The 144,179-nt window shown below is 43.6% G+C and overlaps 2 protein-coding genes and 1 long non-coding RNA gene across 6 annotated transcripts; all 3 read right to left on the minus strand.

Moving 5' to 3' along the window:
• Positions 1 to 424: 424 nt before the first annotated feature.
• LOC141935876 (uncharacterized) lies at positions 425 to 11,675 on the minus strand. Its single transcript, XR_012626653.1, has 4 exons — positions 11,627 to 11,675; positions 6,124 to 6,246; positions 2,890 to 3,042; positions 425 to 963 (listed from the first exon to the last, which is right to left on the minus strand). It is a non-coding gene; the product is annotated as an uncharacterized LOC141935876 (long non-coding RNA).
• Positions 11,676 to 30,220: 18,545 nt separating this feature from the next.
• Positions 30,221 to 89,703, minus strand: TTC17 (tetratricopeptide repeat domain 17). The gene is made up of 25 exons (XM_074852498.1): positions 89,480 to 89,703; positions 76,059 to 76,148; positions 74,349 to 74,518; positions 73,234 to 73,345; positions 72,001 to 72,132; positions 71,213 to 71,322; positions 70,770 to 70,914; positions 70,251 to 70,390; positions 69,847 to 70,007; positions 69,421 to 69,533; positions 67,746 to 67,886; positions 67,188 to 67,303; positions 65,892 to 66,066; positions 65,258 to 65,335; positions 62,847 to 63,071; positions 60,508 to 60,694; positions 43,580 to 43,750; positions 42,698 to 42,948; positions 41,507 to 41,672; positions 38,893 to 39,013; positions 38,405 to 38,564; positions 37,842 to 37,925; positions 35,891 to 36,010; positions 33,623 to 33,766; positions 30,221 to 31,309 (listed from the first exon to the last, which is right to left on the minus strand). The coding sequence occupies exons 1-25, from the start codon at positions 89,693 to 89,695 to the stop codon at positions 31,178 to 31,180; spliced, it is 3,660 nt and encodes a 1,219-aa protein (XP_074708599.1). The 5' UTR covers positions 89,696 to 89,703; the 3' UTR covers positions 30,221 to 31,177.
• Positions 89,704 to 90,960: 1,257 nt separating this feature from the next.
• API5 (apoptosis inhibitor 5) lies at positions 90,961 to 107,280 on the minus strand. 4 transcript variants are annotated; one of them, XM_074852502.1, is made up of 15 exons: positions 107,090 to 107,278; positions 106,354 to 106,501; positions 103,346 to 103,507; positions 102,348 to 102,441; positions 101,266 to 101,331; positions 100,746 to 100,897; positions 99,253 to 99,459; positions 98,618 to 98,722; positions 97,845 to 97,934; positions 97,086 to 97,267; positions 96,778 to 96,871; positions 96,211 to 96,267; positions 95,212 to 95,288; positions 94,734 to 94,870; positions 94,255 to 94,482 (listed from the first exon to the last, which is right to left on the minus strand). In XM_074852502.1, the coding sequence occupies exons 2-15, from the start codon at positions 106,357 to 106,359 to the stop codon at positions 94,355 to 94,357; spliced, it is 1,557 nt and encodes a 518-aa protein (XP_074708603.1). In that variant the 5' UTR covers positions 106,360 to 106,501; positions 107,090 to 107,278; the 3' UTR covers positions 94,255 to 94,354. The 4 variants fall into 4 exon arrangements, with proteins under 4 accessions (XP_074708602.1, XP_074708601.1, XP_074708603.1 ...); XM_074852501.1 differs by lacking the exons at positions 94,255 to 94,482; positions 106,354 to 106,501 and adding an exon at positions 90,961 to 93,133 and having other exon boundaries at positions 107,090 to 107,280; XM_074852500.1 differs by lacking the exons at positions 106,354 to 106,501; positions 107,090 to 107,278 and adding an exon at positions 106,901 to 107,069 and having other exon boundaries at positions 94,254 to 94,482.
• Between the last annotated feature and the right edge of the window lie 36,899 nt (positions 107,281 to 144,179).

Consider the following 144,179-nt stretch of genomic DNA (forward strand, 5'->3'; position numbering starts at 1 on the left):
TTTAAATTTGCAAGCTGCTTATTGGGTTCCTTATTGTCTTCACCCTAACTTAGCAAAACTGATTTAATCTCGCTTGCTTTCTTTAAAAAGAAATAAGAGAAAAATTCCATTTACACTGTAGATGGAAGACCTAAATCTTAGAACCAGTGGTAAAGGACAGTAAAAAACATCGACGGCGATCGGCTTCCGAGTGCTTTGCATCAGAGCCTCCAGCAGGCACACACCCATGGCAAGATACAGCTCTATCTACCCGTGACCTGCGCTATGCAGAGCTGTGCATACGTACCACACGGCACATCTAACCCTGCAACGATCACAATTCAAGGGAGTGTTGGAGGCTTTTTTTTTTTTTTTTTTTGCATCGGTGAAACTATTCAGGAACAGAGGCACTGTGCTAGACAGTAATAATTTGCAAGATCAGGCCATAAATAGGGCTCTCGCCCTGCAAACATTTATTCACGTGCCAAGTGTTAAGACTGTGACTAATCTAATTTGAAATCAAGAGGATTACTCATAGTAGTAACATTAAACTCATGCATGTTTGCAGGATCGGGGCCTAAATGATTAATCACCACTGCAGCTAGGCACTGTTGGGTACACCATTTACAACACTTCAGCACCGTATACGTTCAGATCTGTCCCGGAGAGGGTGCGTTGCTCGGCTGTGGTAAGAATGAGCATCATATTCTGCTTAACGAGGAAGTGTGCGACGCCCCTCGCTATCTCTAGGCTCCATCTGAGTTTTGCGATGCTGATGAGCCTCCCAGAGGCCCTGGCTAACACCACTGGGGGCAAATTCGGAGTCATTTGAGCACGAAGTTGTGGATGCGCAGCCTGCCTCAGATGGGCACCTCACGTGTCACTTCTTTCCATGTCACGGCTACACACGTACTATGGCTGCAACTGTATCTGCAGACTGCTGATTACTCCAAGTTCAGCATCGGCGTGCGCAGAGGCTCCACCCTTAGGTCCGAGGGGAAAATCAGAGGGAAGAATGAAAGCACGGCCATTATAAGAATCATTCATTCATGCTTTCATTCATCTTTGTGTTACTGATGATATTATTATTATTATTATTTTGCAAAAGATGGTTTGGTCCTGTTCAGACCGGTCCATTCTTTGGTTTTCGTTTCTGCTGGTGCTCAGCACCCAGTGATGACACCCTACTGCAAAACCGACTGACCTTTGAGCTTGAGCCCCCACATCAGCTTACAGCAAACTATTGAGTCAAAGGAAGTGAAGTGCACATGGGCACTAAGGCACGCGCTGAGGCAAGAAGGTTTCCAGACAGCTTGCTGGTAAAATAACTAGGTGACACCAGGTGACAGGGGGTGTTGGCTGAACCTGAGCTACACCCGTGCACCGCATGGGTGACTTCACAGAATCACAGAATCGTCTAGGTTGGAAAAGACCTTGAAGATCATCCAGTCCAACCATCAACCAACAGTAACAGTTCCCAACTTTACCAGATCCCTCAGCACTATGTTGACCCGACTCTTCAACCCCTCCAGGGACGGGGACTCCACCACCTCCCTGGGCAGCCCATTCCAACGCCCAACAGCCCCTTCTGGAAAGAAATCCTTCCTAAGAGCCAGTCTGACCCTGCCCTGGTGCAGCTTGAGGCCATTCCCTCTTGTCCTACTGCTTGTTAATTGGTTCAAGAGACTCATCCCCCCTCTCTGCACCCTCTTTTCAGGTAGTTGTAGAGGGCGATGAGGTCTCCCCTCAGCCTCCTCTTCTTCAGACTAAACAACCCTTCTCTTGACAGCTTTTGGGAGCGGAGTGATGTACACGCTTCTCGCATTTTACAAGGGCGCCTTTTGTCCAAACCCCACCCTCTCTCATTTCAATACAACATTTCTGAGTTCTCTAAAAATAAACAGTTCAATCTTGTTCTAGAAACATAAGTAGTCAGGAAAAATCAGTAATGACTAACTGAGGGAAGGTAGAAAACAGTTAAAAAACCAGCAACTTGGTCATCTGCCCCAATAAGTCACTGCTACAAAATCCCTTTAGCCCAAACTGTTCTGGACTAAGTTTTTTACATCTTGGGGGTGGGGGTGGTGGTGAACAGAGAGAAGGCTCTGGAGCATGTGCACTGACTGAACAGGGGCTGGGTGGGTGCAGAGAGGAGAAGGGTCTGGGGGAGAGGTCAGGGCTCCAGAGAGGTGAAAGGGATTAGAGTGAGGGGGTTAAAAGGTGGCAAGAAACAAAGGCAAGGGAGTAGAGCGGGGGCCCTGCCCCAGAAATGTGTTGGGAGCCTTGGTGGAGCGTGAAGAACAGGTAGGCAGTGAAGAGAGCGAGTTAGAAACTCCCTTCCTGCTGTGTAAGCAGAATATGTTAGTCAGGGGGGAATCTGTGTCCATCTCACTGCCCTTCTGCTGGGCATCGAGCCCGGCTCTAAGCCGGAGCCACTCGGAGCTGTGCAGACAGTGTTTTCCTTCATGTGACATTTTCGTTCAACCAAGAATGAAGCTCTGAATTTGCCAACCCCCTTCCCAACGCACCAGGAGCCGCCTGGGGCTGGACCTTGGCTCTCATTCTCTGTCCTACCACCCTGCGCCTGGTACAATCACGCTCACAGCGCTGCCACGCTCCTACTTGGTCTCTCAAATTACCTCCGAGAGTGGGGTGGGAAGGAGAAGGGTAAAGCTGTGGAGATGGACGGTGGGAGGAGAGCTGCAAACAGCGCACGCATGGAGAGGAAGAGGAGCATGTCAGAAGACATGGAGATACCAAGTCTGGGCGTAATGGAGGGGATTTCAGAGGAACTGGGACACTGTAGGGGAGTAAAAAGAGCCAGAAGGAATATGGTGGATGAAAGCAGTGAAGAGGAGTGGGAGAAGCTGAGCAGTTTGGCTTCACAAACTTCACAACCAACACGCATACCTCATGGGGCTTGGAAGTGCTTGGTTTCAGGTCTCCTGCTCATTGTACGTGCTCCCTTCACATTTGTCCTCTCCACCTTTCAGAGGGTGCTCAGTGGCTCCAGGCTACTTCCCAGTCCTTGCCCAGCTCCTCTCTGGCACTCCAAGCTGGTACCTGCAAACACAGGAGGATAAAGGAGAGGGAAGCAGCGCGCAACGCAGTGAACCAAACGCAGTGTGGGCAGCTGGGCTCTGGGCAGGGAAAAGGTCCTTTTATGGGGGGGAGGGTGTGAAGTGAAGAAGATTGGATGTTCCAAAACTTTGCTTAGAGGGAATTAAATTTCCTTAATTTCCTTTCAGGAAGTAGAGGAGCAGAGAGTGGCTGAAAGCAAGCATGGAAACCCCGGAGATGTAGAATTGTGTCGCACACATGCTGTTCGCAATGCAACTTCAGCGGTGCCCTCTGGGCGCTGGGCCACAACAGGGCCCTCACCCGCCCACTGGCACCCTCCCTCACCCACCACTGCAGGCGCACTGGAAGCGAGCATGGAGGACTCCTGGACAAAGTCTAACGTCTCCCTTGCTGCAGCAAAATGCAGGGGAAGGTCACGCACAGCAAACAGGCGCGAGCTAGGCTTGGCCTACATTCAAGTGCTGAGCCTACACACGTCAGACTAAAAGTCATCTTGGCTTTTCCCTTTCTATACAGATTCACTCTGCAAGATGGCCTTGCTCACCTCTCCTAACGACCAGGAGATCACACCGATGTACACCACCAGGCTGTGGACGATTCCTGCAGCAAGAGATTACTACGGCCAAACCTCTGCCGGCAAACCAAATAACCTGAACTCCAGCTCTCAACATAGACCTTGCACTGTATCATGATATCAGCTTTTCCAAGCCGCTCCAACGGATAATCAATACAGCTACAGTCAACACAGTTAATACACTCAGAATAGATGCAGATAAATGCTGGATTTCCAATTTGTTGTCTGTGATTCTAATAATAGCACACCCAAAGAGAGTGGCTCAAGGTCTATTTATTAGGCTCCTCGCTTTTTGTCGTGCCATTCCCAGGAGCTAATGCCAGCAGGGCACAGTTAAGATTGTGCTGGGGAGGGATATTTCTTTTAGCATTTTCTTGCTGACTTCTCAGACATTGCAGTCCTGTGAATATCGGAGTTTTCTAGAAGAGCAGGGAGACCCCACCCTACCTGTGCAGCAACAAATGTTCCGAGCACTAAATAATGGTGAAAAAAAGCAGTTCAGTGCACACAGTGCTTCACGGTCAAGTATAGGAGAGCATCCTGTACACGAGGAGATTGCAGTCTAAATGAGGAACCATACAAAGAAGAACAATTAGAAACAGCGAGGGAGGATGGACAAGGCAGTTACCAAATTTAACTGTATGTGGGTCAAACACATCTTGCTTTTTAATCAAATTGGCATCTTGTGTGTAAAGACTACTAGTACTTACTGCAGAAGGTTCAGTCCTGGAAGAAGCAGGAGATTTTCAGTCTGATTAGGCTGCATGGCACATGGGTTTAGGGGTATTAGAGGCCATAGGCTACACAGGCATCAGAGCACAGGAGCAAGTGGCTAGCCCCAGGTCAAAGGAAGATGTCTTTTTTCCCATGCGAGGGAGGGCTACCCTCACAACTTGAAGTCCTAAGGGAAATTTCTAGTCCTTGCACAGAGTGCAAGGAGTCCAAGGGATGGGGGATTTATCTGGAATTTAACAAAACCAGAATCACGATCAGCTCAGGCACTACCAAAGCCCTGATAGCACAGTGAAAGGCATCCATCCTGCATCCTGCCTAACCAAACGTGTCCCAGGGGTGAACTGGACTTCCCAAAGCTTTGCCTGTGCCACACGTAAAATGTTGGATGGTGTGGTGTTGCTGTCAGCATCATGAAAGAGTCACACAGGAGACCCCTATGCAGAAGCCTTGGATAGGATGTTCCAGGCTTTAGCATACTTCAGGCTGGGTTTGTTTCTGCTGATCTTCCCAACAATTTTATCATACGTGCACATCACTGTTGCGTCAGAGCGTTGTTTGGGATAGAAAGCCCTTTGCAGGTTTATTTCTACCTTCACTGCGTTGTAGCTCGAAGTCTCAGAGAAGCCATTTTGGGCAAACTCATTCAAGAGATAAATCTCTTTCACACCACAGGTAGATCCAGCCTGCTTCCCCTCTTCCCTTTTGTATAAAACCTTGCAGCACCTACGTCCTGCTCGTACCTGTGCAGGGGGAGAGAGGGAGAGAGGGCCAGGTTACCTTCTGACCCGCATGACTGGGGCTTTCTGCCTTTTACAAGGGAGATGAAGGGGCTCGAAGGCTGAATCACTGTATAACGGTGGCTGTAGGCCCTGTCCTCCCCTGCGTTGGTTACGGGAGGAGGTGCTCCCTGTGACAAACCAGCTCGCCACTATGGAGCAATCCAGCATCTCCCTGGCGTGTGCTGTGGGGACAGCGCTGGTGCTTTTTCTTTCTGCCTGGCTTTTTCCCTTGCCCTCGCCATCGAAGAGAGGAAAGGGAGGCAGGATATAATGCAGGGAGCGGGGTCAGACTCGCCCTCCACAACCCTGTCCGTAACGGCTGGTGGCAGAGCCCTCGAGGGCGAACGCCGGCTGGTGCCAGCCCACGGTGGGTGAAGGTCCGACTGCGTTGCCCTGACAGTTGGAGGGGACGAGTTGTGGCATATGGGCACGAACTTGCAGGGTGCTCACCCATAGCTGATAGCACTTAGGACCACCCTGGCCTCCCCTCTTTGCCAAATCGGGCCTTGGCTGAGCTCCACTGCCATCGCTGGAATTACAGGCGGTGAGCTGCACATTTTGATTCCTATCCTGTGAAGTTATAAGCTGACTCCCAGCACATCTGGCTGCATTTTGGGTCGAGAAGATAGGACTTTAAAAAAGCCAATAAAACAACTATTTACTGTGAGATGCCCAGCTGGAAAATCTTCTACTCATCTCGTATTTTCCTTTATGCAACACATTGGGAAATCTGTTTGAAAGCAAGACTTTGCAGTGGTCGTTAGCAGCTCCTAGCCCTTTAATTGAGCAGAGCACTCGCAGGCACCTGATGACACCATAGCAGAGCTGGGCTAAGCCATCCCCAGGGGTCCAGGTTCCCTGCCCAGTGCTCAGCCCCACTCTCTTCCCTCTGCTCTGGTTGCCCTTTGGCGCAACCCCCCAAACCCCGGCACAGTGCTGGAGGGCAGGAAGAACAGCAGAAGCTGGGGAACTTACCGCCGTGCGGCTGGGTTCAGTCACACCGGGCTGGGAGGTGGAGGTGGACGTTGAGTTTGCTTAGAAATAAATATTCTGTGTGTAAATATTCTTCTTAGCCATTAGTCTCCTCTCCCGTCTTGCCTAGCGGAAGAATTAAAAACGTTTGGCAGCTGAGTGCATTTGCTACAAAACCTTAAAAAAACCCAACAAAGCACCCCCAGAGCCAGCTAAGGCTCGAGCCTGGCTATCACTACATCCTCCTGGCTTTGGCGTTGCCACTGGCATTACTTTCCATGGAGTTTGGGAGCAGAATTAGGCTCTCTGACTGCCCCCCCCTCCCCAGCTTTAGCAGGAGAGAGCCGCAAAGAGGCCACAGGGGCATTTTAGGCCCCCACCGCTCCTTCACATCTCCCCGTTTCCCTGGGGACCAGCCCCACCGCCGAGCTCCCCCGTCACTACCCGTGTATTCTCCAGCAGCATTAACTTATGCACACACCATTCACCAATTGTTCAGCATTTTTGTCAATGAAGGCACATTTTATGAATTAGAAGAGCACATGCCCCCTTGTGGCTTCCCTTCGCTCCCTGCTCCACGCTGCCAGCCCCCCCCCCTGCACCCCGGTGGGGGCACCCCGGCAAGGAGAGGCTTCTGCTGAAACCTGCACATGGGTTAAAAATAGCCCACGGCACCCCCGAAGAGGTGGCCGGAGTATTTGAATGATGAGCTGAAAGGACAGCGTGCAAGAAAAAAAAAAAGGGGGAAAAAAAAAAAAAAGCAGTTGCTTGAGGAGTGAAGGGATATTTATTTCTACAGGGTTTTAAGAAGAGTTTAGCTAATTGAATCGAACTGAAAAGCAAGGCAGCCGAGACATACGCAGAACGCAGTCCCCTGTTCATCCGTGGAGCAGGTACCGCACAGCAAATGGCTTCTGCCTGACCTATATGGCTCAGACACCAGCTAGAGAGCACGAGTGGAGCTGATTGTTCACAGCCTTTTCTCCCCTCACCCCTTCCAGCCCCTAACACTGGATTTTCTGGGGTCGGCTACGGTAGCAAGCACCATTTTTACTGAGAACCGAAATGAAGCCCATGACCTAACCCACAGAGGGAATCCGGAGAGGACCTGGGTACAACACTTTGATTTGGGAAATACAAGACAAAAGTGCACCCACCAGAGCAGAGGCAAGGCTGACAGTGCTGAACCTGCCCATGGACCTCGTTTACAATGAGGGTCACATCCTGCAGTTGTTATTTGCAGCAAAACCCAAGGAGACAGAAGCCAGAACCAACCTCCCAAAGCCAGCGACAGCCCCGGCGTCACAGGTTGTGGGATTGCTGTCTGGGACTGTGGCTGGGGTTAGGAACTGGGAATGCCGGGGCTCCCATCCCCACTCTCACATCTCTCCTAGGCAAGCCTCTGTAAAAGGAGTAGTTAGTTCTCCACCTCCTGGGGGCTATGTGGCTGAATTATTGATGGTAGAAGGTGAAAAGCAATAAACAAGAAATCAACCAAATTGCTAGCATGAGGGAAGAACAGGTATTAATATAATTACGAAAAATAAAAATCTTTGTTCCTGCAAATGTGGAAAGGAGTGCAGTCTCATGGTTACCGGAGACAGGGAGAGGCAGGACTCCCGAGCTGCCACGTTGGGGGGTGCGTGGCAGCTTGTTTGGCTCGGACTAAACGCTGGGATCGGTTTGGTCTTTACTTGCCGTTGCACGTTCTTTGATCAGGGATTTCCAGGTCACTTTTGGGGGAGTGCCTAGCAGTGTGGGGCCCACGGGCAATCCTGTGAGGAGACAGGATGCCAGACATAAAATACACACACACACACACACTTGTACATGTGTATGTTTGCGACCCCTTCCTGCCTGTCTACATCATTAAAAGCATTTTGGGATCGGCACCTTACCTTTATGTCTGTACACACAAGGACCTCGATCATGATCAGGGCCTCTGAGAATGGACATAATAAGTTTAAAAATACATACGGTAGTGGGTGTTATGAATGACCTTTGTTTCTTCTGCCTTAGACAGAAAGCCTTGTTTTTCAGTAAGCCTAACACAGTCTTATACAGCTTGTGGGATTTTTTACTTCATGTGGCTGTCAGTTTAAAATACTCGGGTGGAATATTTAACTTGAATGCTTTCCACCTTCTCCTCTCGCTCTTTGCACGAACCGACACAGGTTTCTTTTCCTGAGCGAGCAGAGAGTCTCTAATATAAACTATGGCAGCTAAATCTGTGTATTCTCCTTCACAGGTCTCAGTTCAAAATATTCAGTCTTGCAGAGAAAGCCCCTACACACACGGGGAGATCTAGAGCAGCCAGTAAACTAGATCATCTCTCTTTCCTCCTCAGGAACGCAGAAGAAGAAAGCAGCTTGCTAAGATGTCTTTCCTGGGGCCAGGGGCCAGCTCCCCTGGCTCCCGAAAAGAGAAGAGGAGTCAGCATTTGGAGAAAAAATTGTAACCGCCACCTGTTCAGAGGAGAAAATCACCAGGACTGCAACTCAAATTTCTCCTCTGTGCTTTTCAAAGGTACAACACACGAGATGCTCTCCAGGAGAAGGCAAAGATGCTTTTGCCCTGCTGGATTTGGAGCTCCTGTTGGAGACGTCGGGAGGGTTACTCCGGTTAGCAAAAGCATGCTAAGGATCCGATACAGCCCAAAATGTCTTTGGTGCTCCGTGCTACAGAGAGAGATCAACTCCGCTAAGTCCCTTGTCTCATGCCCACTAAATTAATGAGTAAATGAATACAAGGATGCCTCTGCTGAGATACAATTCTTCCCTGATGTTGCTGGTACCTCTCCTTGCCTTGTCTGCCAGCGAAAATAGGGGTGTAGGAGAGAGGTCTAGGGATTTTCCCCTCTGCTGCCCAGAGCGCAACAACCCGCCCCTTTGAAGGAAAGAGCATCTTTTCACCTGCATTTCCTACTGTTCAGGCCTGAGCCCCCACCAGACTGACCTGCTGCAACAGGAGCTGGGGGGGTCAAGACTAACCCCGAAGGGTGCTGGAAGCGCCCATCAGTGCTGCTTGGTTGCTGGGGAGAGGTCTGGCCCTGCTGCTGCTGGCCGCCGCCACTCCCAAGCTCGTTCTTGCTCACCACATTTGCTCTGGTGCGGACCAGGGACCTGGTTCACCTGGGATGGCCGAGACGAGAGTCCCTGCCCACCCATACTGGGGGAAAGTCGCTCTGAAGAGGAAATTTGCTCTCCCCTGCCCATGTCCCCCGCACACCTGGTAGCACCTGAGGGGGTGAAGCTCTCCAGGTCTCTGCATGGATGCAGCCTTAAACAGGGGGTGGGAGGAAGCTGGCTGGCGATGGGCTGCAGAGCTCTTTGTAGTGACATTATTTCTGCACGAGAGAAACGTTGAATCCAGGTGATTGATTCATTTTGGACGCAGCGTTAGAAGAGCGGATGGTGAGAAAGCGCCGTATAAACTGGGCAAAGGTACAAGTGCGGAGGATAAACTGTGCTCTCCCTTACCTGGGTGTAACGCCCCGTGGGTTTGGAGCGGTCATGTTGCCACAGCTACACCAGCCCACCGACAGCTGGAGCTGTATTTTGGATTTTTCCTGCCCTCCTTTTCAGCCCCTTGCCACAGTGGGGATGTGACGGCTGGAGCCAGGCAGGGCAGTGGCCTCTCGTGCCTTGGGAACGAAGGCAGCGGGGGCACCAAGCAGCAGGGCCAGCGGTGGGGAAGTGGGGTGCAGCAAGGCGGGGCTGCGGCGAGCAGCATTTCCTACCCCACTGCCGGGTGACTACATTTACCTTGGGGATCTGTGGGGTGTGTAACGGGCTTCTTTGGAGCTTATTCGCCCCCCAGCACGTAGGGCTTACGTGCTTGTGTTTAAATATAGACTCAAGCTCGCCGAAGTCCCCGGGTTTTCGGGGAGGAGGGCAGAGCGAGCCCGTGGGGTGCTGCGGGGACGTGGCGGGGGGACGTGGCGGGGAGCGTGCCGCCGCTGTCACCCCGTGTCCCTGGGAAGGGTGGGCTGTGCGCTGGCACCGGTTCTGTGCGCGGGGCTCACGTGGAGCCGCTGGCGCGAGGTGGTGGTGCGGGGGTGTGCGGGGGCGCCAGGAGGCGGGGGGGCTGCTGGCGAGGCCTCCCCTCGGCCTCCGGCTGCCCGGAGGGAGCGCGGGCGGGGGTACGGCCAAGCTGCGCCGAATCCCCTTTAAAAATCTGCAGTTTGGTGTCTTACTGGGTTTTATTTCTCTCTCCTGTTCCTCTCTCGCCCTGGAGTTCTGTAGTAGCCCTGAATTAGCATGTCACGTGTATGGCATGTGGAAATGAATCAGGGGCATGTGAGGAGGAGGAGGACGCCTGTGTCTGTGTTTGCATCCAAGGATCTCCTCTCACTCTGTGTTTGCGTAGGTGTCTAGCTCCCTTCTCCCCCCTCCCATCCCTGCCTGCCTCCCTCTCCCTGCCTCCCTCTCATCCCTCCATCTGGCCAGCCCAGCTCTCCCTGCCAGCTCCAGCAATACCTCAAGCAGAAACTGCAGCTTTTTCCCTGCACCTCGTTAGGAAAATAGGGTGGCCCTAGACTCCGGACACCTGCTCAGGGGAGAGCACGCACACACATTCCCAAACGTGGGCTCCCCTTCCCGCTCCCCCCGTCCCTGGATTTTTGCTCCTTAGTCAGCACCTCAAGCCCTGCAGACTGCACCAAGGGCAAGCTTATTAACGCCAACAACAACAAAACACAGGCGCCCGCTGAGCCCCAGCGCCTGCTGCTGCTAGTGGGTGGGTTGCCCTCACCCCCTTTTAGGGAACTGCCACCAGCACGTGTCTGCACAGAGAGCCAGGCATGAATCAAACCCACCCACGGGCTGGGAGGGGAAATGTCCCCAGTGGGGCTCGGGAGGCAGGCAGGACCCCCCCGGGAAGGGGGGCCAGGCACGGCGGCGGGGAGCGAAGGCTCAGCTCAGCGGGAGCTCAGGGAGCTGGGAAGGAATCGCTGAGACCCTCTTGGGGGGGATTGCCATGCATGTGGCACGGCTCTGCCCCTCTGCTCCAGCCAAGGTCACAGCCCAGCACCCCAAAACAGGGGTGATGCCAGGGAAGGGGTGTGGAGCACAGCCTGCACCCAGTCCCCTGCCGCAACAGGCCACACAAGCCCAGAGCCCCCCAGTCCCAGTAATGACTCTCACTGGACCAGTCGCCCCCTCCCCATGGGACAAACTCCAGTACTGCTCTTTGGTAAACTCTCCCTCTGTACTGGGTGAGATGGGATGTTTCTGCACCTCCCACATCCACTTCCCAAGCGGCAGGTCTCGCTCTGACCAGCTCCCAAGTGCTCCCACATCCCAGGGCGAGGGTTGCCCCAAGATGGTTTCACTCAAAGCCCCCATCCTAACCAGGGAATAGCTGCCTCCCATCTCCCTCCTCAAATGTCTCCCAGAACAATTTTTGATGCTTCCAGCTTCCGTCCCTTGCCAAGCCTCTGGGATGGCTCCCCTTGTCCTCGTGCCCTCTGCTCCTCTCCCCCTTGCCCACCATGCCCTTCACATACCTCCTCTGCTCCGCTCCCTGCCCTTCCTTGCCTTCCAGGCTTTCCCCTGCCCTCCTCTCATCGACTGGAGGGCCTGTGCCCTGCCTTGCCCCATGGCCTGCCCCGTCCCGACCCCCCCGGGGGCTGCTGCTGCTGCTGCTGGCAAGGTGCAGCCTAGTGTGGCGAGAGGCTATAAATAGCTCCGTGAGCTCCGCTCTCATTGACACCGTTTGGACAGAGGATGGAAAAATAAACAAAGGAAACTCCGTTTGAGCCGGGCTCCAAGTGGCAGCCACATTCCTCGTGCTAAATAATAACAGATTTTCCACCAAGGTGTGTGGGTAATATACAGTTTGGCATGGAGGTGGGGGGTGGGGGGGTGGGTGCTGGCAGAGAGAGAAAGAGAGAGAGCAGGAATCAAAACAAATTATACACACCCAGTGCGTGTCAATATTTTGGTCCCTCTCATTCTGCCCTGTAGTAGTTAAGCACACGCAGATTGCCTATATATAGAAAAGGGTATATTTTTAAATACTCCGAGATGGAGATTGTTTCCATTAATAATGGTGGAGCACATTGGAGGAGGCAGACCTGGCGAGGAGCTGTCGAATGTTGCTTTAGTGACATATAGAGGCCTGAGAGATAAAGGACAGGGCAGGAGCAGAACAAATATTTTGAAATCAAGCAGTGATTACCCTGAAGTTTGCTGTTGTGTTGCTATTTTTACACGGGGGGCTGTTTGCACTGGGAGATTATTCACAGTTCCCTGGTGCGGAGACACAGGCAGTGGGAGAAGAATTATATTATCAGGGGTTTATTTTATTTTGTGTTTTTTCCTTTTTTTTTTTTTTAATTAAGGACAGAACATACACTGCAGCAGAAAGCTTCATCTCAGAATGGCTGAAAGCAGGGATGGACACACAAAAAAGTAGCATTACCCAATTCTCGGCTGCTAACTCAGCCTGGCTTAGGAAGGGCAGTGTCTGCATTTTAACAAAATCCTTTTTTTTTCCCCCCTCCATCCTGTCCTTCCCAAAATAACCTCTCCCAATCTCAGTATTCCTACAGGGATTTTAATAGTGAATTTTCATTTACGTTATGGGAGGAGGTAAACAACCAAATAAGATCTGCACCATAACATGCTAGGAGCTATACATGATCGGTATTAAGAGACTGCCCAAGAAGCTTAATACGTGAAACGAAGAGAAAGAGAAGAAAAAGACAATAATAAAGGCAAAAGGAAAAAACCCTTTACACTTACTTTATAGCTGGGTAGATGAAAGTTGGGTGACCCACCCAAGGCTATAGAGGGAGTCTGTGGCATTGCTGGGATGCAAAGCCAGCCTTTCCTTCTTAGCACAACACCCTTCATGTGATCAAGAAGACGCTTCAATTTTTTTTTTTTCTCCTAGACGTTTCTGCTTAGCTATTTCACAGGCAGGCTGGTTTACAGAAGCAGAAATCCCAGTAATTTTCCTATTACTCTCTGGTGGAGGGACACGTACCGGTCAGAGCCACCCTCCCCAGCCAAGGCCCAGCATGGTTGGGGGAGACACCCAAGCAGCCTTCAAGGCCCCTCCAAGTCACGGTCCCCGCTGTGCTCAGTCTGGCCACGTGCCTCCACCCAGGGCTCCGGGCAGCAGAGTCACACTGGTCTAAAGGTCTCTCACCCCTGGGGGATGGTGGCTGAGGAGGGAGCTAGCCTTCACCAGCTATGGCAGTTATTAATTATCAGATCTGCACATGCAAATACACCCCTACCTCCTGGCAAAACCCATTCAGGCACCAAGTTTTCCCCTCACTCACGTGCAGAGAGAGCAGACGTGGCCTAACAGGTATGGAAAGCGCCGGGAGCAGATGCTCCTCAGGCTTTCTCTTGCTTCTGCCATGGTCTGACCTGGGTAAGTTGTGCTACCTTACCCAGCAGGACAGAGCAGGAGTAGCTGGGGAAGTCACGGGATGAGATAAATCAGTGACTTGTAAATGCTTCTGAACTCTCAGTAAATGAAATTTAGGTGACAGAAGATGCTGAAAAGTTTGCGAACGTGGGGGAGCTCCCAACTAGAGGCTTTCTTAGCCTGCCCTGCACACACACACACACACACCAGGCCTCCAGGAAAGGACAAAGACCTTCCCCTTCCTCAACTGGTCTTCACCAACATTGGGGTGAACCTCAGGCTGTCAGCTCACTTGTGAGGATCTCGGTGGTTTTTTGGTTTTGTTATTTTTTATCTTGGAGTGCTCAGCCCACATATTTGAGCTTTTCCCTCACAACTTTCTTACAAACAGATACAGTGAGAGGCAACAGAACCAAGCTGCCTCCTTTCCCCGGAGGGAGAGGGGTGGATAGAGGTGGGCATTTCAGGCTAAGCCTACTACACTTGCTGAAAAATCTTCCCTTTAAATATACGTGTGGAGTTCAAATCTATCTTCAGCTAAACCTTTGAATGAAAAATAAGTTGACAGCCTCATTCCGCCCGTCTGATGCACAGGCGGCACACCCCACACGCACGAGCTAGGGATTTGGGGGAGAAGCAGCGGAGGGATTCCCATTAAGGAAACCCCACTCACTGTTTGCTCGGGTAAGACGCGGGGGAGGGCTCCTCTCCTTCCCAGCACTACGAACATGAGATCAGTCGCCTCATGGTTGCATAATTCCCTCGCTCGTTTGGGAATTCATGCATTACTCCCATTTAGAGCCACTAAGAAGAGACCCCATCTTTCGGGGATTAGGGGCTGAGGAGTGCGTCCCGGGCGATGTAATCGGGCTTGCCATCTGGCACCTCGAGCAAACTCTTCCCTCTTCCAGGCTTTCCTCCAAGGGAAACGGCTTCTTCACCTGGGGCTGGAGGTGGGGGTGTGTTAGCATGAGTGCCGTGTCAGCCACAACACGGGAACTCAGTGGGTTTGACCACAAATTTGAGCACAACACGGCTGTGATGTCAGCGCACTGGTAAAGAACGGCGTAGAGTAGAAGACCACCTACTTCTGGAAAACTAATCTTGCCCTCGCAATCTCCCTCTAGTCGGCTCCTTGGCTACAGAGGGTGGGATGAGATGGACCCTGGTCTCAATTATGGCAGGGTACCAGCCTTTGCATTTGTGATATGTCTGTATCTACACAATCAGAGGTTTGGAAGCACACTAATTTACTACAAGCTCTCTTCCCAAACTGAAAAAAGCTCTTGCCTCCTCTTTATGTTTTGGTTGTGATGGCTCATGGTGGTGGAAAATGCTTCTAAGGGGGCTGTCACAGAGCAGCAGAGTTGGAGGCCACCTGTATTGCTTATCTAATCTACCCCCCCTAGCTGGAGCAGAGTCAACCGTAACCAACGTCATTCCTGACAGATGTCAGTTCAACCTTTCTAAAGGTTTTGCCAATATCCATTGCACCGCAGTCTCTGTTTTACAGAGGACCTCTCCACCCTGCAGAGAGCAAGTGCAATGGTTCAGCACTGGCCGTACTCATGGCCCCAAATGAAGAAGCTGTATAGGCCTGGCCAAGGTCTGTGGTCACACCACACAAAGGGAACTTCATGCCATGTTAATCCCGGCAGGTGGCAACCACCTTCCCTGTTAGCCCAGAAATGTTAAGGCAAGCGTAGGTTGAACCTGCACTGCAGAGCTGTTAGAGTTGTGGGCAATATAACTACAAGAGGAAGAAACACAGGTACCTACTATTACTGCTTTTGAAAACTCTTGGGATCATGAAAATCAAATGGGGGTGTAAAGGCAATGAAGAGAAATCCAGCTATGGAAGACATCTCCCAGGAAGACTTGCAATAGGAGGCTGAGGCGTAAGATGACTCTTACCAGAGCACCAGGACTAAGATTTCTACTGGCCTTGGTGACAATAAGCCTCTAGCTGACAACGCAGGCTGCTCCTGTGCTCTGATGTATCTACAGGGACGGTGGTGCCATGCCAGCTGGGTGTTTTATTCATACTCTGCTCCTCTTATAAAGATAGGCTCAAGTGACTCATATGTCACTGGCCACACACCATACATTTAAACTCATTGTCATGGTGGGTGTTAGGTTGCCTGTCTTCCTTCCTTCCCTCCTTCCCTCCTTCCTTCCTCCCTTCCTTCCTTCCTTCCTTCCTTCCTTCCTTCCTTCCTTCCTTCCTTCCTTCCTTCCTTCCTTCCTTCCTTCCTTCCTTCCTTCCTTCCTTCCTTCCTTCCTTCCTTCCTTCCTTCCTTCCTTCCTTCCTTCCTTCCTTCCTTCCTTCCTTCCTTCCTTCCTTCCTTCCTTCCTTCCTCCCTCCCTCCCTCCCTCCCTCCCTCCCTTCCTTCCTTCCTTCCTTCCTTCCTTCCTTCCTTCCTTCCTTCCTTCCTTCCTTCCTTCCTTCCTTCCTTCCTTCCTCCCTCCCTCCCTCCCTCCCTCCCTCCCTCCCTTCCTTCCTTCCTTCCTTCCTTCCTTCCTTCCTCCCTCCCTCCCTCCCTCCCTCCCTCCCTCCCTCCCTCCCTCCCTCCCTTCCTTCCTCCCTCCCTCCCTCCCTCCCTCCCTTCCTTCCTTCCTTCCTTCCTTCCTTCCTTCCTTCCTTCCTTCCTTCCTTCCTTCCTTCCTTCCTTCCTTCCTTCCTTCCTTCCTTCCTTCCTTCCTTCCTTCCTTCCTTCCTTCCTTCCTTCCTTCCTTCCTTCCTTCCTTCCTTCTTTTTCTTTTCGATATTAATTAATTTCCCTCTTCTCTCCTCAATTTAATTACGGCTGTGTAATCTGGAGATCTGTAAGGCTCTAGCACGAGGTCTCCAGCTATCAGGCTCCCATGTTCACAATTAGCAAATGGAGACAAGAAGAGCAGCACTGGAAGAAAGGGGTTTTAACTTGAGATCCTTAAGAGGATCTGTGATGCTGTGGTCCCATCACTAACAGGAGGGCCATGGATGGGGAAGGTTTTAGGTTTCAAGCCCAAGTTTCAGGACACTTAAACCAATACGAAAACCAGTCTTTGCTGGACTTTCTATAGATAAATGTTAAGTGATTAGGATCACTAAAGGGGTTTTAAGACTTGTGCAGTGTTCAAGAAACATTGAACCACACTGACGTCTGCTTGATCTTAGCTGAACAGTGGCTTTTGAGCAACACAAGCCTGAAATTAGTGGGTTTTTTCACATTCTGATTGTTACTTGCTGTTTTATCCCTCTTCTCTCCCCCATCTCATACCACAATACCCTCAGAGACTTCTCTCTCAAACTTTGCACTCGCTCCTAGACAGATCCTCGTGGAGGGCAAGGGCCTTAGGCACAGTCAAGAGGAAGACAAGGGGTTGGAAAAGTCCAGGATGACACCTACGGCACTTCCCCCAACACTTCTACACTGCACTGATGTGTGAGGAGCACAAACTTGTTAAACACGAGGCAAACTGATGAGCAAGGTCAGCTGGAAACTTGCTGGCGTGCTTTTGGATTCACAGAATCACAGAATCATTCAGGTTGGAAAAGACCCTTGGGATCATCGAGTCCAACCATCAGCCCTACTCTACAAAGTTCTCCCCTGCACCACATCCCCCAACAGCTCATCCAAATGACCTTAAACACACCCAGGGATGGTGACTCCACCCCCTCCCTGGGCAGCCTATTCCACTGTCTGGCCACTCTTTCTGGGAAAATTTTTTTCCTCATGTCCAGTCCGAACCTCCCCTGTTGTAATTTAAAGCCATTCCCTCTTCAATATTGGTCCACCATACATTTCATACCATGTAACACCTGAATGTCTCGTACCTCACTCCTGCAAAGCTAACTAGGCATCTTTAACCTAGTGTTATCTCATTTTAGGATGAACTCAAAGTATAGATTCAGATTGGTTCCATCCCGGAATTAAGAAAAGTAGAGGTGGTGTTTTGGGAAAAGATTTCAACTAAGTGATTGGATACAGCTCATGAACATTTTGCATTTCCCAAACAGATGCGCAGACATGAGGAATTCCCGACCATAAATCCCTTCTTCCCAAGAAGCCATTTTCCACCTTTCTTTTGAGGAAGAAATTTATTTTTTGTAATTTTCTTTAAGTGCAGTAGAGTGAAAAGTAGTAACTATTCCACACTTGGCTTTCTCAAGGAGAGCATCAGACCTGTTATGACCTACCTGTCCCCAAGGGTCTCCCCTCTGTCATGGGAGTTTCACTGCTGTCTCAGATGCCAGTGAGCCTTTTGCTCAGGTCCTGGGCTGTACCACGGTAGCTGGTTATCATGGAAAGAGAGCGCCGATGTGTACACATCTCCGTGCAGATACCAGCCAGGCACCAAGACACTAGTCGTGTCCAGTCAGACCTGAAAGTAAAAAAAAAAAAGAGAACCCTAAATTTGCTGATTATGGTGAGGACAAGCTCATTTAGGCAATGCTGTGCCTTAATTGTCATGGCAATGGAAAAATTCTTTCTACACTGTTCCCAATTTTTCTTGCTGCAGTCACAGCTGAGACCTGCTACGGGTTGTATCCCTGTGCAGGTGGTCCTGTAGTGAGACTTCAAATTGCCCCCAGATACAGGGAAAAAAAATGGAATGGGAATATGTGGCACATTGGGAAAAACATCAGACCTTCTCACTGTGCTTAAACATGGGACAGATGCAGTGACACAGTACCTGAAGCAAGTAATTTCTGTGTAATTCCCTCCTCAGCGATGATGCTCCATTATAGAAATGAAAGATACTGCAGATAGCCAAAAGCGTGAATCTCCTAGTCCAGGTTTCTAAACGGCAGTCTCCTAAACAGGCAGGTGAGGGTCTGGAGGCTTGCGGGCTCCACGTCCCTCCACCCTGACATGGTACCAAAGATGGCAAGAAGATGGAGGATGCTGTTGCACGTTTGATACTGCAGTGGTCTGGCACTGCAGGTTTGGGGAAAGGAGGAAATTGAAGGTTAAGGTCTCAAAACTGAGAATCCCACCTCCGAATTTGTGCTCCAGGCACTGCCTGTACAGTGGCTTTACACAAGTCCCCCCTGTGGCTCACTGCCCCTCTTGGAATAAGGGGGTTAACAACACCAGCTATTGCCTAGAAGGGGGTACCTGAGACTGAGGGAAGCAGTGGCTGCAAAGGGCTTTAGGAACCTCAGTTAAGGGGTGAGGGTAGTAAATATTAACTGGTTGGTAGTAGACATGCAATAGCCTCCTTTCTTCCTATTTACTATGGGAAAGCAAAGGGGAAAATGACTCCAAGAGCTTCTCCTTTTCGTTTTGCTTTAGACTTCTGCTGCCTGTTTCTTGTGCCTGCTTCACCAGGGAAATTTCTTTGGATCTGTCATAGAGGCAGAAAAATCCTGGACCAGGGTTGTGGGGTTTATTTTGGGTGGAGGCAACTGCAGATAGGTACTAAGCCTGTACCTTTTAATCTCCCTATCTGGCTAGATTAAATACATTTATAGCACACGGAATGTGCTGCAAAGTAGAAACTAGAAGGCTGGCTTTGTTGGGCAGGAGAGAGTTAATCCCTATGGGGTGCTCATGTACGTCAGAGCAGGTTCCTGTCTGTGCAGTGCTCAGCTAGGATTGAGAGCTTTTGTTCCTTGTTGTTTTTCATGATTTCTTTGCATTTAATAGTGTTTGGATTTTTTTTTTTTTAAATACATTTTAAAGAGCATTTCAAGCTGGCAAATGGGGGGCAGACTGAGAACCCTGTAGCCTGCGGTCCCCCACGTATCCTAAGATATTAAAGAACATCATAGACACGGGCAGGACAAGTCCCCACCATGGCCATGGCTTGTGTTACTTCAGCTTTTAGTGCCTGTGCTACACCCTGCAGGGGCAAAATCCCAGTTCATCTCCCATCACCTTCCAGGGCTCTGAGCAGGGACTAACAAATGGTGGTGGGACTTGAGGTGAGGATGTTTGTTGATTTATTAATGAATCCCATCTGTCCCAAACCACCACCTCTCCAGCTCTGCCCCTCTGGGTCTCCAAACAGGCGGTTGTTACCTGTCTCGGCGGGACTGGTGACCAACAGATGAGAAGCTACCGCATGTTTCACTCCCAGGTCCTGAGCCCAGCCCAGCCCTGAGCGTGACTTTTCCGTTTGGTTTTTTGACTGAATTGGAATCACTTCGGAAGAAAGTGGCGTCATTGTTCTCCGAGGACGAATCCAGCCCGAAAGGTCTGAAGCTGCCAGAGCCTGAGGTGGCTTCTGGTCTGAATTACAGACGTTTCAGGACAGATGCGGTGCTGGATGATGCCTCTGCCTCCTCCAGAGGCAGGAGAGGCGGGCAGGGAGCTCCCCGCCGACGGGCTGGCCCCGGAGCTGGGGGGGGGCAGGCGGGTGGGAGAAGCCGGAGGGCTCGCAGAGGTGAGGGACTGATCTGGGAAAGGAGCTGAGGAGGGTCAACTACAAAGAAAAGATCGTGAAATATATACAGCCCAAGCCGTGACTAAGGTTTGGGCCAAAACAACAACCCACAGTGAAAGGCGAGGGAATTGCACGACGCAGCCCGGAGGGCGGATCGGCGTGAGGCTGCACGAAGGAAGGTTTCGGTGGGCTGCGGGGATGGGCAGGAGACCTCTCCTGAGGGCACCCCCTTCCCTTGCACAGCCCGGAGCCGGAGGGGTGAAACCCCGCGGAAATCCGCCGCTGAGCATCACCTGCCCGGGAGCGGATCGCCGCTAACACCGCGCCCCCTCCCTGCTCCCCCCCCCGCACCCCGGCTCCCGCATCCCCCGCCTGAAGGAGCCCCGGTTTTCAGTGTTGGTGGTGGTGGGGGGAAGGTTCCCCCTCACCCCCGCCCCGGGGCCCTGCGGTGCCCGCGGGGGACCCCCGGCCGCCCCCGCTGCCGCTGCCTGGGCGGGGCGGCGGGAGGTTCCCCCGCAGCCGGAGCTGGCACCGGAGCCGGGGGTTTCCAGCCCGGCTACCGGGGCACCGCTCGCCCCCCGCCAGGCGCTCCTGCTCCGGCCCGGGACCCCGCTGAGCTGCCGGAGGGGAGCGGGGTGTGTGTGTGTGTGTGTGTGGGGGGGGGGGGGGGGGGGATTTGCACCCCGAGAGGCTCCCCACGGGGACCCCGCGTCTGACGGAGCAGCCGGTGCTCGTGTTGCGGGGTGGGGCTCAGAAACACCCCGCCAAAGCCCGGCTTTCCCACAGCGGTGCCACGGGGGGCGGGGGTTCCATCGCTAAAAGAACCGGCGACGCACCAGACCCCCCCCCCGCCCCGTCCCGACCCCGCCGTGGGCAGAGGTGGGGCATCCCCCGGGCGGGGAGCGGCCCTGGGGGGCAGCCCCCTTCTGGGCCGAGGGGGCGGCCGGCGGGGCGCCCCGGTGACCAGCACCGGCCCGGGATGGGGGCGCTGAGCACGGCAGAGGGGGGCACCGACGGGAGTCACAGCCCCCCCCCCACCTTCTCCTCCTCCTACGGCCCGAGGCGATGGACCCCCGGGGGGAAGTGGGGAGGGGATGGCGGCCGGGCCCGGCAGCGGGGCTCGACGGGGAGCCCGTGCGGTGCCGTACCGGACCCGGCTGCGGGCGCTGCCCCGCCCGGCCCCGCTCCCCGCCGCCGCCAAGCTGGGCTCCGGCTGCCACCTGCAGGCCGCGGCGGGCGAAGGCGCCTCCCGCCGCCCCGACCCTGCCCCGGGCTCCCCCCGCCGGGCCCGGGGCCGCCGAGCTCTGCCGGGGAGAGGGGCTGGGTCCTGCCCCCCCGCGGGCTGGGGGCAAACCGGGGCATCCGTGATACGACACCCCCCCCCCCCCCCCCCAACCCCGTCATGAAAGGCTCCTGCCCCGGCGTGAGTTTACCCCGAATCTGGGGTTACTGGGGAGGCATCGTGGCTGTTGCCAGCGTTGCCCCGGTGGCCAAGCCCGGCCAAGAAAGACAGAGCGTGGCCAAGGGTCAGCAGGGCGGGGCCCAACGCGGGGACCCCCTGGATGGGCGGGGAGGGGGGGGCGTGTGTGGGTACCCCCAGGCTCCAGCGCTGCGGGTGTGTGGGCACAAAACTGCACAAGCCGGGGAGTGCGAGGGCCAAAGCCGGCACGCAAAGCCAGGCCGGGCAAAAACTGGGACCTGGGAAACAGAAGCCAGTGGAAACCAAGACTGTGGTGGCAGAGGAGGGGGACAGGGAGCGCGGCCGCAGCTCAGGAAAGCTGATGCTCGCAGAGTGGCACAGAGCTGTGAGGCCCTTCCCTTCCCCAGGGAAGATACTGGGACAGTCTGTGGGATAGGATGGGTGTACTGGGATGGGACAATTCTTACCTGCTTCTGCTAGGACGGACCCTCAATCCAAGTCCAAATATGTCCAGAAAGGAGGCAATAATAATTTTGTCCTCGACCACTTCTCTCATCTTTGCTTCAGCTGCTCATTCATTAACTTAGAGGCACAGGGAATAAGGCAATGACAGTGCTGGAGTGGTTCAGTATCAGTAATGGCTCTGTTCCCAGCATGGAGAAAGACAGAAACACGGTGAGGGAGGTGGGGGATCACCCCACAACCAGCTACTCACACCACTACCAGCTCCTCAGCCCCTTTGGCTACCAGGTGGGTGACAAGAGCACGGCTGGAGGGGGCTGCGAAAGGGAGCAGACAGCGAGGCTGGCGCTCAGCCCCCAGGTGCTCTTCCCTCTTCTTCCTCCCACTCCTCCCACCTTCTTCCAGCTGCTGGTGCTGCTCTTTCCTCCCACACAGCAGCTCTAAGAGGCTGGAGGAGACGGTAAGGAACAGGGGAAGCACTTAGAGGCTGACAGCTGCCACTGCCTGGTTTCTTTCCAGAGCCCCATCTTCCTTCAACCTTCACCGTCTCCTCCATTTGCTCAGAGCTGGCAGCAGCGCTCGCAGAGGTGGCCGGGCTGCGCGGCGTCGACGAAGCGGGGTGCACAGAAATGTGGGTGCCTGGGAGTTAAAGCTGGTCACCGCAGCCCTGAGAAGCAACGACTTGGCTGCGAGTAAGGGAGGATCCTTGGAGGATTAAAAAAAAAAAGAATAACAACACTCATTGCTAGTCCTCCCAAAACCAAATCGTGCTGGCCAGGATCCGTTTTGCTGGAGACCCCGGGAGTAGTGTGCGAGCGAGGGTCTGAGATGGTAATCGAGGGTTGCTGGTGGCACTTCGAAGTGACAGTCACAGGGATGACTTCATTTCTGTCTTACCCACTGTGCCCTTGTTGTTCATCCTACTAAATACCATCTTTTTAACTAATATTACGAATTCATCCACACTTCTCATTCTCCTCTCAAACTTCCTAGTGCCACGCTGACAATATGAGAAAGTCTTGCTCTTCTTTTTCACTACCTTGAAGGGTGGTATGCTGAACAGTCAAATCACGGTAACCTGGGACATGCTATCCAGACTGAAAGAACTACAACTGCCACTCAGTCACTCAAAACAAAAAAAAAAAAAAGGAAAAAAAAAGCTCAGGGCTAAGTCAATAAATAAAAAGATGGACAGAAAATAAAAGCCGTGTCCCTGGATTCATGTAGCTAATGGGCAGGCTCTCCTCCTCCTCCTAGCACAGAGGAAGGTTGAAGCTGCTGCCAGCACAGAAGGGGTTTGTCCTGGCTTCTCTTCTGAAGAGTTTCTAAGGAAACTCCCACCCAGTTGTTTTTTTTTTCTTTTGTTTTTTTTCTCTTGCAGGTCCTCCAGCTGAAGACAAAAAGCCTTGCCTACACTGAGATATGCCCAATTGTTCCTCTGGTCAAAATGTCTTCGAAAGATTTTAGGGGAAAGTGTTTCATAAGAAACACTCTGTGTTTCTAAAAGCACAAAACCCCCTGTTTATGAAAGGGGACGCAGGGCTCTGTCAGGATGGTGCCGCGCTGATCCGATCTGCTCTGGAGGAACTGCTACAATCCTTCCTGCCTCAGCTGGAGAGGACTGCAGCAGGTTCTAACCACCCCATCGTTCAAGAGCTTTTAGTGATGCTCTTGCCAAGGGTGGCTATTGTACCTGGGTGCAAGGGGGGGTGTCGCTATAGAAACTTAAAGGAAGGCCCATGTAAACCTACAGTGATGAGGATAAGAACTCTGGCAGAGCTCTTGCAACCTCATGTGCTGACCAAGCTGCTCCAAATAATTAAAATTGCCCTGTGATGACAGTCAGGAATTAATTAATTAGGGTTTGGAAGATCATTCAATTCACACCTTTCAGTTCACTGAACAAGACTGTAAGGCATGACTGTAATCAACAGATAACGCACAGATTACAAAGGTTTTAGTCCCAATTTTTGTTATGGCAGTCTAACAGTTAATAGAACTGGCTCAGTGAATGAGTCGGTGATTTATTTATACCTCATGGTCACAATGAACCACAGGGTTGTATCTCATCGCGGTACACCAACGCGTTCGTACGCTGGTACACAAAGATTCTGGTGTGGTAGGGCAGATGGAGCCATCTCGTACAAAGTCTTTCAAAAAGCATTTGTTTGTGACCCCGCTGAGTCAAACGCGTGGTCAGGTGTCCCAATTCTCCACCCTGAGAAGCTGGGGCACATGTCGTGTACTTGCTGTTATGTGACTGTGTGCTTCCATCCATGCTTAGGGACACACACACATGCCACGGTGCCATCCGCTTGCGTAGAAAACTGTTCCTCAGGTGACCCCCCAGGCAGGCACATCCCTGTGCCACACGGCAAGACACGGACCTCGCTGCATCACCTCCCCGAGAAAGAGGCGAGAGCGAGTGGGCCAGAAGATGCATCTGGTGTGGGGGCTGGAGACTGGCCACCCCGGTGTTAACACTTCAGCTACCTGAATCTCACCCTGACTTTTCCAGCAGAATTTGCAAACCAGGTGGAGAAGGAGGAAAAAAAGCAGATTGCAGATGCTGTACGATCTCATGATAAAAAAATTTCGCTTCTGAGTAAGTGTTCTGCCTTCCCAAAGAAGTCAGCAGGCTAAAAGGCAAACCAAGTATAGCTCAGTTTTGTCAAAAAGGCACAACTGAGGTAAGTATGTAATGGAAAAGGTGGGCGAGAACAACTGTTCGTTGCCTCTTCTAATACAAGAAGCATCACATGGAGCTAGCCAGTTCACAACAAACCGGTAACTTCTTCACTGGAAACTAAAGTGAACTCTGGAACTCCCAGCCATAGGTGATGATGGATGCTAAAATGCCTACAATTTAGAAAATGGACCGACAAAGTCATGGGAGGAAACTCCGCGGTGTTACATGGCCACGTTCAGAGGGAGGGACGCCAGCGCACCAGGGCTTGGTGCGGTCGGGCAGAGCAGATTTGTCCCAGGCTCAGGGACCTCCCTCGGCTCTGGGAGCTGGGAGGGTGCTCTGGGAGCTGGGAGGGTGCTCTGGGAGCTATCGTCCCATCCTCTGGGGGATGTTTCCATGCTTGTGCTCGTCCCTGGCACCTGTGCCTACGCTGGCTGGGGAGGCTGAGCAGCCCTCGGTCCTCCAAAGAGTATGAGGACATAGGGCACATCTGAACACGCGGGGCACTCTGTGCCAATGGCATGTGCCCCACCGCCTGCAATGGTTTTGCAGCATCGACTCACGGCTTCTCAGATGTCCTCCTCCTTCTCTGACTTCTTCAGACAACCAGAAGAAACCACCCACTCAGGCCACCTCTTTGTCCAGTTTACCTCGTCTGGTCCTGTGGTCAGGAACAGTCTCTGATGTTTCAGCCTACAAAAGCCCGTTTCAGGCTACAAAAGCCAGACCCTCTGCTTCCTTGCTCTTACCTGGAGCTCCCTCTCCCTCCTCTGAGAGTCTCACCACTAAAGACTGGCTGCTCTTCCCTGTTCCTGGAGAGCATGGTTTCCTACCTCAGCTCCTAGCACAGCAGTGGGATAAAACTGGCTTCATATGAGCTTCCTCCATCCATCTGTTTTGTTGGGATTGCATCTGCCCACCAGTTAGTGTCTCTTAATGACTTTTAAATATGACTTCTTTGCTCCTCAGCACATGGATCACAAGGCGGGGTACAGCAAAAGGCATACTGGTAACTCATGCTACCCTGCTGTAATCTGTAACATCTGCAGCTCTGGGAAATTATTTTTTTTAAAAAAACAACAGTAGAATTAGGCAATTATAGAGAGAAGACAAGGCTGGATTTAGATCAAAAAGCACAACAGTCAAAAATTCAGCCTGAAAGTTTTCCATTAAATTGTACTAGAATGATGACCACTTAATTTGGCAGAGTGCTGTCTTCTCAGAGAAACGTGGATTGCTTGGATTTTAAAACCAGCAGTGGTGTTACGGTGGAAGGACTGCAGCCAGGTCTGGCTGAACAGCTGTCTGATCCCTGGCCACGGAATGAGCTCCACAAAGGCTGCAACCACTGAAAAGTCTACTGTGGGCCGACGTCTGGGGCTGTACACCCTCCAGAGCAGAGACGGGCTCTTCTGTGAACCACCCGATGTGCCATGGGCACAAATAAATATAAATAGCGAAACTCTGTTAGACCAGTAATAACCCGATTCAGAAGGACTGAACATGGAAGGAGCAGCCTGAAAGTAGATGAAAGAAAAAACCTCAACAAATCAAAACACCTGCCTTAAGACAATCCCCCTAGATTATAAATACCACAAAGCTAACTCAGGCTCACCTGTTCCTTCTGTGGCACTGTCACTGCACCTCCTCTGGGATACTGAACTCGGTTACTATTATTTTGCTCTCGGTCCCAGAAGCAGATCATTAGGTTTAAAAGGTTAAAAAAAATCGACTACTTGCAGAAGTTTGAGAGGCTGCTTTTTTAAGCAGCTTTATCAAAACACTGTTCTTAATCGGTCCCGAGCTTTTCAATACTGAAAAAATTAGAAAAGCTGAAAGTACGAGAACTGTCTCAATTCAGACTTCCACTTTCTTAACACTTCCATATATATTGTATGGAATACAGGTTGTACCCCTCTTGTGCGGATTCCCTACAAATAATAATAAATTGCCTTTAAGCTCACTGCCTGTCCTTTGCTGGTAGTCATTTGCAGGACAACCTTCTGTTGGCTCTCACAGATGACCAGCCATCAGACTTCAGCAAGAAGACCACAAATTGGTAGGAAAACTTCATAAGCCTCAGTGTTCATAGATCTTTTTGCTTTGTTTGAATCAACACCAGCATGCTTGAGTACATTCAGCAAATTAAGAGGGAAAAAAAAAAAAAAATCAACAGAAGCAACGCCACAAGTGACAAACCTTACTCTTTGGGGACATTTCTTTCGAGAGAGTCTCATTGACCCAAACATGGCCAGCTGGTCCTCTCAGAAATCAAGGCAACCTTGCAGCACTCTGGAAGGACACCTCGAAGTGATGCTTGAGACGGGAGGACCGCCCTGAACCTGCCACACAACATCCAGTAGTGCCGAAGAGAAGGAGCTTGCATTTTTCCGAACGCCAAGGGAAGTGCTTCTAAAGCATTTTCACTCTTTCAGTGCCGATACAGGGACTATTAAACCCTTCTTATTCCCTGCTTCATAGGTCTCCACACCGTTGTTTTTAACTTGTGGTGCTACTACGTGTATTCTCTGGCACTACAACTGTTTCTCGTACAAAGATGTAAACAGCAATGATTCCAGCTCCAAAAAACCCCATATGTTCTAAAAAGACATCAGACAACATGCGGGAGGAAGGGAGGCAGAGCGAGGAGGGGAAATGCCTTGCCTAAAGTCCCACAGGAGAGCAGCAGCAGGGGTAGGAACGTTACTCTTCCTGAAGCAGGTCTAAACCCAGGAGGTCCCACGCTGCTGCCAGACAAGTTCATGGCAGCTACCGACAGTCACAGGAAGCAAAAGCATCACTGAGAGCTCATACAGCATCTTTGGCTGCATCATACAATTGCTAGGGAGATGTTACGTATTTTGTTTGTTTGTTTTTAATCTTTTTCCTTCAAGAGGGAAGAGAGCGGGTTAGGAAGTGGGGAAAGTTGTAAGCTCCGTCAGAAAACTTTTCTGATTAGTATTTTCAGTCTGTTTCAAAAAATGCCCATCGTAAGTGATGCAACGTGTCCACAGGTGATGGAAATTAAGATCCCAGGCTCTACTGCACTGTAAAATCTGTTGTTTGAATGGGATGCTGTGGTCACGTTGGGTGCCAACATGGTATTTTGGGGTTTTCTTTTTTGTATGGCATCAGTGCAGCCCTGACCAGTAAAACACTGCTGGTGAATGAAACCCCCCCACTCCATTGATAGGAGTATCTGATGCTCCTCCTGTAGCTTTTGACCTCAAAAGCCCCTGGATGTCAGGAGCATGATGCTATCTGCAAACAAACGGCAACCTTTTTTCTCCACCTATACTTCATTTCAGGGTATGCTCTGAAAACAACTGAGAAAAAAAAACTTCTCTGGAGAAGACAGGATTTTGCCATTTACTTATGGTTATGTCACCCTTAAATTAGACTACTTTGGCGATATGTTTAGCAGAGCCAGTCAATATGAAATGAGTTATTAAGCCTCATTATAAGAAATCATATCGAAGTTCAGCTGGTCAAAGGTACCTCAACAGTCAATGGAAAGGAACAGGCAGTTCGAACAGGCAATTTGTCACGTTCTACAACAGGAAGGGTGGATCATCCTCTCAAGATAATAATCTTTCCCATTTACTGAAGACAGAGCCTAGACAACTACCTTAGCTTACTTTAAAATAGCTGAAATGGAAGAAGATGAATGTCATCCTTAAATAGTGAGCTCCTCCTGCAGTGACTTGCACCTTTGCTCCATAAAATTCACTGGCTTCCCTTTTAACATGCTGCCCAACTTGTCTTCTGTTCATAAGTTCAGGATTATTAGTTTTTCTTTGACTAACATTTGAACATGGCCAAACCACTCAAAACCACCATTCTTTGCATTTATACAGGAGGGTTGAAGACCCAGAGATTAGTCTTCCATTCGCCTTCTCCAGGGTGGGAGCCAGCATTCCCCCGTTGATTCATCAGCGGGTGAAAATGTTAAAGACACACCCTCTACTGCTGCTGTTGGGTCAAGTTTATGTTCTTGAGTAGATCTTTTTGCCTCCCTGCTTCAGCTTTATGTACTGCTTATGCAGTACACTTAGAGAAATTACCTAAAATTTCTGAAAAGACAGTTGTAAGGGAAGCATGGGCTGTTTTAAAATGAGTTGTATGGCAGATACAGCGTACAGTAGCCGAGCAGCAAATGAACACTGTACATACAAATTTTATGAGTAGGGCAGTACACATTCCCTCACAGCACTTAACCAAGATTCAGAAAAAAATTGCATGAAATCAGACTACTGCAGTTCTCAAGAGCCATTTAGAAGGTGCCAATTCACGGGAAATGTGAACAGAGCAAGAAAAGCAAAAGCCTGCGAGCTCCTTGGTGGTCGTACCAATTGATAGTATGGTCACACACACAAAACTTAAGTGTTCCTGCCTTTTGTATGATGTCGGTACACAGTACACCTTGGTGCATTTCTTAATATAAAGTAAGTATTGCAGTAAGCAAGATGTAAACTGACGTGTATTAACGGCTAATTTTAAGTGTCCATCAGTGCTGTCCGTGAGCATAATCCCTGGTGATCCAGAAAAGGTCTATTTTAACCTCGTCTTTTGTCAAAACCAAGGATGACCACCTGTGCTCCACATATTGCTGCTTTGGATTCTTATGGACCAGCCTTACTCTTCACTTAAATCTCTCATCATCAGTGAGACAGATGCAGCAGAAGAGTTCAGCACGTAGCAGTCACTTGGTTTGACCATATGAGGCCTTAGGAAACCAAGTGGTAAGGTGGACGCCCTGTACCAAGAGAAGCTTTTTGCATGTTACATTTTAAAACTACAAAACACGAAACGGGAGATTTACCAAACACGTTTAAGTGACTCCAAAGTATTTATCAACCACTACGAAAATAAAGCAGATCATGAACGAAACCAAATAAAGCACATTGCTTTAGTTCAAGGAAAAGCCTTTGATCTCACTTTTTTCTAGCTCGACTGGAACTTCTTTCCGTTTACTCGTACCTGCCTGGCTGGTTTCCCTCCCACACCTCTATGTGAGAAATCTCTGTAGTTCATTATCCCGGTCCATGATCCTAGTGGCGGTGTATCACCTTCCTCTTGGAGCTTATACACACAGCTACACCCATCTCCAGCCAACAACATCCAGCCTTCAAGGAGCCTTGGGAAGGGAAGGCTTTGACATGCTGTTGGCTCTGTTGACAAAAATTTAACACATTCACCCATTTTTAATAAAAATCTACCCAACAGCGGCACTTGCTCATACCTCTGTCAGGCTTTCTAGAGGAACAAAAGTCACTTGCAGAAAAACAGAGGTAAAATTTGCATTAGAACCGCTCATCTTCAATTATATATAAAAATATTCAGGGATCCTTTTATGAAGTAAAAAGTTACATTGTTAAAAAAGCTATGTTGACGTCATAGTTTCCACCGCTGCCATACCCGCTCTTAATCTGCATCACTGAAAGAGGAAAAAGACTGAAAAAAAAAAAAAAAGAGTAACTTCATAAACATTGTTAGTTCTTTAAAAAGAATCACTAAGCAGTATGTTTAACAGTAAAAGCTGCAGGGTAGGTTACGTGACAGGCAGATGATTTAGTTAACCTTCCCTTATTCCCTTCTGCCACAGAAAAGGAGCCAGGCACAGAGGTGCAGGAAATTTTCCACGGATAAGGCAGAAAATCACTGTCTAATCAGGAGCGTTAAAGGCTTTCCTGCCCGAGGAAAGGCTGTAGCTCCCCACACCTCGACTCTTGCAAACGGCGCACGACACAAAGATGAGAGGAGAAGCTGCGTTTTGTTCATAACCAATTGATTTTATTTCAAATATGTGCCCTTGTTGATTCGACAATGGTGTCTGGAGAAGCATGTCCTCCACCAACCAAAGAGAGAACTGATTTGGAAATCTTCCACCTGACTTATTTTCTTAGGATACCTCGACACCGCCTCCCTCCTCCTCCTAGGCAGCTGAAAGTATGGCTCAGAGCGAGCATAAACTTGCACCTTATTCTGAAATGGCTAAAAATACAGTGAGCGAAGAATTAGTAAATCAACCATTCAGGGTGGCAGAGGGCTACGAATATACAGACAAATATAAAACATCTTACTGGGATTTTTAGCAAATTTTTTTTTCTGCAAGTAAGATTAAAAACCACTTTGACTTTAGTGTCCTGCTGTTCCCTCCTCCTCATTTCCTCCTCCTCCCTCAACAGAAATAAACAATTCCAAAAATGCTTGATGTTCCTAATGTTTTTTATAAACGTTTAAACTCCTGCCCCTCTCCTTCCAAAACAGCAGCTAATGCGGTACAGAGTGACCAAGACTGGCCAAAGCATGAGTGTCACATGGATGAATTGCTGATGCTCTCCTCTCACTAGCTGGTACAGGTGTGTGCTTTGCGCTTCCATTGGCTTGGATTGTAAGACATGAAGCAAGTTATTTTGGATGCTGATGCCAATCTGAGCATTAAGGAAAAACTAACAGTGCCTGGGTTCTGGTACAGGTGGTCATAGACTCATGGAAGTTTCTTGGTTTAATATTTACACGGATGTTTTAAAATTATGGTCTGTGAAATATATTTTCCAAAGATGCTCCTATATTTGAGGAAAAAAAAAAAAAAAAAACCCTTGAATCCAAATCCCATCTCTTTTTAAAAGTCTTGTTAAAAACTTTGATTCATCAATTCATCTTAGCACACTTAAAAGCAGAATAGAGAATAACGACATTTTAAAAAAAGAGAAAGATGCTGATCTCTAAGGAGACCGTCGCTCTTTTTTCATAAGTAAATGACACTGAATGGTGCGGATTCGATTCTTTGCTGGGGCAAACTCTGGCTGAAGTTTTAGTGTTGACTCATACCATTTCATTGCTTTTTCAAACTCTTCCTGTAAAGAAAGAAAGAAGATTGCAGAGATTGAGATTCTAAAAACCAGCGACTGCATTTTCTATGCCTTTCCTGTCCTAAGTAGTTGAGTAGTATGGAATGCACAAAAGTAACTGGAACAGATTTCCTTCCCCCTCCCCCAGATAACTCTGGTATTTTCTTGGGCTAATGACCCAATTTTGCATACTCCATGTAGTGGAGTCAAATCCCTGCTAAGCATTACTGACCAATGCTTAGCACAGTTCTCACCTCTTCCTTTTAATTGTAGCTCTTAGCATTCTTGCTTAAAAGTAACTTTTAAAAACAGATTTCGGTCAGAATTTAAGTAGGTCAAAGCTTTAAAATCTTGGACAATGCAGAAACTACTTTGCTGAAAAGCCAACATTTTTAGAAACAGCTTGAAATTATTTTTAAAAGATTAATCAAAGTAAAAACAAACAAACAAAACTTTAAGAGCAGACAGTAGCCAGACCATTTCAATGGATAAGCTGGACTCCAGAATGGTAGTAAGAAGCATTTGTGCTGAAAAAATACCTATTTTGATAGAGCTGAAATCTAATTTCCTATGCCACTCTGCTTTTTTGTTAACTAGGAAAGTGCACCAACATCCACGGTGTATTAGAAGAAAAACAAGAGGGGAAAAGACCAAAAACATTCTGGGTTTTTCAGTCACTTTCAACACTGTTTTTGTTCTCTTACGGTCCTTTTCTCAGTAACTTTATTTGTCCAGTAGAGATAATATTCATTTCTAGCCACATTATAAGCACTAACTAGATCAATGCAAGTTGTAAAGTCTTGATTTTAAAAAAAAGTGAATTTCAATACAGTTTCAACAGGAATTACACAGAAAATCCTGTATGGATTTGTGGGAGCACTGACAAACAGCAATGAGAACAAGAATCAGATTTTTCCATTTTTAGATGCAATAATTTACATTTTCTGCGATTTGACATTATTTTGATCTTCCTTTAGATTCCCACATCAGAAGTTTCTATAGCATCCATCCAAAGTTCTCAGTCCTTAACACGGCCAACTGCTCTCTCCTTTGTAAGGCAACTTACTAAAAAATTTTGCAACTAAAGGAACCGTGGCCTCTGTAACGCTACACTGTTAGTTAGCACGACATCTTCTACAACCTGTTGGTCAGAGTCAGCTCTCAAATACAGCAGGTTAAATATGATGTAAATAAACTAACTTGTCTTTATGTCAGTATAATTGGATCCAGAAGATAAATTCTGTCCTGTTGCTACAGTCATTTCATATAATTAATATGGGGCTTCACCGAGATCTCTCTCAGATCCCGGGAGAATGAAGTTATCCTTACGCACTGTGCTAACTTCAAAAAGACATTGGCAACTCAGGCATCAAACTTCTACTCCATTTCTTTCAAAGAGCTGTCAGAAGTAATACTTTAACAGAACAAAGCCATGCCTTTCTTCAGCTTGTTTCCATTGTGTGTTTGACAGTACTGTGCATTTTAACCCTTCTCAACCCTGATAGCCATAATACACCATTACCTGGTCAACTTGCCCTGTTATCTCCGTGATCCCCTCAACCACAGGAGCAAAACATTAAGGACAAATCTATGACAAGTGCTGAAAACTGGCAGGGATACATAAGAATGTGTGTAACTGAAAACATTCTTGACACAGACATACATATATATGTCAGCTATGCCTCAGCTTAACGGTGCCTCTTTTACCCTTCAGATATACTCGTCCTGTTAAAGATAAGGATGAAACACACAAGAACCAATCCAGCATTTAAAAGGAACAAACATTTTGTGTTCAGAGTAAGCACTGAAAGCCGAATTGCAGATCAGAATATATAGATAGTATGAAGAAATTTGAGTTCAATTTGTGAATTATTTTGGGTGTCGATAATCCAGATATTGAAATGAAACTTCCCTTGTGTTTGTTCATTGCAACTGTGAACTGGGTTTTACTCACTATGCTAAGCTCCACTCTTCAGGACAGAGACCCAATTTATCATTCATTTTCCAGTATTATAAAAATATCCTGTGTTTAGATGGGCAGCCAACCAAATTATCAATTGTTTGCTACTGTCTTTACAAACCTTTGCAGACAACATTCTTTGAAGCCAGTTTATAAAAATGTTGGCCTTCAAGTACTAAATAAGAGTAAAATGAGTAATAAGTTTTGGCATTCACAAAACATTCTTTCTTGTTGATCCTACCTCCGTTTCTTGAATGCTGCTCCTCCAAAATTATTTGTGAGAATAAGATAAGTGTATACATAAATACACACACAGAGAGTACCAAAGACAAGCCATAAGCGGGTGACAGCACACTCACCATTGCTACGTAGACGTTTGCCAGTGTGAAATGATTAACCACAAAGTGTGGTGCTATTTCCACTGCCATGGTAGCCACAATGATGGCATCATTCCAAAGTTTTGCATTGTGGAAGATGTTTGCCAGGCTTATTAGTGGTACATCCTGGAAGAGAAGAGCAAGAGATAAACAGTGAGGTTCTTTCCATTGAAACGGTCTCAGAATCAGCAAGACAAACAGAAGACTCCACCAGCTGGCCACTCTCACTTGGTTACTGCCCACTCTACTATCTAGTGACTTTGAAAGTGGTGAGTCGGACCTACTAGAAAAGGGCATTTGGACTTGAGTTATAAATTAAAAAAACCTCACATACACACATCTGCTCACAATAGTGACAAACACTACTGTGGCACAGGCAAACAACTAAAAAATTAACTCACGTGTCCTAGTATATGCCTTTATTTTTTAGATGCTCTTACACTAGCTTTCTCCCCAAAGATGAGAGGCATTCTCAGAGACAAGAAAAGCTGTTTGTTTGACCACCCTCCTTCAACTCTTGCATAAAAGGGGAAGGAATATGAATAAAAGGGACAGCAGGGAAGTGATAAGGGTCTAACCATTAGTGCAACTGATGCACTGATTCTTATCCTGCCTCTGCCACAGAATTCCTATATGATGCTGGATAACAGCTATAAATAAAATTTTCTCAGCTAGTCACTGATGGTATGTTTTTTATTTCCTGGACTTCTAGACTGTGACCTTGTCTGACTGACAAAGCTGTAACAGACTCTCGGGGAGCTGGGCTTCACACCTTCAGAGGACAAAATACTGCTTAGTAGCAAGTCTTAGGTGTCTTCAACAGGACAATAAAAAATTTTGGATGTATTTGATCCCTGCCTCCTTGACCTCTACAAGGCAAGGAGCACCCTTGGTGGACAAGTCATTCATATTTGCAAAGCAGAGAGTATGGAAGTCAGGACCACAAAATAAGCCCACAGGAAAATGAATTGCCTTTTATTTACATGAGGAAAGGCAAGATAAAGTAGCGAGAGTGCATAAAACCAAAGAGGAGGATAAAACAAAATATTAAATAGCTGTTCCTTCAGTGCTAACTCTCCCTGAGTTCCACTTGTATCTTTACAAACAAGACCCACAGTTTTCTCTGGAGGCAGCTTCAGTACGGAGGATAAAAACAAGGCACAGACTCAGACAGTCAGCCAGTCCCAAGCAACATCATATCACCTTTCTAGAAAACAGCACTGCTACACCATCGTCTTGCCAGACTGTAGTTTCCAATCCATACTCTGACCCTTACAAGTCACACAGTTAAGGGAGGAACCATTCCCAGTTACACAGAAAGAAAGGAAAATAAGCAAGAGCTTGTTGCGTTATATCTTGGTTCCAACCTTGTTTTAAAAGGACGAGTGCAGAGAGACAGAGTTATGGGGGACAGATACACAGGCCGTGCATTTCTACTGTTAATGGCTAAATCCTCCTACTAATATCCCGAGAGTGTAAATTACTTTGTCTCTCAGTTTTTGGAGAAGGATTTAAGACCAAGATTCCAAAAGGCGTACACATTTTGCAGTGCTGCACAATTTGTTGCTCAGGTCCCAAAGCGAAATCTGCGATGCTGAGTGAGGAGCCTACATGGCGTTTATCAGTTTGCAGGGGGGATCTTGATGTGTAAGAATAGACATTATAATGCTCAGCACGCCACGTGGCAAGATGAAGGGCAGAAAGCACTTTAGTCAACTGAGACACTAAACAGAAGGTTGTGTCCAAACTTACTGACTTTTTTTGGAGTAAAGCACAGAACTGCAGCACCAAGCCAGGCACTAGTGCCCAGCTGAGAGTCACAGCCCAAACACTTTAAGAGTTATGCATTTAAGTTCTTTGCTTAGATATCATCTCCTCCCTTCTTTAAAAGCACTCCCCACATCTTAGGTTGGAAGACTTGTCCAGACAAAGGCTGATGAAGATTCGAAGCCCTACAAAACAGGGGGAAGTTCAAGCCTGCATTGCCCAGAGAGGCGTCAAACCCCCTGCACTGTAGGCAAGGCCACTGAACCTCTTCCGCAGTTGTCTTTTTTTTTTATTATTATTTTTTAAAAAGAGACAGTCCACACTAAACAGGTGGTGAAAGTCTTGAGGTTTCACCACAGTTAGCTAATATCTAATACATTATAGACACTTGATACAGTGTTGGCCTTAACAATAGTCTGTGAAAGCTCCAGCATGACAAGCAAAACGTTATTTCACCCGAGTAAGAGGCACACGTGTACACACCTTCATGTGATGGGGCGCGTAGTGCAACGCTTGCCGCAAGCAATCAATTGCCTTCTTTCCTTGGCCTTTCACCCTCCAGTAAAGAGCTGCCATGCTAGAGAGGACCCAGGAAGTCTGATTCTGGCAAAAGAAGAACACAAAAACCAGTCATGTAAACACCTGGAGTGAACAATATTCTTGTCTTTTGCTCTTTCCAATTTATTTGATATATTGAGTTAGAGGGTGTTACACTTAAAAACAGCATTAAACTATTTCAAAGCAGCGGAAAGTCTCTTATCAAACAACACATATGCAATAGCCAGGTAAATGAGATTGCCAAACGAAACACAAATTCCAAATGCAACATAATTTTCTTAAGAAAGGAACAGCAGCTAAATAGCTTTAAACAGCAGCAACAGTTTCAGCAGCCACAACAGCTTCTAACCAGCTGTCTGATGCCGAACGTTACCCAACACAAAGCAAAAAAACTCAGCTAAGTTAGCTGATTGGACCTGCAGGCTCTCTGTAGTCACAGGAAAGAGAAAGGATGCTCTGGGATGCAGCTCAGGGCAGAAGCCTGACAAGCCTAGCTGACTGAGGTTGGTGCCTCTAGCTGGCTGACTCCCATGTCACGTGTTAGAAAGGAAAATACTATGTGCTTGAATTCTGTGGACTCAGATACAGTAAATGAATGTTTATGCTCACATATGCAATTAGATAAGTAGCCATCTTGATTTGTTTGATTAGCTCTTGTGAATACTGAATGAGACTGGTAGACAGAAGAACTGCATTTTATTTCCAACACAGCTAGCTTTACTGAGAATTCTGTTTCTGGTCTCAGCGCTACATTCTCAACTTATTTGGATAAAGCTTGCTGTCTGCAGAGGGAACTGTAGCATGTAAGAGAGAGTCAGTATCCATCTAAAGTGAAAAGAAACTAAGTCTGGTAAGATGAGCATAAGAGTAACATCTTTACTTTCTGGGAATGATAAAGCTATATTGGCTTCAGCTTCAAAGCACAGTAAGTTCCTCAGATGGCTTTCGGCAGAATAGGCTAGGGGCACCAAACTCTTTTGGCTGAGGCCTCTTTTCTATAGTAGTTTGGGATATCCTCCCCACTAGCTGTAAGCATATAACACCAATCCCTGCATCCTTATCTACCTTGTAGATCCTGGGAAAATTATGCCTCTAATCATCTCCTCCTAAAGACCTCAGCTGAGGTCCTTGGCAGCCTTGATCTAGCTAGGATGTTTGGCTTTCTGCGGGGAGAACAGGGAGTGCAGCCTTGGACGTGGTGCCACAGCCTGCCTGAAGGCATCTGACACTTCAGCCCAACACTGCATGAGGTAGAAGGAAGTAGGCAGAGAAGGGGGAAAAAAGTGGGGAGAGACAATCCCCATCCCTGGAGGGGTTGAAGAGTCGGGTTGACCCAGCGCTGAGGGATCTGGTGGAGTTGAGAACAGTCAGTGTGAGGTTAATGGTTGGACTGGAGGAGCTTCAAGGGCTTTTCCAACCGAGATGATTCTGTGACAAGAGCTCCTGCCTGTCAGCTGTCTGACCACTGCACACCAGAAACACAACTGGAGAGTTGAGCCATGGCTTAACTTAACTTCCCATAAGCTCCAGGTCAGTGTAGCACAAAAAGAAAGAGGAGGGCTGAGAGCTGTTGAAATAGTTTAACATATATCAACACCCCACAATGCTGCTCACTACAGGGCTGGAAACTTTGGGAAATCTGACAAGCTTAGGTTTTAGTAGAAAGATATGCAAGACGTCTGACAGTGTAAGCACAGGATACTGCTCAACAAAATACCTGTGAGGGCATTACAGATGCTGAATAGACACAAATCCTTAGTCCAACTACTAACACATTCCTTGACTGGGACTTTAGACAAGGTTTGAGACTGGATTGACCACTACGTCAGTCATGAGTGGTAAGCCCAGACTTCTCATTTTTCTCATTTACACATACCTTTTCCAAAGCTTTGGCTATTCGAGTACCAACTTGTTCTAATGACTGTGGTGAGTACTGGTCTTTGCCAAGATTCTGTAGCACCTGTGAAGAGGAAGAACAAGTGCTTAGATGCCAAAACCTGGTAAGAGATGTCCCTCACTTGTTGGTTGCTTTTTCCCCCCAGCCTTTTACAAATGGTGTAACCTGTTCCAACCTAAACATCGCTGTCTATCTTGAGTTAATCCTATCTGTATCATCACACAGAGTTATAACTCCATGGCACTGAATACTAAGAATGGTAGAAGTTTGTGTATGCTCAGTTGGACTTTTCTTTCACTAATTCATCCATCAAGAGCTATAAATACAAAGACACTAACGGTGTTTTAGGATTTCCCCCAGATTGTAGATGGCTGGGAAAACACTCTGGTAAAATACGGCTTTCAGCTTGCATTGTTCTTACAGTTTTATTCAGGCATTTACTCACTGAAGGTCACTTTTGGAGACAGGGCACTGAGCTCAATGTGCCTTGAATCAGCCATGGTGTGGCCATTTCTGAGTGACAGCCTTCAACTCTGGCATACCTCTTTCAGTTGACTTTCTCCAGTGTAATGCAAGCTGGCCCGACTAGAGACACCTTGTAGGTGGTCCAAAGTATGCATACTGGCTGGTAGGTTTGGGTTACAAAGGGGCTCCATGGCTGGTTCTTGCAGCTGCGTGGCAAAATCAATGTGTTCTGTAATGCTGCAAAGGTCATAGAACAAGTTAAATCAGTCAGGAGAAGAAAAAAGAAGAGTCATTACAAAGTTCTCTAGTGAGACTGCCCAGAACCTGGCAGAACCTCATTTGAGTAGCTCAAGAAGCAAGAGAAACTGGACCTTCTGTCTGCACTTGCACTTTTCTTTGTAAGTGTATTGATGAAATACCACATACTGTATTCAAACTTTGTTGAAATCCTGGCAGTTCTTGCTTACTTTAAAATACTGCTAAAATCTTCGGTTTATGCTACTGAAGGCCATGTAACTGTCTTGCTTTCTGTAACTTATTTAAGGTTCATATACAAGATACTTACTCAATGTTTTTAGCAGAAACAGCAAGCCATGTGCTGGCTACAGTTGTAAGCTCTACCCTGCGGAGTTTCAGGCATTCATCAGGACTTGGCCAGCCAAGGCTACGATAGTCACGTCTTTTTCCTTGTGAAAGGGGAAAAAAAAAATAAATAAATAAATTGAAGAAACTGTCTGGAAGCAGAAAGGCATTCTGCTTCAGTACAATGATTTACAAAATACTTTCTACCAGTAGATACATTCCTTACGTTATAAAAGTCACGGTTCTGCAGCCAGATTTAAGAACATTCCTGAACCTAAATGGACTGAATGGAACTTGTGCAATCCAAAGACAGAACTGGATCCTACGCAAGACAGATGAGGAGGTGGACTTTTAAAACCTGTTTCATTACACTTTTTCAACAGCTACGCATTAAGAACAATCGCCACTCTTGTTTACAGGTAATGTCTCTACTTAAATGCCCTTAAAGAAAGTTCGTAAATGAGTCATCGTTTATGTTCTACAGCTACAGTAAAAACTAATAAAAGTTGATTGTTCCATCTTCTGACAATCCCAGGTGAAAAATACTGTCACGTCTTTTCAATGAATATTGTTTAAGACACAGTGGCTTTTACTGCATTCTTACACTCAAGATAGCAACACTTCTGAAACTATTAAGCAATTACACTTCAGCCATCTCATTTTGCAGAGAAGTTAACCAAGGCAGGGAAAGGTAAATAACTTGCTTTGTGTTAACAAATAGATCATTGGGAGAAACAAGAACCTGATCTTCACATTTGAACCAAAGCCTACTGAAATCTTTCCCTTACTGTACCAAGTCCTAGGAATCCAGCTTGTGTTAACTGTTAGGAAACGTTTTCCTCTCATATCAGAAACATCCGGACTGTTTGGAACACAAGAAAAAGTCATTGTAGCTGTAAATTCGCACAGTGGGAAGCCAAGTTTAACAACGTGCCAGTCTATCGCACCAGCTACGTAGGCAGTATTTCAGTATTTATTTCTAGTTACCTGAAATTTTGCCCATTTGGATGCAAATCCTATTTCCCATGCAAGTAAAATGCTTCACCGTGATTTTGCAAAATAATGACGAAGTCTGTAATACCATGTCTTTTGTAAAGTATTCTGATTAAAGGAAAATTAACATTGCGAAACACTGGGAAACTTCAGAGGAAGATGATCAGTTCTCACCACCACCGCTGGGAACTGACTGTGAGTTCTTATTTGCATGAACAGCAAAAGATAACGAGAGGTATGGAAACACTACACGGAGACGGTTCAGTAGTCTGAGAGGCAGTCAAACACAGGACAGCTAGCATCATCTCCCTCTTCTACCAGGCACTCCTCAGGCGACCTCCAATATGTTACTTAAACTTTTGATGATTTAGTTCTTGTAAAGAGGATGTCAGTGGACCCTGCCTCACAGGAGGGTTAGGAAGATAACTACTTTACAGTCAAGAGAAGCTATGTAATAAAGCCACAAAAGTGACTCCGGGGAGAGGAGATACACCAAGGAAAGGACAGGTGTGTGCTCATAAATGATAGTCTTTTTTCATGTAATTCCTTCCCCCTATTTAAATATTTAATTCAGTAGCTTACATTTGTCAGTTGCTAAAAAAAGAGCTTGTTAAAGGTTTAATGGAAAAGCCTTGAAAATGTGAAATCACCTTCTAGGTCATCAAATTGTCAAGGACTAAAACGTATTGGAGAACCCATCTTTGCTTACACATCAGCCCTACGACATAAAGATTTTACCTCCATTGAAATCAAGGTAAGACAAAAAGTATGGGGGCCAATTCCTTCGGTTCTCTTCTTTGGCATCATTAGGTTCCAGCAGCTCTAAACTTCACCCCAAGCAATTACGTGCTGGTGATTTCTGTCCACCTGAACACACCAGTGGAACTAGCCTGCACCATAACAACAGACCACTCTCCAATTTCTGTTACTCAGCTAGCAAGAACTCCACCTCTCTCTCCAAACTGCCTCATCTATGTTGGTGCAAATCTCCACTTTTCTGTAACTCCAGTCTTCTGGAAGTTAGTCTAAGTTTTCTCTTATCACCAAACCAATTACAGCAGAACACTTGATTTTTTTTTTTTTAATTTTGTTTTTATTCGATCAAGTTTTCTACCTTTTGTTTTTGAGTTGTGTCTCTTATGTGTCGTCACTAATCAATTCAAGCTCTCATCCTGCGTGTTTCCCTGAAGGTGTGTCTCTCATCTGACTAAAACTGAATGGGCAGAGAAGTTAGTTAGAAAAAGATCATTAAACCCCCCTCTGTCTTGTACAACTTCTCACAGTATCTGCCTCTTTCATTTGCGACTCTTACCACCTCATCCCAAAAGTTCTGGGAATTAACTGGAAAGTTTTCACTCAGCAGATAAAAGTTACACTGCACTTCATGAAGAAGGTGCAGATGGAAGCGATTTCTAATTTTTCCATGTACTCATCTAGAAGGCATAGTTCACTATGTAGTCTTTGTGATGCATATTTATGCTAATAAACCATAAATATAAAATAAATATAAAATATAAAATATAAATATAAAAGCTGCAAAGGAAATAAACCAGAGTAACACAAAAGCCGCAAACGACTTGCATTCTCTAGAAGCAGCAGGTTACCTATTGGTCCAGGAGAAGGTATCTTTGGTCCACTGATCTCCAGGGCAGTTTGGTAAAAGTTTTCATTTTCTCCATTAGTCCCTTCTTCCCCGTTTCTCCCAACTGGCTCCTGGAGATCCAAGCTTTCAGCTTTTGGTTTCTTTAAACGTTTGACCTGAAAAGTGATCTACCAAAAGAACAGTATTGGCAAGGTTAACAGTGAGAAATACCTTGAACATTATCAGCTCCAATACACTACTCGTTTTAGCCCAAAGATTCAATTTCAAAGATGTTACAGATGACATCTGTCTCTCTCTCTCTTTCCCTTCCCTTTCCATCTCAACCCATTCTCTAAGCCTGCTCACTTTCACTGCATCACACCATGAAAACAAAGCACACAACTTCAATCTCCAACATAAAAGAAAACCAATTGAACTGCTAGAGAATTAAAAGGCATTTTTTATTATATATTTTGTTTGTATCTCGATGACAACAGATATTTCATTGTTTTCATGCTAACAGGAACTACTGGTTAGAAAATTTTCTCCTTTGTAACTGTGAGCAAGAAGTTTGACAGCACCCAGCATCATTCAATGCCTAAGCTCTTGCTGCTGAAAATCAACACTTAAGATCGTAGAATCATTTAGGTTGCAAAAGACCTTTAAGATTATCGAGTCCAACCACTAACCTAACACTGCCAACTCCATCACTAAACCATGTCCCTAAGTGCCACATCTACACATATTTTAAATACCTCCAGGGCTGGTGACTCAACCACTTCCCTGGGCAGCCTGTTCCCATGCTTGACAACCTTTTCAAGTGAAGAAATTTTTCCCAATATCCAATCTAAACCTCCCCTGGCACAACTTGAGGCTGTTTCCTCTTGTCCTATCACTTGCTACTTGGGAGATAAGACTGACACCGACCTTGCTACAACCTCCTTTCAGGTAGTTGCAGAGAGCGATAAGGTCTCCCCTGCGCCTCCTTTTCTCCAGACTAAACGATGTCAGTTTTAGTGATGTGGAGGCCTTTCCTTTAGAAGACAGATGGAAACTAGTGGTTCATTTCACACAAGCCATGAACCAGCTCTCTGAGGCCCACAGGGGAAGTTCCTATATATATTCCAGTGTTAAACCCCCTGAACTGCCTCATCTTTCCCTCCTCCACAACAGTAAGTTGGTACAAGACCCAAGTTAACTCATCCAAACTTACCCATTCAGCTTCATCATCATCACCACAGTCCCCGAAACAGGAGGTAGCTAGCCCATCCTGAGATCCCTTCTTTAGGACCCGGATTCCCTGCAAGTCCATCCGACGACCTTTTACCTCCAGTGCCCCTTCAAAAGCTTCCTGAGGCCAAGAGTTTTCAAACTCATCCACCAAAGCCAGCATCTCTTCAGACATCTGATCATCTTCTAACCCCTCCACTCCTTCTGAACCGTTGCTTTCTGCAGTGACTGCGTCTAAGAGGGAACACCACAAAAACTTCAAAAATTCTCTTACTGCTGCTTCTACAAATTGTATAAAAAAGATCTTTTTTTTCTGTGACCTGACTTTTCCACTTGCCCAAACCAAGTATCACTGATTACTCACTGCACACTGCAAATGGAGAGGGGGACTGCAAAGAAGCATCAATAGTTGCTTCAAAAATCAACACTTCTAGACTACTTGCATCAGTTTCCTTTCCAAACCAGAACTCTGTCTGAGTGAGTAACCATGTGGTATCTTTTCTCTACATATGTGTATTAAACACCGAATAAAATGCTCTGTACCTTAACCATAGACACTTTTTCTTCCCTTCTGTCTGGCACATCTGATACAGAATTCACTAAGGTACAACCAACATGCGTTTGTAGAGTCTTGCAAGAAACTACATCCTTTAGCTTGGAAAGCCTCTAAACCTTGATCTCATTTTTTGATTTAATGCATTTTGATGTTAGACTTAAAGAACAGGGAAACTGGTTTTAAGGGTTACTTTTCGCTTTACAGACAGAGGGTGGGAAAACGTAGCTTCTTGCAGCAAGGAAGTCAGCTTTTCTGAAAAATCTAGAAACGGATTCATTTGTGAGCACTGATTTTGTAAGGCTGACTTACTTTCCAGTCTCAAGAAGGAGGGATCCCTTGCTGAACTCTGAGTAAGGACTTCGGGATCCTCTGCACCTCCCTCAGAGAGTCCTTCTGCCACTGCTGTAACTGACTCATGCTGGTCATCAAAGTATTTCTCCTTGTCATGACCGTCATCTGGATTTTTCTCATGACAGTGGCCTGAAAGAGAGAACTCCACTGATACACCACGTAAGACCACTCCTGGATACAAGCACAGAAGCTGTACTGCAGAAGCTACAGTCTTCTAGTTTTCTACATAGGATTTAACAGAATATTTCTACAAGGTATCAAAGACTTCATTCAGTGACTAAAAAGCTGACCTGCCTCTTGACAAGGCAGATCACCTCAAACAGGAAACAACGTCATTAGGTACACACTGTGAACTACTGAGGAAAGAAAAATCAGGTATCTTTTGAGAGAAGGTTGCACAGTACATAGAAAATTAATGTGCTGGTAGCCACTCCAATGAGCATTTCCAAGACATATTTTTAGTGACACTGCACCATACGTGGGAGTTGCCTGCCATATGAACTTCACTTAGACACCATAATGTGCACCGTGCTTACGTGCAAAAGAAAAAGGGCCAAGGCAAACTGATATGGGATTGTCAGGCTCTGATCTTCTGTGCCAACGACAGACAGTATGTAGGTAAGGCTAGCTCGTTAAATAGCCAAACAAAAGCTATGGGTATTAATCTGTGCCAAAAATCAGAAGTTTCTTCAGCTGAAAATTTAACGTCTTTAATTGTGTGGTAAGGTTACAGGTTCAGATTCCACCAAATACAAATATCTAGGAGTAACACTGGAAAAATCCAAATGTAGAGCCAGTGATGAGCCCATAAAAAACCAAAGCTGCATACATGCAACACTAGCCTTTGAGCATCCTTCAGTGAGACACCCTTAAGCTTTCACAGAGTTTGAAGGGTAGCCACCTTCAACTTTGTAGCAATGTTTTTGATCTCGAATACATTTTAACTAAAGATCTCAGATTTTCTAATAATAATTACTGGCCAGTCTTCCAGGGCAAGAAGCGTTCAGAGAGCTGCTCCCCCTGGGCAACCTCCAGAGCCGCCCAGGCAGAAACAGGATTGCCCACGCGTGCGAGAGGCTGGGGAGCTGCCCCGAACCCCACCGCACTACGGGACTGAGATGGACCAGGGCACCTTGCCCACTGTCACGCGGAAAGCCTGTCCCCAGGGAGAAAAACATGCACTGTGTACAAAGCTGCTGCTCTCAAACCCCTCCTTCCTTTATCTCAGTCGCTTGCGAGTGAAACAGCATACGTATACAAATGAGTTAAGCAGCACACAGCAAATCAAAGAAAGCCTGAATTAATGCAAGATTCTCAACTATGTTTCCCATTCTATCCTCACGAATGCAAATTGCATTGCTCCATGCATATGGAAAGCATTATTTTTTTCAACTGGCAGCATAAAATACGAAGAATGTGAATAAAGTAGAACAGTGACTCCTTTCTTCTCCATGCAATGATCCCATGTTACAAAAGAATATTTTTAGGTCTCACTCTTTCATCAGGCCAGCAGGACGAAAGGATGGTTGTAACTCTCATGTAAGGGTAACGTGTTCCAACGCTTCTCAGCTAAGTAAAACTATAGCTTTTTGCTGTATGCTCTCTACTTTTGCATCTGTGAACACTCCGGTGGCATCTTTGGAGGAGAAACAGACCAGTAATTTCTGGGGGTGGGTGCGTGTGACCAAGTCAAACAAATAAAACTATATTCATAAACTGTCAAAACTTTCTTGCCCTACCTTTTCTGCCGTAAAGAAGTCAGTGTTATGAGTACATACACAAAACAGAAGCAGTTAACTTCATAAACTCTTTTAACATCTGCCACACAGTCATACTCTGCCTTTCCCACTCTATCAGTCATTGAGTCTTTCTTTACTTCCCTCCCCACCTCCCCATGCCATCAATAAAAAATTAATTGGTTCATTACAAAAATTATAAAATAATCACTTCAATATATGGAGATCCTCATGTTTAATTTATGAGAAATGCTGTGCACAGAACCCTAAAGCTGAAACTAGTCCCCCTGTCTGACATCAAACCAGCCTGATTGTGATGCAAGTCAGGTGCTTCTCAGTAATGCGATGACCACAGTTCCCTTTGCCGAAGGTCAACTCATCGTTAGTATAGAGAAAAAAGCAAAGGGACTGAAAAACAGACAACTATTTTAAATTGAAATGAAACCACCAAAAAGAGAAAAAAAGCTGGAAATAGCAAGCAGAAGGAAAAAAAACAGATGACACTTAAAATTCTACTTAAGACCAATTCTGTTAATGTTAATTTACAAACACTGACAGCTAAAACCAGACTGGATCAGAGTACTGGCTTTCTTGAGATCTGAGAGCTGCTATATATAGAAACCTGAGTGCCCTAGTTTTTTTTCAAACTGCTGTTTTCAGTTGTCTGACGTCACTGGAGAAAAAAACCTGCTGGTTGAAAAAACCAATGGAAGTTCAAGATCTCTGATGAGCGTCCCGTGAAGCTGGTGGTGCTGAAACGCTGCAGGCGAGGACTTTCCAGCTTGCATCAGCCAGATGCCTGAAGACCAGTGGGGTAGATCAGCAGGTAAGAGTGCGAGAGCAGCAAGGGAACAACGTGCCCCCGAACTCCAGGCACATTCAGTGGCTGTAAAACATTAGTTGTAGCATTGCAACACTTACAGCACCTCAGCCGTGTGAAGGACAAAAGTGACTGCCAGCCTACAACTGCTCACCTGTGTATTATGTATTAACATTTCATATATCGTGATTGTCTAACCACGCACGTGTGAATTCCAGGTGTAAAGACCCGGTACAGCGATATTGCAGCTACAAAACTTGGAACTCTGAAACTACTTCACAGTACTTGATCAACCCAGCTTACTCCATCCTGAAAACTTACTAGAGAAGGATCACCTTCCTGCTCATTTACCTTCTGAGAGCAGCTGTTGCCACTGTTCCTGCTGATTCTGCAGAGCTAAGAAAGGTCAGAGGAAAGTGGATCATGAGACCTGTTTACTATGTTCCAGGCAGTGAAACAAAGATGCTATAGAGATGATGCAAAGCAAGTGTCTGGGCCTTTATTTAAGTGATGGAAATAACACAAATGAAGAGTCTGACTGTGCCAGGTTAATGTAGAAATTGGGAGGAAAAAAAAAAGAGAATAGTTCTTAAATTATAAAGCAAATCCACTGGATAGAAAAAACAAACACAAACTCTAAACTGACACATCGAGAGCTTGGAGATCAAAAGCAGAATACAGAATTATATATTAAAGGTCTCTTTCTCATATTGTTCTAGTTTGTAATTTTTTGGGGCCAATGTTAATGCATGTGTACAGCATTAGCACAATAAACATTTTAAATATAGGAAAGATCTGCTAGATCATTCCATCTAATATTAACCACCTTCTTGATTTTCAGGACCCCACTCCAACGTCCATCGAAGCTGTGGTACCTACTGCACTTGCCAGGGCTAAAAAACCCCAAACAAAAAGTCAAACTTAAGTTCTTGTTTAGGAATTGGATATATCCAAACTCTTAAGCTGAAAGCCACTTAGTGTAAGGAAAGAAACACCCAGAGTGTTGACATCTGTAGCAAGGAAGGAGAAATAGTAGGAAAGAGAAGTGATGCAGTAAGTTATGTTGAAGACTTGTTCCATCTGTAGAGGGATAACAAGTATTTGTTCTGAATGATACTTCATATTGCCACATTTCTCACAAAAGTCACACTTGGAAACAATTATGAACTTCCCCTGTTACATATAAACTTTTTTGGTACTACCTGGGGTTTTCCTGTTTATCTCCTGAGGTACATCTGACAGAGAGAATGAGGCCTCACTAAATATTTCCACTGTTCGACTCCTATATATTAACTTAAGGTAGATGATTTGGTGTCAACAGCATTGGAAATAAAAAGTAGAATTATCTCCAAGTGTCTTTGGTCAGCACAGAGTTTTTACTGACGTAATTCTTTATTTGTCAGTGCAGAGCTTGCAAAATATGGCATTTCTAACTACCATCTATGTTCCAACATACAAGGTTTAAGAAAATTATTAGCTCCTAACTTCTTATGATGAGACAAATGAATTTCCTTAAATTGTTACATATTTAGAAACTATGATGGCAGAATAATGCTTCAAAACTAAAGTCATTTAAAATTTAGATACTGATTTTTTTTTCCCCTACCACTTGAAATAAGCAGAGCTGGATTATCTCTTGAATGAATGATTACAAGAGTCAAGTGACTATTGCTGTAGTCAGTGACTTGCATTAGATTATGCAAAATGCAAGTTATCTGGAGATAAGTGTCACTTAAATGATGTGCCCCTTTATGGTTAAACAATGCAAAGAGAGAACTCTACTTAATACAGATGTAAGTCAGCCTAATACTCGAATTGTCAGAGCACGGAACAAACTGAACCCAAGATGCTAACAGGAGTTATTTATTAACTCCAGACTTGTTTTTTGATACACACTCAAAACTGGTATTCCCCACAGTGAAATTCAGTAAGGGTAGTTATCTTTTTTTATAGCAGGAATGACATATCACTGAGCTTAACGGAAACAGGTTTTAATCCCTGCATGCAGATGAAAAGTCTCACCTACAGACATCTCAGGAGCAGTGTATCGATAAGCAGTCGTCTTTTTACTTTTGCTAGACGCTGCTTACAGAGATGCAGAGACATGAGTCAAAGGAGGTGGTATATTACCACTTTACACATGAAAATGAGTAACAATTAATGCTGCTCTTAGGTCATGTGAAAACTTTAGGAGTGCTCACTGCTTGGGTGACACTGCATATTTAGAATTAGGCTAAAATATATCAAGTCTAGAAATTAAACTGAAAACCAGCATATTGTCACCCACCACCTTTACAGAACAAGCCTTGCTCAGTCCCTCACGTCACAGGCAGTATCATTTACCAGGGTTTACAAAAATAAACTGGAATGAACGAACTCACCTACCAGAACCCTTTTTTTGCATCTAAAACTCCTTTGATCTCAGTCATCAAGATTTGGGCTAAACTAGCACCTGAAGAACTGTCTTACTTTCTGCACCACGGTGACTTCGCTGCAACATGACTAACAAGCCAGGGCAGTGCTATGGGGAAGTGCTGTTTGAGAGACCATCCTTCAGACAACACAGAACACACAAACTTTGACTTTCAGGACAATGTTAAAACTGGTGATTAACACACTTCGTACCCAAATGACCTTGACGTTTCAACGTGCAGGTGATAATTTCCTAAAGATGTTGTGAGCCATTAACAGTAACCATGTTATTCCAATCACGTATGAACTGGTATTTGACTGCAAAACATTTGTTAAGGGAAAAAAAAATCCATGCCAATTATTTTGAGATGAGTTTTAAAAGCAATAAAATGAGCAGGAAATAGAGAAGAGACTTATCTTTAGCAGCTATTGCTGCTCTGCTCACCTTAATTATAAATTAACATGGTTCTATTAAGATTTTGCTCTAAAATTCATGCATTCCTTTTCTTACAGTTTTCCTGCAAAAAATACATATTTACACTTCAAAATGAATTCCATGATTAAGCTCTGAAAGCAGAAACTGCAAACCACTTATGACTGAACAGGAATGTCATCAGAAACATTACAGAAAGGTCACAAGCCATTAACTGCTGAACTGCAAGACAGCACTGTGCTCCAGAAGCGATGCCAAAGAAAATCTGGTGCTTTCCACACACGCAAGGATAAAAAAACCCCACCAAAACAGAGTTCTCAGTTTATTTTTAGTGAAAAATGATCAACAAAGTGACAAACAGAGCAAGGAAGTAAAGGGAGAAGAAAAGTAGAAGTTCTTAATTACAGTTACGTGGCTATGCAACACTGAGCTGTGAGTGTCTGACAGGTCTGATTTAACTGAAGAGAAATACATGAGTCCTGCTACATATTCACTGTGCACTACAGGACCCAGAAAAGATACAAAGCAGACGGGCAACCTACATCTGCAGAAGCATAAAATTGTTGGAAGCCTTGTTGCAGGCTGGAAAAGGCAAACAGCCTACCCACTGCTCACTGCACCCAACAGCATCACCGACAGCTTCATCAAGGCACGACTACACTCCCTAACTTATTGTTACCTCCAGTACCTTTTACAGCTGTAACATACTGGATAAATCACTAAAAACAATTTATCTACTACCCACGCATCACCTTTGTTACTATTCTGGAATAATGAAGGACAGATTGTAGTAAATTCCCTCTCTGGTCAAGTGTTTCAAATTAAGTATCAGTATGGGTACTGGCAAAGAATGGTGAGTGTAATGCCCAAAATTTAGACTGAACTTTTGGTTTTCTCCCCACACAGAAACACTTGTTCATTTTTAGCTTTTTTCCTTTAATATAAACCCTTTGCAAAACTGGAAGTTATGGGACAAAAATAAACATTTTCAAAGGACAGGACATGCTGCTAACTGAAAAATATAAGCTAAGTATAAAGAATGAATAATGAAAAGCAATAGGAAGTATTTTAAAAGTTGATTTTCATAAATTCCTGAATTCTCTGAATTTCCCCCTTAGCTAAGCAGTCAGTGGCCCTTCTTCAAAGATGATGAGAGGCATGCTCAAAATCGGGTAGTCAGAAGAGTGTGCTACATCAGTTTTGGTTTGATGCATAGCAAACAACAGGATGAGGGTTTATGTGGTCAAAATTTAGACTCAAGCACACAAAATGAAGCATACAGAAGTTCTTTCTTTTTTATTATTTATTCCAACAACAGGTTTTCAATTAAGAGGATTATATAAGAAAACAATTGTTCTCACTTGTAGGGAAATAGTTTTAAAATCTGATTTGAAGCCAAAAGATGCCTCTGAATTGGCTTAGCTATAGATTTAAAGATTCTGTATTCGTCTCATTACAGCAGTTCTGATTAAACCTTTCAAAACATACAAATGCCAACAACACATAACCAGATTTCTTGTTCGTATTAAGTGAGAGAAATACCTCATCATTGCATAACAGAGCAGTTCCTGATAAACAGACACACAAATTCTCCTTATGAAATATAAAAAAGTGATAAATAAAACATGGAAAAATATTTAAAGAGGAAGCCAAACCTATTTAACTTAGAACACAATGCAGTTTAATAAGGGATATGCATGCAAAACGTCTTGAAGAATTCAGTAGACTACTTCGTAACAGAGTAGAAAATGTCAACTGTCCCCCCCCAACACCTCTTCCACAGTTAAAAACAGGGAGGGGAAAATCAAAGAGGTTGACTACTTAAAGACTTCACTCTCCTCCTTCCTCACCACCCACTAAAACAGGAGCTTGTTTTTTCAATGATGCACATTTAGAAGCAATAACTTGCTCTATGATGCCTGGGAATAGGGCCCAAAACGCAGAAACATCTAAATTTAAACTCTCCAATCCTGTCAGTGGATAAAAAAAGACCAGAAAATGTCTCTTTGGGGAGACCCTGGTCCTATATATGGAGCAGGGAGGTAAGTAGCACTCCAGTCTGAACTTCAGACTGTGCCTCAAGAATAGCTTGATTTTTTTTGTTTGTTTTGGGGAAGAAAGGAAAGAGAGCAAGAGAAACAAGCACATCTATGTTCTGAAGATAAAGGCTTGTCCTCAGTGACTTTTCCTATGTGCTAAATTTTTTTTTTTTACTGTCAGATGAGAAAACAGTTACTCATTAATTCCTTAATAAACACTCACCCACAGTAGACCACAGTATAATGTGTGTTATGAATATCAAACTACTAATACTTAGTTCCCTGCACACAACGCACTTCTGAAATCTGTTTCTGATTAAGCCATGGACATTCCTAGTTAAGGATCACTAGCATAAGCAAAGGTAACTGTGGCCTGCACTTGTTTTGCTCTCTTTCTAATCTTTCCTCCACCATACCTCTTCCTATGCTAAACATTAAATATTTTGTCAGATCCTGTGATACCTATGAACTCAAGTTTAAGAGGGACTTTAAGTACAACAGTAACCTACTCATGAGAAATGGCATCGTGTAGTTGAATTCCACAACAGTTAACTAGTCACTGTTAGCTTTCCACTGCTCCCAACATACAGGGGTGGCACTATAAAGCCAAGTAACGGCCTTAAGTGTGTGTCTTTTGACTACCACTCTGTCTGTAAGGTTTACACCGTATGTTGGGATTTAAACAGTATTCCACAGGGAACTGTTTTCATATTTTTTATTTTAAGAAAATATTTTGGATAGGCTGTATTTATGTTTATCTGTGTATCTCTTCACTAGGTTATACTGCTCCACAGAAGCAGATGAAGAGTCAGACTTGGTCCATGACTTTTTATAGATTTGTTTGGGATAGATATCCATGCAATCTCCTCCTAACTGGAGATCAGAGACACTGACACACTCAAATAGCAAAACTGTGTTAACTGGTCAGGCAGGTATGCCCCTTGCTCCTAATCTAAGACAGCTTTAAAGTGCTTAGCAGTTTGTCTGACAGGCCACATTTTATACAATTCCATGAAGAAGCAGGGTTGTTGCTGTAAGATAAAAAAATTAATCCTGGTTTTGAGGGAGTAATGAACAAGAATCAGGTTAGTCTTTTCTTAAGTCCAGGTAAGGAATACCTGTAGAAGATTTTGACAAGAATACTGCCAACCACCCTAGTTTAGGATTCAACAGGAAAATACTCTCCTCACACTGCTAGAATAGAATGAAGCTATGGAACAGTGCCTGCAGAAAGACTAGGAATTTTTGGAAGAATGTCCCTTCTCCCCAAAACCGCTGCATTCAAGAAGCATCAATCTCTTCCTCTAGGGAAACTTTGAATTGTCCTAGTTTCAGTCACTAGCAGCCAGAATAGATGATAGATTTAAAGCTTTGAGGACAGTCAGAGCACAACACAAACTCACATGAACCAGGCAACCAACCTTAAAAGGAAAAAACAAATCAATAAAGTAGACAGATCAGGGGTAGTTAAGTGCCTGGCACTCCATGGCTCAGCATGCAGTGCTCATTTTAATCTGAGCACATGGCATTGCATGCTGCTTTGAGACAATCTCAACATGACTCATTATAGGCTGAGGCTACACATCACCACTTTACAAGTTCTCAGATTTAAGCCAAGTGAATACAGCCTTCAAGGTCTTGGCACCTTGTTAATGACACTAAACTACACCTTGTCAGTTCTCCCATACGTGGGGATCACATATTTAAACCAACTCACTAACTCAGTCTGTGTGGCTTTACTATGAAGTTGTTTGTGCAACTACATCTTCCTGGAGATGTAGCTCTTAAAAAGGCTATTGAACATATGCAGTTGTTGGGCCTTTTTAAAAAGGTCCAGCTCTAGGCAGTGCACACTGTTCAGGTTCAGTAAGAATTTTTAGCAGCTACGTGCAAGAAACCACCACTGGCAAAAGCAGCCTCCTAAAAGAGATGAAGACACAGACAGTAGCAAATATGTCTCATTTTCTCTACATTCCTATCAAAAAAAAGCACCAAAAACATTGCAGGGAAATGTTAACACATCTGATAACTGAAGGTAGCAGGTTTTGAAAAATGTAATTGGGAAGAGAACCTTTTCCCTTCCACTCTACCCCAATGATCTTCCTCCTACTACATGAGCATGTAGTTATGCTGAAGTAACTGAAGGATCTACATAAGATATCATGAAGAATCAGCTGCACTATAAAGGCAGATAAAAATGGGAAATGTCATATTTAGTTTAATACTGTACTGCTTTTCCTTCGTATATGAATAGTTCTGCATCAGTAGACTCTCACTGAACTCTCCTACAATTCTAAATTCCCTTCCACTGTGCTATCCCCATTTCCTCAGTTACTCCTGCAGCTGAGGCCATGACTTCCTTCTCCCACCTCTGCTAGCCTGTAGCCTTCTGATCCTGGGAGAAGACCGAACGAATACAGAACACTAAATATCGCAGGCACACCATTCTTAAGAGAGCGTGATGCGAAGTGAGACTGATGACTGTTGGGAGAAGTTGTTAGGTACACTGTCATGCTGTAAATAAGCAGAGTAAGTGTGTAAGCTAGCCATGATTTAAAGAAATTGCCTAATGTCAGCATAAAAAGATGCTGCAGACCAAATTCACCCATTAGCATGTTTAGCAATGCAAAAGAAAGGAAAGGAAAGACAGGTTTCAAAGTGAGCCTGACACAACGCTATCCGTGTGAGGTCCTTCACTTTCGACCTCCTTCAGCCACTCAAGAGATGCTAGACAAAGACTTTTCAGGGGAAGATCTGATTTATACAGTAGGCACCAAAGCAAATAGTAAAAAGTATCAAAAAGCCTGCGTCTGGCCAACTGGCTTCCTCATCACAGCACTAAAATTTTAGAAATGCCATGATTATTGCAGCAAAGGTGGATGGTAGGAACGGCTTCTTCCCTTGCTGGGCTACTGATGCAGAAATGGTGGCACAAAATGGAAAGAATAATGGGGGTCACATTATTCCCACAGAGCACGTTCTCACAGAAGATTTCTCCAGGATCTCCCAGTCAGAGGCACATCTGACATTTCCTGATGCCCCCACCCCTTAGGGATGTCTGCGTCCAACAGGACAGAAAACAGTCCTCATTCTCCCATCTCCCACCTGCCTGCATTCAGTAAGACGTTTCCATTCTACACAAGTACAATTTAACCTCCTCTTACTCCTTCAGCACCGCAGAGCCCAAATACGGTGACCCAGACTCCGCTGTGCAGCACCAACACATCTTTCAGATGGACTGACACTGGATGATCTCCGTTGTCAGAAATGCTGGAGGGAGAAAGAATCCAGCTCGATTCTCAGATCCCAGGTGGAACCTGCAGGTTCAACAACAGGCACGCGGGTGCGCGCATGTGTGTGTTGGGGGGAGAAATAAGTAAGTGAGTATTTAACTTCAAATGATAACACTGATTTTAGAACTGCTGCTGTTTAAGACAGAACCCATTTTCTCGACGCTACTCTTAAATGACAATGCAAACATTTGCCATGACATGCTTCTGAGAGCTCTGACAAGCTTTGCGTGCTTCACAGAATTCTGCTTGTTTAAAAACCCTACTGGGCTTGACTATTGTGTTTATACAGATGAACTTTCCCATAAGGCAATGGAGAGAGAGTAAAAGCAATAGAGAAAGGAATGGTCAGAGATCCCATCCCTTCCATTAATATAACCACATCAGTAAGAGTACTAAACACTTGTGGTAGTCTAAATAAGGCTCGGGAGCACTCAAGAATTCTGCCTTTATATGATATGCAAGTCAAAGAAAGAAAAAGCTGAATTTTAAACAGACAGTAGTGTTCAGTTCAGAATCCCATACAATTGGCATAGAATCTGGGCTTTTGCTTCAACTAAAACAAGATCAAATTCTGAGCTAAGCTCAACACCCTTCACCCCAAGAGTAAACATCCCCTTTTCGACCTATTAACACTGTCAGTGATGAGCGTTCCTTGAAGGAACAAGACACAGCAGCTTGATACGGAAGAAACCAAAATGCTATTATGATAAAAATGTCTAAAAATGTCTAAATCTGTAGCAAGTGGAACCAAAATTCAGCAGCCCCTTGTCAGTCATAGCTTGCAGAGGGTCACTAAGTGAAGGGTGCATTTAAAAATGCAAAGTATTTCACATGTCTCTGGTTTAACACACTATTGTAAAGAAAATGTATGTGAAGCTTTTGCTTAGTGTTTTGTGTCCCTGAAATCGCTATAGGGAACTCAACGTGATTGCAGCTGTCAAGTTAAGAGTCAGAGGCTTAAACTGTGATGTTGATTTAAACATGTTATTTAATCTGTCCATAAGCTTGCTATTAGGGTTTCAAGCAGAGATTCATTCTTCTTCAGGTCAACCTCTCCTCTTCAGGTCAATTTGCTTAAAGGTCTAAGCTTATTAACTTTGTAAGAACTTAAGTGCTGGGGGACAAAGGAAAATCCATACACTTAGAAGATCAAATACCTTTTCCCCACATTTTATTTTAAGAGGACGTAGATGAAATCAAACCAGACTTTCGACTTCATGTGGTACAAGGTATTTGCACCACAAGAGGGCACTGAAGCCATACTTAAAGCGGATCATTGGGCTCTTGCTGTACACATTTACAGAACTAAGTCATAAAGGAAGGAAGCACGCATTGCTTTCAAACACACATCACTACATGAAAACGTTCCGATATCTTGACGGCACGCCCATACATTTATAATGCACTCACACTGCCTCTACTTCCAACAGAGCAGCACAAAGCTTTTTGTAAAAGTACTACCCTGCCAAGTAACGAAAGACAGAGAGACTAAAGAAACTTGAAAGACGTTGTGCATCGTGTTTTGAACATCATCTGTCTATTAATAAAGTGAATTGTGATTGTGAAAAGTGACTGTGAATTTTGATCTTGTCTAAAAGAATGTGAAGTGCACGAGCTCCTAACTGGAACCGTCAGTCAGGGGTAGGTGCTTACAGTCAGGTAAAAATATTTTGAGTACAAATGACTTCTGCTTGTCCAAGCAGCAATTCTGTTTACACACGTACGGAAAAGTCCTATGCAACAGCAATTAAATCAGCATGTTTCAACAGCCAGCTGACCATCACACTAGAATTATGCTGCTAGTATACTTTTTAGTAAGGCTTGACAACATCTGAATGTCCACATCAGCCAATGAAGTGCCACAGGAACAATCCCTTTGGCATTAACGGGATATTCCTCTACAGGCTTTCTCACATGATAAAAGCAACTTGCAATTTTTGCCATAAAGTTGTGCAAAACAAACCCTGGCAATGCACCATTTCAGTATCAAAGGTAACGCTGGCTTTCTCTACTAGCTTAATGAGCAGCACAAAGCCAAAGTATCTCATTTCTGCAGCCCTGAGAGTTGACCGTGTTTTTCACATGAAGTTCTTTACGCTTACACAAGTCTCTTGGTCCTGTTATTTGTGTGTCAGATATGGCTGCTCAGGTATCTGTCAAGCAACATGAGGTTTCTGCTACTTAACATGCTTCAGGAACTGACTTGCCAGTAACGTAACGGTTGATCATGCAGTAGCAACACTGAACACTGCCAAGTCACCTCTAGAATGACCACCACAGAATAACCCCGTAACAATGAAGTCTTCTGACCACTTTCTCAGTTATTTGGGAATAAGGCAGCATGTGGGCTCTTGGTCCAAGTGATGGAGGCGTATGTTGCACTGCAGCACTGGTGCTCTACAGTATCCGGATTTGTCGCAACTCACTGACCTCCTGCAGTTGCCTAAAACACATGTCATAGATGATTATAGTGGTACTAAATTTTGCACACTTCACACACTTCCTCCATAAGCAAAAAAAAATCACCATTTGCAGATTTAGAAATCCTTTTACAACAAACCCAAACATTTATGTAAATTTCAATACAGGAAGCAGATGTTAAATAGAAAATTGTTGGTCTGAGGTTTTTAATTCCTCCTCTTACAGGCGTGAAGTGACTTGGGTTCGAAATATAAATTTCTATCTAGAACAGAGGTAAGTTAGAAAAAAAAAAAAAAGTACCAGGCAGCAGTATAGACAGGAGCATATAAGCAAGCGTCCACCAAGTCAGCATTAGTGTTTCACACTTCCAAAGTCCTGTGCTAACAGCAAATGTCCCAACATGCTCAAGAAAATTCCCATTTCACCTATTTGAAATACACACCAGGCACATACTGTAATAAAAAAAATCAGACTACAAATACAGATTTTTGATCCCAAATTCCATCCCACGCTAACATGTAACTCCCACTGACCATTTGCTGGATTCTGCCGATGGCTCACGGCAGCAGAGCAAGGAACTCCGTGTTGGGTTCAGTTCTTGTGAATAGAGGCTTTTGACAGGCGAAGCAAAACCACAGCTATTACATGGGCCTACAACCCAAAGCACAGGCAGCCCTACTACTGTTACTTGCAGAAATACTGAATGAATGCTTATCAAAACAAAATATTAAACCAGAGACATTTGACATTCCCATTTCTTGGTAAATTTTTCAGCATAATATATCCATCTAAAAGGATATAAATAGTTATGACATGCCATCAAGTACATAGTAACAAGAGGACAAACTAAATTCAGCATCAGATGACCCCAAGCAGCCACACATGATCTGAAAGGATGTGAAAATCTCCCAAAGTAACAATCCAGTGATACTGGGACTGTCAAGCAGACACTTGATCCATGTATTTACAAATGTGCTACGTTAGCTCTAAACCTAAAGCCCCATTCAGAAAGGTGTGTGAAAGTAGTGTTCAGCTTGCATTTTGTCATCAAAATGTGCCTTCCAGTCTGTCATGGAGCCAAACAAGAGCACATTATGTTGCTTTATGAATCTCGTAAGTCTACATGACATTAACGTTTTAACAAATGCTCCAAGTGCAACAGGTAATGTTAAATATTAGCATCTAAATACAGTTTGCATTTTTCAGGTTCTTAGGTTGAATAATTGTATGTACTATTGCATTACGTATGTAAGGTCAAAATTCAAACTTACAATCTCTTTTCAACTCTTTTCTTTGGACTGAAGGATGAACAGAGGACTCCCAAAATTTCAGGATACTTCTAAGTGCGAAGTGTGATTTCTGGGTACGCGTTCTTGAAATAATTCTGGTTTTGGAGACTTAACCTCACTTTCATACAGCCTGTCAAGGTTCCTCTCGAGTCAGTTGAAGTTTACAGTGGGGGAAAAAAAGTATTTCCCCAAACCTTATGAAAATAAGATAGGCAAATCTACCTTTCCATTTTTGAATTCTGAGTTTTGACTTAAACCACAAATCATCATCAAGGTTGAATTAACCAGTGTGTTTATTTTATGCTCTGCACAAGAATTTTTCTGCACAAGAAATTTACACTATTTGTCAGGTTCATACTTTCAGGTTTCTTGCACTCAGACAAAAGACGACCTAAAGGATATTATAAATAGAAATGAAAAAGAAAGAAATATTAAGACAGGAAGAGTCCCAGAAAAAGGCAAAAATAGAGAGTAAAATATTTAAATACAGGAATACTGAAATTTAATGAGCAAATTAACATGCTAAGGCATATTCAGCTCTCTCTTGATTTAGCAGCTTCATAGATTCGTTAACAAATAAAACCAATCCCAATGAATATATTCACACTCACTGTGTTAACCTGTGGCCAAGCTAGCAAAAAAAGGAAAGGTAACACTTTTCTCACAAGCACTGTTGATAGGGGTTTCTCCTCACATTCAAGAAACTTACTAAAACTTACTAAACAGCATATGCAGTAATAGTTGGCCTCAAAATGGATCAGGAATCAATGCAAACAGCAGCCAAGAATCAGCCAAAGCAGAGGAGTATTTTAAGTATTATAACAAGGAGAAAAAGCGTACAACACAAAAGAAAGATGTAAAAGATCACTTTGGGGTTCCAATACAGCCATCCCTCATTACTGCCTCAGTTCTGTGAATATACTGTTAAATTACTTTCTCCTTAACTTCAAAACAGAGTGGCTATCGTTGAGGTTGGGCTGAAACAACTTTAACCTTGTTACAGCCATTTTTAAAGAAGATCTTAATAAAAAGTAAACAAACATTGACATTTTTTTTTCCAGAACATCGAAAGCGTCTTTTGTGATGAAATGTGCAAGTTCCATTGCTGCTTACTCTATCTATTGGGATTTTTAAAAGAAGGGCAATCTGATGTTAAGAGATTCAGTGATAGGTACCAGTGTAAGAAATGACGGTACAGAAGTCAGCCAGAGACCCAGCAGCTGGGCCATAATACCATTTCCTACACTACATTTAGCCAAACAGCATTAATTTTTCCGCACAGCTGATGTGCTGTCGATCAGGGCAAAATGCATAAGGCCATAGAAGATAGTATTATTCTAATGACATAGTCCTGGAATTTCACCTACAATGGCATGATCCATACTGTAGCAGGAGATACGATGGCCTCTAGCCTATGCTTAGACAGAGTAATTCTAGATGGTAAATCAGAGGTTTCTCCATGTCTTTGCACTGGTGAGGGAATTAAAAAAACAATTCAGAGTAAGTCCTAGCAATACTAAAAATCAAAAGCATTTCTCTCATGTGAGGTTTCTGCTTAAAAACAAAGGAATACCTTAGTAACAAAGGACACCTTAGTAACAATTTGAGAGAGAAGGGATTGCAAAATATATTCATAAGTGTTCTTCAAGATTGCTCATAAGCAGCATGTTAGCCATATGGAAGTACAGACAAAATACTTGAAATATTCCATGGGATTCACTGAAATGAAAGAATCGATCTCCAAAAGCTATTATTGGGGTTTTTTAAACTACAAGTAGCTACTATGGACAATAAAGTATTCTATCTCAAATATTTTAAAATATTTTTCGGGGAGAGACTGGGTTCAAAGTCATTCTTCTTACAGCTTTTTGGAGGGTTAAGAGCAGTGACCACAGACCCCATAGAAACAAAATTATGTTGACGCAATATAGTCTATTCTGTAAAGACTGAACAGCAGAAAATGACATCCAAAGCACTGAACACACCGAAAGGATATGAATTAAAACTAAACTGCTCTTCACCAAATTCTTCAGCTTTAAGAAAACATATCCATCTGACTGTAAAATTCGAGGGGATGTACAAAGAGGCTGTTGCGTAGCCTAGCAGTGTAGCTGTGCACTTCCATAAATACTGAATGCAGCATTCCTCATTTACCAGGAAGAGACATCCGTGAGGCTGTTAAGGTATTACTGACACTCTCAGGAAGCCATCTGCAACTCAGTGGCAGCCCTCTAGATATTTAAGAGATGACCCTCAAGCACTTCTTAATGGACTGTAACTTCTCCATTAAAAGCAGTGCCTCAGCCTGGGTTCTTACAGGGAGGAAGCCCTATAAAGCAAAAGGGAGGATCCTTGGAAAAGAAGTAATCACGAATTTCAGGTGCAACACCCAAGGCAAATAGACAGTATTTCACTTGTGGTCCATCTTTAAGCAGTTGCTTACCACTGCACACAGAAGAGGTGATGTTGTACAGAAAAGGGTAAAACTGCAAACAGCGGATCATCTTCAGGCTGCTTTCACACTCCAAGCACTTGGTCGTCAAATCCAGAGCGTGTCTGAAGGCCTGCAGGGCTCCACTAAGGTTGTTCAGAGCCAGATATGCATTTCCTAGGCTCAAAAAAGTCAGAGGCTGCAAAGAGAAAAGCAACGTACCCCAGCATAAGTATGTTCACTGTTTAAAACTGAAGCCAACTAGGAAAAATCCCTGTCAATCCACACCCTCCCAAATTTGGCTGGAAAGAATTTAGAAAACTTCTTAAATAGGAGCTGCCTATTCTTAGAATGGAGAACTAACAGCTTCATGCATTGGTGCTAAACAAAAGCTGTTTTGACATAAGGTTGTGTTCAGGATTCCATCTTCCTACGATGAAAACCAGCTGTTAAATACACACAAGTTGAAATGAAGCATTAAATACTTACTTATAACCCATCATAAACCTCACGCTTACTGCACAGTGTAGCAAAGAACTAAATTTCAATGCTTGGAGACGTTTTACAATGATTAAAAGTCAGCAAAACGTCAGTAAAAATATTACTAGTGTTCTAGCAGGACAGATGCATTTCACTTGTCAGGAGTGTTCAGGATTTACTGGAGCAGAAGTAGGTTACTGAAAACACAATGTCACACTAGCTTAGGGGTATACATTTATGTTTACTTTAAATTCTTTATAAAACTTAGTATTTTTGTCCACTGCTTTTGGCTAATCTCCCTAAAATATGTATTTTTTTAAAAACTACAAATTATAAACACCTTTTTCACTGGGTAGAATTTGATTAGCACTTTAATATAGGCACACAGTAAAGCATTACATTTTGTTGACAAAAAAGTCTTTCACTTACACAAAGTAATTTGCTGCAATTAACAGTATAATGCTAGAATAATGACTGTAATATTGTAATTCAGCAGTCATTTTTTCCATTGACATAATTTTACATTCATTATCTGAAAATCTGGAGACTTATCAGTGGCTTAAGATTTTTCAAACTCATCTTGTATTATTAAACACTATTCAGAAAAAGGTGCAAGCTGAGCAAGAGGATTTTTTTCTAAAAAAGCTTTTGCTAATATAGCACATCCTTCACTCCCTGTAGCTGTAATTCATTTTAATTTGTATTTACTCTCCATTATATTCCAGGAAATACTATTCAAGTACAAATTATCCTGCCAGATTTTTTGATACAATAGGTATTGAGAATGCCTGAAAAAAAATAGGAGCAGGCATTGTGGTAACGAGGTAGGACTCGCCAATATTTTTGAAGAAAAGCCCTACTCCCACAGCATGGGGCTAAGGACCTCCTTCCCTCCAAGGCTCTGCTTTCAAGTGCTCTGCTTAAGGCCCATCATTCAAGCATAGCTCTTTCTGTAGTTCCCTTTTGCACTCTTACCTGCCACCCAGATGGGCTAGGTTCCTCTCCAACAATTGCAAAATTGTTCCTGAATGCTACATTGAAAAGGCTTATTCTGTTTTTAGCTTTTTTATGTGCTCTGTGACTGGTGGCCTGGCAGGTTTAAGCTCTCTGTTTATCTATCTACAGAAGTAGAAGGACAGGAAAAAGTCACTTGAACCTCTTACTGAAGCATCTCAAATGTAAGACCAAAATTACTTGCTAGAGCAAAGGTGTCCCCTGCCACGCACCCTCCCCACCCCTGCCTTCCTTTTCACAATTATTCTGGTCAGTTCTGTAGTTTAAACAGTTTATACAGAAACTTTCTATGTGTCATAGGTGACAACCTACAAAATGTTTATAACGTTACCATTCAGAAATACAGAAAACCTGTTTTGAATCTATTGTTGGAAGTCAGCAAACAACAAGAAAACAGCTTTTTCCTCTAGGTATATAGATGAAATCTAGGTACAAATAAAACAGCACAGATAAAAAGTGGCACAGAAAAGATGTCTACACAGCCAAAGATCTTGGTGACACACATGCTGCTTCAAGGGTTTTAAAATCAAGACACAATGCTGACAGCATTGTGGATCTCTGTTTTAGATGAAAAAGTAGCCAAAAACGCCAGGACTAGATTCCTTAGTGCCACTACTGGTAATGCAAGTTTTGGGAGGCAAAAAGTCTGTCGTGTTTTAGAAGAACTTCTGTTCTAGATGTTTATAGTCTCAGCAACCAGCATCACCCCCAGTGCGATCAACAGTGTAAATGAAAATTAACGTAAGTTGCAACCCACAAAGACACAGGTAAGTAAGCCCAAGTAAGTAACATATATTTAGAAAATAGCAAAGGAAAAGACATTCACTGCTGAACGAACACAGAAACCGTCATCTTACCTCAGAGGCGTTGATGGCCAAAGCCTTCAGCAGGAGCCTGCTGGCATCCAAATGAAGACCATAATGAATCAAGAGGTTAGCAAGATTGACCAGAGGGATGTCTTGATACTCATGTGGAGCTAAATTAAATGCTTTCTGCAAACAGGCGATAGCAAAGGTGCTATTTCCAACCGCACGCCAGTACAATCCAGCTTCATTAAGCACAAGCCACAGAGGATCTTCTGGCTATGGGAGAGTCAGGGAGAAGGATGAAAACACCCATGAAGTGGTGTCTCAGGAAGACAGAATTGCCTGCTCTTTCATAAGAAACAAACAAAACTCACCCTTGCATACTACCTTATTAACTACATACAAATTACTCTTTGCTGTGACTGATCAGTCAATCTGCTCTGCTCTACTCAAACTGATGCGATTTACAGTCTGAACTGTAATTTAGTAGCAGCTGTTGCTCACACTCTACTCATATGACTGCCTTATACCATGACCACAAAATCCCTTAAAAGATAACACGGGATAACCGTTAACTCACTTCAGGAAGCAACATCTGTGAGCCACTTCAGAGTCTTAGAATTACATTAACACAGATCTATGTAGAAATGTTACAATTTGAAGGTCAGGCAGCTTTTAAATCGTTGTTAGATGTCCTTCCAGGTCCTATATCCAACATTGAGATTTCCTGTCATTTTATGGTTTCAGAGTTGTTTTTTCTAAGATTTAGTTATCTATTTGTCTTATGAAAGTTGACAAGTGACATGCATTAGATCTACTTAAAGATTATAAGACAGCAAGCGACAAGTGAGGGCAGGTGGAAGAATGGAGGAAGCGTCAAATACACCTTGAATGTTCCTTCCTCCTCCTTCACCTATAAGAAAAAACAAACACTCATCCTAGAGGAGAAACAGTAAAACTTTACAATACTGACAGGTGGACAGAGCTACGTAAGACATCCGCTTTCAGATGGAAGGGTTTGAAATGGTTTAGAAACACGTTCTATTTTTTAATATTTTCAGCATTCTGTGTTACCCAATTCTACAGAGTTTAAAGTATAAAAGCAACAACTGAAATTAATGTCCAATCCAACCTACACATCTGAAGCCCAAATGCACGCATGAGCAGGAAACATGCAGCTAGAATTAAAGAAGCGAAACAGATAAGGATCTTTACAGTAGTATTGTATTAAGGCAATAAAGCCGGCATTAGAGTAATAGTGTGTTGAAAAAGTTAATCAGTACAGATTTTCTTCCAGATTTTAAAAACCACTTCATACAGGAGGGTTCTACCTGTAGCTCAAGATGAACCGGAAGATATCAATAGAATATATTACCTCTTTGTTCGGAGTACCTTGCATGAACTAGAATTGTAAATGTATTTATCACCCCTACTTTGCAATGCACATACATAACGTTACTTGCATGTTATTCACATCAAACTCCTCACTGATTTACGCTTCATCCACAGGTCTCAATGACCTTTCTTTAACTAAATCCTCAGCAAGTTATTAGCACTTTGTCTTTCCCAATACAAAGATACCAACTGTGGCACTCCTGCTCTAGACAGTTTATCGTTAGAGAACAGGCATGACACAACAGTGTTCTTACATCAGCACCTAAATGAGCGAGAAGTTTAGACTTTTAGCATGAAGGCAACAGAATACAATACTTATACCTGTGCACTGCAACAGTAAGACATTAGACATGCACAGGACTGTTCTGAACAGCGTAATAACAGGAATCAACCCCTACTGTTAATTTTTCTTCTGGGTAAGACAGATGCACGTAGTAAATGGTACTGATTTTAGATTAAAACCAATACATACATACACTGCCTTGACACAACTTGCACAAGAGAGTTAATTTGAGATATATCAGCTTGACACATCAAAAAGAGGCAACCTCTATCTCAATGCTTCCTGTCATTTGATTTGTGATGACTTTCAGAGGCCCCACGCAAGATGGAGGTGGCATTCCACGGGGTGTTATACAGATGTGCACGCTGTGCTCATTATCCTGACAGAGGGCTGGTTTCTTTGGAGGAGGCTGGGGGGGAGGCAGGTTAGTGGGGAGGAGGAGGAAGAGCATGCAGGGAGGGGTGAGAGATAGAGCAGTTCCAAGATATTTCTCTCAGTTAAGCAAATGGCTGCCAGGATTAGCTAATATATTGCTGCTCCACGTCTTGCAGTCACAAGAACAGGTAACCACAGGGCTGTTTGGTCCACACTAAGCTAAATTAAATAGATGCTTCTCTGTATGTTTGTGCTTTACTTGTAAACATGGATTTTAAAGTTAGTGTCATCTCAGTTACAGGCAGCAAATAACCTTATTTCTAGCACATCGCTCACTGACTTTTTTAGAAGTATAGAAACAAGCCTCAAATAAGAATTCTGAATTCTCATTCTACAGTTTTTGACATACCTTTCTCATGGCATGATCTAGAAATGCTTCTATCTTCGCCTGTGTAATAGTTTGATTGTTGATACGAGAATGTAAAACCTGGACAACAAAGATTAGAATTTTAAAATGTTTTTTTTGAGCAACTGAATAAATTTTACAGTATATATCTACATAAGTCATTCAAGTTCTCACATCCCTATGTCTTCCCTTTTGTAAAGTGAAAAAAACCCCAGAAAAATTGTTCTAAACAGATGATGTGAACACGTAACGATTAAAGCAGCCAATCTCCAGAAAGCAATATGAAGGACTAATCCCAGCCTAAAGTTACCAACTTGGTAGAACACCGTAGTTATTGGAAACCCCAGGAAGATGAATCATGTCAAGTGACTGTTAGACGTTTTAGAAGAAAGCAGTAATTTCAAATAGTAAATTACATTTCCTATTCTGTGTGCTTTTGGTCAGCATTTGAAAGAAGTTCTCCCTTCCTCCAGCCCTATTAGAAAGCACTTGCTCCCCTTTTTTGGAAGTAATGATTGGCTTGTGGTATCAAGTAATCTTTTAAATATCAGAATCTTCCATGTTCTGAGCGAGATTTTTAAGGCAATAAGAGGAGAATTTGAAGACAGAAGAAAACCAGCAAGAAAAGGTCTCTTACTTGTCTTGCTTGATCATCTGGCATCTTGAATTTCAAATCTAGATTACTGTCTAGTTCCTTGACCAGTATGTTTAGAGATTCATTGTTACGAGCATCAGTAATGGAAGAACAGTCTGGTGCCTGGGTTTCTCCATGTCCAACAGCATCTCTTGGGATACTCAGAATTGGCTGGATTCTGGCAATAGGGAGAACCAAGACAAATTAATAGCACGTGCTGTATGTATCTTTAAACATAAGATTCAGCTTATATGGACTGACAAGCTCATGCTGTAGACTGCCACAAGACATGAACTGCAAACCAGGAGAGTTCAAGGCCCACCCTTCCCTTGAAAAGCCATTAATAGGTAAGGTCTTTACTTTCCGTTCTTAAGCATAGAACACCTGTAAATAATGCAACAGGGATTAAGACACAGAAGGTACTCATGTTATGTTAATAAGGGTTGTATGAAGTTTAGGACTAAATAGAGCAGTGAAAAAGAAAATGCTGAAGTTTTTTAACCTGAAGTTTGATTTCAAAAACATCAAGAGGTAGACAAAGTGTTTGGGAAGAACATTCTAAGTTGAACCCTTTTTTTTTTTTTTCCAAAGGAATCTTCAGGACATTTGTGGATGGGAACCTTTGTTTTAACACATGCTTAATACTAGAATGAATACTGACTAGGAGAAGAAAGATTTCTTGCTATCGCTATTACAAAAGTGAGAAGGATATGATGAAATTGCATTGGTCTATGTGAGGTAGCCACTGCAACACAGACACATTTATTTTATCCTACGTAATAACAAACATTACTGACTATTCCACAAATAAGCTGGTTTTCTACCTCTGTCCCAAAGCAACGAGCCAGGGCTTTCCACTCCTAATCCTTTTTTAGTATTTTCTGGTCTTCACAATGTTCTGTTGTCATAACTAATGCTGAGAGGATGTATGCAATGTACAACAGTCAACTGTAGTTATTAAATAGATATTCAGCTCATTCTCAAGGATTTTTTTTGTTAAATACTCTACAAGACATTCAGACTTGTGCTTAAATCCTCATTCTTTTAGTAATACTGTAGATATTTCATGTATTCACCTTGTACTAAGAGTCAGGGCAGAATCACCATGAAATTGGATCTGACTGTTACAGTTAGAGCAAAGACAACAATAAAGGAAAATACCCTCCTTCTGTGGAACGGCCAGAGCAAGAGGTCTGAACACATCTGTGCTGCTGATTACTAATTGCATCCATCCTCTCCAGAAAGAAAATACTCATTAGTGAAAATTTACAAATACAGTTTTTAACGATCAACACTTGCCTGAATCCCCTATTTTCTGGAGGCAGGAAATAAGTTGGCAGTTCTTCTGGGTCAGGAATTTTGGGGAACGATTTCATGCACTCTGATCGCTGAGGCCAAAGAATATGTTGCTTGTCCTAAGGGGCAAAGGAATTATTTTTTATTGTTTTCTCAACATTTTAAATATTCTAATTAACAAGTTAATAAAAACATAAGGAATAGTCTGGAGGAAAAAAAGAGCAGAGATCTTTAAAACTATTATTTTTCTATCTTTTCTGGAATATCAGCAGTTCAGTTTATCTTCACTCAGTTGTACTGCTTTATTTGCAGCAAATGTTTACAAAGTCAGCTAAGAACAACCCTCTCTGCACTCTAGTAGAGTTTCAAATGATGGGAAACTGGTACAGAGAAATTACGGAGATGCTTATATGTTGAAGAAAATTCAGACTGCTACATTCTCCAGTTCTGCCACACATCAAAAGCGTAGCCCAATTGCTAAGAAGTTTCACGTAAACAAGGACAAGCTTCACTCTTTCACAACTCCTCTTTAAAAAGGCAAAGCTTATCCACTCCACTCACTCTGTTGGATTCTACACTCCACACTGAAACGATAGAACGAGCAACAGGGGAAGACTGCAAGGACTGGCTGTGGTCGCTTTGGTTTGCGTGAAGATCCAAATTCACAGATGTCATACTAGAAGTTGAAGAGTCTTCACCAAACTGGAAACAACAGAAAACCAATATTGAATGAAGAAAAGAGATGGTATATCACTGTCTGAATTTCTGCAAATTATTTTTTTCCCCACCATTTATGTAGCGAAGCCTCACTGATGAGCTCAAATTTGGGTAGCAGGAAAAAAATGCAAATTCAAGTCTCCTGACTGACTCACACCATGGAAAAGTAATACTCATGTTGTAAATAAGTCAGCAGTGAAAACACAAGTGCAAAACAACAAAAACGTGCTAAAAGGTACTGAGCAAACATAATCTACTTATCTAGACTGCATAGCTCTAATTCAAGTCAGAGTTACTAAGACTCGTGGCTTGCAAAATTATCTTGATAATCTGAATTTTTAATTATTATAGTAGGAAGAACACCCAAGAAGAAAACACAGCATAATTAAAAATAATTATTCCTGTTTCTTAAACTAGTTAAGGGGAAACTCCAGAGCACATTCCACACTGCAAAATAAATGAAGCCATAATCTCTGTCTGTAGCTCTAACCCAGCAGCAGTGTTGCTTGGGTGTCATTCTGGATTTTCAGGGTGAGTACACACCTGGCTTTCAAAACTTCTCAATATTCCTGTATCAGATTTCCTTGGTGCACTGTCTAATTCAGGATTCACAATCAGCAAATACGGGGCTAACACCTTATTTTGGGGCTGCAAAAGCACTCACAGATTCAACCCCACTGAGCTTTGCTCTTCCATTTAATTGCTTATGGTGGTTTTGTGCTCCTTCTGGTAGGAAAAAAGATTAAACTGGAAGGAGCATGCAAAAGTTGTGTAGCTCAAGTCATATGACAGCGTAATAAACAAAAGAAACTATGATCCATTTTCAGGCCGTGGAGATAAGTGATTGATACAATATTATTTTAAGCACACTTTCAAGCTGTTATGCTGGAATACTCTTTCCACTAAAGAATAATTCTTGTTTCATATACCACACATACGTTAGAAAAGAAAACGAACTCCTTAGAAAACCTTTGTCTCTTTATTAACATTCACTGCCTAATGCTTTTTCCTGTCCTCTCTGAAGGAAACTAAATTGGAAAATTAAACATGTTACACTCCTGCTAGCGTGCCTGAAATGTAGTATATTTGTGTAAGAGAAAGCTCTAATTCCTCAGGTGAGGATTCTTATACTTCCTAGAAAGAAATACTTGGCTCTTCTTGGCAGGTTGAAAAAGCAAAGCAGTCAATATAGAAGTGGCTGGAAACTAAGACTTTGGACTATATTATAAAGTTTTTCGATTCAATAATTCTAACAGTTCTCTTTTCTAAGTAAAACAAAGTCTTATACAATGAACCCTCTAAATTTCCATAATCCACAGCTGATCTCAGCTTGTATGACTAGCAAAAGAAACTAGCATTAAATACTTTACACTCTGGAAAAGAGACTAAATGATTTCTCACTATAATTACCACACCCAAAATGTACCCCCTTTGACAAGCCTCAAAAAAAATTGAACTATTTAGCTAATAAGGCAAATGGGATGCAACTTAAAGCAGTGGTATCAATTCACAGACAAACCTGAACATATTCCACATTTTCAAAAATGTCTCCGCGGTGATAACGAACAGGCTGGTCCCACTGGCAGTGCAAGCTATGCTGCTGGTTGCCCAGTCTACAGATCTGATGGTTCCCTGCAAAGCACAAAACAGTTTTTTCTACTATATAAGTGAGGTTTCCGAGGAGACAAAGACAGCATACAGTCAACCCCTCCACTCCTAATTCAGTCAATCCTTTTTATTTATTTCATCAGCACATAGGAAATGCTGTCTTCAAAAGACTCAAAAAACCCCTGTTCAAGAACACATTGCACATTCTGTTTTAATAAGCAAAACACAACAGCCACTTATGGCCATCTTAATATACTAAGAAGTTACGTCCTGACATTAATCTGAATATGTGCAATTCTTCATTGCTATAATGAGCGTGAACTCTGAAAAGTTGTACCTAATTGAGCTTCTTTTGCCATCTGTGTCTCGTGAATGATGTTCCTCAAGATTTGTTCCTCCTGGATGAGCTTGTACTTGTCTAAAACATCTTGTTGCCTGAGGTAATGGTCATGTTGCTTCTGATATTCCTTCAATTCATTTAATGTTCGCTGAAGTGATCTTGAAAGTTCAACAGTAGAATAGATTTACTTCGAATGCTTTTTAAAATAGCAGCTTTTCCTAAAGTGTTGCACATTTTCAACTTCAGGTTTCTTAAAGTATTCTTATAAATAATTTTATTGCATAGTCAAAGAAATACAGAAAGTTGAAAATCATTATTCTATTTGAAATGTAAGAAATTGCTGTAACAGAACAATAAAAGCGCGACTGTATGAACTGTCACTAGGATGTTTCTTTAGTTACCTATGCTGGGCTTCCAGTTTTTGCTCAAGTTTTTGCTGACATAGGACAGCATGCTTCCTTTTTACAGCTTGCTCAAACCCTGGTTTGGCCTGTAGAGCATGATCGTAACACAGGACTGAGTGGTTGTACTCTCCAAGCATCTGAAGAATGACGGAGAGAGAAAATTAGCTATTGTTCAGTAACAGGTAACAAAAAATATTCCATTTTCAAAGAAGTCATTAACTCAAATTTTACTTTGTGGTAACAAGCAGCCTGTTATTTCTGAAACTCAAGCCGCTGTATCTGCTAGAGAAAGGCTGCAGGAGAATTTCCCTGCAATTTTTTTTCCAAGTGCAGATAAAAACCTGTGCTGAAAGACAGACTTTTGGATGAAAATATCTTGACAGAATCTTAAGCATTAAGCATGAAATGCATGTGGAACACAGACACATTGTAAGAGTAAAGCATTACAAGTCAAGCCACAAAGATTAAATAATATTTGGTTTTCTACAAGTCTTGGAAAATAAAGATGGTATTTACTGCGTATATATTTCCCAAAGTGTAATAGCTGGTAAAGAAGTCACTGTAATCCAGAGCTGCATGGACCACAATAGCTGCATCTGCAGAGAAGTGAGCCCGGTGCAGAATATTTGCCAAATTTACCAGTGCAATATCTTTATTTTGCCTAAAAGAAGGAAAGAAAATGAAAAGAAAAAAAGAAAAAAACAGACATTAATAGGTCAGACTGTGTAAGAATCATGCGTAAGGATACACTCACATACATAAGGATACAGTCACATGTTAAATATGTAATCTGGTAGAAAAATGTCTAAACTGTACATATGCCTAGTATCGTGCATAATGGTTAAGAACAAGTAACATGGATTATTCTTTAGGATACAGTCTTAGAAACTAAAACCTGTTTACTAATTAGGATAACTAGAAAAGCAATCTGAAAAGAAATCTTTATTAGCAATTCTTACCTTGAAGAAAAATGAAGGGCACGCATGGCACATTCTACTACTTGGTACGGCTCATTCTTTATTCTCCAGTAAAAAGAAGCCATATTATAGAGAACCCAGGAAGAAGAGTTCTGCAGTAAAGAGAAACACATGAGCTGTACTAACTCCTAAGACATGAACTAGAAGGTTAATCAGGGCTTTAATTACTATGCGATGGAAATATGAGCACCAATTCTGGTCTAAATTATCCTCTTCCTCTGAAAAGCTGCCATTTGGCAACAGTTGTGAATGTTTAGGAAGAATGAACTAGCATATAAATGTATTAAAGAAACAGAGCTTCTGCCTTTCAGACAGGTAAAAATTCAAAACGAGATGAAATGAGAGGTGATGGTAGTTTAAGCATCAGCAGCTTAGTTGGACTTCAATAAGAGTTTCTATATTTTGCAGGAAGGCATTTAATAAAAACACACGCATTTCAGTGCTATTGTTTCTTCTTTGTTCTTTAAGTACCTGCATTTCTGTTTAAAAGCTCTTATTACTTTGACAGAGCAATGAATGGGGCTTGCCAGACCATCAGCCTGCCATTGAAGATGACAGTAAGTATCTATTTACTGGCTTTGCTGATGCCTTCTCCTACCTTTGCTTGCCTAGCATAAAATTTTTTTAGTCTGCCTTTTTGTAACTAAAATGTAAGCCAAAAACGTATGTGCAAAACTAGTACTGGACCTGATAGCATGTACCAGGCATATCTAATCTTGCGAGACCTTTCTAACACTCTTTTTGTGCATGCAGCAAGATGAGTTTCATACCTTCATTAGCCCGTCATAAATACGATGACCTATTTCCTCTATACTTCTTCCCAGCCTCCGTGATAAGTATGTGAAGATTGGATCTTCTTTAGGTAACAAGGGTGCGGAAAGATTAACTCTTTCTTGGACACCCTAAAATAAAAATTGAATATAGGTATTTGCTGACACTTTAACTAAAAGTAGAGAAATATAGGCAAGAGTTTAACTCCCATTTACAGCTTGGTGATTTTACATTCCTATCACCCTTTCGTACCAAGGTCTTTGGGACCTGACAGGATAATGTCACATCTGATGGATGAATAATATGTATTATTACAGAGAGGCAAACATTAGAAGTAGACAAAAGCAGCCTCTGCTTGTGAATGCTACAGGAGAAATATTAATTTCTGGTAGCACTGAGTATCTGGCAGCTTACTAATTTCACTGATGACCACTGAAGCACTTAACTCATGTTTGTCAGGTTACAGGCACGCTATGAAAGTATCCCTACATCTCTTCCTTCTCTTTCTTCCTTCCCCAACAACAAACAAACTCCCTTCAAAAGTACATCTAGACCCAGGAACAGAGCTAAAAAACTTCAGTTCCTGTTTTGTCCGTAAGAAAATCATTATTTGTAGATGAAAAGTTATTTTAAAGACCTGTAATAAAAGAAATAGCAAAACACAAGCACTAAAGCTGTGTCTGCATTAGAAAAATTGCTCATATAATACTGTTGACAAAAACAATTTTTGCACCACACTTCCACTGTCACCTTTCTAAAGCAGATGAACTTTGTACTAGTAAGGAACAATTATCTCATCCTCTGGGTTAGGGCTTGGCACTCAGATACCAAAGACAGAGTCAAGTGTGTTAGAAGCTACCGACCAGCCTGCAAACAATTTTCTGACCCTGAATCTCCATACAGTTTAAGGACCATGTTCAGCACTCTCCAATTTTAACTGAAACAATTCACAAGTTAGAAGCATTTCCAAGGAAAGCTACCATTTTACTAATGAAACGTGTATTTTGAAAACAAAATACTCCATTTTCCTAAAAATGTCCTCTAAAATAAGGCAAACAATGACAAAAGAGAAACGGGATACTTTAATCGGGGCACAATTGTGGTTTAAAAAAAGTCTGAAACAGTCTTGAAAGATTACAATACCTTTCAACCTTGACTGAGACCTGCCAGGAAGAGTTTTCTATTCCTCTTCCTGACGGGGAAAAAAACCGTACTTGCATTTGCTCACTTACCCGTAAGTGCTGAAAAGCATGAATACTGTATGGAAGATCTAGAACTTTTGTACAGTCTGGCTGCTGCAGGTCTGGAGGCACTGGGGACTTTGTGTCTATATAGTCTTCAGGGCTGAGGACATAACAACAGCAGACTCCAGATTAAAATACTGCTAAAGTTCATAAGAGACAGTATTGTGGTTGACAGACACAGTATTCTGATTTGACCATTACAAAGATCCTGTGTTTGAGCACACTAGATCATTTCTGATGTCTTCCCAGACTCCAGTTGTATCAGGATGTCACCACTATAGGATAAAGTAAATAAATTTCTGACTGTTTTAGAGAAAACATCAACATTTGGATAGCCTCCAAAATGTCTGAGCATCAACCTCGTGTATCACTATTATGATTAATGATCTACCTGCCAGGAAAATGGCAACGCAAGCAGATTAGAAGACTCTTCAACTGAAACAAACCCCAAGTATTAGCAAGAAGCCCAAATGAAGGTATCTGAGGATAAAATTAATCTCTTCCCACTTCAAGTGCTCATATGATTATGTTAAAAAATTAAAACTACAAAACCGAAACAGTCAGCCCTGAAGATGAATTCCCAGTGAAGCTGAATGTCAGGCAGACTCTCCACACATTCTTTACTTGCTAAACACAGGGGGTGAAATATGACCAGGAGGTTCAACAGCTTGGTAATCAACAGAATTTCATTCAAATTTAAGTCAAGACAGTTCTCAGGACCAGAAGTGTTATCTAGCTCAAAATACACAAAGCACACTCAAGCAAATTCAACCCCCTTCTACTTGACACACTGTAGTTTAATTCACATGTCTGGCCATATCAGTGCAGAGTTACAGTGGTAGAACTGACTGGGAGCCTTGGAACAGAACTGAGAAGTTTCGGGGTAGGACTAACATGGACAGTTTTTGGGAAACAGCATTTCTGTCGCACCCTGTCATAATTAGTGGCAGAGGTTGTTTCAATTTTATTCCACACTGACACAAAATAAACCAACTGTCATCTAAAGAACAGTCAGTGATGGTATTTTTCTTTTTACTTGCATTTAGAGGTTTTGTTGATTTTTTCATTCAGTAAAGATCTTAAAATATAAACCATCTTATTACCGGATATCTTTGCTCTCTAAGGTGATGTACGTGCCATCGTATAGATCTAGGTCCCCCAAGGGCACCTTTGCTTTAATGCAGTCCGGATCCTCTTTATTATGCCTTTGTTCCAGCCCTGTGTCTCTGTCCTCATTTTCCTCTATATGAATCTTTTGAGCAACTAACTGTTTCTGTAGGAATAGAAAAAAAAAAACAGAAGAATGCATACGGATGAAAGCAAACTCTATAGTTGCTAGGAGTTGAAGAGTCTAACTTTTTCCTTAAAACAAACTCTATTTGAAGAAAATCTAAAACAATCTCTTCAAATTTTGGGACTATTTCCTTGTATTTTATAACATCTGTATGACATTTTTTTTTTTATTTAGATGGAATATAAACACTTTCATGAGAAATAATACAACTTCAACAGGTCCTTATTTCTCCTTCTGTACCTAAAAAGAGGGCTAAGAGCATTCCAAATTCATGATAGGCAATTCAGAAAAAGAAGAAACAGTTGTTAACTTTTCCATATTTGGACTCTCCTCCACTGTTAGACCTCATGGAAATAATATTAGAGACTGTAAACAAAATGAACTTCTTAACCACTCAGTGTGCTAAGTACCACTGAGGTAGCAGGCTAATGCAAGAATTGAGACTAATTTCTATAGATCAGCTCATGATGTGCCTTAGGAGCTACCTTTCGCCCCATAAAGCTCACAGGTATTGATTACCATGAGCAGTGAATGGCCTAACGGTCTGTCCCAGCACAGGAAGTTGTATTTAATTCTCACCTAGATCTGCAAATTGAAAACCCATTAAATATCATGAGGATTTGTATATGTGAAATGAGAAGAAAATTTGCATTTTTAATTAAAGCCATACACATTTGATTACCCACTACTATGCAATACTAGAGAGATACACAGTAGTAGCAACTTGTACCAGATCTTACAATAGATAACTTCTGCTGGAAGTCCTTTGTATGACACAAATTGCACATTAGTAATTTCCAAACCCACAACCCATGTCCTGAAAAGCTTACAACTATAGTTCCATCCATAGCTAAAATGTCCATTACCACAAAAATGAGTATACCTCAGTGAGGAAGACTGGCTGAATACAGTCACACGAGAGGCAGTCCTGCTTTTTTCCCCTCCCTTCCACTTCTCCCATTCACCTAAAGCTGCCTCTGGTGCTCGTCGAACCTCCCATTTAGCTCCTTATGCTCATCTGACAAAACCAAAGCTGACACAAGAGAAAGGAGTGCACAGCCAGAAGAAAGGCTGTGACATGGTAGCTTGCCCAGTCCATGTTATATTTAAACTTTAGTTTAAGTTATCAGTTCAAAGTTCATTAAAAGTCCTTTCCAGAAGGGTGTTCTCAGATCCTTTTTCAATAATAAATGGGCTTGAAAAAAACAGAGGCGACCTGCTCTGTATTCTGGAATATAGTAGTCAGCAACAGAATACAGTACCTAAATTACTTTACTTAAAAATGTTAGGATTTATGGATAACAACAGGGAATGATGCAACTGGGGACAATGATAACCAGTTGAGCAAACTTGAGGCACAGAATTCTTGAGATCTGAGGGATTCTTCATCTTTTCACTGAAGCAGAATTATGCCACGAATGATTTATGTTCCCCATCTACATCTATCACTAAAAAGCCTGTGAAAAAAAAAAATGCCTGTATTTTCAGAAATTAGTTAGTACTTAACATTAAGCTTTACCTCCAGTTCTTTGAGGTAGTTAACTGTTGTTTCTTGTCTCATTAGTATTACCAAATCATGCGGGTTCCTCAAGTTCATTGGTGAATCCACCTGCAAGACATTTCAACAGTCCATCATGCCAGACATCCTCCTAATTGGAGCAATTTTAAAAGGTATGAAGTTATGTTCATTCAACTACAGTTTGCCTGTTAGGAGGTTTTCTGTCCACTCAGCATTCATAATATGCCCATAATTTAAATCTGTACTTCAAGCAACGTTGTTAGTCGAGAATCCAGTTCAAACCATGCTTTAATTTTAAACCTATTTTAGTTTATTTAGGCACACAAATTCTAAGCAAGTAAATTTCTTACAACATACTAAGAGTACCTACTGCTGAAATACTAGGTACCTTAAACTTCAATTGCAAAAACCTATTTTCTTTTATAGCTTTAAAATTCCTGCATCGTGTCCCTCAATAGGCATAAATTACTTCAGTTTCAAGTCAACTCCTCCATGCAACTAATTTAAGACACCAGCCTAGCAGTAAGACCTATCGCCTTCAGAATTAAGATGTAAGTGAACAAAATGAAGAGGTAAGCAGATGAAGACTGAAAACTCTGATACAGGAGACCGTGCTACAGTCTCCCCAGCTATGCACAGGAACTGGCAGCTCAATGAGGAGCGACATTACAGATACGTCACACAAGAGCGGTTACATGCCAGACCTTTACTGGTCCTTAACTGGGCTCAGTAAGCCATGGCACTTCACTGCACAGCTGAAACACCCCAGCCTTGTCCTCATGCCAGATCAATTCTGCTGCCTGACCAGGTCGGGGAAAAGCCACTACAGTTGAGAAGGTGGTGTATGGGCAGCTGAGCTGATCCAAAGGCTCACTTCCAGGACTCCAGCCCCAATTCCTCCATCTGCCAGTGCGATACCAGTTAGTCCTGCGTGTCAGCTTTGGTGCCCACCAGGCTCACTTGCAAGCTAACCCAAACTCAGCAGTAGAACAGGACACGATCCCCTAGCAGTTGCTTTATCTGAACTGGTATATGAAATTAGCTCGTGGAGGATTCACTATGAGAACAGAAGCAAGGAAATGGACAGGAGTATGTGATGGCAGGATGAAAGGACAAAGGGTGACAAGGACAGCAAGATCTCACATTTTAACATAATGACTGTTACGGTAGATGGTCTACACCAAGATATTCCTGGATCTGCTCAGTTTCCTTAAATGCTTTCAGGATACAGAACTAGCTGCTGCATGAAGATGTACGCACTACCTGGGTGTAGTGCTGATATCTCCACGCGGCTGTCCACCCCCATGATGTCTCTCCAAACTTGGCGACATTACAATTTAATAGAAAAACTCTGCCATATATACATGTGCAGGAGAACCTCCTGAGCTCCTGCTCTTCATTTTTTTGTCAACTTTCCAAACAACTTGGACACATTTCTGGCACTCTCTCTTACTGCAGAGAACTTCAGCAGGACAACAGCAAACTTCCGGGTCATTTTAATATTTAATGTATCCTCATTAAGCCTTGGGCCATGTTTTCTTGGCTGTGAGGCAGATAAGAAGCTCAAATCTTTGGACTACTGACTGTGAAGTTGACATTCCTTGCAAGCCTCCCTGCTGAGCACAGATCCTATCCTCTAAGATGAAAACATTTGTTCCTTTTATCTTCCCCCTCAAAACAACCCTAATGGTGGTTTTGGCTAAATTTGGCTAAGTATTCCTTTCCAAATTGAAAGCTGAACTGCTTCCTTTAGCGTGGAGTCATTTTGGTGGGTGGCTACCTACACAGTCCAGATACCTGCATATAACTCATTTTCTGCCTGAGCAAATTAATTCTCTTACATCACCAGATGAATAGAAAATAATAGGTGCTACCGACACCAGTTAATTTTTACACTATGAATTTGGAGATTATGGATTTAACTGTTGCCAATAAAGGGTGACCAAGTATCTGCAATGATCCAGAGAAGCACAGAAAATACTGTATCAAAAAAACTAATGATGTTGTTAGTTGAAGTATTGAAGTCTACAGCGCTTTACTTCCAGTCATGTTTCATATTTCCTCCTCTGGGCCCCACCTCACTTTGAACTGGTTGCACACAAAACCAGAGTCATGCACTGAATGTGGCACCTATTCATGCCTCATTTGCTAGAGAAACCACCACGGTATGTGCAAGCTAATGAGAGATGAATTTGCAAAGAAAACAAGGGAAAGTTTTACTGTGTTTAAAGCACTTGATCACCCATTCAAAAATAACACTGTTCCTCTGACATCTGAAGGCTGCTGGCATGATACTACACAGTCACGGGGAGCAAAGCCAACTATCAGCTCCACTTCCAGTGACAAACTGCATCTGGGGAGTGATTTTTTGCAGGAAGTTATGCAGGCATCACCATTTAGAAAGTCTTATTCTGAAAGATGAAGGATCTCAGCTTATCATTCATTCAGAAACAGAATGATATCCAGGGACAGCTTCTGGTTTTAACTTCCGATAAAAGTCTCAGGAGTGTTAGGTTTGAATTTAGCATTTGGGAATTTGGAGTGGTATGTTACCAATCCAGCATGCATGCACTGACAGAAAAACAATGCAACAAGTACCAAATTCCTATCAACTATCACCTGGCAGCAGAAATCAAAGCGACAACTACAATGTTGGTGAATTTGTTTGTAAAGTTACGTCAATCCAACAGGAAATCACTATAGCTACTATAGCTCCACTGCAGAAAGCCTGCCAGTAAACCCACTCTTAGAATAAGCGTTCTCTGTTCAACTTTGCCCAAAGGTGAAAGTTTCTTTATAAAGCACAGTTCAAATTTATTCAGTGTCACAAAGTACACTAAGAACCTGATTCAGCAAGAAACACACAGAATTTGTGTAGCAAAAAAAAGACACTGAAGTTGAATCAAACCGTGAAGTTTTAGTCTCCTGTGTTACCTGCATATATCAAAGTCTCTGAATAATTAGACTTGTAAGGTTTGCATGGCAAGGTTTAGCAGCAGGGGGCCACAGGGGTGGCTTCTCTGAGAAGGTGCCAGAAGCTTCCCCCATTCCGGCAGAGCCAACGCCAGCCGGGTCCAAGACAGACCCACCGCTGGCCAAGGCCGAGCCCACCAGTGACGGTGGTAGCACCTCTGGGATAACGTGTTTAAGAAGGGGAAAAAAAACCAAACCTGGGAGGGCAACTGTAGCCAGGAGATCAGAGTGAGAATGTGAGAGAAACAACCCTGCAGACACCGAGACAGTGAAGAAGAAGGGGGAAGAGGTGCTCCAGGTGCCGGAGCAGAGATTCCCCTGCAGCCCACGATGAAGACCATGGTGAGGCAGCTGTGCCCTGCACCCAGGGAGGTCCACAGGGGAGCAGAGACCCACCTGCAGCCCGGGGAGGACCCCATGCCAGAGCAGGTGGGTGCCCAAAGGAGGTTGTGACCCCACGGGAAGCCCACGCTGGAGCAGGTGGGTGCCCAAAGGAGGTTGTGACCCCACGGGAAGCCCACGCTGGAGCAGGTGGGTGCCCAGAGGAGGCTGTGACCCCACGGGAAGCCCACGCTGGAGCAGGCTCCTGGCAGGAGCTGTGGCCCGTGGAGAGAGGAGCCCACGCTGGAGCAGATTTTCTGGCAGCACTTGTGACCCCGTGGGGGACCCACGCTGGGGCAGCCTGTGCATGAAGGACAGAACCCCTGGAAGGGACCCACGCTGGGGCAGTCTGTGAGGAACTGCAGCCCATGGGGAGGACTCGTGCTGAGAAGTTCATGGAGGACTGTCTGCTGTCCACGCTGGAGCAGGGGAAGAGTGTGAGGAGTCCTCCCACTGAGGAGAAAGGAGTGACAGAGACAACGGGTGACGAACTGACCACAATCCCCATCCCCTGCCCCCTGCACCATGGGAGAGAGGAGGGAGAGAAATTGAGAGCAAAGCTGAGCCCAGAAAGAAGGGAGGGGTGAGGCAAAGGTGTTTTAAGATTTAGCTTTTCTTTCTCATTACCCTACGCTGATTTGACTGGCAGTAAATTAAGTTACTTTTCCCAAGTCAAATCTATTTTACTCATGACAGTAATTGCTGAGTGATCTCCCTGTCCTTATCTCGACCCACGAACCTTCGTTATATTCTCTCTCCTCTGTCCAGCTGAGGAGGGGAGTGATAGAGCAGCTTTAGCAGGCACCTGGCACCCAGCCAGGGTTAACCCGCCACACTTCCAGTGTATTTTTCCCCACAATCCAGTTATATTGCACCAGGAAGTAAGTTTTTAAAATGAAGGTCGATGAATGCCTCGGTCAGCTATTTTTAGGTAAGGCTTTTTTTAAAGTATGGTGGAAATCCCACTGTTAACTGAGGCACAGGAACACCAAAATCAGAACAGCTGTTAGTGCCTCTGCACATCCTAAAAGCTTCTACTACATGCAGAAGGCAGATTAGCACAGAAAGAAGCTGGAAAAGATACTACATCAAATGATGGTGTACAGCAAAGTGTACTTGTTTTATAGGCTTGTTTTACAGACAGTGGATCTTTTGTCACTGTACTTGTGAAATGAAGGCAATTCCCACTCAAATAGGCTGGAACTCCTTGCAGGCTCAATTGGGAGCAAAGGATCTAAAAACTGAAGCGTGCCTTTTGGTATATTCTTGCTGTCTTGAGATACTCGCCACTCCAACATGATGCTAGCATGGCATTTCTGAAAAAGTCACAAAAAATTCTGTACACGTTTTGGTGCAAGACAAGCTACAAAACTGGAAAATATACGCTTTGGCTTATACAAATGATGAACAGGGAGTGTCAGAAGGTACTTGTTTGTTCCAAGCAATGTCACTGAAAAATTCACACAGAAAAATGATGTTGAAGTGAGTTTTTATAATAAGCATTGAGCCATTTAAAAGCTTACAGCTGGAGAATCTGTTAACAAACAGCGTTAGGTGTTTGGATATTGAGAGTAGCTGCACTACAGGGAAAATAGAAATTTTAAACACTTGCAGCACTTCAAACATAAAACCTAACAAAGTTGCAGTATTATTGAATAGGTCTGCTCAACAGACATCACTTCTGAAGAGCACACCAGCTATGACTATCGTAGATAACAGATCTAAATACATCAAAGGAAAACAAGACTTTATTTGTAACACCACTTGTCTGCAATATGCTGTTGGTCATACTTAAGGGTACAAAACAAATTTTTAACATGTATATTCTAGTCCAGGTTTATATTCTACAGCAGCAAAACAGATGCCAGATCAACTCATGTATGTCTGTAATGAACAAGTACTTGTTTTCATAAAGGCAGACTGGTTCCTGCTGCCTGCTCACTGCCAAATACTAGAAATACTGCGTTCTAACGTTGAAAGTAGAGAAAAGGAAAAATACTAATTAGAATCATAGAATACAAAGACGCTCAGGGGGCTGGAGCACCTCCCCTGTGACGACAGGCTGAGAGAGCTGGGGGTTTTTCAGCCCAGAGAAGAGAAGACTCCAGGGAGACCTTAGAGCCGCCTCACAGTACTTAAAGGGGCTACAGGAAATCTGGGGGGAGCCTCTTCATCAGGGGGTGTAGGGATAGGATGAGGGGTAACGGTTTTAAACTGAAAGGGGGTAGATTCAGATTAGATCTAAGGAAGAAATTCTTCCCTGTGAGGGTGGTGAGGCTCTGGCACAGGTTGCCCAGAGAAGCTGTGGCTGCCCCCTCCCTGGAAGGGTTCAAGGCCAGGTTGGACGGGGCTTTGGGCAACCTGGGCTAGTGGAAGGTGTCCCTGCCCATGGCAGGGGGGTGGAACTGGATGATCTTTAAGGTCCCTTCCAACCCAAACTGTTCTATGATTCTATGAATACCAGGTTGGAAGAGACCTCAAGGATCATCTGGTCCAACCCTTCCTGGCAAAAGCACGGTCTAGACAAGATGACCCAGCACCCTGTCCAGCTAATCTTAAGTATCCTACGTTGGAGAATCCACCACCTCCCTGGGGAGATTATTCCAGTGGCTGATTGTTCTCATTGTGAAAAATGACTTACAAGATACCTAAAAAAAAGGTTAAGCCTCAGCAGTAATTTCTTCAGCAAATGAACAGCAGACAACCCATTGGTTTTTTCTGGTTAAACTTTAAGGGAAATGACTTTATCCAGTGGTGTATTTTAAGGGCTTTATACTGTGGTTCTTATTTCCTAGCTGGATAGTAACAGGTAGGGATTCAGCTTTAAAGGAAAAAAAAAAAAAGTTCAGCCACATGAAATAACAGTGGATTTCAGAGTCTCGCTGACTTTGCTCTTTCGGGCTCTGATGGGGCCTTCATGCAAACATGTGCTTGGGTCCCTGCCAGGCTATCCTTTCGCTGTGAAGCTCACAATATGGAGAAGGCCTGCCAGGCACCAAGCACAGCGTTCACCACAGAATAATCCATTTTGAACGGCTGATTAGTATGATCTTGTCAGTTTGCCCGACCCTTACATTAAAAGTGATGGAAAACACGATGATAGGCCAGGAAATCAAAGTGTGAGGATGCTAAGAGAAATGGGACCTGGGAGCCAGGAGGACAAGGCTGTATGGAAACACCAGGAGTGGGAAGAGCGAGCAGGACATGGTGCCTACACACGGTCAGAGCCACTGCTGGGTCCTTCTGGACTTACAAACTGAACCACCTCAGCGTATATTACTACGCTGGGCTAAATGCAGACATTTTTGTATTAAAGCTTTGCTGTCAGCAGTTAAAACCTGGCATAAGGTTACCTGCTAGACCGTGGCAGGCGTGAGGGCCATGGGCACCAACAGCTATATTTCAGCAGCTCTTCGGATCTGCCTCTTAGCTCCTCCACCGCAGATGCAAATCTTTTCACTGTTCTCAACTCAGCAGCAAAGCTACTTCTCTACCACCACTGCCCCAAAGAACAAAAAATTTGCATTTCTGACTGCACTCCACATACAGGCTACCAGAAGGCCTATTTTTAATCAAATTCAGCTCTAGCTGTGACCTTCACAGCAATACAGAAGGACAGAGGCTGCACTCCCCTGAGAGCCCAGCGCTGGTGAAGCGCGTTCTAGGTCAGCAGCACCCTGTCGGGGACAAGGACGTTAAGCATCTCAACCATTCACTACACAAAATGTTCAGGTTCAAACTTTTTAAATAGACTTATGAAAAAGCAGAAAATTTAAAGTGAAGGCATTTTTAAAAGTTATTATTTTTCATACTAGAAGAAGGCCTAAATCCCACAGTCTTTTGGTGATCAAGAGAGAAGTTTTAGAACAGAACAAGATTACCTTTTCCTAAGGACAAGCTGACTGATGCTTCAAAACCACCACGCTTCAGCTCATCACCCTAGGGCTGGATGACAGGATGAACTGCAGCAGACTCACACCAACCTCCAGCCTAGGTAGGTCTCTTTGCACACACTCAGAAAGAGGCACTGGCAACTGTTTTGGGGAAGGCATACTGAAGTGTGTAACGTAGCAAGAATGAACACTTTTTTTTTTTTTTTTGCTTAGCACACAACAGACTTGGAAGGATAAGAAATTCAGTCAAGAAAGAGGTCATATGGCCAAGCAAACTAACCTTTAGAGAAAGAGCAAAGCAAACATCCACCTGTCATTTTCAAGATAGTACTGACTGCTTAATATATTGCAGAAGATGCTTTTGCAAGTAGCAAATAGATTTTTATTTGGCTGCACCAGATTTTCAGCTTTCCTTAGTTTTGGATGGCTGCTTCTCCTCTAGTCTTGAACGTATGGACCACTATTCTCATCTCAAGCTGTCAGCGTACTCAGGTAGTCAGATCATAGATACCAGTAATGCATTACCCAACTCTAAAGCCATCCATGAATCATCTTGCCTTGCTGCAACTTGAGGCACACTCACATTCAAATTGCAACCAAGTGAACAACTGTTAGGTAATGTCTCCCCTCTTGTACTAAGCCAGAATTAAGCACACTACTGCACTGCATGAAATTCAGATGTCATGTTTACCGAGTGGCTCGTCCTCTTAGCCCCAAACAGGCTAACCAGCACTGCTCGTTCACTCTCTGTTCCAGATCACCTCTAACAAACTTCAAAAACCATGACAGCACATTAAAAACAAAACAACTTTTTGCCAGCTCAGATTCCTTGCCAGAGGCTCTCTGCCCCTGGCAACACTTCCCCAGTCCTGCTTTGGACCATCTGCCCTGGGAGGTTTCTTTGCTTCTTTTAGTTTAGTTACTCAGAACTAACTTTCGCAGCGTTTATAGTAGCCCACATAAAGCGAGTCCTTTGAATCCCCCTCCAGCTTGCTCAGCTTTAATCACCTCCACCAAGGGATCTTTAGAAAGACCCTACCTCAGCCCTGATATGTCAGGTCTGAGATGACAGCAGTTGGCACCCACCCCTAAAGCCATGAATGACTACTGAAACTTTCCTGCATTGCATTTAATCTGTCAGTTGTCTGTCCTCTCTTTACACCAAGTTTCTCTCTTCTCTTGAAGTACGCTAGTATTTCTGTAGAGTGGCTAGTTTCCCTACTGGCAGACAAGCACTGTCTAAAATCAGTTATATATTAGCCTGAACTTTATACTGCCAGTTGTGAAATAAAAAGGCTTATAAACATGTGCATTGAGGACATATCATCTCTCAATCACTCAGTGACGATTACTCAGTCCCTGGTTTTGCAGGAACACATATCTGAAGGTGGACTCGGACTAAAAGAAGATGAAGTGATCCAGAGAATGATGTATTTGACCTCAAAACAGGCTACTTGGGCAACAGATACAGCTTGATGGCTTTTCCCTTGATGGCTTAGACAATGAAACATTACATGCACTGCTGGGAATTAATTTGTTTCATCATTCAGAAATGCTCACTACAAACTGGAACAGCAGAGACTACTTAGCAAGCACTTCCATTTACGAGATGAGAGCTTGCTGATATACAGAAAATTGTTCAGTTTGCATTAATATTGCTACCCCTGCCAGGCTGTTATACCACTAGGAACTCCAGCTCAAGTCTCAGGCAAGGTATTGCTAGCAGCCTTACGCCACAGGAAAGTCAACCTCACCTGAATGTAGTCTCATATTAAAGGCTTACGCTGTTGCTGCGCTATAAGGAGAAACAGCTGACAGAGATTTTAGGGCAATAATATAAAATATTCTCACACTCTTTCCCTCAGATTCCAGCTATCAGATTTTGTATACAGGCCAGGATCTGTAACTTCTGCTTTCAGTTCCTCATCCACAGTGCACTTTGGTAACAAGGAAAACAAGGCTCACAGTAGCAAACTAAAATCACTGGTGCTTATCTGGACACCCACTAGTGGCGCGTTTAGGAGGGGAATGTCTGGGTCTTACTACCACTTAAGTTTCGCCCACATCTTAATTTTATGGGCTTCATTCAGATAATGAGGTAGTCCAAGTGAAGATCAAGCCTGTTCCTCTGTAAAAAGGTGACAATCTTGAAAAACATGTTTCAGACTGAGAATGCAAATATTTCTAAAATTAAATAATATAAATGCGTATTAATACCACCGCTCTTAGCCACCAGACAGTAATAGCCACTTCCAGTTTGAAACTGCTGTGCTGGAAGTGTTGCCATCAGCAGCGCGAAGTCCAACAGTGGTGATCACCAGCAGCATCCCTCAGGGATCAATACTGGGGCCAACACTGTTTAATGTCTTTACTAACAACAGGGAGAAAGCTCAGCAAGCCTGGTGTCCTCTGCAAACGTGGGGTGGGGGTGGCCATAGTGTAAGGCAGGGCTGCAGTGACAGAGCGAGCTGGAGAAACGAGCTGCCAGGGCCCTCACGAAGTCCACAATGGCAAGCGCAAACCCGGTGTGTGGGATGCAATAGCCCCGTGCGGCAGGAAAGGCTGGAGCTGAACTGAAAACAGCTTTGCAGAGAAGGATGTTTGGGCTACGGCGAGGAAACAGTTGGTATGAGCCAGCAGTGTGCCCTTGCAGCTGAGGTGGCCAGCTGCACCCTGGGCTAGAGCAGCAAGGCTGGAGCCAGCAGGGTGAGGGCAGCGATCGTCCCCCTCCACCAGCCACCCACCTGCTTCAGCTTTCTGTCCCCCGTTTTCAGGCCAGCAAAGCCCATCCGAGGTGGTGAGGGGCCTGGAGCACAGAACACGCAGAGCGGCTGAGAGAAGCAGGCGGGCTCAGCTGCAGGGGGACACTGCTGCTGTTTTCAGCTTCCTAAAGGCAGGGTAGAGAGAAGACAGAGCCAGGCTCTTCCTGAGGTGTGACAGTGAGAAGCATCGTACATCTGTTGCTACATGGGAAATTCTAATTAGAAAAGCTGAAAAAAATTCACACTGAAGGCAGCTGACCACTGGACCAGGTGCCCAGCAAGGCCGTCAAATCCCCACCTCTGGACAGAAAATTCAGCCCGGCAGGGCCCTCAGTTGGCCCTGCTTTGAGCTGAGGGCAGGTGGTGTTACTCTGTGACCCTGCTTAGGTTATTGAGTTCAAACCAGCAGAGCTGAGGTTTATTTCACACCAGTCTTGACTTACACAGCTGTCTTTCAGTAGGTAAGGTGCTTCAAAATTCAAACTTGGGCTGCTGTGCAGCAAACATGGATGTTCAAAGGAGTCCAGAGTAGTCTAGAGTACTATAGAAAAACCTGATGTGACAATATTTTTCTATAAAATGAGAGTAGGTTAATTAGAACTAGCAGAGAAGCTGATGACAGGCAGCGCTCTACGTACACTGAGAAACTAAAACACCAGATGCTCCAGAGAAACACAAGAAGCTGCACAGCCAAAGAGTTTGAGATGAATGTGGAGAAAAGCCCCACTGAAAATGCACGAAGTAAAAATAGCTGGAAAGAACGATTGAACGGCTAAGCCTACTGGTAAAAATACATGTTCTCACGATAAATATCAATGTAACAAAGAATATTCTGAAAAATTCAAGCAAAGGGATGCTCTGCAGGGAAATTTTAGGCTTATGTCCTGTTAAGCACTTCGGTCTTGGTATTAGCAGAAGGGCAGCTTAAATATTTTGGAATGTTGTGGTTCTACCAATGAATTAATAAATCAGTTATGAATCATCCCATTGCCAATGAATCATAGAATATCTCAAGTTGGAAGGGAACCATAAGGACATCAAGTCCAACCCCCTGCTCCTCGCAGGACTACTGAAAACTAAACCATACGACTATAAGAGCATCGTCCAGACGTTCCTTGAACTCTGACGGGCTTGGTGCTGTGACCACTTCCCTGGGGAGCCTGTTCCAGTGACCGACCACCCTCTCAGTGAAGAGCCTCTTCCTAATGTCCAACCTGACCTTCCCCTGGCACAGCTTCATTTCATTTCCTCGTGTCGTATCCCTGGTCATCAGAGAGAGGAGATCAGCACCTCCCTGTCCACTGCCCGCCTTGAGGAACTTCAGACTGCGATGAAGTCACCCCTCAGCCTTCTCTTCTCCAAGGTGAACAAACCAAGTGACCTCAGCTGCTCCTCGTAGGTCTTGCCCTCAAGACCTTTCACCATCTCGGTTGCCCTCCTCTGGACACACTCACTAGTTTGATGTCCCCCTTAAACTGAGGTGCCCGAAACTGCACACAGTACTCGAGGTGGGGCTGCACCAGCGCAGCGTAGAGCGGGACAATGACAATTCCTTCATGTTGCTGGACAACGGAGATTATCTGTTGGTTTTGCTGCTAATCACCGAACCACAATTACACTTTGGTATTTAAAACAACGTTCAAGTTCGCTCTAGAAAATGCCCTCTCTTCTCATTCCCCAAAATACAAATAAGTGGAAAATAAAAAGTTCAGAGGTTGTCTATAGGGATGGCAATAACCACAAATTTAAGTATCATTTTCACAAGAGCCAGGGGGATGACAGTAACAAATACTGAAATATATCTTATGACAAAAAAACAGCACTACGCATCAGCTACTGAAGAATCTGGCTCCTCATATTCCAAGTAACACCATATTTATAATTTGAGTTTCGCTGCTGGAAATGGATGGATTAATTTTGACCGGGCAGGTAAGAGAAGTTATTCCACAGATATTATTTCATCACTTCACCTACAGCCCTGCAGAACTTCATACATGGAACATGGGAATGCCCCTGCTTAAAAATCATCGGTGACCGTAATAGAATAGCTTACTGGACAGCAACGGTACAGTGGAGGCTTCTACCTGTACCATCAGTTGACAGACATAAAAAGCCATTTCTTAAAATCAGTGCTGACTTCAGCTAACCAGATTTTTCAAGTCATTTTAACTAATTAGATTTTTTCCAAGTCACAGCTGCTTTTCATACAATAATCAAAATCAACCCTTGACCCAAATTTGATGATATACAATTAATATACACACAGAGACGCTTCCAGACCGTTATCGTACACTCTCACTGCATAAAGTGGAAAAATGAGGTGAGCTAGCTCTGGAAGTGCTGTCATTCATTAATTTATGATTAACTAGGGTGAGAGCACCTGGATCCACGCAGACAGCTGAGGTGCCCGAGAACAGCGGGGGCTTCCTGCAGAGAACACCACTTCCACCTCCCTGGGGACCCTAACGCTTTCTGACAGGAGACCCGACCAAAAAGTCTCACAAAATGAAGGGGATATTAACAGAAACTCATCTCCCCGCACTTTGTTTTTCCAAGGGGGGAAGGCCACATTGCTTGCTACAGCGATTAACTCTTCCACTCCCCAGGGAAACCGAACAAGAGCAGAGCTGACACGACAGCGGATTTCTGGGGCTGCTGCCCTTGCAACAAAGGGACCAAAACAAGTGAGAAAAAGCCCAAACACGAAACACACGTCGACTCCTTCAGCCGCTCTGCGAACGCGAGGCACAGCGCGGTATCAAATTAAGATGCTTTGAGTAAAGCCACAAAATCACCGCAGAACAGGGCACGCGGGTGCTGCTGCACCGAGCGGACCCCCGACCGTTTCTCTTTTTTTTACGTCCAGAAAGACTGAAAAGCAACGCGGGGGTGAAAAATCGCAGACTCATTCGTAACGGGGGCTGCGCCAGCCACGGCGGGGGAGCCGGCGGGGCGCCCCGGGAACGGCCCCGGCCCCGCCGCCGGGAGGGCCCCGCACCCCACCGGAGGGTCTCGGCGGGCCAAGGCGGGACCCCGGCTCCGCGCTTACCCAGCGGCCCGGCCTGAGGAGCTGACGGCTCTCAGGGAGGCCGCTGACCGAAACACGGGGCCAGTTAAAACCCGGCCTCGGCTCGCTCAGACCCGACCGCTCCTCCCCGCCGCTCCGGTGACTCCCAAACACGTTCCGCGACCGACGCCAGCTCGCCAGGGGCGACCCCCGTGCTGGGGCCGCCCGCCACCGCCTCCCGGCTGGTTGCGGCGGCTTTCGGGCTTCGCAACGGGCCAACGGGCCCCGTCCCGCCGCCACCGTCCAGCTCGGGGCTACGGGTGAACGGCGAGGCGGGGAGGGGCTCTCCCTGCCGCCGCAGCGGGCCGGGGCAGGCGGCGGTGGGCAGCTCCCGGCGCCGCTCACCTGCTGCTGGATCTTGCCATCCTCGGTGACCACCCAGTGGGTGGTGGCAGCGGCGGGCCGCGTCCCCGAGGCCAGCAGCGAGCACAGGCCCAGGGCCCAACCGGAGAAGACCCACACCCACCCCAGCCCGCCCCGCCCGGACGCTCCTGCCGCCGCCATCTTCCCCAATCCCGGCCTGCCCGCGCCACCCGGAACCGGAACCGCCGCCGCCGGCATTTTGGGAGGGGAAGGGCCGGGCCGGGCGGGGCGGGGGCAGGAGACGGGCCCTGAGGCGGCCCCGCTGCCCCCGCCGGCAGAACGGTGGCTCGGAGTCGCTCGGTCGGACGGCGCCGGGAGCCTCCCGGCCGGAGCTGCTCGCCCGCCTCGCCCCGCGGCAGCAGCCGGGGTAGCCTCGGGGCGAGGGAGGCCGGATGGCGGCGGCAGCGCCCGCGCCAGGAGCCGAGGCACCGCTGACCCCGCTGGGGAAGCCGAGTCCGGTTAACGGAGCCTTTTTGCACTTTAGGCAGCCACCGGTTACGGCAGAGCTGACTTTACACGCGAACAAAGCAGCCTGTGGCGCCGCGCTGAACGCTCTCATTAAAAAATATTTTATTTAATACACGCTGAAACGTTTGCCACGACAGCTCGAGGAAACGGCCTCCTTGTCCCCATCAAACGGAACCGTTCCTGCGGCTGTTCCCGCTTTGAGCCAGCTCCCTGAGGAGCCGGTTGAAGTTAGCTCTGAAAAACAACACAGCGCTGCTCACTCCTTCTAAGGCTTTTCGGTTACACAGAACAATCTCAACTTTTCCTTTCCTACTCCAGTGAACAGTAAAGAGCTTGTTTCCCCAGTCCAGAGCAAGATTCAAACTTTGGTCCGCTCAACCTTCCTAAGTTTGCAAGTAAGCTGCAAACATTCTGCTTGGGGACACCAGACTTCCCAGAGCTTGTTAAACGGTAAAATTTGCCTGCAACTCAAACTCACTAAGTAGAAACAAAGAAAAAAAAAATAAATTACAAATGGTGTCACAGCGGTTAAAGTAGTGCAAGGGATTTGGTTTCTCTCAGGGTAGAAAACATATTCCTGCAAGTATGACAGTTCCTTACTGCTGCCAGAGTTTTCCCATCACCAAAAAACCCAGGCTGCTACTCCAAGCCACTCTTGCTTTATCTTAAGATACTAACAAATTTATTGCAAGTTTATTCCAGGAGGTTGAATAAGACAATGAATGACCCCTTTTCACATGATAATTCCCAAATAAGATGTAGGACATGCAGCTTTTGCTGAATATTTAAATTCCTATCCAAAATTTTGCAGTTAGAAGTTGAATTACTTAAAAGTTGAAACAGCTAATGCAGTCTTGCCAAGATGTATTTCTTAATGGCAAATAGCTCAATACATCTATAGCAATCTAAGTCACTAAAACAAAAAGTTACCAGGGTACCCTTTTACTAAGCCAACACAAAATGTTGCAGAGTGACTGTGAAACAATGAGCCAAACAAAATTACAAAATGAATTTATTCCAAAAGCATAAGGGAACATTTACAATTCAACAAGATGGTGAACAGGTGTCTCCACAAGAACTCACTGCATTAACCTTAAATATGAAACTGGGGGAAAAAAAATCCTAACTACTTCGGTGGCCACAAGAACTTTGCACATCAGCTCTGAAAAACAGGAGTCCTGTAAAGAAAACTCACTCAAAACTCAGTGAGAAAATAAGCTGCTAGTACCTAGTTATTAATCTAAATACAAACTATGTTTAGGCTTTGAGATTACACTTTTAAAACCCCTCAAAACACAAATTATAGCCACAAGTGCAAAATGTCTGTTTTGTTTTTTTTTTTTTTTTCCCCAATGGGAGCTTATTATCCACCTAAGGTCTATTTTCAGAGCAACATTTTGATCTCATGTATTTGTCCTTGAAAGCTCTTTGCCAGGTTAGTTGGTTTTAGTGACAAATCAGATTTTAGCAGCTGGCACGTAATTATAAATACAAAGTCAGCTCCCATGTCCTGGAATGTCCAAAGTTTGCTGCCTACTGCTCCAGAATTAGGCAAAACCAGACTTGTAATTTAGCATCAGCAATGTCTCTAACTTTGACATAGTTTCTGTATTCTGGCCTTCTGATTGTATTGATAAATATCAAAGAGTGTTAATGAAGACACCTGAGTCAGATTCACAAGCAAATACAAATGGAAGTAGGTGGGGAAACATCACTTTCAGGCATTTGTCTGTGTCTGTGGATATCAAATGGCTGGACAGAAAAAGGAGGATAAGAAATAATCTTCATTCTTCTAAAGCCTAAACTATTTTACATCAACGTGCCCTGGAACACTTATTAAAATTCTCTTCCTCTGTCCCAACTTCTTTTTACTATCTGCTAATTCCTTTACAATGTTGAATGACCTGAGAAGTAAAAACTTTTGAGTGGTGAGAATTAAAAAAAAAAAAAAAAGCATTGTGCTCTTACATTATATTTTCTGGGTGTACACCAGTAAATAAGAATCCCAAGTTGCTATGGAAAAAAATAGCATGGAATTGTTAACTTTTCCACCTGAATCGAACTACATAGCTGGAATTTTTCAATGTTACCCAAAATACAATTTTATTTATATATTTTTAAATGCAACTGTATTGGTAAAAAAAACCCAAAAAACCACGAAACAAAAAAAAAACCAAAAACCCAACCCTCAAGTGCCAACTAATCCAGAAATCTGCAAAACACAGAAAAGAGCCAGGTACTGCTACGGTCCAGCTCCAGCCTATGAAGCTTAATCACTGCATCAGTCTTTACCCATTCCTGGAATAATTATAGTCATTTATTGTTTTTCCTACTCATTTACTGAAGTTTCACGGCATAACTATATGCACATATTCATATTAAACATTAAAAATTTGCAAAACATCACTTTTGCATTACAATGCAAGGAGAAGAGTAAGATGTGTAAACTAAAAAACACCACATTCTTCACATCTCTAAGTAAAAGGACTGCTTCATGCTACAAGCAAAATAAAATTTCCATCCATGTCGCAAACTTTCAAAGAAACCCAGCACGTATCTCATTCAATTCCATTAAAGAAAAAAGTAGATCAAAGCAAATTTAACAATGGTACTCTTCTCCACTTATTGCAAAATATGGTTACAGATGAGGAAAGGATTACTTCAGCTGCTAAGCTTATCTGAAACGTATCTCTGTTGTCATGCCTTTCCTGTCCATTACTTAATACATAAACTCAATTATATAGTTTCAGTTATGCAGTAGCTGATTTTTAGGTTAATATACAAACTGTCAGGATGTAGCTTTTGATAAAACATCTACGCTCTTTTCCAATTTTGAATAAATCCTGAAGACGCTTCAAAAATAAGAACCCAAAACTGCTGACTGTAAGCCTCCAAAAATACAGTTGTAGTTTCACTATGGACAAGTTGTAGTCCGTTAGAAAAGTAGATCATACATACAAAGGTAGAAAGAACATTTAAGTCAGTCTTAGTGGAAGGCAGTCCTTGAAGGAAACAATACTCCAAGCAAACTTGCTGAGTAGCACTTTCACTTTAGCCCTTCAGGGGCACGGAAGATTTAGCGGTCTACTCAGTAGATTCTTCCTCGGCTACGATTGCCACGTCCTCCCCAACCTCTTCCTCGTCCACCCCGGAAACCACCTCTTTGCTCTGAAATAAAAGTCAAAATTTTTCATACAGGTTTTACGCTATGCACAGATTAAAATTAAATAGCAATAACTGGAGGTACTGAAGGCTGGCTTAAGTCTCTGAGGCTAATCCTGCTTATATACCGTGAGATCTCAAGAGTTACGCTTTGATGGACAACGAACCCCACCAATTGTAAAAGGAGGTCAGGACGATTAGCCTCTCTAAACTAAATGTTGTCTTTCTGCATACTAACACTACGATACGTAACTGTCGCATTATTTTAGAACTATATTTGGGCCAATCCATTATCACAGAATTGAAAACTGGTCTGTAAAGAACTTCACTAGGCTACCTAACTCATCCTTCTGTCCAGTAACACCACGTTGATATTGAGGTGTTTCTCTGACTTGCTCCTAGTGATTTGGCAAGATGATGGAAAACCACAGTCTATCTGTCATTTTCTATCTTTACGTTATCACCAGCATACTTAGAATTTTTTTGCTGGGCTGGTATCTTAACTGTATCCGGTTAAAAATCTTACGAGACAGATGGATACCACACAAACTCTTTGTATACTGTTAAAAAAGTTTTCCTTTCCCTTTGTCAAGAACAAATCTGACCACAGCAAGAAAACCCACAAAATATTTTGTTAAAGTTTCTTTGTATTTGTTTGAAAATATATCAAACCCTCATCCCCCTTCCATGCTTTCTCTTCATGTATAGTCTTAAAATACAGGTCATATTAATCTAGAAACAACTGTGTGCTTATTTTAAAGAGTATGGAAATCAAAAGCTGATCAGAGGCCTAAGCATCTCACTAACAAGAAACAATAGCAAGCAATAAAAAGAATGTTTGTGAAGACTTCCTAGTTTTTAGAACCGTAGGACTACAAGCTTATCTTAAGAGACACAGGTGCATCACCTGAAGTCTGCAGTAAGAAATCTGCAGAAGATTTACTTTTTCTCTTCGTTTTACATAGAAGACAGTGCTTTAGATCAGTTTTCAACCTATGGGCACAGTTGATAATTTGCCGTAGCAGGCTGGTTACTTGCCAGAGGTAGGACCAGCGGGCCTACAGGGAACAAGCAAGAATGGGCTGCTGCCATTGCTGGGCCTATTCATCCAGTCGGCAACTGCTCTCGCGGTTTGCCCAGAACAGAGACAGAATCGCTCTGACTGGGAGTACGAGGACAAAACTGTGTGTGCGCATGGTGAACCTGGCAATTCCCAGAAGTTCTGGATCAGGTCTGCAACACCAGCAGTGGCTGTAATGGGAATTCAGCACAGGTCCAGTCGTATGACAGGAAGTGGCCCAGCTCTGCCATGTGCAGCAACTGGTCTGTCCAGTGGGAAATCTGGGGTTCGAGTGCTGTGTGTCACGATAGAGAACACAATAGTTCAATTACTAACTATGTCTTAAAACACGTACTAACTTGCAAATGACTATATAGTTTATAGGCTGGTAGCACTGTAACAGATCAACACCTAGAAAGAGGCCATTACACACACAAATTGGTGACAGTTTGATCTTCTGAGAACGTGACAGAAGTTGGCTTAATTTGTTTGTTCCCCCACCTCAAGGCACAACTATCCCAAGCTCTTCCAAGCTGCCTAACTTACCGTAAGAAAAACTACCCAGGTTACTGCTGTACTTTCCACTGGGGGGATTATATATTTGTCTGGCATCCCTCTTTGGTCCCGCTGAAGCTTTCTTTGGGGGTGAACTTGAGGTTGTATCTTCACTTGCTCTTTTTTGACTGACAGAAGAAAACAAAAACAGGCCATTACACCCCTGTGGTGACAGGTACAGGAATAGCAGTTCAGCCTCAAAGATTAACCACTGGAAGCTAGCAGCAGCTCATGAAGATGCCCTGAATAATACTTCCAAAGAGGAAGTAAGCTAGTCTCCAGTTGATTCAGTCTATTGTATCCCTAAAGCAAGACTAAGATTATCACTCTACAGCCTTAATTCCTTCCAGGATGGGTGTTATTTCTGACTGCGAAACTTTTACATTATATACACACAAGCTTGGGATCTTTACTTTGTAAACAGCAAAAATTAACACCACTGTTTTCTTTTTATATGAAAAACTCTTACCTTGCATCTGCCTTCTGTACTGGTTTCCAGGACAGTGTAACTGTACTTTTATAAGAAGGAGGAATGTGGAAGAGATCCTATAGAGGCAAAATTGGACAGTTTATTTTACAGTTAAATTCACATCAATGGCACCTCAAAATTTTAGCTACCTATTGAGACTCCAGAATAACAATTACTGTCCAACAATTTTAAATCCTTTTTGAAGTCCCATAGCAGAGGGAGAAGGTGGCAGTAGCTAACTGCCTTATCTGGCTGCCTTAGTCCGTACACTTTTCTAGGAAATTCAAATGAGATTTATATTAACAGAATAGTGTCTTATAATGATGTAATATACCTTCCCTCTCTCCCTATGCACATCAAGCATCTTATAATGAGCTACAATGCCTTCCGTAGGGAGACAACCAATATCCCTATGATGGTAAAAGAGAGGCTTCTCAATACTGTGGGCAAAGTTTTTGGTTTATCGTGATGATTGAGATTGAGGGATGGAAGTGAGGGAAAAGAGGAAAAAGAGGAAAAGGTGGTTACAAGAAATCAGGGCTCTGGATGAAAGTCTCTTTCTGCAGCCCACCTCTCCTAGACTCTCTGGAGAAAAAGGTTCTGTATAGCCGCTTGCTTTGCCTCCTTCCTCCTTTACATCTCTCTGCCCCTCTTCAAACTATTCCTTACCCTCCCTGCCACTGCAGAAAGGGGAAACAACAAGGAAAAAGGCTCGGCCAGAATCCAGAGACCCCCAAAGCAAGGTCTTCTGCTCCTGCAGGCAACTAGTGCTGCAGAAAAGGGCCTCAACACCCTATCCCGACAGCAGCAGCAGCGGCTAAGCAGCTTGCATCAACTGCAGATGCCTGTCTCTTCAGAAACAGTAAAGAGGCAGCAACCCTCAGCTGGCTAACACTGACTAACTTGGTAACACAGTACAACTCAGTTCAAATCTATTCCTTTTTTCTGCACAGGTTACTCTACTCTGTGAATTTACTCCTTCATAATGTGAAGACTTACCTTGATTAAAACATTTATGTTATTGGTTATTTTCAAGGCAACCACTTTAATCTTGTTCTGTAAAAAAAGAAACACCACTGAACACCTATTCTAGCAGTTTTAAATTATGTCAACTGCATTTGAAGTCATAACATTAAACTGACTGCTCTCCCTAGTGAATTGCTATAGCAGTAGTAATAGTGAAAGGTTTGTACACTTCTGCGTTTTCATTACAAATATTCTTCGGTTTCTTGCAGTTTTACATTAACAAGTTGCTTTTAATGGTCCAGTGTACTTCCCACTAAAATTTCTTTCCCACAATATATGAAAATCTCCCCTTCAAAACAAAATGCAGAACAGTTAAGCCAAATACATAGGGATACAGCGAGTAGCTAACAGCAGAAACTAAAAGATCATCTTAGCTTTTAAAATGCAGCATCAGGTAAGATGCGGTTGCAATAGGTGTCAGCAGTATTATTTCCTTAATCTATCTGCATGCTTACAACAGACTGCAGCCCATTAACGTGTGCCAGTGGTTACTTTGGTAGGTTCAATTAGGAAAATCAGAATTCCTTCAACAACAGTTACCTCCTCTGTTTTCAAGGCTTCTCCTGTTTTTCCTTGAAGTGCTAGACGAAGCTGTCGAATATACACCTGCAACCCTCGAGCAAAATACTGTAGCCTAAAAAATTTAAAAGCAATCTGTTAATAAATTTTAGGTATTCCCATAAAATAAAAGCATAAGCAAAAGGGAAGCTGTCACCTCATTTTTTTCCCTTTAGGAAAAATGCTCAAAAGTCAGTCTTCTATCAATCTGATTTGTGCTTCTTCAGCACCCAGACAATAATAATTCACACTCTCTAACAGAACTTTAACACTTGCCTCTAAATCATTACCTGATTTTAAAGTCTTTCAATTTCTCTGCATTCAGCTTGGCTGTGAGGAAGTCCGGAAGTTTACGACCCAGCTGATGGAAGCTGTACAATAAACACTCCACATAACTGAACTGCAACTTGGGCTCTTCATTGCCAGCATTTTCCCCATTCTCTGCTTCCTCTGGAGGAAGGGGCATATACTCCTAATGAACAGAAAGGAAAAACAAATGTGTGAGACATTTATGCTGACTGACCATTCTTTTGCAGTGTTTGAACTGGAGGGTTTATTTATGCTGACAATTTAAGAAGTATCCCCCATCCCTACACTAACGTGATGAGCCGCTGCATGAAGTCCTGGTGCAGCTGGCTTGCCAACACTTATGGGACTCAAAACCTCCGACTCAGAGGAAATATCACGGTAGCAGTTACCACAGGAAGCAGCAATGTACTGCACTAATGCTTCTGAAACAGTGCTGCATTTGCTTGAAATTGTCAGTGCAGATACAGCCTTTAATGAGATCAACGTGAATCTCTCATGACTATAAAATTTGAAAAGAACAAAGCCACGAGTTTACTGGATTAAAAAATTATGCAGGTAACAGCTCTCTATCTACAAAGGCTTTGAATTGCAAAATGATGTCTGACCTTGTATCATGGACAGAGCTATCTTTGAAATAGCCACTTTAGAAAGAAGATAAATAGATTAATAGATAAAAATAACTTGCTTTGATGAATTTTTTTTTAAGTGTTTTATATGAGTAAAAACTGAATTAGTCTTACCAGTAATTTATCAAACAGCTTCTTCAAATTTGATTCAAGCTTTTCCATATCACCACAAAATGAACTCATTTCAGCAAGAAGCTTCAAAACCTACACATAAGGATAGCCGGGTTTTTGCGTGTTAACTGAAAAGTACAAAGGCTTAACTTTCAACCTAAAAGGGATTATCACTTCACTATGGCTGGCACAATAGCAGTCAGCTATTACAATTAAACCCCTCCCAAACATTAGGAAAGAATACATGCCTAGTCTGTTTGTCAGGTCCTCAAACAGACACACAAGTTTGTGTGTCTAATCCCAACAAGCATCATTAGTCAACAAGTAAACAAAACTTCACCTCCCAGGTCTGCAGCACAGCTCACCTCCAAAGTGAGATTCACAGAGATCTAGCTGAAGCACTGATTAACGTTAAGCAAAATTACAGATATTAAGCCACTCCCCTAGGAGGCTAAATTAGCACAAGCCATGCAACATTCATTTCAGTAAATGCTATGTGCTTAAAAAAAAAATTGACAGTAATATAAAAATGATTACACCAATCTATTTATTCTAGCCTTGCCTCTAAAGCTCAGGACAAATGACGCATGTTTTAAGAGGCAATGCTCAGTCATGCCTCAATACAGCAAAACATTTATTTTCTAGTGTAGCTAGTTTTCCTCCAAGCTAAGAAATGAAAACCACTTAAGAAAAAGAGTTCACAATTTTAAAAATAGCTGTCTTCATCAAAGATACTTATTTTTTACGATTTGAAAGATATTTTAGCTTTGGCTTACCTCTAACTGTATATCAAGACCCTCCACTGGAGTAGTCAAAGAACTGAGGTTTGGCAGAACATGCTCACAGAAGTAAGTAACGAATCTTGTGGAATGCACATTTTTCTGCAAAAACCACCACACATTATTCAGGCTACTCTTTGAGTTTGAAAGAGTTAAATGTTCTTCCCCCACCACTCCACCACCCTTACAAATGCCTACAGCTAAAGCTGTACCTTAAAGCTTTATCAAACTTCCTTCTAGTTCCTAAAAACCAGAGACCCTTCCAGGTAGCTTAAACTCAGGGGCTGAAAAGATTGCCTGTAACGCAAGAATAGGCCTAAGTGCTGCACTTGCCTGGCACTAGACTTGAAACAATCAAACTCAGACATGTATGAGCCTAACGTGAGAATCTTGTCATAATTCACTGTAACATCTTAAATTTGAAAGAAAATGTCGAAGAGCAGAGAATAACACAAAAGCTCTTTGTATTTGGAGGCTTTAAGGATGTTTTCCAACATTTTGATACGTTAGAAGCTGAAAGCAGGGACGAACTGATATGCTGTCATTCCAATATAATCACTGAGAACACTGGAGGGAAGCTACAGCCATTAACTTTCCACAATACTCCTCATGCAAAGGAAATAAATACATACTGAGAAGAGTGGCACCGCCTGCCGAGTACACTGTAGAAGTCTGTCCACACAATCTGGATCAGATGGATTGAACGTTTGTTCCAGGTCAGCTTGTTCAGCTACCAGCTCCACTAGCTGTTGCCTCCCACTTACTGTCTGTAAGCTTTTTAATCCAGACAATATTTTCATGAACAGAACAAATTCCTCGCCTGTCACATCTTCCAGCACCTTAACAGAACACCAGAAAACATATGTCTATGGTGGTAATTTGCAAACCTCAAAGTCAAGTCTAATTGATTCGAAAAGGTAAAGTATGCAAATATTTAGCATTTAAATTTAGCTTCTAGTTATTTAAAAACACAAGTTTAAAGGAACACATGAAAACATGCAGGATAATTGTATGCATCTCCAAATTAAAGTAACTGCCATTAAGTTGCACATAGAAAACATTTTTCTTGAACTCTAACCTTAAGAACAAATTTCTTATCTAACAAAATCATATGCTTCACAGAATAAGTGTGAAATGAGTATTATTATAATGCTTTTTGTATCTTCCTCAGCTTGGGGAATGCACAGGAATCTCATGAAGTTCAACAAAGACAAATCCCTGCACCTGGGATAAACCAACATGCTGGGGACATGGCTGGGGTTTGGCTCTGCTGAGCAGACCCTGAGGGTTGTGGGGGACAGCAGGCTACATCTAAGTGTCAGCAGCATTCCTTGGGTGACAAACAGTGTCCTGGGCTCTGACAAGAGCACAGCCAGTAGACTGAGGGAAGCAAAGGGATCCCCGATTCTCCTTTGCTATGCCCTCATTAGACAAATCTGGAATACTGCACCTGGCGTCCGGCCCTCCTGTATGAGGAAGTTGTTGATAAGCTTTAGAAAGCCCAGCCAACAACCGTCATGACCTGTGAGAACCTAACAAAACTGGGCTTTTTCAGCCTAACGGAAAAAAGTGATAAAGATCTGAGGCAACCTAACACTGATCCTCCGATACTTAAAGAACAAGTCACCAAGAGTAGGAGCCAAGTTCTTTACTGAGGTGCACAGGGTGAGAACGAGACAACAATACAAAACCGAAACGGGAGGTTCCAACTGGACAAAGAAAAAAATAAATCATGTTGAGGACAATTAAACAATGGAGCTGGCTGCACAGACAGTACGGGAAATCTCCATCCTTAGAGGTTTTTAAAACCCAACTGGACAAAGCACCGAGAAATCTGATCTGAATTCAGCTGAGGTGATCCATCTCCCAAAGCTCCTTTCCAACGTGAATGATTCTATGATTCTAATAAAAGTCCCTCTTACAAAATGAGGAGAGTCTAGCATTATTTTAACATTCCCACAAAAATATGCTGCAAAGTTTGGATCGTAGCAGAACGGGACAACTAAAAGACCGCATTTGTACAATGCTTAACTCTACATGTGGTTTAAACAGACCTCCAGAGCAACACCAGTGATAAGGGATGGTTTAATAATACTTAAGTTTGTACTGAAATAAAGACACTTACCTTCTTTGATTCAGTCAATATGAACTCTTCTACTTCCTTTGTCATCACCTCCTCAGGCAGGGTTTTCAGCTTTGTAGAGAGGAACTTGATGGCTCGCTCTCTCACAATATCCTCTCCCTGAAGAATTTGACTGAATAAGCCTCCCAAAGTCCCTGAATGGAGAATAAATCAGGTAATGCAAATAATTTCAGACGTTAAGAGCTGAGCTTTCTATGCAGAAGAAAGAAGTTTCGTCCTCTAAGACTCCGTAACACATTTTAAAATAACCGCCATACTAACTTTTAAGAAAACCTGCAATTTTCACGTAGCTTGACATAAGTATCCACATTCTTTCATTGGCCTGTGTAATTAGGATCCATAATTACTGAAAACTTCTGTATTGTTTGTAAAACCAAACAATGAGTGTGTGTCTCTAACTTCTGCATTGCACTAAGAAGATACAAAATTGAGTCCTGTTCTCATTCTACTAGAGACTGGAAAGTATTAATAAAATACATTTATAGAAAAATATGTCCTTTACCTTTAGCATCCATCTTAAATATACTGAGCAAAGCATTGTTCACCAAATTGAATTCTGCAGAATCATCTGAAGAGAGGGAAAAAAACTTATATGCATATCCTTGAAATGTAAACGTAAGAGCAGAAAACCAAAGATTTCTGATATCACACAAGAAGTATTCCATCTTCAGCATATAATTATAAACAACACAACTTGTATTTTTAATGACTACTAGACTGAGGAAGTAGAAAGTCACGACTATGAAAGTTGGAAGCAAAACAAAAAGTTATTTGCCACTTCAACCTCCCTGCCAAAACTTTAACATTACCAACTTGATAGGACTGAAAACTTATTAATCAATTTATTTAGTCATTTTAAGCAACAGCTGAATAAACAAGCTGACCTTTACTAAATTGAGGTAAAATAAATAATTTCTTTTTAAACTTTTCAGTAATCTACAGTATTTCTAGGTGGGAGAAACAATTTTCCTCATGAATTAAATGGAGAAATGTGTAAGTCTCAAAAAAATGTCTCTTCTGAGAAGCCTAGAGACTTAATCATGCATTTTTAATACAAATTTGAACATCTAATATTTAGCACTCTATAACTTACTGAGATTAAAAAAAAATACATATTATATATTAAATCCTGAATTAAATATTTTGTACCAAAAACGCACTGTATGGAAGAAAATGCCTTCAGGATTTTTAAAGTTCCTGACTACCTGGATTAGAAACCCACTAACTTTTTCAGAAGGTAAATTGCTGCAGTCCATAACTGGAGGGTTGGTTTTTTTCTTTTCACTCCCCCCTTTTTCTACAGATGATTTCAGAGAACTTGAATGAAAAAAATATTGTTATATTTAAAAGAAAGATTTTCGGTTTAGATTAGGATAATTAGTGACCTTTCAGCAGAATTAGCAGCATAATTGTACAGCAAATATAAAGGAGGGAGAAAAGAGCAGAAGCAGGACATGAGTGGCACTGGGACAGACTACTTTGTAACAAATCACGTATCAACAGAAAACTTTTTACACAACAAAACTGTACAATTTTTAGCCGTGCTACAAGGAGATCAGCCAGGAAACTGCCAACGTCTCCTACCTGACTGCAGAAGCTGGGTCAGTATGTCTGCTACCCGAGGAAGATTATCTCCAGTGGCAAACTGAGGCAATTCCTTGATTGCTTGTCGCCGGATCTGTCAAAATTGTCAGTATCATGGAAATATTTAAAAAATTAATTAAAAAAAAAAATAAGGCAATTCAACTACCAAAGTTTGGCAGAAAAATCAGCCAAATTTGAGAAAATGACCACATATTCTTTTAACATGACTATCATTCAGGAGGATTTAATGGCACTCCAAACTTCATATTTGCTATGAAACTATTATGATGTATTTATGAAGAAAATATTTTTCTTAGAGCTAAGCAGCACTGGGGAAAAAACAAATTCAAACAGCACCTCTCTTCACAAAATCATCCATTTGATCAACAAAATCAAGGGCTGGGATCTGTGTTGTTGTGGAGTCTTATTTGCTAACAGGAAGCACAGTTTTACAGTTGTGCATATGGCAGAGATAAACTCCAGGTTTTGTTCCCAGCACCAACAAAAATCCTGCCCAAACCATTTAAGATCTGATAACCAGAGATGCTTCAAAGGTACAGCTTCTATCAACATCAGAATAACAGCATGAAGCATCTCAAGACTTCTGCAAGAATAATACATTCATAATCACATCCCCCATGGTTCTCAGGTGCAAACAAAATTTTCTTGCCTCCCAGCAGGATTTATTAGCATCAATTACCACAAAGTGCTTTTTGAAAGGCAAAAATGTAATAGATATGGTTCATTTGAATATCTAAGTTTCTCTCTACAGAGCTGTTCCTTTGATCAATTATGGGAGCAAAAAAGGCAAATGAACACTGATGTATCTTCCCATCCCATCACGCAATAGATTCTTCTATGGCAGGAATACAACTAAGCATTCTTAAGCTTTCCAAAGACCAACTCTCCCCTCCCAAAAGACATAGCCCATTTAAAAAAAAAAAAAGAGAGAGAAAAGAATAACAGAATACAAATTCAATGTATGTTCTTATTCTTACAGAAACATCTTCATCTTCACAGAGGTCCAACTGGGCATTGATAGCTGAGTCAGCTAGCTCAGGAAAATGCTTGAAGAATTTAGGAATAAACTGGGCTGCAAGTCTCTTCTCCTTGGCACCTCCTTTCACACCATCCAAGATGGCCTGGTATGCATCCTTATGCTGAAAGAGGAAAACCAGAATACATAAACAAAAATCTTGGGGTATTCTCAAGACCAGGAAAGGATTTTTTCCCCTCCCATTCACTTCAGCTATTTAAGTGAATTATAGTACAGTTCACTTGAATTTCATTACAAAGAAATAAATTTATCTCTTAGTCCAATATAACCGTGCCAATGTAGTAAAATTTGCCTCTATTGACTGTTTTTTACTGTTATTCTGGTTCCTCTGTCTGTTCAAGAGCTTACTGTTCAACTTGCCAGCCCGAAAGCTAACAGCTCTTGCACACCACTTGTGATTAGATTAGTGCAGACTCAAGGAATTACATGATCACCTTCACTGAACCTGCGCAGTTTTCCAAGGAGTTTCTGCCTTCTGTCTGCCTGTTTATTGTCTCTCAAGTAGAGGCTACCTCTCCCCACGACCGTGCCACTGGAACGGATCATGAATGATTTTTAACATATACTGCGCTAAAGCATCTTTGGCTCTACTCAAGCAGTTTATCTGAGATAAAACATAGTTCTTAAAGGATCTTTTAACTGAGACTAGATCCAATTAAAAAAAAAAAAAAAAAGAGATCTCCAGTTGTAATATAGAAAGAATCACTTCAGCCACAGAGTAGATGATTCTCTAGCTGCTCCTACTAGAATCACACAGGCGTTTCTGATTTTGTGCCTGCAGGATTGAAACTTTAGACTAAATGGAAATCTTTGTTGTGGTTAGCTATGTGTTTGCGAAATAAGTCAGCATTATTAGGATGCTAGCAGAAATCAGAACCTTCTATCATTAATTTTCTTCATGGCTGTGAAAAGAACACTTTATAGACAACGTATCTTACTTTGAACCGCAACATCAACAGCACAGGACACTTCACTTTATTTAAATTTCCCAGAGCCACATGTATCCATAAAAGTTCACCCACAGCAAATAGAGATACTAATTTACAAAGCAGTACACAGCATTAATTCCCTCTAAAGTAAGCTGTATTTTAACATTCAGTACCAACGCTCCTTAAACACTCCTTACACTTTGTTGACAGCTCTCTGTGTTGCCTGATTCTGAACTGGATTGGGACACTGATCTGGGAGAAAAATAACCAAGGAAAAAAATGTTTGCTTTTCAATAGATCCACAACATCCCTGTCCAGTTTGTTCTGTAGCTGTGCCAACAGAGTGTACTCAACAGTGAAGGCAGGAATGAGCCAGCACAAACAGTGAAACACACACTATTGTAGTCACAGGTTCTCAGACTGCACATTAAGAACAACTTTTTTTGTGTAACAAATTACTTAACACACATTAAACAAGCATTCATACAGCAATGAAATAGAGTAGCTTGTGTTCCATGAATTTGCATTACAGCACGCTAACTACTCCTATCATTTAGGCAAAAACCAGTTCAGGCAGAAGTTTGTGTTACCCTGTACCTGGCAGCACTGAATGGTCAAGAAATAAAAGTAGGCAACTGCAGAAGCAGCGTGAGCCTTCAGTTTTGCACATTTCCTCCCAATCTGTAGTACAGGAATGTCCTAAGACAGAGACAGTGTCCAGAGCTTTATTTTTAATAATTGTCAACTGACCAATCATCCATTAATCTCTCTAGATTAGTTCTTGAACCAGTTCATACGCTATAACGTCCTGTGACAAGTTACCAGATGCGTTATGCAGAATATTTCATCTTCCTCTTTATTTTTAAGCCTGCCTCCTAACAGTTTTTTTCAAGTTCTCACCTTCATTCCACTCATGAGGTAGACTCATCATACCCGAGCCCCTTTCTCAACTGAAACACTCTTTTACAAGCTCAATACTTCAAGTCTTTAAAATTACTCCTCTTAATCTCATGCTTCTGGTTGTCCCCTTGCTCTTCTCATGTTCAAAATTTCTTTTTTGAGACAAGGTGACTATGGCTTTTTGTAGTGAGACATCACGTTCATAAGGTTGTTAAGAGATAATAAAGTAATAAGTGGCATAAAATATAAGGAACAATTACTCATGGCTTCTCAGAATGCAAAAATTGGAGACATCAAATAAGATTATGAAATGACAAGTTCAAAGAAGATAACTCCTTCAGAAAGGTTAATGAATTAACAGAACATTTTGCCACACAACGTTTGTATGCCAGAAATATAATCAGTTAAAAAAAGCATCAGAAAAGTTCACTGAAGAACAATCTAGCAAGATATACTAATCACAAAGACACCATCTCTGGCTCTGGAAGCCCACAAACTGGAGAGAAGCAAAGCTGGGAAGAGTATATCAGGAACTGTCATTCTATACTTACCCTCAGAGGTCCTTACACACCTGCTATTGAACCCTGTCACAGGCTGCATTTCTCAACTACGCTGGAGTTCGTTCTACCTAAGATGGCCATTCCTATCTTACAAAAGCTACCCACAAGAGTCAAAATGATAATGGATTGTGTATTTGTAACACGGCACACTAACTGCATCTGTTTTATTCTGTACCTCTCCCCACAGTTCCCAACATTTTAGTTGCATTTTTTAGTTGGCTCTCAGATGATGTTTTTGTTGGACTGTCTGCAAGGATGCTTTGTTTCACTAGGGCATAATTACAAAAGCAAAGTGAATGGACTTGAATTAAAAAGAAAAAACCCCCTTTTTTTAAAAAAAAAAACCCAAACAACTACCATATTATTTGTCCTTCTAAAGAGCTTTACAAGTGACCTTGCATGGTAGTATCTAGATTAAAATCCACTGCTAGGTATGTGCAAAGCTACTTTCCTATTTATGTACCTTATGACCAAAAAATAACTAAATATCTGCTGCTTTTTCAGGTAGCCATTCAGTAAAATGAGAGCCTAACGCAATTCAAAAACTAGTTTTAACTAACCATCATATTTTGTATTGGTAATATAATAAGTAATCTTTTTTTTTTTTTTTCTTTCAGTAATTCAGTAACGGTATAAACAAACAGCAGATCTTGCCAAGATTTTTCAGGTAAAAATCTTCAGCTGTGAGGATCAACCTTCCATTATTGCCTTAAGGAAAAAAAAAAAGGGGGTGACAAGCAACTGTCAAACCGTAACAGACTTTCACCTTCCTCCAACAAGCCTTTTAGCAAGAGCCTGCCAGAAGCTCTCCGGAACTGCAAGTGTGCTGGGTCAGGTCTAGATGACCGGTGGCTTCCTGAGGGCCTGAATTCGTCAGGCGAAACTCTCCACCCCCATGCAAAAAGCAGCCTGATTCTAGCTAATAATTAGTGATCATCCACGACGCCACATTTAAAAGGAGAGCTGCTGACAGGACGGGAGGAGGATGCAAAAGCCACGAGAGCTGCTACCGTCCTCGCAGAACCGCGAGCGCGAAGCTCATCTCTACCCGCCCCCCCCCCCCCCCCCCCCCCCCCCCCCCGCCCGCCCGGTCATGAGGAAACATACACCGAGAACAGCCCCAGGGGCCAACCGCCTGTCCGGCGGGGCGAGCAGCCCCTGCGGCGGCATCCCGTCCCGCTCGCCCACCGCCCGCGTCGTCTCAGCCCGCCCAGCCCGGAACTCCCCGCGGCGGCGGCGCCGCGGTACTCAAGCCCGAGGCCTAGCGAGGCCTTGCAGGCCGCAGCCACGCCGCACCTGGCCCGCCGTCTCGGTGGCGTCCGCCAGGATGCCGTAGTTGCGGTAGAGCTCCTCCACGGTGGGCATGGTGCGGCGGGGAAGGGACAGAAGCCGCCGCTGCAACCGAAGCCGCCACTGACGCCGCCACTACCGCTCGGGCCGCCGCCGCCGCTCAGGCCGCCGCCGTCAGCACCAACGAGGCGGAAGGCCCAGAGCGGCCGTGTGCCGGCGCCTGCGCAGCGCCCCCAGGCGGCTGGGGGTGGAACTGCCCCCCCCGTTAAAGGCGGGGAGGGGGCGGGACAGACAGACGGACCGACCGACCGACCGACCGACGGCCCCGCGGACCCACACCCATGCTCCCCTCCGTGTCTCGCACGGCAGTGGCACTCCGGTGACACTAAACGGCTGTTCAATGTCAGCAGGAGTGCCCCGGCTCCTGCCTGGCGCCTCGTGTCTGCGCGTTCGTAACCGGAGCTCAAAACGTCACGCGCTCTCACGACCGCCTCGTGTTAACAAGATTTCAAAATTTGGTGGTTTTTATCTGCCTGGCCCTCAGTCTCGAGCCACGGCACTCTGCGGCTTTTCTTACTGTCAGGGGAGCGGTACGGGATGCGTGTGTTTGCTCAGGGATGCGCTGTGTCCTCCACCTTTTGCAGCCTTGCTTTTTTTTTTTTTTTTTTTTTTTTTCCCCCCCCGGCCTTTTTTTTCCGCGCTGCTCCTCCTTTCCCCGGCTGCTGTCTTCCCCCAGCTACTCGTCTGTGTATCCCTCTTTGTCTCTCATATACAAATACTATGAAAGACGTATGGGAAGTGCTTGTACACTGAGCTCCTGGTGCAAGAAAGAGACCGGTTTCCCATGATTTGGTGACTTTCACCTTTTCCTGCAGAGGAAAGTACCCCCTAATTCCAGCATCTAGGAACCGAAGTATCTGCAGCGAATGTCAACAGAGGCAGCATGCATGCAGTAGGCTCAAATAACCCAAATACAAATTGTGGCAAAAGTTAAAAGGCTGTAGCAGCATCTTCCCCCTCATCTCAAGATGCTTTAGCATCCTGCTGACTTCACGGACGCTTCAAACGAGGGAGGATTCCCCTCACGTCAGCCTGAGCTAAGCAAAATGCTGGACCTTTCTTTCACATCCTTTCCCGCAGGATGAAGGGCGCTTTTGGAGGCCTTCAAGGCCCCGCTGTCTCTCCAGAGCCCGTGGAGGCAGGGGTGTACAGCGGCATCGTTTCCCTTCCTCGCGTTGTTCGTCTGCTCTCACAGTGTTTCAGCAAGTGGCAGCAGTGACCACATCAGTCACTTTTTTCCCCCAATTTGTACTGCAGCCCAGTGCCTTCACCTGTCTGTGGGTGGAGTAATGTGGTTTTTGCGTGCCCTGATGGGCTCTGAGGGTGCAGAGGCTTGTGGCTGCTGTCACATCCTAACCACGGCCACCTTGTGCCTGTGCTTGTGACTATCGCGTTTACCCGAAGTAATCCTCTTAAAAGAGTGTGCCGATTAATCTTAGTACTGGGAACAAAACGTAACAGGAGAGAAAAAATATTTTTAATGCATCAAAAGAGCTTGACTAGCTTACCTGAACCTTTCATTTTCTAGGGACAGCTTCCTCAGGATATTAAGAGATGTCAATCTCTTGCCCTCTAACACCTTCCAGGCAGCATCTCATCTGAATGCAGGTTTTAAAACTCTGTAATCATCTTTATCAGCACCGCCATGGCAAGCTTTTACAACTTGGCCAGAAATGAGGAAAAACAAACCTCCCATTTAATTGCTTTTTAACCCCCATGAAATGTTTACATAGATGGAGGTACCTCGTTATCTCCTTTTCTTGCTTGTTTCCTCAATGGCACACTATTAAACTGTGGTTACATTCTATGGCAAACATTGATAATCAGATAAATATGTAGCATTTATACATTACTGTATGTATGAGAGCTGTGGTGAAGAAAAGGGAAGAAGTAGGCATGAATGAAAATGGATGTGTGCCTTCGGGGAAAGACTGGCGCTGCGGGGCAGAGCGGAACAGGCGCTTGAGTGATGGGAAAGGAAGGGGAACTCGACTGTTGGGGTGTGGCTGCGCTGCAGGGAGATTGATGGGTGGGAGGTAAGAAATTTCAATATACTGTAACACATTATTGGTTTTGTTATATCTAAGTATATATGTATTATTTTAATCACATTTATATATGTTGTATCATAAAACATATGTCTTGGAATTAGTTTTTTACCTTCTCTGGCAATGTTACATTCAGCTGTGCTAATTATCTTTCTCACACACACAAAATTAAAAGGGGCATTTAGAGACACATTTACAAAATCTTTTCTCTGAGGTTCGTTCTGTTTCCGTCCTTTGATCTTCCATATATCACCTTTTTTTTTTTCTCACCTACTTCCTTGTTGCTTTACATCATTCTTCTCTGTTTTTTCTCCCCTTACAACATTTCCCACTTACCAGTCTCTAGTTTTCACTTCTATAGGAAAATATATGAAATATTTTTTATACTGAACCTGTTTAAAATTAATCACCATTAGTCTTTAGCATCAATACGGAAAGAACACGAATGAAGAACTGATGATGCTGCAAGATTAGGAGGCATTGTTTGAAATTATTTTTCAAAGTCTGTCAGGGATCTCTTGGTTTGTTAAAGTTGGGATATTTTTAGAAATGTATCTTTAGAAACTCAAAAGCTTGAAATGCACATTTGAGAATGACATAGGTTTTTTAGACTCTGCAGTGCAAGCCTCCTAGTTTCCTGAAATACGATTAATCTGGACATCAGTCAGGATTTTTCCTCTCTTTCTTCTCAGTCTCCTCACACCGATGCATGCGGGGATAACCCTGTGCTAAGGCTCATTTGATAACGAAGTGTTATCATTATAGACTTCTATTCCTGCACGCTGCCCACTAAACCATTTGTACTCTGGAATCGTTTCAGACCTCTGCACAGCGGGTTCTCCAGAGGAAAAATACTTTACTTGTGAAACCAATGAAATTTACTTTTTCCCTCAGAGGAAAAAAAAACTCAACTATTCTTGTCTCACAACTCCCCTGGTCTTTGGTGGAGGACAGACTTCAGACGAAGCCATAGACAGGGGCAATGATTTTGACCATGACAGGAGGAGAAGACACGCTTAATGAAAATTTCACGCTGGAACAGTGGTTTAATCACATGAATCCTCAAGTACCAAACCTGGAAAGTTTCTGCGGGCCAGATACCCGGTGGATAATAAACTGTCTGAAATCGAGTCCATTTGTTGGTTTATGCCGGATGAGCAATTGATGCTGAATTCTTCTAATTTTCTGTTTCTCACTCTAGAACTGGGCTTGAGTCACTAATAGCGCTTAGGTTACCGGACGAAGGGATATAGCAATTATCCCCCATCCATCTTAAAAATTTCTGAGTGTTTTTCAGAAAAAGGTGTCTGGGTATCACTGGGAAATACAGTGAACGCGTAAGATGTTCAGAGATGTAAAGCCTTTTATTGGCACACAGTAAAGGTGTCTCGCATGGTTATAAGCATCTCAGTACTGTCTTCAGCCATGGACGGATTTCCCCCAGATTCCTTCTGGTGTAATCTGAACTTCTTGCAAAATTTCTCCCTGGCAAGGCTGCCCACTTCTTTTTCCCAGACCTGCGCCTGATGTCTGTGTGAGCAGCGCAGGTCCCGCAGCGCAGGTCCCGCAGCGAAGCCCCTTAGCGCAGCCCCACAGCCCAGGCCCCGCAGCCCACATCCCGCAGCGCAGGCCCGGCACCCCAGGCCCCGCACGCTGCCCAGGCCCCGCAGCCCAGGCCCCGCAGCCCCACAGCTCAGGCCCCACAGCCCAGGCCCTGCAGCCCTGCAGCCCAGGCTCCACAGCCCCGCAGCCCAGGCCCCGCAGCCCCACAGCCCAGGCCCCACAGCCCCACAGCCCAGGCCCCGCAGCCCAGGCCCCGCTGCTCAAGCCCTGCAGCCCCGCAGCGCAGGCCCCGCGGCCCCGCAGGCCTCGCAGCCCCCGCGCCGGCAGGCGGCGCTCTGTCCCCGCAGATGCCGCTCAGGCCCCGGCGCGGACAGCGGAGCCAGTGCCCGAGCGGGGGGATCCTGCTCCCCCCAGGGGAACACTGCCCGCCTCCGTGCTGGGAACCGGACTGCACTGCTGGGTGAGAAACACCCTGCACCTGGGCTGCCCAAGTGACAGCTCCAAATTCAGCCGGAAAATGAGATTAGAGAAATAAAGTTGGGCTTTTTCTCCTAGTATTTTCAGGTTGCTGCCTTTGTACGTGTAATAGGAGCCTCTTCGCGTCTTACTCTTTACCCTGCTACGTGTGTAGGAATTTTAGAGTATCCTTTTAAATAATTTGTGAACCTGTCCGTAACGCTCACTCTGCTCTATAGTTCACGAGCTACCATAGCCCTGACAAAGCATTTGTGCCTTGCATGCTAACGATAGTTAATTGGCACTATTAGTCGGAGCCCAGAATGCTGTGTGCCTTTCCACACAGGCAAGGTTGTGTAAAGATTGAAAACTCAGCCCTTGCCAATGTCAATTTGATTCTCTTGTTTGTGTGTAACATTCACGCAGCAATAATGGAGAGGAAACATCTCAGGGTAGAAAAATGTGACTGTGAATATCTGGTAAGAAGAGTTAAAAATGATGTAGCATCTACAAATTGTTCAGCTCAAAGAACATCTATATAAGGGGGACAGATGACTGGTTTGTACTGAGTTTATTCTACTTTTATTGAAAAGTTCCACACATATACAATGCTGCTTAGGGCAAATTAATGGGACAGATAATGAGTACTCCATCCTCCTTTTCAAAAGATATAAAATGATTGGGAAGCTAATTTTCTACAGGCTGAAGTTTGGATGCATTGTGCCTCTTTGCTAGCATAGCCATCGTTGACTTGCCATGCCGTGATCCCTTCTACCCCCTGGGATATTTAAACATTAGCCTGCTGCTTCTCTGGGCTCACTCAGGGCAGGTTTCATCCCCCAATCCTGCCTCTCAGCATTTGCACTGCCACGCTGCCTGTTCAGGGTCAGTGTACTGCAGCAGGACAGCAGTAGCCCGGCTGCACCCGCTGTTTGCTTCCGTCCAGTTTCTAGACTCCTGGCAAGGAGGAGGTTCAGAGGCCCTTGGGAAGGCAGACCAGGAGGAGGATGTTTAGAAAGTTGTGATGAAATGGGCAAGGAGAGCTTGAAGAGTAAGGATATGGAGATTGCAACAGTTTATAGGAAATCCCCCTGAAAGGGCAATGAAATACCAGCAGCTGACTGTCACACCAACAAAGAAGAGGTCTTGGTCATCCAGGTACAAGAGCTAGAGATGAAGTGGTGGTGTGCTTGCAGTGCTGAAGTGCTCCCTTAACGAGCGCTGGGGAGGGAACCCAGCCCAGAAAAATCCTTGAAAAATCCTTTCACTTCTGCACAATAATTAAAAAAGAAAGTTACTGTTTTTGAAAATGTTTTGAATTAAACATGAGCGTAATTGAAAAGTGGTAGTAATATTTTTAGGAAACTTTCAAAAGGAAAGTTCCATAAAACATACTTTTGAAACATTGGAGTGTGGCTAGACATGAAACTTTTAATGCAATTTCATATGAATATTCATGGCATATTTCATGAAATATTCGCTGCCATTCCGATGAAGTATTTCCACAACTTGAATAAGATATAACTTTGGAATCACACAAATCAGACCATACAAAATACTCATCTAATGTATTGTGAAATATTTCACATAACTACATAAACTATTTGTGCTACCATCCATGAAGTATTCACTCTCAATGCCTTGTTAAAATATTGAAATTCATAGCAATATTCATGGAATGCTACACAAAGAAAACTACACAGCCACAAGTTTAATCAAATGTAAGTGTAAAATCACCAAAAGCAGGAGCATAAGGCACCCTTGAGTACATGTCCCAAGCAGCTGTCACTTTGGAGAAGGAATTGTGCACTGCTACCTCCCAGTGCTCATGGAGTATTTCCACCTTGTTCTCACAACCTTTGGGCAAAACTCAGCACTTCGGACAACAGCAGGTAGTGCTCCACGATGTTTCCACTTAGTACAAGGCAGCAACATTTCCCCTTTTGACACCCGAATACTTTCTAATGTTATCCTTCAGCTACAAATAATCGAACAACTTCTTTCTAGCATGCACTTTACCAAACAGAAGATTTAATCACACATAGAGGATGAGCAGTCTCTCCAGAATTACAGGGAGAATATCAGCGACATTAATGTCTGTTATGGTGATAGGAACAAATCAGCAGTTTTGCTGAATGAGTTTGAGAGTCCCTGGCATTATCAGACTCAGGACTGCTTCTAGACCATCTGCATTCAGATTAGTAAATCTGCCATTGTGCTCATCCCGCAGCCCTAAGCAATGGTACCCATTTCTACTAACAGCCTCTGACACCTTGTGTGGGAGAAAGAGAAAACAGACATCCAACATTTATTTTTTCAGACTCCCAACCATGCGTATACAAAGACCTCAACAAGCTCTGAACATTGGCCAACCTTGTAACATCTGCTGATACTATCTTTTTAATGTCACTGCTCACCTCCAGCACAGAAGTCCGATCTGTCTGCACCGCAGTGAGCCGGGGCAAACAATGATGGCATGCTTACCTGCAGGAGATCTGCTGCTTGGGCAGGCGGCAGTGACTTTGAGCTGAGCCCTGCACAGACATCCAAAAATTTGGTCTGTCTTGCCCAGAAACTTAGTAGATGCTGATGGTTGTCCCAGGACCTTCGCCACCACTTGCTTCTTGCTTGATAAATTCAGAACCAGCATTTCAGTCGTGGCTGCTGACCCAGCTCCCACGCTGAGCAGCCTGATGGCCTGTGCCTTCCAGTGCTCCTGAGGCTGCTGCTGGTGAGACAGCTGGTGCTACTGCTTCCAAAAATGTGTGAGAGCTGCTCTGCAGCACAGTGGCAGATTGGCAGCGCTAAAGCCACATGGCAGCAAGCTGTGAAAACTTATCCACAGCTTCTGTGTATTTGCAGTGGCATTTGCAATGGCACGGAGCACTGTTTTCATCCATGCTGGCTGATAAGAGTGTGAAAATAACACTGGCTATGCAGAAGGAGCTAGACGGTGACAAAAGAGAGAGAATTGTGAGGATCTCAGGTTTGTTTCTACCGGGTTTTGGCCACGTTCTCCAGAGGGGTGGAATACCAGGAATACTTGGAATATGTGTTCAAAGTAGCACTTAGTACTGAAAGGTCCCTGCCACCTGGGTGAAATTCTGTGGGCTATAGCAGGCTGCGTAGGCATGGCTATGGAAACCGCAGTCTGCAGCACTTACTGTGCCCCAAATCATAGTTTGAAATAGGATTTCTGAGTAGCTGATCCCTTTCTGCTTGGAACTTGACTAGATTTGAATTAAATAGTATCCCTCTCACACTCTGAGCCACTCTAATGAGAAAAATTATCCTAAGGAGATTCAGGCCTTTATTACACGGGAAAAAGTTTGATGGTAGTTTCTATCTCCAATTACCCTAAAAAAGAAGGAAAATATTCTTTTCTCTTCTTCCATTTCTTGAGCCAGAAAAGTTAGACTACCAAAGAAGTTTTTTCTGGCATAGCTCTAAGACTTTTGTTGTCATGGGGATGTCAATTAATGGGGTAGTTATGTTCTTAACCTAGCTGTGCCAGCTAAACTTTTGCATGTAGACCAGGTCTTACACTAATCTGAAAATAGGAACTGAGCTTTCTGTTTAATAAATTGTCTTCTGGAGACTTCACTGTACTTAATATTTTTCTCCTCCATACTATACCGTATTAAGTAAATGAATGTACAGGCATGTATTGCATACATACAGATTGGAAGATGTAGTAAACCACACGAGTTTGGTTAATGCACACAGGTATAAGCAACCTGAACTTTACTGCGATAGCTGGCTGCGTGCAGATCCTGCAGGAGCGTGTTTTAAGGTTCAGGCTGTTCCCGTGCCGTGTACGATCTGCAGATTCACTCATGTATAATGTAATGCACACATCTGTGCATATACAGAATGCCCGGCAGCACGCGTGTGCCAAATATACAGGCGTGTGTGTACTGCATGCCTGAGTGCATGATTACATATTTCGTTGGATAAATATGAAATGTTTTATACTTTGTATACTCATTTGTCATACATGTGCAGAAGCGTATAGAATTCCACAAAAAGATTTTAGAGGATGTGCTGTGATGTGTACATGTGACTTCAAGCCCAGAAAGCATCTTTGTGAGCACGTCTAACTACACTGCACTGGCAATTCTACCTACTCCATGAAAAATATTTTTTAATTATTTAAATACTCAGTAGAGTTCACCTGTGCCTACCAGGGAAGTTAGGATTGCTGAAGGACTGCAAAAACCCCTGGAAAGGAACAGATACTACAGTAATTTCCTAGATGTTTTGCACTGGAGATCTGCAGCTGTCCCCTCTACCCCAAGAATCTGCGCTCCTTGGAGCACATAAATATTCTGTGCTGAGTAGAAACCCTTGCTGTCTGCCAGCAAAATGTTGACAGTGCCCTTTGTTGGCTTCCCCGGGGAGTTCATGCAAATCACTTTGAAATACAACAAACCATAGGATCCCTAAATGCTTCTAAACAAGACCAAATTAGAAAAAGGCTTCACATTGAAAACATAATTTTCAATTAGTGTCTTATTCAGTGGGAATGGGAATGGGGCGGGAGAGAGCTGGCATGTGAGATAAGCTGGATTTGTTAACATGCTTTGAAAATGCTTGCTGGCTAGCATGCCTTTTTTCCCTTGCAGATGCTCACCTTGCTGTAATTTGGTGACATTTCCACAGTTGCAATATGCTCTGCTCTTGTACTTCAGATACAAATGAACTCTGCCCAGCAGGAGGTAGACTTGAGACTGCATCATCAGACTGCATTTACGTGTCATGTATGCTGCTGGGCATTGCTGCACAGGCTGAAAACTGGGAAGGAAACAAGGAATTTCTCTCCTCAGTCCATCCCTATTAGTATCAACTCATGCATTTATGAGAGCACTGAACAGGGAAGCTGATGCCTGAATGGCCAGAGACCAAAGTGACATCTCATTCCCTCCAGAACAGCACAGTGTGGCTTTGGTATAACTGCTGTGGGAGGTGGTTTTCCATGGATAGGCAGTGCTAGCCTGCAGGAAGGGCACTGGGGACCCTTCACTACCCGAGTGCATTTTGGCAGTATTCCTCTCTCCTAACAGAGGAAGAGGAACAAGTTAGTTGCTGCCGCAGCTGTAACTACTAGAAGGAGAGACATGAAGTACATCATCATTAGCTACTGTTTCTTTTACCCTTTATTCTTTGATTCTCTCTGCTCTCCAACATGTGTCGGCATTGAGCGTTTTTCCCAGTTTTATGGATAAGGTTGAACGTACCTGCTCCTTTTCTCCCTGCTTTGGTTTGCTTACTTACCTTACTTTGGCTTGGACCTCCTTTAGAAGACCTCCTTCCCTATCTCATTTTCTGTTTCCCTTCTCACCTTGTTTTGGTTTGTTACTTTTTGTTGCTCTTGTTAGAAATTATCCCTTCCCTGCCTTTAATCTCAGGAAATATCAGTCTTGCCACCTCTTGGCACAGCCGTGCCATGATACTTGCCCAGTGTATGGCGTGGCCCATCCCTGTGTCCATTTGTATGTGCTGTGTAGGTTGTCTGCCCTTTAGCTTGCATTTCAAGGGACTATGCTTGAGATGCCCTTTCACATCTCTCTGGGTATCCCTGGGACCACAGGAACTTATCGGACCATCACCTGGCCGGCTGCTCATCCCTGCTCACCTCACCACAGCCTGCCCCTGAGATGAGGTGGAATCTCCTCACCTTCATTTTCTGTTCTGGCATCAGGGAGTGAGACGTTGATGGTATTTGTTAATGATCAGGAGAATCAGCACAGCACTTTTTGGAAGAAGCAATCTAAAAATTCCTTTATCAAAGTGAAGGCCAACTAGGATCTGGTATTTCCAGGGTTTTTCTGTCAAGACATGGAAGTTATAGGGCACTCACTTAGTTACACTGGCTGTGGTGAAAGTGTGAAGGTTTTGTGACACTATTATAAACGCTGTACATGGTTGTTCCCCTGCTTTTTCAAAGGGAAAGAACTAACTAAAATATGGACCTAAGCAAGTGACAGGGAAATGTAGGGAATATGCAAGTAATGTTCATCAGGGAGTGAAGGGACTTTTATGGGAAATGTGATGAATACACTTCAGTGAAGACAAGGAGATGCTTTAATTTTTAATAGTGGAAGTGAGGACGAAAACCTTGCAATGAAGAGTTTTTAAGAAAGTACTTGTAACTTTTTAAAACTTTTTAAAACTTTTGAAGAAGGACATAAATATATTTTTTAAGGTTTTCTTAAAGAAATGTGAGTATTTAATAGGCTCGCCTGCTGACAAAGCCTTTCCTAAGTTTGCCATGTGCATTTGCAGTCAGGTATTCTTTCTGTACTCAGTCTGACAGGAGAACAGGCTATTTTTCTTTAGAGATACTTGCCTGTGTGCTTTTCACCTCTACATTTCTTGACCTCCCTTAAAAGCCTGTGCTCTCTGTGCATGACTGATTTGGGTCAATCTTGTGTGGGCCATGGAAACATGCAAGGGAACGGTTACCTATCTGTCCAGTTCATTCCTGTGAGAAAATACACTCAGATTTAACTTTCAGAAGTAGAGAGGAATGTTGCAGAAAGGTTAGTCTACTGAGTATAAATATAAAGAAATTATTATCATACACATACACAGAAATATCAACACTGTATCTTGAGCAAAGTAAGTATAAGAGAAATTTCCTGGTAAGTCAGGCCATTATTGGAACACTCCAGATAAATTTAGCACTAAATTTCACTTTTCTTCCTTCTAGATTTGCAGTTCCATCAGTTTCCTTGGCATATCTGCCCTGCAAAAGCTGCTGAAACCAGGCTAGAAGTTGCTCACTTATTTTCTGCCAATGCTTTAACTCTTAATTTACTTCTCACATTCCTTCTTTGTTTCTCTCCTCTCCTCTCTTCCAAAGCTCAGAGGCTGGAGGAGCTCATTATGTACACCATCTGGTTAACTTTAACATCTTTGACAGAATGGTACCTCAACTCCACAAACTGGCCATTTTCCTCTCTCCCCCAACATCTCATCTGTAACATGTTCCAAACGAGCACCAGCTCCTTGATGTAGTGCCTCCTTCACCTCTGCATCCTTTAGAGAATCCCAAGCAAACGGTTCTCTAGTATAATTATATCATTTCAGAACAGAAATCTGCAATTACAACACAATCTTACACATACTATGGAACATTGAGTATAATACACAGTAAAAGTGCAATATTCACTTTAGAACAATGTTACAGGCATCGTGTTATGACAGTTTGGGAGAGGCACAGTGTCTTGGCCTCAATTCCCACTTTTTCTTCTTCAAAAGGTGTGAACCAGCGACCGGTGAAGATATCTGAGGGTGAGCAAAGTTTGTGGCAAGGTTTGTGGACTGGCTGAACTTTTTCCATTACCGACTCACTCCTCTTTCGACTCTGTGACAACAGGGAGCCACTGAAACACCTTCTCAGCTTTTACCTAGTGCTGACCACCAGCCATTTCTCAGTCCGGACTGGACAAGTTTGATGAGAAGACCCTCTGCAGATGTGGATCTCTTCCTCATTTGTCCGATGCGGCACTGAGAATCACCTCCTGTAGGGAACAAGCAGGGAGCAGCCCTCTTAGCTTAGGAAACAGTCTGGGCTTCTGCTTCTGGTATGGGTTCAGATGTCTTCATTATTTACTGCTTATAGTTTGGCTAATAATACAGTCTGGAGCATGAAGAGCTCTGGAAGAGAGATCTATGCTTCCCCTGTTAAGAAGACAGAAATATCAGCCACTGTCAAGGCAACATCAAAAGGTTAAACTGCTTGACATACACTCTATAGAAGTTTACAATCAGACTGTTTCCTCGTTAGTCTTATCGGTCCCAGTGAGCCATTTCAGCTAATCCCTTTCTCTTGCCATTGAATTTGGCCCTTCTGGCAGCCAACTCAACGAGCAATGGGTTATTTATATGTAACTTGCAGAGGCGCAAGAGGAAATTAAATATCTGAATCACAAATTGAACAGAGACTTCCAAGTTTCTGGGAAACACCTGCGGCTTTCTCAGAAAGTCCATGTCATAGATGAATACCTCCGATATCCTGTGCAAAACAGGGATTAAGCTGGTCTGTTCTCTCTTCTGGATTTGTTTAGCCTTTCCTGGAGTCCACAGCCAACCTAGTCAAATGTTATTTTGAATATACCTCAAGTGGTATATAAAGGGGAATTTTCAACCCGTCTTGATTATTCAAGATCCATGGGCACTTTTTAACCATGCTGGTGCTCAAATCAAATCTCAGTTCTCATAGTCCCTCTTTATATGTGAAAGAGGAATGTGAATCTCTCCCATCAGATACTCACACGTAACCCTTTCCCACCTGGATGCCAGGAAAGTTTGGAGTCAGAGATGAACTTAACCAAACTTTGTGGTTCGTCCTTACTAAAAGCCTGTATAACTTCAATTGCATTTTTAATTGTAAACAGGCTGTGGGTTTTTCTGTGCTCTTCTGAACAGCTGCAGTGTTCTCCCCTGTGTTTGCTGCATTTCATTGGCAAGTCAAAGGATTTATGAAAGGGATTATATGACATTGTTGCCTGTGATAGCAGAGGTCTGGAACTCAATGACCTGGGCAGTCCCTACCAATTCTGTTTCCCTATTTTCCTGTGATTCCTGTAGAGTATGTAAATTATATTAGGACTGCTGGCATGAAAGCCACAACGCTAATCTTTTTGATTATTGCTTTATTCATTTTGAGCTGGCATATCCATATCACAGTGCTTGATTTTCTGTTGTCTTGCCGCTTATGCTGTCATTTAAACTAACCCATAAAGGGTGTCAGAACTCAGCTGAATCAGAATGGAAAAGCTTGAAGTTCATTTTGCACAGATGTGAAATGATTACTTAGGCAGGGGGAGATCAGTCCCCCATGTATGTTTTGATACACCAAAACTCCAAAGCCATTTTTGGGCTGTTGGTCTGTGAAGTGTCCTCTTTCAACGACTTAACACGTCAGAGTATTGACACCCCTGTGCAAAGAGAGGATTAGGATGTTCCAGGCAGAGGATTATGAAAGCAGGAGAACTTTCATGCAATGGAGAGCTTCTTTGCAAGAGAATTATGATCATAAATAAACATGTAGTTCTGAGAGCAAATGAACTAATGAAGTCTGGTTTCCTGTGGTTTTGTTATTGCGGTTGGATTTTCTAGTATCTAGTAACGTATAAACTGCAAGTGAGGCATTTCAGACAGCTTTCTTCATGTGGACTATCTCATGTGTGGGAGTGGGAATGATCATATCTCAAAAATCCTTATTTTTTCAGATAGGAAAAATACCAGGTAAGAGCAAAATTTATTTCCCAGCGTTGTCACTGGGGCATACTAACCATGAGAAAGAAGCCGTAGCCTTTCCTCCCATCCGTCCGTTTACATGGCCTGGTGCAGTGCACTACCATTTGATTCAGGAAGATACGTGTTGCTGTGTAGCCCATCTGTGTCACAGGCCACAACCAGTTCTGCGGCTGTTTAGCTGGGAGAAGCTAATAATTTAGAGACAGGACTGCACATACTTTCTATGAGATGTTGGCTGCTCTTATAAGTGCTTTTATAAAGCATGCTCTGCCTGCTTTCTGTCACCCTGGAACTCATCAGAGAATAAGCCTTTTTTTTGTAATGATGAGGGTGTGATAAAGCACCCATGTCCCAGTCAAACATGCGAATCTTCAGCATGGCTCTAAATAACTCTTCAGCTCTTTCATTATATTAAGGCCCCAAAGTGGGCATTTGTTGGCCTCTGTGGAGTAGGGAAAATTAGATTGCTTTACACTGCATGGCTATTTTATTATAATAAATGCACTGAAGATTGAGCTCTTTAATTAATATCTGGAAAAGAAAGGGAAGGATCTACTGTTGAAGCCCTTGGGCCATTTCAAGGAGAGGGTGAGGGTTAGAATGAGCTGGAGAAAAAAAAATAAAGCAACTTCCTGAAAGACTTCTTCCTTAATACTCATTTTATTTCCAAACACCATAGGAAGCAGGATGTTTTTTGACACATCTCAGGACCATCACAGAGAGAAAATGATGGTGTCATTTGGACCAACGTCACCTTTTGTCTTTTCTGAGCCACTTTCTCTGAAGGTTCCCAGAGCAACTGAACAATGACAGTTTGGCCTTCTGCCCTCTGGAAATCTATGTGTAAACGTTGTGGTCTCCTTTTTCTACCTGAAAAAGTGAAACACTGCAAGATGACAGAGCAAGGCGACAGCAAGAAGTCAACAGCCTCTGAAAACAATGTTCCTGCACCCTCTCTTCTTCCATCTGTGGCGTGAATGCAGCTTGCCAGTTACTTGTATTTGCAAATTTAGAAAAAATCTACCCTGTTTTTGCTGGACAACCAAAAAGGTGGACTGGCAACTTTTGCAGTTTCAAACAGAGAGGCTGGAAGGTGTTACACTTCTGACACATATAACCTTTCTCCCAGGCTGTGTTGCCAGTACCAGCCTCTTACAGATGTAACACACATGGCTCAAACACACAGAAAATTGGGAAGATTAAATACCTCCCAATGGAAACTTCAACAGGCAAACTTCCTTCATGAACATTGAGTTTGCATACAATATAGAAGCATAAAGGAAGAAAGAACACAGCGAATCTTTGGTAAAATACAACAAATAAGCCAAGAAAATGTGAATGATAAGTACAACACAAACTCTTCAGTCTCTTTGGCAGCTGTTGTTCATTCAGCCTCCCAGCTTGCCAGCATAAATGCTCAGCATTCAGGAGGCCCTTTTATACCACTTTTCACCTTCCTGCTGCTGTGTCCACTTACAGCTTGGTGTCAGCTATTATAGTGTAAGGTCCAGGGATGCACCTGGGCCATCTCTACCCACTGTTTGTCTTGCTGTGCTGTGGGTCAGTAGCACTAGTGTCTAACCAGCTTTTGCACATCGCAGCCCTAAGATGGTGGTGGTGGGTCCTATCCCCCTGTTGCTGTTACTGCTGCCTCAGAATTAATGAATTCAGCTATTATTGATTCACTAGACTGGAAGAATCCACTTCCTCATCACTGACTCTAGAAGTGTCTCCACACCAGTTCAAGAGATATTTCACTTACCCTCATTCATAGTGGTTCCAGTTCCAGGTACTGTTGGATGATACTGTGAAAAGTGGTGGAGGGGACGAGGTTCTTACCGGTTTTTCATTTTTGCATATGTATCATTTTTAACTTATGCCAATTAGACAGAACAGCTATAGTGCTTCTGGTTTTGGTGCCAGCTGGGTGGGCATTAGTGGGAGTCAATGCGCAAAACAGCATTGGGCAGTGCAGACAGCATTCAGTCATTCTCATTCCTCACATCCGTGGACTCTGAAGGAGCTGTTTCAGCTTGGCTATGTTTAAGATAGAATCAACAAAAAATGTTCATGCTACCAGGTTGAGTGACGTTTAAAAGGTCCAGACCCACAAACTTAATTCAGATGAGCTATCCCAAGGAATCGCTCACCCTTGGGAAAGCAGGCTTGCAGCTCCATCATGGACAGTGCAGTAAAATGGCACAACAGCTCCTACTTGTCTTTTTCCCAAACGTGTTCCAGAGAGGCATGAGGAGAGGCAGGATACTCAGGGCTGATTTGAAGTAGCATCCTTTGGTAATTGAGATCTGGCTGGCTGGCTGACTGATGAATTTCTGAAGCACTGAACTGAAGGACCAGGAGCAGATTCTCTTTTGGCATGCTAATACAAGCCTGTCCTGTGAGCAGCTCCAAAGAACCTTGTAAATGCAAATGAAGCCAGAAGATGAGTTTATGGAACAAATACCAAGTTTGTCTCTCATTCTCTTTGCTTTGATCTCTGCTACCAATTAAAAGATAAAAAACTTCTACAGCACATATAAGTCCAATTAGATCTTGTAATGAAATCCTCAAGTGCTACCGCGGTAGAACTTGCAATAATTAGTTTTGATACATAAATAAAATTTCCAGATATAATTTGTTCTTTTAAGCTCATGTTCCTCTTTCAGTTCACAATGTTTTATTATTTCACTGATGTGTGAGAAGTAGCTTCCAATGTTTTGTTCCCTCCGTTCTTAACAGCCTCTATGATAATGCATTAAAAAAACCTAGAATTAATGACAAATCTAATAAGTAATTATTCTAGTGGAAATGCTATGAACTGGAATTCTAACTTTAAGAACAGGTGAAAAACATTCATAACATCTTAGTTTCACACCTCCATCCATCCAGAGAAGGGCAGAAAAGCTACTGATCATCAAGGCACTGAAAGCATTTTGCAAGTGAACAGTCAGAAGCCATGGCTGGCCAAGATGCTGTGCTTGGAGTTATGATGACTGTTGTGAGCAGCTAATAATTTCACAGGCTGCAGGAAGGACCCTCTGCTTGGTGAGGTTATTTGTATAAAAATCCAAATATCTGTCCCCTTTTTCAGAAAACATTTAATGAAGTTATGCAGGTAGAGCTCAAGCCATACATATTAAGCAGAACTTTTTCACTTGCTACTTCACTGTACTCCTTTAAGACTTATTTCCTTTTAAACAAATTAAGATACAGTCTCATAGTTTATGCTGGAACAAGACACAGAAAGGATGGTCTTCTGACTAAGCAATGGCACAAGAAGTTAAGATCACACAAGCCCCATTTTTCATACTGCACGTGTTTCTGAGTTGATGTAGACCATCATTTAGGGTGAGATTTTTGAGCATTAGCCTTAATTTGTGCTGGCAGTTTAGGTCATTCAGGTGCTTAAATCCCTGTTTTGAAGGAGCAATAAGGGTGTTGTGAAACTCAACACATGAATATTTATAAGAAACATGTGGATATTCAGATAAAAGTTGATTTAGTCATTCTTAAACAGTAATGATTTGGGTTGTATGGTACTGGGAACTGAGCGATTGCATACAAAAGACAGGGAGAGGCTAATTATTATTGCTCATGTCCTGCTTATCTTCGACAGCCATAGATATTCAAAGGACAGGGGCCCTCAGAGTCTCGTGGGATTCGAGGCATAGTATTGCAGATGCTACCAGGTATGCCTCTTCTAAAGAGCTCCATGCCCAGACTGCTGCATTTCCACCTCAAAAGATGATTCCCTGGACTCCAGCCTCGGCTGCCTTATCAGTGTACTTCTCATGCTGTCTTCTTGCTTTCTCCTGACTGACACTCTGGGCAAGTAATCTTAGCTCTGTCAAAATAATTTAATGCTACATCCTTGCTGCATGTCTCAGATTTTACCTTTGCTGCCATAAAGGGAAATTCAGGTAAGGTTTGGGCATGTGCATTTCAGACCTAAGTCAGTGCAGACAACAGAAGAGGGAAAGGCCAGGCTTATCACCCTGCAACACAGGCCTGTTGTCACAAGAAATCTTTCTGAGAAGTGATCTGTCAACCTGCAAGGGGCTGGGAGTTGGGGGAGATGATACAACAGTGTGACTTATACTCCATGATAGCCTCTGTTGATTAAAACACCTTCCTGCCCTCAATACCACAGAAGTCCATACAAAGGACTGCTCCCCTGATTTGTTCTCTAAATATGTTTAAAGTTAACACAGGAGGTCCAAGCCACTTCTGACCCAGTGATAATGTTTGTTCCAATGGGAATATTTTCAGCATCCCAAATTGTGGATCCAGCCCGCTGTATATTGCCTGCTTTAGCCATCATGCTAAAAATTGCAGTCTTAATCTCTCTGATCACATCAGGATTGCATGGATTTCCACGGCTCTCAGTGGGGATGGACGTAACTGGCTTCGTTTCATCTAGTCAGAGATGTTTAAGCCAAGTACTTCCACAGGGGATCAAGATATACCAAGATATCTATAAGCAAGAGAAATAAAGAGAGGCATTTCCAGAGGATAACTCAGATTTAGCTCGCGAGAGGCAGTTTTGTAGGAACATCCCTTAGGTTAACAGAACATGACAGCTAACTGAAGTAACACTTGTAGTCCAGAAGCCCTGTAGATGCATTAACATGGCTCTGTATCCCAAATTTACAACAAAAGCACATCTCTGAAATTTGGCGGGTTTGAATGATACGCACTGTTTATGCACTCCTTCCAAAGTACAGCTGGTGCCAAGCCAATTTACCATGTTGTTTCAGTACCTTGCAAATAGCTGCCAGTGAACTCCCAGCTCAGAATACAGCTCATAACAAGATGGTTACAGAAGTCTTCTTTTCTCACAGCCAGCAGAACACAGGCATTTTTCATCCCAGGACTGTTGAAGCAGTGAAGGTATTTGCCATAAATTTGTAATAAATTAGTGAAAGCAGAAGAGAAAAATTCCTTATGATCACTCTCAGCAATCATGACCATAATAAAAGGCCATTTATAAAATAAATCAATCAAAATCTCATTTCTTAGTGTCAAAAGAAATATCCAAGTACTGAAGATACTGAATCCCATAAAAAACGTGCTAAGGACATGTTACAGGCTACCATTTATAGGATAGGCAGGTTTAGTTAACTTAGGAATTGCAGGGAATCTGAATATTCACTGTATGTCATCCTCAATGTGTCATTTTCATTCAGCAAAAAAAGGTGAAATGTTCTTTTCAAAACCACTGTCAGGAGCCAGGCTCCCTTTAGCAGCGGAGCAATCCAAGGTGTCTGGTCTCAGTGCTTATTAGAAAGTCTGTAAAAACAAACGAGCATGTGCAGGAAGCCCCAGTGCTCAGAAGCAGCCCGGTTTAGCCCATGTTTGCAGCCCTGGAAGCTGGCAGGAACACGGTGGGTGGAGTGTGACCCCAGGTCTGCCGAACCAAAGCAGGGTTTGGCATTCTTCAGACTGGAAGAGGAGGTACACCAGCAGCAGGCATTTCCAGTGTTCTCAAGGAGAAAAAGAGAAATGGATGATAATGTCCCAGAGCAGAAATGATATTTTTCTTTTTTTCACTTTTTTAAAATATTCAGACCCATAGGTGACACACAGCTTCCCTGAGTTTATCCCTCCCTAGCCAGGCCCTTTGAGAACGATAAGATGGGTGACAGAAGGCACCAAGAACCACAGCGCGTCCAGTCCCTGTGTGAGGGCAGCACCCAGTCTCGATCAGCAACGGCAAAACGCCCAGCTCACGCTCGATTTCCCCATGTCCTTGGCAGGGTGGTGTGGACACTGTGCTGTAGGGGAGCTGGGTACCACACCTCCAGCCAACAGCCGTGTGCTGTGGTGCCCTATCCCCTCGGTTACGGAATGACAGATTTGGAGCAGGAGCAGAGGTGCTAATAGACACACAAAATAAGGCTTTCTTCTTTACACACACAGAGCTCTCCCTTCTCCCTCATCACAGAGTTTTCCTCAAACCTGCAAACATGCTTTTAATTGAAGAGTCTAAACCATCAATCATATAAAAGAGCTTGCCACATTCTGCACTGCTTGCCACCTGCTTATGAGGAAAAAATAGAAAGTACCAAAGGAGCATATGAATTGAATTGTATTGAAAATTTATTCTGTCAATCTTTCGGGACCAATTCTTGTCTCTCAGAACTGATTTCACTGTGCTATTTGTCTTGGTAATATAACCAGAAGTGCTTTCTTCCTCTTGGGAATTGAAATGCCTCTTGCTGTAACCTCTCCTGCACAGCAGCTGAAAACATGGGGGCTGTATTACCTACTGGGCAAATTCTCAGCTGTTAAAACCTTTCTGTTCTCCATTACGGCCCACTTTAAGGTACCCTCTGTTCTTAACAGAAAAGACTGCTGTTGGGCCCATTAAACCATTCCTTCAGAGATGCTCAGTCCAGTGTATGCCAGAACTAGTGTGTCCTACTGTCCAGCAGTGGAAAGAGGTAAGGTTGTGATGGGCCATGGAGTAGCAGCCTTTGCAGAGTTTGATCACCACAGCCAGTTAAATGGCGCAGCTCTTTTGCTTTGTTCCTGAAGAAAAACTGATCTGCTTGTAGCTAAAGCCTCTAGTAAGAACTGTAGTTTTTTGGTTGCAGGATGGGAACTTCTGGCTGGCTGTCAAATTTCAGTGTGATGCCTCAGCCATAGCGAACGCAGCTCTCTGGATTCAGACAGCAGTAATCTGAAGATTACATTCCTATATCTAAGCAGTATGGGCCTCTTGCATCTTGGGGCCACTCGTGGGCTGTTGTAAATTATACTTGCAGCAACTGCTTTGCCAGTTCAAGAGTGCAGAAGGGAGTCTGAATTGGCTTATAGCACTCAGGAACTTTCCTGTATAAGAGTAACTTTTTGCTGATGAATACAGGTCTGCTGTGGCAAAGAGAGATTCACTGGAGAGATGAGAAAGCAGCAAGAGTGAGGCAGTCAGATCAAAGAATCAATACAGAGAAATATGGCCTGTGTGGACCAGAGGATGCAAGTGTTTTGAGACACTAGTGAGAATGAGGCATTAAGACAAGGAGGGCCTGGTGTGCAGGCAGGTGACACTTTTCAGTTAGCTCTCAGCTACCAGTATTTTTGCAGAGACATATCTTCTAACATATTTGTATTGATCTTTGAAGTACAAGAAAACCCTTATGACAAGAACCAGAATTTCTTCCTGTCTTAAATATTCCCCCCAAGGGATCTGTTCCCAAACATCTTTGATATCATCTCTTGTCTTTTCCTGATACTTCTTTCAAGTCTTATTCTAGAAGATTGATTTGTCTGTAGTGTGCATGGGAAATCCTCACATGTCCACTCCACACAAGCCTCTAGTCCAAGCAATTTCTCATCTGCTGCTGCTGTGATCTATGGGAACAATATATATTGATTAGTGGCTGGACATGAAACTGTGCAAGGCTGAAGGACGCTTCTTTTATTGAGAACCAATTCCCTGCTTGCTCCATTTTCCTGTTATGAGCTCCAGAAGCAAAGATTAATGACAGCCGTTCCACTTGTTTAAACAGCTGATGTCTCAGGCCTAGATCCCACCTGGGGCTCCCTTCTGGACGATAACAACAGACCATTACTGAGCTAAGCAAAAAAACCACCATAAAAAATATCAAAGTTTTAGCTTCCAAGTTGGCAAAGAAAACAATTTCTTCAGGAGCAGAAAACCCATTGAAAGACAGATTTGAGAACCCTTATGGGTAGCAACAGAATTTTTACTATAGTCCATTACTATTGTGTTTTCATAGATGCAGATTGCAAAATGCAGACATTGTTTGGGTGAGATGCAGCTGTTGGATATGAAGAGACACAATTGCCATAACTACATGATGGATGTGTTCACAGTGAATGAAATGTAGAAAATGACAGGGTCAATGATAATATATGTGTGGATACAGAATAAGAAGCTGGAAGAATGTAGCAACCAAGAAGAATAGGAAAAAGGCATATGGAGCTATTTTGGGCACCTATAGCAAGTGTTTTTGACGCAGAGAATGATGAGGATATAGACAACAGGCCAGCAGACTTGGGCCGTGGTTCAAAAGAGGGCGTAAGGCACAATCCTCTCCATTTAAATGATTTTTCATTAAAAAGTTATATTGGTATGAGGGTGCCTTAGTCACTGCAGGTTGTTTTGCTTCCAGTGCCAGAATAAACTACACATTCGCACTATTCCCTCTTTCAAACAGGGAAAGATGAGAATCGAGTTTCTCTCTTCTTCGTTTTTAAGCTAATGGCTGTCTAAACTGCCCTGATGAGGTCTGTGTTCAGCCATTTAGTTCTGCTGCTTGGCCTTCTAAATCCAACCGGGTGAAAGAAGATAGATTTGAATTCTGTGAAAACCAGTGCATTAAAGAGAGGTAACCCAGGAACAAGCCTGGCGTTTCTTGCTCCACACCCAAAGACCTGACTGAAGATATATCTGGCACAAAGAGAGGACACAGATTTCTTTGCTCGTTCTTTGGCACCAAGAGCAAGAGGAAGGCTATAACAATGAAAGATGGAGAGATTGTGTTGCTGCTGATGTGTTACAGTTATTCTTTGGTTAGAGGACTTTAGGCTCCAAGATTCTTGCTCTGTTATTTTTTTATCAGTACAAAATCAATGTATTGGAAAAAGTGGTCAAGAATAACAGCTAATTAAAAGGACTACTTGAAATACTCCTACAAGTGAATACTAAGAGATCATTGCTTTCTGCTTCTTTAAAAGCTCCACAGTCATGTTTATTGAGTTGTTACTATAACATAACTTTTTTTTTTTTTAAAATGCAAGATGTCACACTTAACTCTCAGGTGCAATCAGAGAAATAAGAAATAGGCACCATGCAGCCACCAAGCCTTCCAATTATATTTTCTTGCTTTATTTCACATGAAAAATACCAGCTGAGCCTTGCAAACCATTGAACTAATGAATGTTACAACTTGTAGCTGCCATTAACTTGCAGAGATGGGGGAGTTTGGAGAGTGTTGTTTGACTGCCATTTGTTTGATTAAGGAATGAAAAAGGAAAGGAAATACTGCACCCTCCACCCCTGCCATCACCACTTTGTCTGTCTCCATCTGTCATTCACGCAGGCTCTGAGTGATGAAATCTATAAGCAGTTTCAGGCGCATCGGGTGAGTACTGCTGAATCAGGAGAATCACAGTCTGGTCTCAGCAATTAGTTAATCTTTTAAGCCTCACGTTACTTAAAAGGACTTTTACAGGTCCTTGGTAAAAAGCCGTCTGTTATTTTCAGAGAACTTGTAAGCACCAGAGCAGAGGACCTAAGTCTTAGATCCCAGTTTCTGCACTCTGAGGCTTTGGGGAGGAGGAATGAAGAAAAGTTGATTTATCAGTGGTGACCTTGTTTGTCTCTTTTTCCTTGTTTTGGGCTAAGGAAAGCTGCTGAACCTCACCAGTGAGGTGAGGAGGATGGGCTGGCTTGTCATAGCCACTCTGAGGTGTTCAAAAGGACAAACCGAAGAGTCTGGAGGGGGCTTATTCTACAAGATGCTTCAGCCTCAGCGAGCTGCAGAGCGTCCTGGCTGAGCTGCTGCTGCCATGACTGGACCAGATGCTCTTCTCTGCTGACCTGATTGCACTATTTTCCAGTGACGGCCCAAAATGGGAGAGTGTTGTCCCCAGTATTGGCAACTTGATAAAGGCTGGCCTTGCCTGAACTGCTTGGGAGGCAAATAAAGATGGGAACTTCTCCCTGGAAATTTTGTAGTTTTTATTTATATGTCAGAGAAACCCTGGCTTTTGTGATTACTTAGTACTGTTGCTGGGGCCCTTTTGACAACTATCAGGCTTCTGTGTGTACCCTGATGCATCAAAGAGGTCGCCTTGTAAAAGTCAAATAATGTATCCTCAAAGGCTGAAATTTTGAGACGTTAGATAAAGGGTTTTAAGGAGAGAGATGGTGGCAAGTTGCATAAAATCCACATGTATTCTGCTGAGAAACAACTTGAGAGCAATTTCAGGTAAAGGAATCCTACCTCTCAAGTTGGGACTATATGAAATAAAGCTCCGCTGAACCCTCCTGAACGCCTCGCTAAATCTAGTCTGATTCTTCCAATAGCACTCTTCAAATAGCTCCTGATAAAACAGGGACTCAGCCTCCAGTGTAAGTCTTTACCCACCCCTTTCCTTCTGCAAACAACACATAAATGTCAGAGTGGTTTTACTGACCTCAATAAATGCCTGCAGGCAGGCGAGGATGATCCCAGATACTGCCAATAGAAGGCCATTAAGATTGATGTTGTGTTTCCACAGCCCCTGTCAGCTGGGAGGACCTCTAAGGTTTTCCAGTCTAAAGGTAAACTTCGGTCTGGTGGTGTTCAAGCAAGTGACTGGGGCTGGGGGAAGCGTGGGGGAGAAGAACAGGAGATTGCCTTCCTGTATTCCGTGTCTGGGAAGGGCTAAGCAGCACTCAGCAGGCAGCTCCCATATCGCCAGGTGGGATGGTGACCGGAAAAAAGCAAGGTGAGAGGGAGGGGGTGCAGAGACATTGTTCTGCTTCCTACTCTGTACCACTAGTGGAGCTTGCTAGTTGTGTGGGTCAGAAGAAGAATATTCTCTACCCCAGGAAGGATTTTAGGAGCAAGTGCGATTCTTTGCATGCCAGAATGCTCTGACTGTTTACTTTTGAGTCCTGAGGAGCAAATTTGTCACTAACACGAGTCAATGGTTTTTCATCAGAGCCAAATAAGCTCCACTCTCTTTCATAAGAGGAATAAGAATTTTTTCAGCAGCTAGGCAAAAAAAAAAAAAAAAAATCATATGCTAGCTCTGAAATCAAGCAAGCGCCCGGTAAATTGTTTCCTAGTGGCAGATACAAGTGTCTTTCCCCTGCTCTCTCCAACAGCTTCTCACCCAGAGGATGCTTCAGGGAGGCAGCTCCCATACGTTACAGAAATCCTCTTGAGGTAGACAATGGGGTAGCAGAGCAGCGGGTACACACTGACAGGGTGGTACACACTGTGCTGTGGGATGTCTGGCTGGGGAGTATTGTGGCTGCTGTGAAACTGCAAATCCTCTCAGGCATTTTAGAGTGAATCAGGCTCCGGAGCGAGGTAAGCAGTGCATCCTGGCCATGTTCCTTCCTTTGCTAGAGACAGAACCTTGTAGCATTTATTACTTGCCCAGTTTCCTGCTGCTTACTTTCAAAGCCTCCACATGAGAACTTTGCTTTGTTAGTCTGTTTCTAGCATTGCCCTCTCATTTTGGATTTCCTACCGTACTTTACACAGATTAGCAGAAGGAAGGTTGAGCAGAAGGTGAGAAGAAAGGTTGCTGGCTCACATCGATTTGTGAAAGAGGAAGTCTGACTTCAGCTGGAGAGCAATGACTCCTGCAGAGGGATAGCGTATGAACACTGATGCTTCAGAAACCTTAGGTTATTTTTAGTTTCCTGTCCCAAGAACAGGAATCCCATGGTGCAGATAGAGGGTCTCTGAAGATGCTGGACCACCCGGAACTGGCACACACATTTACGACGAAGAAATTTTGACCAGCACTAAATAAAGATGGATCTTGCTCTCAGTCACAGCAGCAAAAACTGGAATGGGTATTCTGATGCTGATGGCATAATTTTGGATTTGTACTGAGCCCTCAGTCCTCCCTCCTTTACGTTCACAGGAACCTTCTACTGAACATATGCATTAGTTTGTATCTTTCTTTTCATCTTCCTTTCAGCATGTAAAGTATCAGCCTCCAAGTAGAACTTAGAAGTAGTTGTCAAGAAGCAGATGGATCCAAATGAGATATAGAACTCAAAGGCTGATTTTATCTATACAGATCTCAGCATACAAATGTTACTGAACTTGGTGAATGTCCTTTCCAAGTTTATTTCAAAGGCTTCCAGTACTCTGCTGAAAGCTGGCTTTGGCCATCCCTTCCTTCTTACATTGTCTTCCCTTGCTATACTTTGAAATCCTTCACTGTTTCACAGGAGCTTTTCTCAAAGACATTGTCTTTGCATTTTTGAACAGAGCCTGGACAAAGAAACAATTGCCACTTTTTCTTTCAGTATCAGAGTGAAACTTACTTTCCAAGCACTTTGCTAGCCAGGCTGTGGGTTTGACAGTCCTGAGGAGTGGAGTTTCCTGGGGAGCAGAGCTCTGTATTAAAAAGCAGTGACTCTTCAGAAACCTGGAAAGAAAGCTTTCTCTTGCTGCATCTCATTTTTCATGGAACTCCAGCTATTTTATGTTTTATCCTTTCTCAATCATCTCAACCATCTACTTCTTTATGCTTTAATCTAGTTTAAGTCAACTCCCTGATCACAACACACTGATACCATGTTTAGTGTATGCTCATTTCAGATTGTTTTCAAAGAATTCCAATATTGTGAGAAACTTCTGTTTTAGCCGTATCTTATTTCCTATTTTTTTCCTTTATATTTTATTTAAATTGTTTCTTTACCATCCCAAAATGCCAGGTTTGAATCTCCTTTGAATTGTCCCTTTCTGTAATAGTGCCCTGAAGACTGCTGTTGTCAAATCCTATATTCATCTTGGTTTTATTTTTAACATCTCTGGAGATTTGGGACCTCAGAATTACTGGCCCTATTTAAATTACTTTAATAAAGCCATTTGTATATGGAAATGTGCTAAATGATTTATCTCAGTAACATTATGCAGCTGCAGCAGTTCATCCATTCCCCCAGACAGACTCCCCAGCCAACAATCCCAAGAGGGCTACAGACAGCCAAAAAAAATAAACCCAGATCTTGGGGAATGTGAATGGGTGGAATTTTATGAGCATGTTCCTCATGGGGAATGATGTTGAGACTTTGGGACCTATCTGTATTTTAATTAATATGGTTGTCCTACATTCTCTTCTGGGACAAGGGCAAAAGAAAGCAATTTTAATGAGATCCCATAGGTTTTTGCCAAGTGATAATATCCAAAGAAAAAATTCGATGAATTAAGTCAAGGGAATCATAAAAAAATTGATCTAGTTTTGTGTAACAGGGAGCACAGTTATAGCTGATACATTTGGAGAAACTGTGTTAGAGCCTTAAAGCTAGAACAGTTTTTTTTGTCTGGATTGAAAGGAACTCTGGCAGCAGTGGGAAACAGGAAAGAGGTATCAATATGAGATTAGGACATGCATGTGAGTGGAAAGGTAAGGGAGTTTTCAATGATGAGGCCAAGAAGATAGGAAGTCATGGAAGAAGAATGGTGATGTATATTGGACGAACTTGCACTAAGCTCTGAAGATGAGGTAGACAGGAGTGAAGTTGATGTAAAGAAGGAGAATTAAGGTTGATGAAAAGCACCATCTGTTTTTTCATATATCAGTTTATTTGAAAAACATATTTTCACATAATTTTTGGTTTATATTTTCCTCTGATTTTCTAAGGTAAAATATTTTTCAAGAGAAATTGGAACAGAGATAGTCTTTAAAAAATATATTCCTTTTTAGCTGAAAAAGAAGAACTTTTTCATAAACATTACCACTGAAAACAATATGGACATAATTTCCCATGGAGACAAAGGGTTTTAAATCCACACATAATTAAACCTTCTCAAGGAGTGAAGACGAGTGCCTTAGTTATACAAGGGAAGAGAGGAATTGGAGCACTAGGACTTTGGACAGGGTATTGGACATATGCATATGGTCCCCTTGCTGACTGGAATCAAACATTCAAGGGTCCTTGTTCTTCGCTGGCAAGAGGACAGAGGTGGCTTTGTTGCAGGTGCTAGTAAACGGAGACTCATTCTGTAGTTCGCTTTGGAGAAACTTTTGATTTTGAACCAATGTTTGTGCATGCTTTACTTACTGAAGGGGTTAACCTGCCTGACCAACAGGATTGGTACGCCTAAAGACAGATGACAGCACTTGCACTTTGTAACGTCAAGTTCAAAACTGGAAGGCATAAAATATTATTACCAAGCAGCTGCTTGCTGATGTGGCTAATTGTTTGACTTATTGAGTTCTTATAATCTAACAGCAAAACATAGAAATCAGAAGTAGGAGATGGGAGGATACTGGTGGCAAAGTAATAAACTATCCAGATCATCTGTGTTGGTGTATTACCATTAGCGTTTATTAATTAGTATCTGATCATTAACGAAATACATATGCTCACTAGTGGAAGATGTAGCTTAGGCAAAACGTAATCAGCAGTGAGGATGAAATGCTGTGAGATTGTGTATCCAACTTCCCTTGTTCAGCCTTGTTCAAGGCTGAGAACCCAAGTGTTTGGTCTTGTTAGAAACTCCCTTGGTTCTCCCCCGCGAGCCCTGGCCAGGCTTTGGGTGGAATCCAACAGGAGGATGAAACCAGATGTTTCCGTTCAAGGAAAAGTGCAGGTCATTCTGACTTGCTGTGTTTTGGTATATAAGGGTGGACCCTCCTGCCGTGGCTTTGGAAGCCTCAGCTACGGGTGGACACATCACGTAGGACTTCCCACTTGCAGGGAAAGGCTCAACAAATCCTTGCTGCAACCGGGGCTGCCCAGCGCCTGCGGGTCTGGATGTTGGTAACGTATGCAAGGGGTGATGGATCTTTCTTAATCACTATTCTCCCCATCATGTAGTAATGATTAGGTGCATTATACCTTGCTTGTTCTTATTTTCTATAATTAACTGTATCTTGTAATAATTAAGTGTACTATTCTGTATTTTTCTTATTGCTTATTTTCTGTATTACTTGGTTATATCCTTTAATTAGTAACAGTAAAATCAGCCTCCTCTTTTCACTCTGGTGTCTGAGTTTAATTGGCATCCTCGATCAGCAGAACAGTTGGATCTATGTGAAGACGTGGGTCTCTTTCAAAACCTGTCCTATTTTAATATTTGTTTCTTTATAAAATATGTTATAGATTTTGAAGTCAGCTTTGCTTTACTTTTCACTGCTGTTTATTACATCTAAAGAAAGCCAAAAATGTCCATGAATGATTCTAGTTCAGTGAAAATCTCAGATGTATTAGTCTAAACAAAGAAATTTAGCTTAAACACGAGCGAGATTTGACAAAGTTGGGGCTAGAAAGTGTGGTGTTAACATCTTCCACCTGCTGACAAGCTTCTTGCAATAGGTGCGAAATATGTTTTCCCTTAGTCCTCTTAGTTTTGGATAACATTATTGTATCTGGAACGTCTCTCTTCACTTTAAAAATGGAAAGGCAATGGGTGCAAAATGCAAGGTGTTCAGAGCCTTGGGAGGGAAGATGAGTGTCTGTGGTTCCAGAGACCAACCAAGAAACATGGAGGTCTCCATCAGCATCTTCTTCCTTTCCCCTTCACCTCCCTTCCTGATGTTTAATAAGAGTTTCATGAGTTTACAAAAATAAAATGGTCAGGCACAATGTTTCTGAAGCAAACTGTGGTTGACTGGAAGATTTGCAGTGCCACAATTCAAGCATATGATAACACAACGTATGATTTGGATTCTTATGAAGCTTTTTTCCATAAATGACATAAAGCATTTGAAAGGTCAAAATCTTCAGAACTTAAATGTTGTTGCGCATTCCTTGCTTTGCTTCTGTATAGACTGATTTTTTTATTTTCCCTTTTTGACCTTCATTCCTTCATCAGCTTCTATAATTTCTACAGCTGTTGTGATTTGTTTTATAAACTGCCTGTTTCTGGGCTGCTTCTGTCCTGAGTGCATTTTGTTTGGGGCTGATGTGTTGCCTAAACTGTTCACTGCTCTTTGATGATATTAACAAATCGAGTTGCCTCACTGGATTGACTTTTCCCCTCATTTATTTCAGAGAGCTTTTTGGATTGAAATCTCCAAACCCGTCACAACTGCCATTGTAAATCAAGCTGACAGTCAATTACAAGATGGACTATGTATTTGAACAAGCCCAGCTTTGAAAGCCCAGCCATTTCTAATATACTTACAGACCTGCAAATGCTCTTGGTTTGCAGGACACCCACTGCCTGTGAACCACCGGTGCTGGGGTGCGGTGTAAAAAGTCAGCAGAACTGTAAGAACTCAGAGGAGTTTAGTCAAAATGATAAGAAGAGCGTTATCTGTCTCCCAGGGGATAAGCCTTAGTTGGTAGGGGTGCTATTTTTCATGGAGCTTTATTGTATCTGATGCATTAACACTTTCACTGCTGACAGCAGCCTGGTTCTGACGTACCAACACGCATTTCAGAAACAGCAGGGCACATGTTACCAGCTGAAAGGCATTGGAGTACATAGGAAGCTTGTAATCCATGAAGAAATACACAATAATGCGTTTTGCACCACTTCTAGTTTTAGTGGAAAAATATTGCAGCGAGACAGTTTGTGATATGGGTGTATGTGTCTGTGAGTAAACTCCAGACAGCACTTGGCACAGTTTAATTCCTCTCCATTTGGCAAATCACCTGGTGTTCTCCCTTCTGCTGCATATCCCAGAATAAAATAGAAGCTGCCTTCAAGTGTACAAAAAGAGTGAGCTTAGGCTGCACAAAGACTGTGTTTCTAATGCACGAGAAATGAAGGTAGTTCTGTTTGATTTACCATTCTTTTAGTGTCGTCAAAAATCTGCAGAGATGTGGAAGCAGCACCAGCTGGGTAATTGCTGCAGAAAGCATGCCATGGTATTCAGTATGGGCTTTCCTCATACGAGCTGCTCCAGCAGGCTGGTGTGTATAACTTCGTATAACCTTGCACTGAAAAAGGTCTGACAAAAGCAAGAAAAACAGCTCTTACTTCTGGGAGGACGCAGTAAGTCCAGCCCAGGCATGGAGGAACATATGAAATGCATACTCTGTGTGAGCCTCTCTGTCAGTCTTCCAGTTTATGGTGCCAGTAAATCTGCTGTCTTGATTTGAACAATAATAAGAATAATACAAAAATCTAAAGAGAGACTGAATTTGTGAGCTGATGGAAGAAATAGATGGTTTATTTTTTAACAATGTGACTGTTGAAACAGTTGAGGAATATCTTCTTGCTTTGAGGATGAACACATATTCCATGACTCAGGGACCTGGGCTAGAAATAAAGACAAAAGTCACAGCTCACATGCTGTGCTTGTTTTACAAGCCGTCCTCTCTCCCTTTCCTGCAGGAATTTTAACAGCACAAGGCAAAGCACAGGAAACAATGTTGTGAAGAGCGTACCAGGACTAGCGCGGAATGGGCCTGGCCCCATCTGCTTCTCCAGCCCCTGCTGCTTTGCAGGAACATCCTGTCTCTGCGCTGATTTAGTCTGGGGTGGAACAAAAAGGAAAGAAAACCACAATGTCAAAACTTGATTAACTGCAGTAGCTGCAGACAGTGAAATGGCCAAGTTACCTCTCCTGTTGCTTCATCAGCATTACGACATTATGTTCAGTCAATCCGTTGGGTATGTTATGTTGTGTGGCAGTGGACTTAAGAGAGCTCAGTTGTACTTTCTTGTTCTATTTAATCTCTTCTGCTTTTCCCTTCATGTTCCATCTTGCTTCTAAACCCATCGCTTTCCTTCTGTTCTTTCATTAAGTTGGTAAGTGGCCTCCTTCACAGGCCAGAATAATATGATGTTTCGTGGGGTAAGTAGTTCCTTTCCTACATGAATCTTGTTTCATGTGGCAGCCAAACCCACTCTGTCTTCAGTAATTAAGAGAAACTTAGAGAATGGCTTCTGTTACTGGATTGTTTTAAGGGGACCTAATTCTTTAACTGCGCCGGGCTAGACAGGGACAGCAAAGGAATGGGCTGAGAGTTGTCCATGTGCCACATTTGTTCCTGCATACTTCAACTGTTTCTTCTCATCTCCCAGAGAGCTTGAGGCTGGAAAACAGAGGGCTTCTCCTGCCCCCACCTTCTTGGCTGGCTGCTGGTCTGTCGATGAGATCAGACTGAAGTGAGAATGACCCGTTTGCTGCTACTAGAGTCACAAGAGGCACAGTAACAAACTGTCCCTGCCAGCTAGTCAGCATAACCCACCTATTGCGTGTAGTTCTTCCTCTTCCTCTTTCACTGTAACTTGGATTTGGGACATATCACAGAATCACAGAATCATCTCAGTTGGAAAGGACCTTGAAGCTCCTCCAGTCCAACCATGAACCTCACCCTGACCGTTCCCAACTCCACCAGATCCCTCAGCGCTGGGTCAACCCGACTCTTCAACCCCTCCAGGGATGGGGACTCCCCTCCTGCCCTGGGCAGCCCATTCCAATGCCCAACAACCCCTTCTGCAAAGAAATCCTTCCTAAGAGCCAGTCTGACCCTGCCCTGGCACAGCTTGAGGCCATTCCCTCTTGTCCTATCGCTTGTTACTTGGTTCAAGAGACTCATCCTCAGCTTTCTGCACCCTCCTTTCAGGTGGCTGTAGAGGGCCATGAGGTCTCCCCTCAGCCTCCTCTTCTCCAGACTAAACCTCCCCAGTTCCCTCAGCTGCTCCCCATCAGACCTGTGCTCCAGACCCTGCACCAGCTCCGTTGCCCTTCTCTGGACACGCTCGAGTCATTCAATGGCCTTTTTGGAGTGAGGGGCCCAAAACTGAGCACAGTAATCGAGGAGCGGCCTCACCAGTGCCGAGTACAGGGGTAATTCCCTGTCCCTGCTGGCCACGCTAGTGCTGATACAAGCCAGGATGCCATTGGCCTTCTTGGCCACCTGGGCACACTGCTGGCTCGTGTTCAGCCGGCTGTCAATCAACCCCCCCAGGTCCCTCTCTGACTGGCAGCTCTCCAGCCACTCCTCCCCAGGCCTGTAGCGCTGCTGGGGGTTGTTGTGGCCCAAGGGCAGCACCCGGCATTTGGCCTTATTGAAACTCCCCCAGTTGGCCTCAGCCCATCGCTCCAGCCTGGCCAGGTCTCTCTGCAGAGCCTCCCTACCCTCGAACAGATCAACACTCCCACCCAACTGGGTGTCATCTGCAAACTGACTGAAGGTATGTTCTGCTATGGGAACAAAAGGAAGACTCGCTCTTCTTGGACCAACAGTGGTTATTCCAAACTTGCCACAGACAGAAGTTGTCCATCGCAGGTTTTATTCTGACAAGGTTATTTCAGGCAGTGCAGTCCAGCTATCAGAGTCAGTTCTTAGGACAGGTGTCTACTCCATGCTTTGGCGGTGTCAGAAGCTCACCTAAACCTCACAGTTAGTTGTGGCAGGGCTAGGGAGAGCACCCATAAATCCTCCCACAGCAGGAGCCAGAGTCTCCTGCTGCAAATGCTGCAAAGAGCAGTAGCGGTCCTAGGTCTGTCTCTGGTGTTGAAATATTTCTAGTGAAGAAATGCCCATCACTCCAGAGGCTATGCAATATGCTTTAAACAGCTGCGAGGACCTACTGACCCTTCTTTTGACACCTTTTTAAAAAAGAAACATCAAACCTGCAAACAAAGCCCTCTGCCCTATGTGCTGCAAACTGTTTCCGTGCTTGTTATGAGACTCGCACAACGAAGAGCAACTACCCAAGCAGATCAGAAGGCACCATTTTTGAAGAGGGTGTGCAGAGAAAGAACCGTGGAAATATCTCTTTCACTGTCTGACATCCCAGAAAGAAAAACTAGAATGAGACCTGAGAATAAAGAGATGAAGAAAATTACTTATATATGAAGAAGGAAGGAAATATATACAGACTCATTCCGGAATCTTTCTGCAGTGGTAGGTTATTGTAGTTAAAAATAAGGAATGTAAGAAATACGTGTGCCTTTACGTAGAGTTCAGGGTATTTCGACCTGTTGCCTCATATTTTTTCTTGCCCCCATATAGGTTTTAGGTAAAACTCATGAATTTAACTTTTTCCTTATCTGAGTGTTTTATAGCTCCAGCAGTATTCGCCACCTTCACCTTACGTTTATGTGAGTTTTTTCTTCCTTTCTGTGGTCATTTGCATAAAATCACAGATACGGTGTTCTGTCGCAATTAACGCCCACCAGTCCTTTGTCCCTTGATCTGACATTTTTTTTTCTGGTGCTTTCATACACCCACATTTCTATTCATATCTCATTCATACTAATACTAATATTTGCAGTATTAATATTTCTGTTACAGATCTCTCACATGAATGGCAAAATGTCACTGTAAAACTATGCCGTACCAAAGAGTGAAATTTATTCTTTTGCAGAGCCACTGCAAGCATTATGTACCACTCAAGTCCTGACTGACACAGCTGAAGAATTAGTTGAGACTTAAGCAGAGAGAGAAGTGAAATGCATCCAATAGCCCCTTTTTTGGCTGTCAGATCTCAGCCTGCAGGCGTGAGAGCTGCATGGTAACTGTAAGCATGACTAAGAATTGAGAAGGAAAAGAGCTTTCGCGTTTCGCTGACGGCAATCCCGGTGCTGCAGCGTGGCTGTGACAAGACTGCCGCAAACTGCATTGTCAGGTGGGACAAGGAGGGTCCATTCGTGCCTTACGCCAGCTTCTGAGCTATTTGAGTCCTTTTGAACTATCTCTGTATTATTCCCTTTACTTGAACTGCATCACCGGTTATAATGAGTATCACTTAATATCATGCTGGAGAGGAGTAGTCCATGAAAACAGTGATTGCAAATTTGATCTAAGGTTTCAGTCAGTTTATAACATGGACCACCTGACATGCATGCTAGAGGATTACCTTACGTGCTTTTGATTTATAGACCTCTTAAGTGTCTAAATATTGTGCTAGTTAAGCTCCCTGAAACACAAGGGGACATTTACAGGTACACGGAGCTTAAAACGGGCCAGTGTACAACAGCACCCTATACTGCCGTTTCATTTCTTAGGAGTCCAAATTGTCTACACGCCTAGAGATTTTAAAGACCTTTTTTAAAGGAATAGTGAAGTTACGTGCCCAGACTTCTTTCCCTGTTGTGGTTCATTTTCTCTACATCCCACTATCTTTTCCACATTAGTAATAATAATAAAGACAAAACCAGCATCCTCTCATAAATCACGACATTTTTGAGCAATCTTCATGGAACACTGACCCCAAATTCGTACTAAATTCTATTTCCTCCCTTCTGTTTATGTGCAGCACCTTGTTTCATAGGAGAAGGGTGTTTGGTGAGTAAAGCACTGGTGATGCCCATGATGCTGGGGTGGGGGAGCAGGTGGTAAATCCTGTGGTGAGGAGAAGGTGGACTCAGAAGTCTGTCTCCTTCACTGTAGCGGAATATCTCTTTTTGAGGGAAGATGAGACATAAGCCTTCTCCCATAATCATCACGGAATCATAGGATGTTTTAGGTTGGAATGGACCTTAAAGATCATCCAGTTCCACCCCCCTGCCATGGGCAGGGACACCTTCCACTAGCCCAGGTTGCCCAAAGCCCCGTCCAACCTGGCCTTGAACCCTTCCAGGGAGGGGGCAGCCACAGCTTCTCTGGGCAACCTGTGCCAGGGCCTCACCACCCTCACAGGGAAGAATTTCTTCCTTAGATCTAATCTGAATCTTCCCTCTTTCCATTTAAAACCATTACCCTTCATCCTATCCCTACACCCCCTGACCAAGAGTCCCTCCCCACCTTTCCTGTAGCCCCCTTTAAGTACTGGAAGGACGCTAGTAGGTCTCACTGGAGCCTTCTCTTCTCCAGGCTGAGCTACCCCAGGTTTCTCAGCCTGTTCTTGAAGAGATATTCTAATACTGCTCCCACTGTTTTGCAGTAGGAATTTTTCTTTCCATGCTCAGCAAGTAGAAATGGATTGTGACTCCTGGTAGGGTACCTACTATTCCTCTACTGTCTTTCAAGAATATCAGACTCAAGACCTGCTAAGAATTATGTTCAAATCTACATTTAAATGTTATATTCATTTTTAATCCCTTAATCTTTACCAATCTCATCTGAATTTGCTGTAAATCTAATGGGTCGTTTGGTTTCAGATGAGGCTCACTACTTCGAATGAACAACTGTACACGTGGACAGCTCAAGACCTCTACACCATTTTAATACTTTTTGTAGGACTTAAGCAATACAAAGACATTGAGCTCAATTTTCGAACAAGAAGAATACCAGTCTAAATAATTTGTGAACTATGTATCCTGCAATCTGTTCCACTTATTTTCACGTAGGGAATCCCATATCCTTTTATTCCTGATGCTTTTCTGGCTAGTAGTCACATTTTCACCACGGTTAACTGTCTGAAACACCAGAATGAATGTATAGAGAAAGAAGGGGAAAAAAGGAAAAACAAAAACCATATTCCAACTGAAAACGGATGGACAATTTCTTGAAGAAGTCGTTCTCTTTCTGTGTAAGTATGCCATTTCAGAGCTACTGGAGGATCAGAAATTTCTGTTGTAGTCTTCAGCTTCATGCTTAATAGGAGTAAGGCCAGGTTTTCTTTTATACTTTGTACAGAGCCATTTCAGCTGAAAGAAGTGAGATATGCTATGCTTTGATATTAAGTATCCCTTGAAGGACTTGAGCTGCTCTAAAGACCAGGAAGTTAATGATATTTTGTCTCGCAGCAGGGTGACTTTTTAATGTATATTTTAGATAATACAGCAGTTCAGTGATAATATTGTAGATTATTGCATTTCCTTCCTGAGGCTTTATATTAAATGGGTAAACGTTTCTGGGCAAGCAAAGCCTTCTTCAGTTTCAAAGTTTTTTTTCTCCTTGTTCTTTATGGCAATGTATTTCTTTTAGAAGGGCTTTGGTGACTGTGTTTTTTCTCCTGGCCTTTGCTGGGAAATGATTCTTCCCTGTGGAGATAGCTAGCATAAAGCATCTGTGCCCCATACTGGAAAACGAAGTAAGACATAGACCTTGAAGGCTGCATATGGACCCATGGGAGCGTGAACTCACTCTCCCATTCACCAGAACAGCAACATCTCAGTTTTATCAACTGAGTCAAACAGCCTTGTAAACCTGAACATGGTAGTTGCTTGTGCAAAGTAGTTTTACACCGGTGTGAATCCATTACTTCATATGCAGTTTCTTCCCTATGGATATGGAAGGTCATGTCCCAGAGGACGGACACACAGTATACTTGTATTGAACCCAGTTCCTCTCTTCTGTAACGCTGCTTTGAAGATTCAGCCACTTGCAGTGACAAGCAGCTAGAGCAGTAGTTGTACTCCGTGGGAACTAGTAAAGTTTGTTTGTGAAGTGACAAATGAGCTTCATCTGGAGACGCAAAAGAGAGATGCACTAAACCCGGCCTATTCCAGAGTTCACTTGGGACAAAAACTGTGACTCACTTGCCATGCTTAGAAATACTTTTCACTGAGATCATAAGCAACAGAAGGCTCATGCACACTGCACTGGAGCACGGGATCGGGGTCTCTGCATGACCACTGAGTAGGCTGGTACATATAGGCAGGGAAGTAGCTGTGCCTGGAGATACCAGCTCATGTCCTGAAAGCAGCACGATCAGCCTAGCAAGAAGCTCCGTATGAGCCGTAGCTAATTCTCCCTGGACCTGTGCCGGACTGTACTGCCTGGGGAGCCCTCGGCATCTGTGAGCTCTAACGCATGGTGCAATACAGTCGTGATGACAAGCTGTCGTATGAATGAATAAAATCTTTCACTCTGTGCTCAGAGATAATTTTATCTATTATAGAGACAATCTGCTTGTGAAATTCCTGATCATTCTTTCTGAAGTGTTGTACTGGATGCCTTAGTCACGGACACAACAAAGTTAGGTGCTACCTGGTGTATAGAGACCAAAGCTCCTGGTGAACAGGAAAGAGATGAGGATCCTGTGCTGTCGTTGGGTTCTGAACCTGCACACAACCTGGCATACCTCCGACCCTAGTGCAGACAAGGAGCTGAGGAGAAACAAGGGTGCTCTCGCTGGATTACACACCTGGCGTACTTCCTCATAAAAGACCACAGAAATTATCCTCTGCTCTGAAAGCATACG

Source organism: Strix uralensis, chromosome 29 (assembly GCF_047716275.1).
Source record: "Strix uralensis isolate ZFMK-TIS-50842 chromosome 29, bStrUra1, whole genome shotgun sequence".
Taxonomy (NCBI): domain Eukaryota; kingdom Metazoa; phylum Chordata; class Aves; order Strigiformes; family Strigidae; genus Strix; species Strix uralensis.

Excerpts from the sequence above, each read along its gene's own strand:
- TTC17 (XM_074852498.1), bottom strand. The coding sequence starts at position 89,695 with ATGCCGGCGGCGGCGGTTCCGGTTCCGGGTGGCGCGGGCAGGCCGGGA. Across the intron at positions 67,887-69,420 it reads AAAATGTGGAATATGTTCAG|TTTGGTGAAGACTCTTCAAC; the intron begins GTTTGTCTGTGA and ends TGTTGTTTCCAG. Across the intron at positions 39,014-41,506 it reads ACCTTCTCCTGGACCAATAG|GAAAAAGACGTGACTATCGT; the intron begins GTAACCTGCTGC and ends CCCTTTCACAAG.
- API5 (XM_074852499.1), bottom strand. The coding sequence starts at position 107,158 with ATGCCCACCGTGGAGGAGCTCTACCGCAACTACGGCATCCTGGCGGAC. Across the intron at positions 103,508-107,089 it reads CCACCGAGACGGCGGGCCAG|CATAAGGATGCATACCAGGC; the intron begins GTGCGGCGTGGC and ends TTCCTCTTTCAG. Across the intron at positions 96,872-97,085 it reads TTGAAAGACTTTAAAATCAG|GCTACAGTATTTTGCTCGAG; the intron begins GTAATGATTTAG and ends TAAATTTTTTAG.